General features: G+C 49.2%; 3 protein-coding genes, 1 non-coding gene and 1 pseudogene across 5 annotated transcripts; 1 reads left to right on the top strand and 4 right to left on the bottom strand.

Moving 5' to 3' along the window:
* The first annotated feature begins 19,573 nt into the window (after positions 1-19,573).
* Positions 19,574-38,127, top strand: LOC142422397 (uncharacterized). The gene is made up of 15 exons (XM_075527788.1): positions 19,574-19,616; positions 21,961-22,447; positions 24,388-25,189; positions 25,718-25,819; positions 27,488-27,643; positions 28,522-28,612; positions 28,943-29,000; positions 29,739-29,809; positions 31,968-32,114; positions 32,836-32,958; positions 33,213-33,280; positions 33,566-33,596; positions 35,799-35,859; positions 36,579-36,658; positions 37,870-38,127. Exons 2-15 carry the CDS (start codon positions 21,976-21,978, stop codon positions 37,888-37,890), a joined length of 2,283 nt encoding a protein of 760 aa, XP_075383903.1. The 5' UTR covers positions 19,574-19,616; positions 21,961-21,975; the 3' UTR covers positions 37,891-38,127.
* A 5,509-nt stretch (positions 38,128-43,636) lies between these two features.
* Positions 43,637-81,173, bottom strand: CDK5RAP1 (CDK5RAP1 mitochondrial tRNA methylthiotransferase). The gene is made up of 14 exons (XM_075563778.1): positions 78,691-81,173; positions 77,251-77,577; positions 73,047-73,150; positions 72,451-72,485; positions 71,302-71,402; positions 69,605-69,815; positions 67,267-67,387; positions 63,637-63,867; positions 58,498-58,595; positions 55,935-55,990; positions 54,540-54,670; positions 49,252-49,401; positions 47,050-47,190; positions 43,637-43,891 (listed from the first exon to the last, which is right to left on the bottom strand). Exons 1-14 carry the CDS (start codon positions 78,959-78,961, stop codon positions 43,781-43,783), a joined length of 2,088 nt encoding a protein of 695 aa, XP_075419893.1. The 5' UTR covers positions 78,962-81,173; the 3' UTR covers positions 43,637-43,780.
* A 1,322-nt stretch (positions 81,174-82,495) lies between these two features.
* Positions 82,496-116,242, bottom strand: SNTA1 (syntrophin alpha 1). Of its 2 annotated transcripts, none has more exons than XM_075563781.1 (8): positions 115,812-116,242; positions 112,105-112,290; positions 99,220-99,427; positions 91,986-92,193; positions 91,779-91,909; positions 89,651-89,847; positions 88,626-88,813; positions 82,496-83,913 (listed from the first exon to the last, which is right to left on the bottom strand). In XM_075563781.1, the coding sequence occupies exons 1-8, from the start codon at positions 116,119-116,121 to the stop codon at positions 83,878-83,880; spliced, it is 1,464 nt and encodes a 487-aa protein (XP_075419896.1). In that variant the 5' UTR covers positions 116,122-116,242; the 3' UTR covers positions 82,496-83,877. The 2 variants fall into 2 exon arrangements, with proteins under 2 accessions (XP_075419896.1, XP_075419894.1); XM_075563779.1 differs by lacking the exon at positions 82,496-83,913 and adding an exon at positions 87,910-88,526 and having other exon boundaries at positions 115,812-116,239.
* A 6,973-nt stretch (positions 116,243-123,215) lies between these two features.
* LOC142422600 (NADH dehydrogenase [ubiquinone] 1 beta subcomplex subunit 10 pseudogene) lies at positions 123,216-124,045 on the bottom strand (annotated as a pseudogene).
* A 6,899-nt stretch (positions 124,046-130,944) lies between these two features.
* Positions 130,945-131,051, bottom strand: LOC142423524 (U6 spliceosomal RNA). Its single transcript, XR_012779155.1, has one exon. It is a non-coding gene; the product is annotated as a U6 spliceosomal RNA (small nuclear RNA).
* Positions 131,052-140,775: the final 9,724 nt, after the last annotated feature.

The following is a 140,775-nucleotide window of genomic DNA, read 5'->3' as shown; positions in this document are numbered from 1 at the left end:
TATGAATCAGGCGGTCCCTGTGAAAGGGTTGTTTGACCCCCAAAGATGTCTCAGGCCAGAGGTTGACAACCACTGCACTAGAGGTTGGGAACTAGAGCCATGCAGCCTTTCAGGAGAGCTGAGGGCTGGTCAGAGACCAGAAGGTTGAGAAAACCAGCTGAGAAACCAGCAGCATCTGTCAGCTCTGAATCTGCCCCGGCATCACGCCACCTCTCCCTCTCCCATGCTCTTCCTTCCACTGCAGGTGGGCTGAGTCCGAGGAAGGCCAGTGGCTGAAGAAAAGGAGGCTGGTGGAGGTCTGAGATCCACCCTTCGTGTCTTTGCCTCCCACCTTCAGGGGACTCACACTCTTAAACAACAGGGCAGAGAGACCTCATGGGGCATGCAGGGAGAGAGCCAGACAGAACTGAGCTGAAAGCTGGTCTGCCAGCTCCTGGCTGTGTGACCACAGGCAAGCCGCTGCCCCTCTCTGAGACTCTTCTCCTGGTCGATAAAATAGGGATAAGTTGTTCCGTGGGGCAGTGGTCTAGATGTAAAGTCCCAGATGGGGGCTCTTTCTTCCTGCCCAAGCCTGGACATTCAGGAGACACAAGACACCTGCTTCAGACAACCAGCAGTGGCCGTTCCAAGAGCAGGCAGCAGCCGTGTGGCCCATCAAAGCCCCAGCTCCCAGCTGTGCCACTCCCTGAAGACCCCTCCCACACCTCCCCATTGAGGAGGGGAGCTCAGGGTGCTGGAAAACCACTGCGAGTCCTGGAAGGGAGCTTCGTGGGAAAATCCTGTGCTCGTTGCTTTCTATTCTCTGACAGCCTTTGTGCAGGCCCCTCCTCCAGGGGCTGGAGTGACTCTAAGTGGGCCCATCAGTTGGGGGTGCTGCCCCTATTGGTCAGGGGTCTCTCTAGTACAGCGGTTCTCAGCCTGGGGGTCGTGACCCCTTTGGGGGGGTCGAACGACCCTTTCACAGGGGTCTCCTGATTCATAACAGTAGCAAAATGACAGTGATGAAGTAGCAACGAAAATAATTCTATGGTTAGTGGGGGGCAGTCACCAACACATGAGGAACTGTGGTCGGGGCATCAAAGAGTCGTGGCATCAGGAAGGTGGGGCACCACTGCTCTAGTGCCAAAGAGGAGCAGACCCAGGGCACAACCAGGACCTCCAAACCAGTGGCTCTCTCGTCGCCGGGCCAGTAGAGAGGAGAGGAGAGAGGCAGGGCTTTCTCCCTCCCTCATGTGTCCACTGCTGGGCTGCCTCAGGCTCTGGTGCAGGTTCCATCTGGCACAACCATGGTGTACATGAACCATACCACCTGACGGTGAGCGGTGAGCGATGTACATATCCAGTCACCCCGTTTTGTCATTTATTACAGAGCACTGGCTGCCCTGTGCCTAGCTTGTGCTGAGTGGGGTGGGTGGAGGGGACAAAGAAGTGCAGCAGATCCACTCGCTGCGCCCCCAGGAGCTCTCGCTCTGATGGGAAGGGAGCAGGTACATGCTGGGCAGCAGGTTTTCACATTGTGGGTGGGGGCGCATGGAAGGTGCTCCTTAGGCAGGGATGCCTCCCCAAACAGCCCCAGCCAGACGAACCCTGTTTTCATAGAGGCCCCAGACACTCGTCTGCTTGTTCTCTCACAAACATTCCTGGGCTGCCCCCTTCATTTCCACATGGCCACCTTGTCCAGTTGGACTCTGACTCGGCCTTCTCAGCGCCACCAATGGCAAGCATGTCCTGAGGACACGCACGTGGTTTCTCCAGTGTGGCCGGAGCAGCCCCAGGGAGAACGGGTGGATGGGTGCACTGCTCTGCTTCCGCCCACAGGGTGGCGTGCTGCTGACTGGTCCCGAGCAGCTTACCAAGGACCTGGTGCTTACCAAGGACTGCCAGCCCACACCCCTCACCTGCATGTGTTCCAGGCCCTTGGGAGTCCAAGAACGACCGCAGGCAAGATGGACAGTCCAGGCAATAAAGATGATTCGTGCTTGAGAAGGAGCCTCGTTCTGAGTTTGCTAAGGATTCGAGGTATGGGGAGGCTGTCTGGGGACCCTTAAGTTACTCTCCCTGATTTTTTTTCCTGTTTTCCCCTGACCCCGCAGAATGGCGTGCTGGGTTTTGAGCTCAGTGCCTCTGGGAAGATGGGATCCTATAGGAAGTTGAGAAAAGACATGTGGGTGTCGGAAGTCCAGGACACGGGGGGCATTGGCACACACAAGAAAGGTTTAGTGGGGGCAAGGAGAGGGAAGGATGAAAGAGAAGACATTTCCTACTTTTCTGAAAGAGAGAGGGACCCACAGAGGCCTCAGAGATTCCGGAGCCCTGAGTCCAGGGGAAGGAGGCTGGGAGAAGCAACTGGCGCTTCAGGCTGGGGGATGAGTCGATGGGGTGGGGTGTGAGCAGTGGGGCATGGCGGGCAGCAGAGTGAGCTTCCTGTGCCCGAAGCTATTGCCCCTGTGGACAAGGTCCTGGTACAGCTTTCCCCCAGTCTCCGTCCTGAGCTTCCCAGTAAGCAGAGCAAGATGGAGCATGGGAGGATCTTGCCATCGGAAGTGTGAAGGGCTTCATGGTGGCCAGAGTGGAGGGCTGGAAAAGCAGGCAGGGATGCCCCTCATGTCCTTCAGCACCTAGTTTTTCTTCCAGAAAAAAAGGCAGAGGAGGAGGAACTTGGGAGTGAGGGTGAGAGAATATGTACCCCCAGCAAGACAGAGGGTCGTACGACTCTTTGTCTTGGAAGTAGGCAAACTTTTGGCTCCACTAGCAACCCCAGCTGACCTCTGAAAAGGAGAGGACTGCAAGGGAGGGAGGAGTCCAGAAGAGGTAGAGACGTGCATGGGGTCTCAGGGGGGCTGAGTCAGGGTCCATGCCTCTAAGGTCTTGGACTAAAGCATAGCACTGTGCTGTGCCTCGACCTTGCCAGCAGGAGAGAGTGTGTATGAGACACATCAAGCAGGGTGCAGGCTGGGGCTGGATTAACCCCATGCCCAGAAATGTCCCGCTCAGATGTGAATGGGATGGCCATGCTCTAGTTAGAAGTCACTTCTATAAAAACTAACAACAACATGAACCGAGTGTCCAGGATAAAAGTGACTGAATGGATATTCCCTCAGGAGCTGGAAGGAAACACACTAAGCTTCAGCCTCCTCCTAAGCACGGGTGGCCTATCCAGCCATGAGGGGCCCCTTCTCTCTGAGGATGTTAGCAGGTGCCCCCCACTTTACAGCTGATGCACTCACATCTGCTATTCGACAAGCTCTTCATGACATCACTGAGCCGCTCCCGGACACCCATAAGGAGCTCAATTATCCCCACCTACCCTGTAGGGAAGGTTACACCACTTCTGGTGCTGAAAGCCCGGACACGCATTAACTTGACCCTGAAGGCCATCCTCATCAGTTCATCCCCACAAGGTCTCTCCCTGCTCCCACCCCACCCCAAGACCTCTAGGCTCAACTGAGAAGCCAATTTCCACTTCCCCCTGCCCCCAAATGCCTCCTCCATTCTCTTGTTCTGATGGACTAAAGCTCCCCACCCCCATTGGTATCACTCCTGAAGAGTCTTCTTTAAGAAATATTTCAAAGAAATGACTCCCGGTTAATTAGGGGGTGAGGTAGTATCGATGAAGAACACAGCTTTCCCCCAGATCCTGGATGCTTCCTCCCCCCAACTACCATGATCCGAATTCTACCTTGCAGGGCTGGATAGGACAGAGGCTGTACACTGGTACATATGAGGGTTGGAGGTACAGGGAATCCAGGGTGGATGATACCTTCAGGACCAAGGGTGTGAGGGACGATGCTGGGAGAGTGGAGGGTGAGTGAGTTGGAAAGGGGGAACTGATTACAAGGATCCACATGTGACCTCTTCCCTGGGAGAGGGACAGCAGAGAAGGGGGGAAGGGAGACTCCGGATAGGGCAAGATATGACAAAATAACGATGTATAAATTACCAAGGGCATATGAGGGAGGGGGGAATGGGGAGGGAGGGGGGGAAAGAGGACCTGATGCAAGGGGCTTAAGCGGAGAGCAAATGCTTTGAGAATGATTGGGGCAGGGAATGTATGGATGTGCTTTATACAATTGATGTATGTATATGTATGAACTGTGAAAAGAATTGTATCAGCCCCAATAAATTGTTAAAATAAAAAAAAATAAAAAGAAATGACTCCCAAGTTATTCAAGACTAGTTAGTGGCCCAATTCCTCAACTGGAAGCCTTACAAAAAAGCCTGAGGCCTGACTCAGGTGGCAAGAGAGCTGCTCCAGTTAGACCGGTACTGAGAACTGGAGTTCTGCCCCTCCCATTCTCCTCGCTGTCCCCCAAACACGCTCCTTTGAGGAACCTCTGTGCTTCCTGGAGTGAGGCACTCGGTTCCCCTGGAAGGATGCTCCAAAGTGGGTGCTATCGAGAACCAATGAGCCTGGGGGATTGGGCAGCTAGCGATGAGCACATGGATGAAGAACGTCTTCCAAAACTGATGGTGGTGCTGAGTGCAAAACTCCTTTCAATATGTTTAAACCGTGGAATCACAGCACATGTCAATAAAACTGTTTTAAATGTTTAAGAATCAAGGAACAGAGGGCTAAGGGAAGGAAACACAGATAGATGTGTTTTGACCGCGGAGATAATAATCTAAGAAATGGGGGCCGGGAATTCCTTGGAAGAAAGAGATCTAGAACAGAAAAGATGGAAGATTTTGTCTTCCACCCACTAAGAGGGGACTCAACTAAACCATGCTGAGAACAACAACAACCCCGAGCATCCTACTTCCTGCCAACAGACAGACCCACACAGGACACAGTCATCATTCAAACCAACCAACAGAGCCACACTGGAACCGGTCACCATTCAAACCGACCAACAGACCCACACTGGACATGGTCACCATTCAAACCAACCAACAGACCCACACTGGACTCGGTCACCATTCAAACCGACCAACAGACCCACACTGGACACAGTCACCATTCAAACCTACCAACAGACCCACACTGGACACGGTCACCATTCAAACCAACCAACAGACCCACACTGGACTCGGTCACCATCCAAACCGACCAACAGACCCACACTGGACTCGGTCACCATTCAAACCTACCAACAGACCCACACAGGACATGGTCACCATTCAAACCTACCAACAGACAGACCCACACTGGACACGGTCACCATTCAATCCGACCAACAGACAGACCCACACTGGGCCCGGTCACCATTCAAACCGACCAACAGACAGAGCCACACTGGACCCGGTCACCATTATCTCTCACCTGGACGATAACAGCTGCTTCCTCCCCCGTCTCACTGCATCCACTCTGCCTCGGTGAGACATCAGGCAACAGCCAAAGAGAGGTTCTCAAGACATGAATCAGTCCCCCCAATGCCCTCCTGTCCATTCAGAGGGAAATTCACAGCTTTCGCCACAGTCTACAAGGTTCTTCACCATCTGGCCCGGTCATTCCCCACTAATCTTGTCTCCTTTCACCCGCCCACTCTGCTCGGCCACCCTACTTTCGGTGACGTGTTCAAAGCCATCGAGATCTTCCCAGCCCAAGGCTTCCAGAGCGATGTCCTGTCCCCTCTCTCCTAACTCTTGGAAAGGTAGGTCCTTCTCCTCCTTTCCGTCAGCTTAGAAGAGACAGGAGGCAGCCCTCCCAGAGGAGAGAGGATCTCACACCCCATCTCCGTCCCTCGTTTTACTCAGTGTTTAGTACAACTTACCAATATGGTACTGACCAGTCTAAGTATTTGCTCTCCCTGACCAGACGACAGGAGGGGAGACAGTGGGATGCGTTGCTATATTGTCCATGTCTGACACATCAGCTAGCTGCCAGCAAGTTGATTCTGACTCATGGCAACTGCATGTGTGTCAGCACAGAACGGGACTCCAGAGGATTTTCAATGGATGGCTTAGGGAGGAATTGAATGCCAGGATTTTCTTGTGAGACAGGTCTAGTTATACTTGAACCTCCAACCTTTCCATTAAAGCCAACCACATTAGCCATTTGCACCACTCAAAGAACATGACGCATCTTATTGTTGTTGTTAGCAGCCATTGAGTTGACTCTGGTGCATAGAGACTCGATTTACAACAACACGAAACTCTGCCTGGTCCTGCACCATTCCCCACAACCATTGCTATCTTTGAGCCTATCTTTGAAGCCATTAGGCCAATCCATCTCATTGAGGGCCTACTACTTTTTCACTTACCAACCATGGTACCCAGTTCCAGGGACTGGTTTCTCCTGATAACAGGTCCAAAGTACGTGACACAAAGTCTTGCCGTTCACATTTTTAAGGAGCATTCTGGCTGAACTCCCTCGAAGACAATTTAATCCTTTTATTTATTTGATATTGTTTTTCCTTTTCTTTTCCTTCCCCCACCCACCTTTTTATTTTTTTTCCTTTTTCCACCCTCAACGCCCCCTCCCTCCATTGTTTCCTGTCCCTTCCCTCTCCCCTTCCCTCACCCTTCCCTCTCCCCTTCCCTCACCCTGGTCTCAACATAGTCTTTAAAGTCTTAGCCTTCGGTGTGTACACACGTTTCTTTTTCTTTATTTTCCTTTATTATACTGGTGTCACAGAATATTTAATTTATGAGACTGACTAAGCATAGGGTTCTCTAACTTTGTTCATGTCTTCAGGTGTTGGTTGTTGTTTTGTGAAGATGCATACTCTTCCATTGTATGAATATTCCAGAGTTTGTTTATCCATGGCCCTCTAGTCAGAGTTTTGGTTAGTCTCCATCTTTTAGCTATTATAGAGCTTGCTGCAATCAACATAGAGGTGCACGTGCCTGTTTGTGCTTTGTTCCTTATTTCTTGAGGGCGAGGGTTATGTGGCCAGGGGCATCCCAAGTGACCCACTGGGGTAGATCATTTTGCATTTTGCTTTTAGGCTGAACTGAATTCTTCTTTCATCCACTTGCCTCATGCAGTGAGACGAAATGATTTAAGTCTCCTGCTGTGGTTTTCCATTCTATTCAACACCCCCCCGCACCCACCCCCCAGTGTCTCTTCAGGCACTTTTGTACATATTTTCTCTTGCATTGGCTCCCAGCATATTAGAGTCATTTTCTCCTCCTCCTCCTCCTCTGCTTCTGTTTCTGCTGCTTCTGCTTCCTAATAGCAGGTTTCGCTAGTCAGTTGTTAGATTCTTGCCTTTTGGAAAGTTTCTGACATTTTACAGTCAGTCATGATGCTTGGTGTGGCTGTGACTTCAAAGGGTGAGGTCTAGGGAGAGGTGGTTTCTGATTAGGAGTTGACATGGGGCTTGCTTCGGCTCATCTGCAATCCATTGGTTTGGTGAGGCCCTGTCCTCTAGCTCACCCACTTGCTTGCTCATCCCACGCTGCAGGACCCTCTCCACCCCCATGGCCCTTCTTATCCTCCAAATTGCAACTGAGCCCTGCTTGTACAGGGACCCATTGGGGACATTACTGAAGTGTCGGTGCATCAAACAAATGACAGTTGACCTTTTCCCAGGGAGAAGAGCCTTGTATTTCAAACATGATGAGAACAAGAAAACAAAACCCAACTGTCCAGCGTCTTATTTTTCTTGGACATTTGAGGGAAACTTCCTGGCGAAATTTGGTGGGATGGCCCCTCATTTCAGTGCCTCCTATAGATCTGTATCCAAAGTGTGGGCTGGACCCGCCTTCAGAAGTTGGGAAGGGACATGTCCAGGATGTGACTTTGTTGGCTCTGGAAGCTTCCTGGTTCTTTGTCTCTCTTTCCCGGGTCAGCTATTGAAATCTACTAATCCAGGATCTGTATAGACCATGTCGTACAGTGCAGATAAAAGAGGTAGACACAAGGGCCTGTTTGTTCCCAAGGCTGAAGTGATTTGACCTGCTGACTCTTGGAGGGAAGAGCCCATTTAAAGACAACTAGGATTAAAGCCACTGTTTTTAATGGCATCTTTATAAAGATGTGATGTCACAATAAGCCCGTGCGCCCTGTTTATTGTGTTATCGGAATTTTTGCTTTATTTGGATATTTCTAGGGACCCTTGTGGCATAGTGGTAATGCACTGGGCTGCAATTCACAAAGCCAGCCTCTCCCCAAGAGAAAGACAGGCCTCCTACTTCTACACAAAGTTAGCATCAGAAACTCACAGGAGCAGTTCTGCCCTGTCCTATCCCGGTCACTATGAGTCGGCATTCACTCAATGGCAGTGACTTTGGTTTGGGGGTTTGGATATTTCATGTAGCCGAGTAGATACTTTCCGTTGTGTCCATCCACCCAGTCTCCTGGTGTTCAGAGGCCGTGTCTGCAAACCGGGCCCACGTTTCTCTGTTGGAAGCACGTGTGCAGTCAGGCTCAGGTCTCTGACAGCAGGAGCAGTTTAGAAATTCCTTGCTGGGACCTCTTGGAGGGGGTTTTGTTCCTGACCAAATTCAACCAAACTTGGTGAGTCAATTCCAACCTACTGAGACCCTAGAGGGCAGGTAGAAGGCCCCCTCCCCCCAGATACATGAGACTTGGAGCCATTACAGGGGTAGGTAGCATCAACTTTCTCCTGGGGGGTCCCGACTGCTGACCCTGTCGTTATCACTCAGCACATAGTCCACTGCACTACACAGCTCGCTTTATGTTCCTGGACTCTGAAATTATGTGTAAAGCTTGGTGTTCATCTGTGCTTCTCAAGAAGCGTACATTTCATGAGATTTTCTGAGATCTATGAAAGGTAGACAACGGGTGTTATAGGAGGGGACAGAGTTTCTGCGCATAAGATTTGTGGTCTGAAAGGGTATTTATAGAGGTCCAAAGACTGAAATGTACATATGTAAACATATTTATATAAGTGTGGGAACATCTATGCACAAAAATTTAGAAGTTTAGTATTAAGGCAGCAGATGGACATTGGGCCTCCACTCAAGCACTTACTCAATGCAAGAACACTTTGTTCTAATAAATTGGCACTCCATGATGCACACCTTCCCAACACGATTGCTGAAGACAAATGTGTGCATAAGCAAATGTGGTGAAGAAAGCTGACAGTGCCCGGCTACCAAAAGATATAGTGTCTGGGGTCTTAAAGGCTTGAAGATAAACAAGAGGCCATCGAGCAGAGAAGCATCAAAACCAACATGGAAGAAGCACACCAGCCTGTCTGACCACGAGGTGTAGAAGAGACCAGTTGTCAGACATCAAAGAGCTAAAAACCATATCAGTGGGTGGTCACCTTCATGACACAACCACTGAAGACAAACGTGTGCATAAGCAAATGTGGTGAAGAAAGCTAATGGTGCCCAGCTATCAAAAGATATAGCGTCTGGGGTCTTAAAGGCTTGAAGATAAACAAGTGGCCATCTAGCTGAGAAGCATCAAAGCCCACATGGAAGAAGCAAACAAGCCTGTCTGACCACAGGGTGCAGAAGGGACCAGTTATCAGACATCAAAGAGCTAAAAACCATATCAGTGGGTGCCCACCTCCCTGATACGATCAATGAAGACAAACATGTGTATAAGCAAATGTGGTGAAGAAAGCTGATGGTGCCCAGCTATCAAAAGATATAGTGACGGGGATCTTAAAGGCTCAAAGATAAACAAGTGGCCATACAGCTCAGAAGCAACAAAGCCCACATGGAAGAAACACACCAGCCTGTGTGACCACGAGTTGTCGAAGGGATCAAGTATCAAGCATCAAGGAACATAAAATTATATCATTGAAAATGTGGGTGAGTGCAGAGTGGAGACTCAAAGCCCAATGGTAGCCAACCAGACACCCTTGCTGAAGGGTTGTGGGAAGAAGATGAACCAGGCAGGGTGCAGGGTAGCAACGATGAAACAGATAACTTTCCTCTAGTTCTTAAATACTTCCTCACCCATCCCACCCCCACTATCATGATCAAAGGTGGAATTGATTACAGGAATCTACGTATATCCTCCTCCCTGAGGGAGGGACAGCAGAGAAGAAGGCTGGGGGAGACGTCAGACAGCGTAATATATGACAAAATAATAATAATATATGAATGATGAAGGGTTCATGAGGTAGGGGAGAGTGGGGAGGGAGGGGGAAATGAGCAGCAGTTATTAAGGGCTCAAGTAGAAGGCAAATGTTTTGAGAATGATGATGGCAACAAATGTACATATGTTCTTGACACAATTGATGGATGTATGGATTGCGATAAGAATTGTATGATCCCCCAGTAAAATGATTTTTAAAAAAAGATTTGGGGTCTGGCAGATTGATTTAGCAAAATACTGACTGTGCGACCTTGGGCAGTTGCCTCATCTTTCTGTAATGTTGTACCTGTCATCGAGTTGCTATGGTGATAAATGAGATGAACTATGTCAAGGCAAGGATGGCATGACTTCGTCTTACATACTTTGGACATGTTGTCAGGAACGATCAGTCCCTGGGAAGAACAGCCTGTGTGGTAAACTGGAGGGGCGTTGAACACAAGGGTGGCCCTCCGTGAGATGGATGGACACGGCGGCTGCCATCACCGGGCTCAGGCACAGGAACCATGTGAGGACGGAGCAGCACCGGCAGGGTTCTGTTCTACTGCGCAATGGGTCAGAATGGAACAGACCATCAATTGCTCCAGGTTGAAGTACAGAAAATTAAAGCAAACCCACCCATGAGAGCCAACACATGAACTTGAGTGTATTCCACCTGAACTTTGAGAACAATTCAAGAACAAATGGACACACTGGACATTAGTGATAGGAGACCTGATAAACTGTGTTATGGCATCAAAAACATTATATAAAGAAAGCAAACGGTTATTTTTCCTTTCTTTCTTTTTTTAATCATTTTATTGGGGGCTGGTACAACTCTTATCACAATCCACCCATTGTGTCAAGCGCATTTGTTGCTGTCATCATTCTCAAAACATTTGCTTTCTACTTGAGCCCTTGGTATCAGCTCCTTATTTTCCCCTTCCCTCCCACATGAATCCTTGATAATTTATAATTTCCCCCATTGGACTGAAACTCTGTACAGGAGTAGAAAGCTCAATCTTTCTCCCAAGGAGTAGCCAGGGGGTTGAACGCAACTCACTCTGCCACCAGGGTTCCGTCTGGCTGAAAGGGAGTGGCTTAGGGCCCAGGCACTTGGCTGAGAATGACTGGGTGACAGGTTTGTTTTCACACGTAAAAGCCAGAATCTTTGCATTCTTAGTGTTATAATCAGTCAAGACTTTTACAGATTTTTACTAATTACAAATTTTCAATAACAGAAATACAGTGAAAAATTCTCAAGTGAACATTCCATGTGGAAGTCAGGATGTGAAACCAAGACTATATCTGTATGCCTGTCTTGGCTGTAATGTTCTTGGGAGGTTTTTAAATATCATTTAACTGCATTAGTTGTATTTTTGCAACTCCTGCTAACTAGGAATCTTCTCTTACTTTCTTAACCAGCATTGAACAATTCTTGGTCTAGGCTACATATTCTGACTCTTGCTACTTTTATTTGATGTGTAACTTTTTATTGTGACATGGGGGCAGGTTTAAAGAGCAGGTCTTCAGTTTTCTGGCCAACGACTCAGCAGACCTCCTTTGTCTTGACTATTTCCTTCTCTGGGGTTATTGTCTTTCACATCCCCCAAGCTAACACGTGTGCACCCACTAGAGCAGTGGGTCTCCACCTTCCTCATGCCGCAACCCTTGAATGCACTTCCTCATGTGGTGGTGACCCCAACCATAACATTATTTTCATTGCTACTTCATCACTGTCATTTTGCTACTGTGATGAATCATCATGTAAATATCTGATAGGCGGGATGTATACTCATGGTTACAAATTGAATATAATGAAAGCATAGTGATGAATCAAGAAAACAGTATGCCATTCTATATGGTGAAATATTTATTTTTAATGACAAATAAATGACATTTTGTCTTGAAGCATGGTGTAGCATGGGTAACAGTCTTCACGCCAGGTACTTATATGTGGGCCCATCTGCATGCGGGAGGACCCGCCTGGAGACGGATAGAGAAGCGGTGTCTGTGTTCCAAAGACCAAAGGGGTTGCGACCCTCAGGTTGAGAACCACTGCTCTAGCCTGTGACATCCCCTCCCTCCCCATGGCCACCCACCCCTGATAGCCATCAAAGTCTATTCCTTATAGTACCCAAACCTCTTCCTGATTTCTAAACACATGCATAATGGTGCTCTCATAAAATATTTGTCCTTTTCACAATGGAGGGATGTATAGCTTGTGATGAGAGTTGCAAGAGCCTCAATAAAAAAGTATATTGATATATTTGTCCTTTTGAGAATGACTAGCTTCACTTGCAATCAAGTGGTGGTGCTGGAGAAGCACAGTGAAGATAGCACGGGCCGCTAAAAGGACAAACCGATCTGTCTTAGAAGACGTACAGCCAGAGCGCTCTGTAGAGGCAAGAATGGCCAGGCTCATCTCATGTACTTTGGGCATGTTGTCAGGAGAGACCAGTCCCTGGAGAAGGACATTAGGATTGGTAAAGTGGAGGGGGCAGCAAAAAAAAAAAGGAAGGCCCTCAGGGCAATGGACGGACACAGAGGCTGCAAAGATGGGCTCAAGCCCGGGCACAATCTTGAGGCTGGCGCAGGACCTGCTAGTGCTTCCTCCTGTTGTGCATAAGGTCATGTGGTAGTTACATAATCCAGTGTCAATTTGAGAGGATTAAGAGTGAAGGGGTGGCGTCTAGTCTGTCAATCAGGTCATAGCCACTGAGGCCTCCGTGTGGACATGGCCTTCTCCTGAGAATTCTGGGAATTCCTGCATTTCCTCCTTTGAGGTGGAAGACAGACTCTCTCTCGCTCTCTCTCTCTCTCTCTCTCTCTCTCTCTCTCTCTCTCTCCTCACTATATGGAAAACATTCTACTGACAAGACATGTGGAACTATGCTTGTGCCCTTTGCTGGAGGAGCCACCTGGAGACCCACTGGATCAAAGACTTTCTACCCACTGGCCTGTGACTGTCCTACATTCGGGTCATTGCATGTGTTTCGTGAGTCAGAAAGAGGACTTTGTAGATTGGTAATGGACATATGGACTAATATGGGACTTATGGACTTGATCTGGACTGGGCTGGGATGTTTTCTTAATGTTCAATGGCTCTTGTAGATAAACTTCTTTCTTATGCACATGAGTCTCCCTGGATTTGTTTCTCTAGTCTACCCAGACTAACACAGTCACTATGGGTTGGAATCGACTCAATAACATCTAACAACAATAACAAGCTTCACTTACCACAGATAAACTTTAATACATACACACAATGTTAAAAAAATAACACTGAATCAGTGAAACACACCATTTACATGGATGGAACTGGCGGATATTATACTATCTTTACTTTGGACCAAAAATAAGCAAGCAAGTAAGTGAATACATAATAAAAAGTTGAGTGGTTTCTTTGCTGCTGTTGTTGTTCGGTACCATCGAGTCAGAGTCTTATTAACCTGTGATATGCAAATGATGCCACTTTGCTTGCTGAACATGAGGAGGACTTGAAGCACCTACTGATGAAGATCAAGGATTGCAGCCTTCAGTGTGGATGACTACTCAACGTAAAGAAGACCAAAATCCTCACAACGGGGCCAGTAAATCAATGATCAATGGAGAAAAGGTTGAGGTTGTCCAGGATTTGTCTTGCTCCAATCCACAGTCAATGCTCATGGAAGCAGCAGTCAAAAGGTCAGCATTGCAATCGCACTGGGTCAATCTGCTGCACGAGGCCTCTTCGGAGGATGAAGGTGTACTTGGCCCAAACCATGCTCTCCTCCATTGCCTCATGGGCATGTGAATGTTGGACAATTGAATAAAGAAGACAGAAGAACTGGTGCATTTGAATTGGGCTGAAGAATATTGAAAGTACCATGGACTGCTCAAAGGACAAGCTGATCTGTCTTGGAGGAAGTGCTGCCAAAGTGCTCCTTAGAGGCAAGGAAGGCGAGACTTTGTCTCACATACTTTTGATGACTCTACAATATTTCTTACTGATGATTTATCATAAAAAAATTAAAAGAGGAGCTGATACCAAGGGCTCAAATAGAATGTAAATGTTTAGAAAATAAAGATGGCAACATATGTACAAAGATGCTTGATACAATTGATGTATGGATTATTAAAGAGCTGTAAAAGCCCCCAATAAAATGATCTTAAATATAATAATAATAATTTATCAAGCATCCTTAATGTTAAACAGGTAAGCTGTTCACAATTTGTCTCCATAAAACCGGTGCTGCACCTCCATGATACTATCGCCGAGGACAAACAGGTGCATAAGCAAATGTGACGAAGAAAGCTGATGGTGCTATTTTTTTCTGTTTGTTTTAAGGTATCACCTGGAACTCTTCAGAGACTCTGCTCTCATAAACAAGTAGGAATTATTTCTCTTTGAAATGTATTTTTATGAAAACTGAGCACCTACGTCCATGATTCTCCCCTCTCCCATTTTTATGTGGTTTGTTTGCCACCAAGTCCCTTCTGACTCCCAGCGACCCTGTGGGGCAGGGTAAAACTGCCCCAGTGAGTTTCCATGATGTGACATTTTACAGGAGTAGAAAACAACCCTCCACCTCCTTTGCAGTATAGATCTTGCAAATAAAACTTTCTCCTTGCCAAAGGCTAGCCTCAAAAATGTTTGGCTTGACTTCCGCACCAGGCAGAGACCCGAAATTTCGGTTCACCATTATCCCAACCGTGTTCTATTTCCTGATTCTGTGGGCCCTTTAGGACCAGTGATGAACTGACTGCTCTTCTGCCAGTCATGATTATGTGAACCATTTATTTCTCCCCCACCGCCACCCCCCAACCACCACCACAGCCATACTTTATCACTGGCCACAAGCTGCGAATCGTTTGGACGCTGTTATGTGTGGCCTCACACCGATCTCCCTCGTCCCGGTGACTGTCTTGGTCTTGTCTTTGTCCTGTTCAAGACACACTAAAGGATCCCTTATAACAAATATTTACATTCAGGGTCTTTGCCCCCCTAGCACAGAGCAAAAGTTAGGTTCATGTTATCCCTCTTCTCTCTCTCAGTACCTGACCCTTACTGGCCAGCGGAGGAAACTGAGGGAAGTTAGAAGATTCAAACCAGACTGGGAAAGAGAAGCATCGAATCCAGCATGATGGAGGAAAATGAAAACAGCAACCAAAATGAAGCATCCTGATTGTGACAGCGTCACACCATGGCCAATAAGGGCTGTCCCCTGTCTTATCACCTGTGGTTTTAATCCCAGCCAGTCTTGGCCAGCCTAGAAAGGGGCCTCCTTTCAAAGAGTCAGCAGGTCCAATTACTTAGCCTTGAGAACAAATACGCCCTTGTGTCCAGCCCAGCGATCCACACTGCACGACACAGCCCCTAAGATCCAGGGATTAACAGCATTCAGTGCTGACCCACCTCCCAAGACTGAAGCAAAGAAAGACAAAGAACCAGGTGGCCCACAAGGCCATGTCCCTTCCCAGCTTCTAAAGGCGGGTCCAGCCCACACTTTGGATTCAGATCTATAGGAGGCACCGAAATCAGGAGCCGTGCCAGCAAGTTGTGCCAATAAGATGGCTCCATTTCCCTCAAATATCCAAGAAAAACGACATAGGATCGTTGGGTTTTGTCTTCTGGTTATCATCATGTTTAAAACTCAAGTCTCTTCCCTCTGGGAAAAGGTCAACTGTCGTTCTTGACGCACTTGACATTTCAGCAATGTCCCAAATGGGTCCCTTTACAATTAAAGATGGAGTTGCAAATGGGAGGATGAGGAAGTGCATCAGTTCAGGACCAGGGAGAAACCAGGTGAGCCCCCGAGAGGACAGGGCCCAGCCAAACCGGATGAGCTGACACAAGCCCCAAATCAACTCCTTAATCCGAAATCACCTCTCCCCTGGAGTCTTGCTTTTTGAAGTTACAAGCACATGATGTATCATGACCAAATGCACGGTGTCAAACCCTCCAAAGAGTAAGCACCTAACAACTACATGGGAAGGGGGGAGAGGGGGCTTGACTAACGAAAAGACTCTAAAATGTTGGGGATCAAAGTAGGATGCAGGCATTGGGACAACGCGGCTGCAGGGCCTGGAGAAGAGACCGGGCTTCTTGAATATAATTGAGAACCACACTGGGATACTTAAATCATTTAGGACGCTTCAGGAATAAAGAGGAAAGGGGGCATATTAAGAACTTTCGAGAATTCAGTTCACCCGAAAAAGCAAATGGAAAGCAATCTACCACGGTGGGCCACTAAGGCGGCAACTGGCCCATAAAACACAAGCCACGCCCATCGTGTTCTCACGGCAGGGGTGACAGCTTCAGTCTGGTACCACCTGTAGGGCATCATCAGCTTTTTCTAATTTCCGTCTGCCTCCAGGGTGGCTGGGCCCCGTCCTAACCCTAACCTTCCAGCCTTGCTTCCTCCCGCCTCTCCCTCACACCACGGACGCTCTTGCCCACTTTTGCCCACTTGTGTTCAGTCCCTCTGCAGGGGTGACTTGGCACCTAGAGCTTTTCTTTACTCGCTCCTCCGTGCCACTCACGCACGGGATCAAATAGCTCTCCTCAGGGGCGCCTTCCCTCGAGCCCTGTGCAAGTGACCCCAGCGTCTCTCCATTATTTGAATATTTTCCTTCACTCGTGTATCACTCTGAGAAATCGCCTTTCGGTCAGGGTCCACCCACTACAGCGTGAGCTCCCTGCGGACAGGACTTATTTGTCTTGTCTTCTCCCGGATCCCACAACCTACCACAGTCCCTGGCACAGAGAGGGAGCTGAAGAAATCTTTCCTGAACAAATGAATGTCAGCACACATGCCAAGAGCCCCGGATAACCTCACAGTTCGTCTTGTGATGAGGAAAGAATTCACTGCTGATCCATCCAATCCTCCAAGCGCCCTCTAGAACAGAGAGATGGCTTTAAAGAAGATCATTTTTTTGAAAAGTAAATAAAAATTTTAAAAGATCATTTTATTTCTTCTAAAAGGACAAACCCATCTGTCTTGGAAGACGTTGGGCCAGAGTGCTCCTAAGAAGAAGGATGGCCAGACTTTGGCTTACATGCTTTAGACATGTGGTCAGGAGAGAACAGTCCCTGGAGAAGGACGTCATACTTGACAAAGTGGAGGGACAGTGAGAGAGAGGCAGGTCCTCGATGAGCTGGACGGACGCAGTGGCTACAACAGTGAGCTCAGGCACGGGAGCAACCGCGAGGCTGGCACAGCACCGGGCGGGGTTCTGTTCTGTCGGGCAATGGGTCAGAATCGACTCTATGGCATCTAACCACAGGGCTTGACTTCAAATCCTAAACTAGTTGCCGACTTGTTTGTGTCCTGGGCAAATCACCTCCTCTCAAGAATTCCGTCACTGCAGCTGCAAAGTCAGGGTGTTGGAAGGACTGGACTCGCAACTCCCAAACCTGGGCTTTGTGCTGGACCACCTACAACGGTTATCTAAAACACACATTCCTGGAAACCGGCCTTCCTTACCGAAGCAGCACCTTAGAGATTGTGTGGGAGTAGCATGGCGAGGGAAGATCCTGGAACGGAAATGCTGAAAAGCCACACCCAGGGGAGTCAGATGCAGCCATTAAAGGCAGTGAGTGGCCTGGAGGGTCTTCTCAACTGAGAACTTCTGGGTGGGAATAGAGAGTTGGGGCAAGCCCGGGGCTGCCATGAAGATGCCTCTCTGGCTAACCGTCTTGAGGTCGTGCCACACAGAGCCAGAGCCTCTCCTTTCCCTCAGAGCCAATGGCAGGGCGCCTTTATTAGCTATGGCAGCGGTTCTCAACCTGTGGGTCGCGACCCCTATGAGAGTCGAACAACCCTTTCACAGGGGTCGCCCAATTCCTAACAGTAGTAAAATGACAGTGATGGCGTAGCAACGAAAATAATTTTATGGTTGGTGGGGGAGGGTCACCACCAAATGAGGCACTGAGTTAAAGGGTCGCGGCATGAGGAAGAGTGAGAACCACTGCTCTAAGGGATGGGTGCAGGGGGCTTGGAGATGCCGGGAGTTAAGCATTGGTTTGCTAACCCACAGGTTAAACCCACCAGCCATTTGGCAAGAGAACAGATGAGGTCTTCTGGTTCCATAAAGATCTACAGTCTCAGGTAAACCAGAGGTGGGATTCGAAGCGCCCGTCTCCCCCACTGGCCCGTCAGCTCCATAGGGCTAGGATACACGTTACTGTACCTCGGCCCACAAGACGGGCCCGGGACAACCCATCTTTGTAGAAAGAAAGGACTGAGCATCAACGGGTCCTGGGCTGGGAACTTCTCAGAGCCCTCGTTAAGCAAATGTGCAGAAAGAAGAGTCCCAGGAATCTGACTGCGATGCCTCTTGGCCCAGCTGGGTGGCCCCGGACCACTTCTCATCAGGCCTTTTCGGAGGAGTGTGTCATGGGGAACGAGGCTTTAGCTCAGGGCAGGCTCTATTGGAGGTCCTTGGTACTGAAAGAATGCACGAGAATTCCGCGGGTCCTGGACACCTAGACAGGGACCATCCTGTCCAGCGACAGGAGGTATCATTCAACCGCTTTCATCGTCGACGTTTCTTTGTGAAGCATTGCCTTTGTGCCAGAGTCTGTGAGTCTGTCCTGTGTGCTCTTCAGGAGCTTCATCTCGGACTCTTCCCACCAATCTAGGTGAAATGAGTCCCTCAGACTCCCCAGGGTCCACCCGTCCGTCACGGGACCTAGGAGAAGTTTCCACTCGACGTAGGAAGTTCTTCAGTGATGAGCCCACTAGCTTATCATCTACTCGTCCGTCAGCTCTTAGCTCACATACCCCCCTCCAAGGGGAGCCCTCACAGATGGCCCCTCCGCTTGCAAACTGGAATCCTCTCCATCCTAGCCCACCACCACCCTCTCCTCACGAAACCCTTAATACATCATGATCTGTGTAACTACCTTCTACTGACCCTGTCGAACTGGAAGCTCCTCGGACGACTGGCACTCAGAAGTGAGGACCAGCAGGAAAGCTGGGAGAAACTAAGTGACTCGCCCAGGTCATAAATCTGGGTCTGTGGTCCAGCCTGAGTGTGAGCCCAGAACCGCCTGAGTGCCAGCTCACACGCTTCCCTGCTCCGCTGCTCACAGGGGGATGTTGGGGTTGGGCACTCACGTAGTAAGTGCGGTCTGCAAGCACATAACACACTGCACCAGGAGGGCTCTTAGCCTGACAGAGACCCTCTGCTCCATCTACCCTGCACCTCAGGGCTCCAAGAGAGCAATCCCCTCAAAGGTGTAGAGCAGCGGTGCTCGGGGGTCGCCTGATTCATAGCAGTAGCAACATGACAGTGATGAAGTAGCAATGAACATAATTTTATGGTTGGGGGTCACCACACCATGAGAAACTGTATGATAGGGTCGAGGCATTAGGAAGGTTGAGAACCACTGGTTTAGAATGAGGAGGAGCTAGGTTCCCTGCCTGGCTGCCAACTAGCTCCACAAATTCTTAACATCTTTCAGGAAGACACTGAAAAATGTCACGCCGATTAGCAGATGCTGATGTTGGAAGGCAGCCCGCATCACACCACCCCTTATCAGCACCCTGGCCCCGGTCGCTTTGTCTGTGCTGGGTTTTTTTTTAGAGACACCGGGCTATAAAAGCGGGCTGCACCTTTCCCACTGCAGTTCGGAGGTGTGAGGAGAAAGAGAGGCAGCGCTGACATCCTTCCCCATCGAACGTTGGGCAAGGTAAGAACTCGCTGCTTCGAATGCTCAAAAGAGGTAACTGAGAACCTTGGGTCATAGTAAAATCCGGTAAAATCTGGTCTTGCTGTCTATGCTTGGTGGCTGCGTAATGGAGGTTTGAAACCGTCCAGCGGGTGCTCGGCTGGAGGGAGGGGAAGCTTTCTGCTCCTGTAAAAATGTGCCATCTCGGACCTGCACAGGGTAGTTCTCCTCTGTCGCAGAGGTCACTATGAGTCGCTATGTACTCCATGGAAGGGAGGAGAGAGGCAACAAACAGGAAAGCATGCTTGGGCTTTGGAAGCAGAACCAGCTGGGTTTGAAACCAGATCCTTATAAACTTTCACTTTGACTTTAGGCAAATTACTTGCCCTCTCTGGTCTTAATTCCCCATGAGCAAATTACAGTTGCCAGTGATATTTATCTTACACAGTTGTCCTGAGGACTCCAAAAGCTAAACTCGCTGTCACCGAGCTGATTCTCATACACTGTGACCCTAGATAGAGTCTCCAATGATTTGTAAGGCTTTACAGGAGCAGACAGCCTCATCTTTTTCCAGGGAAGCAGTTGGTGAGTTTGAACCACTGACCTTGTAGGTGGCAATTGCCAGGGCTCCTGTCATGAGGATGAGAGGTAATACTTGAAGGAAACCTGATTGGTGGCCAGCTCGCAAGAAGCATAGCCAATAATGATAATGTTAACGAGTTCTACAACAATGATATTTCTAGGAAGGAGCTATATATACTTTCTTCTTTTTAAGAAAACCAATACTTTTATTTTTATGAAAGTAATACATCTTTGTGTTGTAGAAAATTAAGAGCCTTCAGGTAAACAAAAAGAGGAAAATACAGATCGCCCACCAGAGGTGACAGGCAGAGGGGAGAGAAACCAAACCAAATTCACTGTCATTGAGTTGAAAGCAGCTCTACAGGACAGGGTAGAAGTGCCCTGCGGGTTTCCAAGATTGTAGCCCTTTCCAAGAGTAGAAAGCCTCATCTTTCTCCCACACACCAGCTGGCGGCTTTGAACTTCCAACCTACAATGTCAGGGCTCCAAGAAAGTTAAATTCCTGAGTTTGGAGCTAGAATAGGAGAATTGATTTTTTTTTAAACTGAAAATTACACCTTATATATTTATAACCTTTTTAGCAAATTTCCTTCTTTGCTTAAAAGAGTAAGTGCTTAATAATCACATGTGATATAATTGTTTTTAAGAGAGATCTGTTTATTAATAGGGCTCTCTAAGGGTCTCATACAGGGTGATATCTACTAATATTGTCACAAACTCAGTCACAAGGGCCAAGATTCCGACCCATAGTGACCATATAGGACAGAGGAGAAGTGTCTCAGTGTTTTTCCAGGACTCCATAAAGCCTCCGCTTTCTCCTATGGAGTGGCTGGTGGTTTCTAACTGCTGACCTGTGGTTAGTACACCAAGAAAGATGTAACTCAGTACGCCACCAGGGTGCCTGAACACAGGGCAACCAGTCAGAGGAAGGCTCCTTGCACACGCTGATTTGATCGGTCCCTCAACAAGCAGAGAAGCTGGCTTTGGGTCAGCTACAAATACAATAGCGTGTACCTGCAGGTGTGGGCCACTGGGCCCTGTCGTGTACAGTATGGGGGACATAGGTAAGGGCTTGAAAAGACAGAGATGGCCTGCCTGGAAAGACTGGCAAAGATGTCTGTCTGCCCTGAGATTGATTCTTCCAATGGTTTAGGCATGATCAGGCCAACTCCCAGCTGAGGACTGAAGCTTAGGGGCAGGAGGGATGTTACTACTCTCATCTCAAGCTTCACCATCTGGATAACGGGTCACAGAGTTGTACCCAGAATGCATAGTGCCTGACACCTGTGACCACACCTCACAGTACTTGGCACCTAGGAATTGTATACACAGAGACGCACGGCAGCCTATTGGCTGAGCAGCATCCACGAGAGCCCTCCACTCTGAGCGGAGTGACGACATTATAGCTGGATCGCTCCTGACTCTCAAATTGCCCAACTGGTGATTCAATCCAGACCAGTGAGGTTTGAGTCAGAAAGTCTAGCCAACGGTGGGTGACAAATGAGGTCTGGACAGTGGGGAGAGGTTGACCTGTCGTCCCACCCTGCTACTAGCCCAGAGGGCCATCATGCAAGATAGACATTGATGTAGAACCAGGGGCTCTCCCCCAAAACATTGTCTGCCATATGCAGAGACAAAGTCGCATGAATAGAGCGTGCATACCAGGATATTTACCATGAAAATGGCACCCTCCTGCATCCGGCAGAGCTCTTGTATGTGCAGACTGACACGGAGGCCCGTGGTCCACCGGGAACGTGCAGTCTAACAAAACCCTCCTTTGCAGATACCAGCCGCCAAGATGCTGACCCTGTGGGCCGTGGCTGTCATGCTGTCTGCCCACGCAGCGGCGTTCGTGGATGTGATACGGCTAGATAAAGTTCCGGAACTCCTTCCTGCCAACCCGCTACCTCTACCTAACCCAGAAGGCCTTCTTCCCAACCCACTACCTGTCCCTAACCTGGGAGCCCTTCCTCCCAACCCGCTACCTCTACCTAACCCAGAAGGCCTTCTTCCCAACCCACTACCTGTCCCTAACCTGGGAGCCCTTCCTCCCAACCCGCTACCTGTCCCTAACCTGGGAGCCCTTCCTTCCAACTTTCTACCTGTCCCTAACCTCGGTCCTGCCTACCCTCTAAAAATACCCATCTCAGGACAAACACAGCCAAAAATATACAAAAAGACCTCTCCAGCAAAGGGCTCTTCGGGAGACAAAGGCTCCGGATGCAGAGTTGCAGCCAGCGTCTACGTGTCTGGAAACACACTCATAGAGCGTAAGTCAAATGTGCTTCCTTCCCTCTGTCCACCTCGACCCACGCTTCCTCATTTCCCGACACTAACAGCAGGCACCTCTTTCTGCGTTTGAAGTTTGCAAACATGCAGAGGCAGGGGAATGATTCCAGGGCATGCTGCTTCAGCAGCACCCGAGGGGGCCTGAGAACCTGGATTTCTAATAAGCGTCAAGATGATGCTAATGTGTCTGGTTTAGAAACCACCTTTGGGATAGGACTGGTCTTAACAACCTTGGAGGAGGAAACTCTTGGATTCAGCAGCTGTTGTTGTTGTTTTGGGTGGCGTCGAGTCGGTGCCGACTCGTGGCGACCCTGTGCACACCAGAGGGAGGCGTCGCCTAGTCCTGTGCCATCCAACACTGCTTACGTAGGGGCCCGTTGTTTCAGTCACGGAGTCAGTCATCTCATCAAGGGTCTCCCTCTTTTTAGCTGCCCTTCCATTATTTTTCACGGAGCATGAGGTCCTGGTCCAGGGACTGGTCTCTCCTGATAACATGTGCAAAGCGCATGAGACCAAGCCCCATCATGTAAGGAGCATCCTTCTAAAGGAGCCTCCTCACTGCACTTTTTCCAAGACAGATCTGCTGCTTCTCTTGGCCTTCCACGGCACTTTCAGCAGCCTATATATTTTAGTAGCTCGGCAAGGTCAGCAGTTTGAAACCACAGGTTGCTCTGCAGGAGAAAGATGAGGCTTCCTCCTCCCAGAAAGACTTGCCATCTTGAAAACCCACAGGGGCATTTCTACCCTCTCCTAGAGGGTTGCCATGAGCTAGCATCGACTCAATAGCAGTAAATTTGGTTTGGTTTTAATCAGTATTTATGTCTTATCACCAACATCAGAATTGGGAACTGGGACCAGAAATCTCACAAATTCTAACAGATGGGACCCAGTGCCCATCCTAGACTCCCATGGGTAAGACAAGCATCAGACTATTTTATCAGGAGCCAGGAACTGGGAAACCTGGTCTCCGCCCACTAAAACCATGGACCAGACTCTTCCTCTCCAAGCTCCCTTCGGACTCCTTTCCTCAGCCTCAGTCTCCTTCGTTCAGGAGAGAAGGCATTTGGCCTCTCTGAGGCTTGGCAAAAAGGGTGGGGGGACTCCCATTTGGGAAACAGAGACAGGGCAGAACTGACTGGCAAACGAAGGGGAACAGGTAACCCCTCAAAGCTCTGTGGGAGCCATCATCTGTCACCGTGCCATTGGTCAGCCTGCCAGGTTTGAGGTCGTGGTGTCAAAACAGGTTGAGTGACCAAAGCTCCAACATCTGTTCACTGTCTCTGAGAAAAAAACAAGTTGCACCCACTTTTCAAGGCACCCTTCCTAATTCCAAACCCACACTCACCTGGCTATTGAGGCAGTGCCAGCTTGTGGCGACCCTTGAGGACAGGGCAGACCTGCCCCTGTGGGTTTCTGAGGCTGTAACTGTTTACAAGAGTCGAGAGCCTGGGATGGCTTCAAACTGCTCACCTTGTAGCTGCCCAAGCCCCTGCATAAGCGATTTCAAACATACAAAAAAGTTCAGCAGAGAGATGTTTTAAAAGCGGGGGAGAAAGAGAGAGCCATGTACGCTTGAATTCAGTGTGGCTGATTTTGCTATTTTTATTTAAAATAAAATTTTGGGGTTAAGAGATCAAAACACCCATGTATCCACTCCTAGAGTAACAAAGAAAAGACTGCCACTAGCCTGCAGGCCCCGGTGAGACCTTCCAGGGCCACATCAGTTCCATTCCTCCAGTGGCAGCCAGCCACCAAGCAGGTGTCAGTAATGTCAACCCACCCCGGGGTTCAGAGCAGTCAGTGGAAGCAGGCTGCTGTGAGGCTGGACAGACGGCAGCCATGGCTGCCCTCAGGATGTCCAGTACCCAGTTCCCTTCAGCCCCGCGATTGAAGGAAACATGCTTCTCTCGACTGTTTGCAGATCTGAATAACACCATGGAAGAGAAAATTAAGAAGTTGGCGATGTCCAAAGATGTTAACATAGGTGGGGCACTTAAGGTCGTGATAGACGCGGTCGGAGGCCTGAACGGCTTGACAGGAATCGTCGGAGGCTTGACCAAACCCCTGGGCGGCTTGACCGACGGCGTGGGCCTCTTGACCGGAGGAGGCATGAGCGGTCTGACGGAAAGAGTGGGTGACTTGACCAAAGGCGTGGGCGGCTTGACCGGAGGCGTGGGCGGCTTGACCGGAAGCGTGAGCGGCTTGACCAAAGGCGTGGGCGGCTTGACCGGAGGCGTGGGCGGCTTGACCGGAAGCGTGGGCGGCTTGACCAACAGCCTGAATGGCGTCGCAGGAAAACTTGGCAATTTGCCTCTTTTGGGATCCCAAGATCTGCTTAAAGGTCTTGGTGGTCTTGGTGGTCTTGGTGGTCTTGGTGGTCTTGGTGGTCTTGGTGGTCTTGGTGGTGCTGGTGGTCTACTCAAGGGAAGCAGCAACTCTCCAGAGGAGCCCCAGGCCTCAGAAGCCACTCCTGGCAACCAAGCACCTCGGAGCAGCCCACCAGCCAGCGGCGCCGACCTTCTGCCTCTCAACTCTGTCAGTCAGGGGCTTCGTGAACTCCCCTTGGCCAATCCTGTCAGCCAACCAGTGGGTCTACCTACGGCAGCCTTGCCGGAAAATGCCGCCAATCTCACAGACAAGGTCAGTGACCTGGTCAACAAAGACATAGCCTCTGGCCTCTTGGACGGATTGGACCTTTCTAACCTGGGTGACACGTTGCTGGGGTAAGTTGCCGCTTCTTGGTCCCTAAGGCTTGTGGCTGGGGAAGAGAGGCTGCCTCTCGCGCATTGCTGAGGGCAACACTGTGTTTGTAGTGGAAGCGGGAAAGTTCCCTCCCCAAACCCAAATACTCACTCTGGCTGCAAACCTGGGCCTTTCGGTGGGAAGTATGAGCCTAAGAAACTCTCTGCCACCCTGGTGACGCAGAGGTGAAACACTCGGCTTCAAGCCAAAATTCTGTCATTTGAACCCACCGGCCGCTGCGCGGAAGAAAGGCGTGGCGTCTGCTCCCATAAACATTTCCTTGCAAACCCCAGGGAGCGGCCGTCCCCTGTCCTACAGAGAGAGTAGCTGCATCTCAGAATCAGCTCCCTGGGAATGGGTGTGAGGAGCTGAGTGGGGACTGGGGCGGGGTGGGGAGGGGAGGGGGGGACATGTCGGTTGTTCATTGGCTGCTTGCTTGCTCGGGTCTCTCTGCTACCTGCCAGTCTAATTCCGTTAGCCAAGCCTGACTCTATGCCGTCACTTTGCAGTTTGAAGGTGAAGGACGTGACTGTGAACTCCATGGCTATGAAAATGAAAGATAACGGGGTGCACGTTCAAGCCACAGTTACCATGCTTATCGGTGGAAACGGGTAAGGGTGCTTCCGTATCATTCTGCCTGGCCAGGATGGACCGGAATGCTCACTCCCAGTGTCCAAGGGCCAGGGAAGTAAGGCTTTGAATATGGCGCTCTGGGTGAGGTTGGGGCAAATTGGGCACCTAGTGACAGGCACTGCCCTCCTGCAGCCCAGAGACCAATGTGGAGGGTAATCCTGTGGAGCCCTGTCTTCCAACTGTGTAAGGGAAGTCTGAAATGCAGGTTCAGATGTGAAATCTTCACAGGCTTCGAAAAAAGGCAGTAACAGACCACAGAGAGGCCCACACTGGCCTTCCAGAAAATGAACCTTCCAGCGCATTCGGGCTGGCAAAAAGAGTCAGCGTGTTGTGTGCAAACATCCAAACCAGGCAGCTTGTGGGAGATGAAGAGAGGCCTGCACTGTCCTCAGGCAACTCCGAATTCCAAACACATGCATGAAGCCTTGGTCTGCCTGTGGGTAGTTCAGACATAGCATCTTGGGTCAGATACTGTGCTGGGCATGAAGAGAGGACAAGCGAGTGTCCCTGTGCTTGGAGAGCCCCAAGGAGTTGGGGAAAGTCAGCTCCTTGGACAAGGGCACACAGTATGAAGTGCTCAAGCACCTGCTACATCAAGAGTCATTTAAGATGGCAGGGCAGGCCAGAAATGTGGCCGCCGCCACCACTGATGTCAGCTACAAGGCACCCCGGTCCTAGAACCCATGTTTCGACCCCGCTAGTAACAGTATCATAAGGAGCCCCGGTGGCATCGTGGGCTGTGCATGAGGCAGTTAACCATGAGGTCAGCAGTTTGAACCCCCGAGTTGCTCCACGGGAGAAAGATGAGGCTTTGTGTTCCCATGAAGATTGACAGCCTCGGCCTCTCGCAGAGACAGTTTCCATGGGTCACTCTGGGTCGGGATTGCCTCAATGATAAGGAGGGTTTGGGGCTTGGGCATGTCCAGAAGAGACATGTGTTTTGCCCGCAGTGTCCCATTCCTCATATTACTGGCCTCTGGGACTGAGCAGGTCCTCCTTTGGCCACCGTGCCCCACGAGAGAAAGCCGAGGAAGCAGCGGGCACAACCACGAACCTGTCATGGGCACCTCATTGCAAGTCTGCCCACGAAATGAGATCTCTGTGGGCTGATAGAAAACAGACTTCGGACTCTGTGTCCCTCTCGGTTACTGCAGACCACCATGGGCCAGGCTCTGGGGGGGAAGGCTAGGTGATGTCACAGAGAGCCACAGCCTGCTTGTGTCACTGCCCGGGTGGCATGTTCAGGGGGCACCTCCAGGGACCCTGGCATGGTGTTGCCTACTGATTCTTCCTGACCTTGAAGAGGCTGGGTCCCCAGGGGGGAAAGGGAGGAAAATGCACATGAGAAATGGAGTCTACCTTTGCACCTCAATTCTTGGTGAGGGAGGGGAGCCAATTTCTATCCAAAAAGATCACTAGTGCTCTGGAAAGAACTTTCCCACGGGAGCCTGGGACAGACCTCCCGAGTGTGATCCTGACCCCTGACCCTGTGTGTAAGGGGATGACAAGCAGCTCAGTTAGATTTGCTAGGAAGCACCAAACTAGGCAAGCCTGAACAAAGTCACCAGGCCAGCACCCAGAATGCCCACCCCTAAGAGACCCAGTGAAGACAGGCCTGGCATCACCTGTAACTGGCTTCTCCACAGCTTACTGGGTATGGCAGTGGACTTAATTGGATTTAGTGTGCAAGCAGTTATATCTCTGGAGATAACCGTGTCCGCCAACAAGACGGAGTGCCCCACTCTCCACATTCAGAAGAAGGTCTTTACAGCCACGAAGGTGACGGCGTTGCTCCTGAATACGTAAGTGGGGCTAGGGGCTATTCTGCATCCACTAGCATGTATGCCAATGGGTGCCCATGCCACCACCCACTGGTTTTCACCATCCAACCGTGGAAGGCCAGAGAGGGTGTCGACTGCGGGCAGACCCGCTCTTTGAGACCAGGCTTCCTTTGCTCCACAGACTTTCTGACTGCGGATGCTGATTGTTTACATTTCCTCCTATTGTCTGCATAAGCCGTGTACATTCACCAGCTCAAACTGCAAAACATGCCAAAGGGTGTCCAGCAATAGGTCTCCCTTCCCTCCCCGTACCCTCGCTCGGGAGCTCGTTATGTTTGTTATGTTCCCTGGGAGACCAATGACTCCGGCTTCCTTTCTGTCTGTCCTCTCGGAGGTAATCCACCCACACAAGTAAATAGGCACATAGTTCGCGGTTTAACAAACAACGACAAGACTTGGAGGCTGTGTTAGATCAATTCATGGAGGCCCTGGCTTTTCACGGCCGTCCCGTGCTCCCTGATAAGCACGCGCTACATACACTTGATTTAGTCCACCGCTCAGCAACAAATGGCGGCTTCTCTCCAACTAACTTCTGTATCCAAACCCAATGAAGGCAGACATAGGCAAATCTCCCCTCCCCCACCCCCGATCCCTCCCCTGTGGACCGGTGTCTGAAAGATGCCTTCCCATGTGGGAGAGACTTCTTGCGTATTGGTAACTGCCAGGTATCCTTGCCTCTTTCTGAAGGACTGAAGCTGAATGGGGAGGGGCTCCTTGCTTGCATTCCCTGAGCAGCAGGAGGTCCTGTCGCTGGTAGGGCAATAAGTGGGTGCTCACGGATGTTTGAGTGAAATGGAGCAATACAAAGTCTCCCAGTCCTCCACATTTCTCTCTGGCAGGGTGGAAGACACTCTCCCTATCTCTGGCATCATCCCTGTGGACCTGACTGATACAGTAGCTGTGCTGCTGACCGTGGAACTGAATTCTGAAGTAAGCGATGGGGGAGTGTGGGGGAGAGGGCACCATCAGGAGGAGGCCTAGTGTCTGTGGGGGGAAAGGACGGGAGATGGCTGCCCCTGGGAGAGACTCCGGAGTGAGACAGGGAGCTTTCCAGGGTCCTGAACAAAGGAGACCACAGCACCTCTGGCTCAAAAAACTCAACCTAGAAAGAAGCTTGGACAGTTCCTAAGGCTGGAGAGAAACAGGGTGTGTTTGGGGGATGAACGGGAGAGAAAGAAGAAGACCGGGTGAGGAGACTTGTGTGTAAGGGGGAAGCCAACCTGCGCGCTGTCAGCAAGCCTAACGCTGGTGTCTTCCCAGGACAAAAACGCAGCTGCGGCCGATGCTGTGTTCGGTTATATCGGTGAATGCAAGACCTGTGAGTACACACACCTGCCCGCCCTGGGGCTCCTAGACAACAGAGAGGGGTGGCAGTGACTCTGACGGCTTAGCACGGGGGACAGCCCAGAGAGAATGGGGCTATGAAACGAGACCCCGGGCACCTACGAGTGCCCACACAGGTTCCCCTTGGCACCCTTTAGGGCCAAAAGCAACACAGCTTGCTGGCTTCTTTGTGCCCTGGGGAGTCTTTGCCGGAGCCCCCCAGTCCCTATTGTTCCCTAAAGTGTCCACACGCATAGTGGTGCTGAGTGAGGAGCAGCCCCAGCCCTTCAGCCTGGGAGGCTGGAGACCAGAAAATCCCTCCAGCGAGCGTGTCCACCCCATTTATGAGGTGGGGGTGAAAGTGCATGGAGGGAGGGCAGCTGCCAAGGCCAGTTGAGGATGGGAGTCAGTAGTGTTTTCTAAGTGTCCCCGAGACGCGAAACATGTGTTCGGATCAAGCACCTTTTCCCTCGCTCCTGCGGCTTTCAGCCCATCATGGTCATGGTCATGTCCTCGGGTCGGACCCCACCCACCCACTGTGCCTCCAGATCCCCTCCAGAGGTATGGGCAGACACCAGTGAGGGCACCAGCTTGCCTGCCCTGCAGAGGGAAGAGAGCAGGATTCACACGGGTCCCACTGCCGTAGGGTAGAGCCTGTCAGTGAGGCTAGAGCCTAGCGGCCTCCTGTGGGTTGTAAGTGGTCGCCTCATGCCCCTTGTCCTCTGGCTTGCAGCACCTGGCCTGTACAAATACCACCTGAAAGATGCCAAGTTGTCCGTGGAAGGGCTGCTAATCACATACTGTGTAAGTACAGCTTTTCTGTGCCATCCCTGCTCTACGAAGGCTGAGAGTAGGGCTGAGGTCACAAAATGCATCCCAATGACGCCTACGTACCTTCTGGAAGCCCGGGCCTCGGTCAGGGGCTCAGCCTCCCAGGCTTCCCCACCAGCCCTGAGCAGCTCTCAGGGGTCAGCCTGACCCCTCCTTCCATTCGCAGCCTGAGGGAGCAGTGCCCTTAGGAAGAACACAACAGCGACAACCACTTCTCGGACCCTTAGGGGGCGCCTCGCACCAGTCTGGGCCCCCAGTCGGTGACACGAATGAAAACCAGGCTTCCTGGCCATTCTTGACTGTTCCTACCAGTCCTATCTCAACCACCTGGAGAAGATACTCCCTGAGTCAGGAGCAGAACTGAAGGAAAGCCAGGCTTTCGATTCCATGAAATCCACTCCGGGTCCCCATCTGTCTGAGTTCTCTAGTGGCCCTGGAATGGGGCAGTAGATGGGCTTAACAAACCGATCGGTATTTTTCAGAGTTGAGGGGCTAGACGTCCACATTCATTGTGTCAGCTCAAGTGGAAGGCTCTCTCCTGCACGGCTTTCTCCCTCAGCTCCAGGCCAGGTCCTCATCTCGATCTTCCCCTGGGCTGGGAAGTTGTCAGCACAGGGACCCCAGGTCCAAAGGACACCTAGCTCTTCTTTCTCGTAGAACTGAGGCCCCTCCTTCGCTGTTCCTCTCTCTCTCCTATCTCCTCTTGTAAGGTAAAAAGTGATGGAACCACACCCCAGGTGATGCCCCTTCCTCTAATCAGGGCTGTGACCTGAGTTGGGGACCCAAATGCTCTGACGCCAATTGGCTGGTCACATCAGATCACAACACGAGGGATGCTTGCATCATCATATGACACCCCAAATCGCATCATCCCATATAACTGTCCAACCACGGAGACGCGTGGCCTGGTCAAGTGGACACATGTTGTGGGGGGAGCACATTTCTAGCCATGACACCATCTGAAACAGGTATCCTCAGTATATCTATATCTTAAGCACAAACACAGGCAGGGAGTCGGGGACTGATGATGGGAAAGAAAAGTAACCCATTAAATTAAGCACAAGGCCATTAAAATGTTTACCAAATGCTCAGCAGTAGTTAGAAGTGCTTCTGAAGGTACTGAAACCTGTGTTGTTCTTATGGGCTGTCAAGTTGGTTCTGACTCAGAGTGACCACGGGCCCAACAGAGCGACCCTGTGCCATCCTCCCAGCTGCTCTATGTCCCAGCCCGTTGTCGCAGCCACGGTGTGAACCTTCTTAATAGAATAAAAATTAAGAGAAAAAAAACAAAATTAAGTGGCGTTTTAAAAAAAACAATTTAGATGAAGTAACCCAACACATGCAGAAATAGGAATGCCACAAACAAAGAAATCTTTTTTTTTTCCTTTCTCTGAATTTTTCCTATTTCCTGCCATATTGCGTCCACATTTTAAAAGCCGAGGGGCAAATGCCGCTAAAGCAGCGGTTCTCAACCTGTGGGTCGCGACCCCTTTGAGGGTTGAACAACCCTTTCACAGGGGTCACCTGATTCATCACAGTAGCAAAATGACAGTGATGAAGTAGCAACAAAAATAATTTTATGGCTGGGGGGTCACCACCACGTGAGGAACGGTATGAAAGGGTCGTGGCGTTAGGAAGGCTGAGAAGCACTCATCTAAAGGGTAAAGGAAGTGATGGGGGCGCCAAAGCATTGATGAAAAGGTCCCAGCGACAAGGTAGGACTTGACATCCGAATGCTATGGAGACAGAGAAGGAGAGAAGACATTCAGGGCTGGGAGACCACCCTCAGAAAAGGCGTGACCACGGGAACCCTACTGGAGACCACACGTGATGGGGGAATTCTCCTGGAAAGCAAGGATTGTGGCTTCTCTGCAGCAAAGGGTGGGCTGTGCTGAGCCGTACTGCAAGGGGGTCACCAGTAGCTGGAGCTCAACAGTGGCTCCCTCTTTAGAAGCGACTCTTGTTCTCCAATCCCCATAAACCCTACCCCTCCCGGCCCTTGCCCCGCCTGAATCTGGGGAGGTCCTCTGCTCTTTGTCCTCCTGCTGGTGGCCAGGTCACGGGAGCTGTTGAAAGTGGACCTCGTCAACCGGGACAACAGGGGCATTCCCTTGGCTCTCCCTCTCTCCAGGTTGTTTGCACCCACGAGGGGAAAGCGATGCCCGTACCTGGAAGTTGGCTGCCTCCACATCCCCAAAATGCCAGCATGACCGTCACTATCTCCCACAACATGATCAAGATGGTCGTCGCTCTCACTGCCAAGAAGAGCTCTGTCTCCGTAAGTGTCACCGCAGGGCTCCTGCCCACTAGGCTTCAGCCTAGCCTGTCAGCCTCTGAGACCAGGGAGGTGGGAAGGCGCGGGAGCATCGAGAAAGCTCTGCCAGAGGAATGCATGAGGAAATGCTGAGGAATACGTACCTCCCCTTACTGACCTTGGTCGCTCCCGTGGAAAGCAAGGAGCCGAGGAACAAGGAGAGTAATGTTTTCTGGGGGCCAGCTGTGCGCCAGGACCCCAGCTGGGGTTCCCACATTTGTCCTCAGCGCATTGCGCAGAGATAGGTGTTCGCACCGTCATCCCTCTGGCAGGTGAGCCGATGGAGAGAAGCAACGTGCCGATAGTTAGGGCCCTAGCCAGGGAGGTGAGTTCATCCACCTATGAGACAACCAGCTTCTGACGGCCCTCCAAGTGGTAGAAGGAATGGTAGCAGTTGCAGTGACCACTGTCCTAGGGGCCAAGCCTGTCCAAATTATCAAGGGCAGGGCAGTCACAGGCCACAAAGAGAGGCCAAAATAGGAAATGCCACCGAACAGTGCATTGTATGTGCTTCATACCTGCCGTCCCTTCAAGAAAGAGGAGACAAAAGACAGTGCTTGGTATCAGATAGATCCTGTCCTCCCTGGTCCCGCCGCCTTGCCAGCAGCCAGCCAGCAACTGAGGATCGATAAATATTAAAGAGAATGAACTGATTGTTGCATGGTGCTGACTTCCTTTACAACAGATCAACGGCATGAATGCAAGGATATTAAAAGTAAGCTACAGCTACCAAAAAGGCAACAGAGTTGACGCCAAGGTGCTCATAGAGGTGACGAGGGATGGTACAGACCCAGCACGTGTGACATCGGTGAGTGCTCCGAACAGAATCAGAGTGGGGCTAGGAATGGGGCGTGAAAGAAAGAAGAGAGAGTGTCCTTGGGGAGCCGCTGCCCAAACTCTGAGGTTCAGAGTGCCCGGGTGTTGCTGGGCGGAGGGAGAGCTCGGACCTGAGGAATGGGTGGAGGTGGAGGTGGCGGGTCGGCTCAGAATGTGTCACACGTACTGAATAGGCAAGTCAGTCGTGGTTCTATTTTAACCGATGGTCGCTTTGTGTTAATTCAGGTCTCCACGTTCTTCTGTAAGAGCACGGTTTCCAACGACAAAATGACATCAGAAATCAAACTTCTAAGGTACGATCTACAACTGCATAACCTTCCTCACACCCTGACATTTCAAGAGGCAAAGTCAGAACTCCTATACAGGGATGGTATAACAGGCCCGTGGGAAATACTCGTCAAATGACAGGGAAGTCGGGAGATTTAAACCCCTACGCTCTTTCTTACCCACCTCATTTTGATGTTTCAACTCAGTCTTTTTAAAACAGCTGCAGAGGTTGACATTTAAACTCTACTCTAGAATTGGTTGGCCTTTGGGGATGTGAAACTAATCTTTCCTGGTACTTTCTTTCCTGGCAGACATGAAGACAGTGCAGAACCCCCTGAGGCTGTAAGTTGATTCTGTGTGTCTACCTGACTGTGACTGTGTGGTATGAGAAAGGTCTTTTCGTGTCAGACTATCAATTGGACTGTCATATATCATGGAGACACGTGCAGTAGAACTGCAGGCTCCAAACGAGGCTAACTGCCCGGGCGTACGCGTCAGCAGCCCCGAGGGCATAGGAAATCCATCCAGAAGCAGACCCTAGGGGTCATCCAAAACCCAGGTTTCCCTACATCTCAATCTTCGTGGGCAGCTACAGCGGGCCAGCCTTTGTGACCTGGACAGAAAAGATAAAAGGCATGACCCCTGACCTCATATAAATTCCCAGCCAGGAGAAGAAACAGATCTTTACACAAATTTCTGTGACTCTCTCTGATGCGCACATGACACAGGTTGGAGAAGACAGGGATGTCCACATTCAGCCTTAAAGGAAGAGCAAGACGTCACCCTATAGACACCAAGGGTGTGCCAATCGACTTGCAGTGGTTCTCAACCTTCCGAGTATAGGTCCTCATGTGGTGGTGACCCCCCAACCATAACATCATTTTCATTGCTACGTCATCACTGTCATTTTGCTACTGTGATGAATCAGGCGAACGACCCCTGTGACAGGGTCATTCGCCCTCCCAAAGGGGTCACGACCCACAGGTTGAGAACCGCTGCAGCAGAGGCAGCAGCATGAGCAAAGGGTATGCGGTTGTTGTCAGGTGCCATCGGATCAGTCCCCACTCTGAGCAACCCTACGCCCAACAGGAGTCGCTGCCCAGGCCGGGGCCATCCTCACCATGGGTCTGATGGCTGAGCCCTGGCTGCCGCCCCTACTGTGCCAATCCACCTTGGGGAGGGCCCTCCTCTTTTGTGCCGCCCATCTACTTTACCAACAGGGTGTCCTTTTCTAAGGACTCATCTCTCCGGATAAAAGGTCCAAACCAAGGAAGGCCAAGTGCTGCCACCTCGCTTCTAAGGAGCATTCTGGCTGTACTTCTTCCAAGGCAGATCTACTTATTCTTTTGGCCACTTATGGCATTTTCAATATTCTTTGCCAGTACCATAATCCAAATCCACCGATCCTTCTTCGGTCTTCCTTATTCAACACTCTCACATGCATACGAGGCGACTGAAAATACCATGGCTTGGGTCAGGCACTCCTTAGTCCTCAGGGTAACCTCCTTGCTTTTCAACACTTTCAAGAGGGCTCGTGCAGCAGACTGGCGCAATGCGATGCAGGTAGGCCCAACGAACGTCCCGGGTCCGGGTGGCTTGGAATCCTAAAGCCTCTGAAGGAGGCGCACGCAAAGGGAAGGGTGGTAAGCACAGCACCGGCAGGGCAAGGCCATTCCCGGAAGGTCTCGCAGAGTACAAGGGGCGCAGTACTCAGCACCCATTGTGTGTGTGCTGGGGGCCGGGAGCCCGCCTCTTCTCACAGCTGTCCCCCTCGGCACAGAGCAGCGCCAGGCACCCAAAAAAGGGGTCCCAGCAACATTTGATAGAGGAACCCCTTAAGGCATTAAGAGAAACTGAGGGGCTTTTGAGAACTCCAAAGAATCATGGATCGAAGGTATAGATTGAAATCCACTCGTGCACAGTCGTGCTCCGGAACAGACATTTCCATTCCAGGAAAATTGTACCTATACAGAGGCAGTTAAGAGTCCCTCTCTAAAAAAAAAAAAAAAAAAAAACCAACCTCCCTCCCTTGCTTTAAAAGACTAGATGATTTGCAATAAAACATTCACTCAAAAAAAAAAAAAAATACAAGATCCCAAGCACCTGGTGGCATGGATGGACCCGAAGAACAGTAGGCTAAGTGAAATTAACCAGTTATAAAAAGAAACGTTATGAGACCACTGTTATCGGTGGTGGGCAGGGGGAGGGGACTGTACTTTGGGGGTTGTCGAGCAGGGGGAGACAAAGGCGGGAAGTTAAAGCAATGGGCTAGATGGGGATGGGTGTTAACCTGGGCAAAATGAAAATAGTTCACAAGAGGAAGAAGAGAAATCAGGAAATGGGCATGGGGTTAACTACTGGGGGAATGAGAGGGGGGGATTGATGGATGGTTTAAACTACTGAAAAGTAGACAGTCTGAACTGTAAACCCTGTCCCCCCCACCCCCCACACACCTAATTATCATTTTTTTAATAATGAGAACAAAAAGACGAGATAGGGAGCTACTAAATGGTCTTTATGACCATGTTTCACTGTCTCTTTCAGATGGACGAGGTAAGAGAAAGCGTGGATAAAGTTATGGAGAAGTTTACAAAAGGCCTTCAAGGTATGTGGAATGACCGGCCGCGAGTGGGAAGCCCTCACACACAGCAGGAGGTGCGGCAGCACCAAACAAAATAGCACCCCATCAACAGCTGAAGCACCAAGAATGGCTTGGCTGTTTGACAGGAGTTCAGACTCTTGTCGTGGTGAGAAAACCGAAAACCAAATCAAAATCTCCTGATCCTCCGGAAACCGAGTGGGGACGCCCCCTTGGGGCCCAACACTAGCATGCCAGTTGGAAAAACCATGGCATAGGTGTACTTACCCTGGAGTCACTGAGTCACACGGACACTGTGGGGTTGAGAAATCCGACAGGCTAGAACGGGATCCCCGAAGAGCTGTTGGTGCTAACTACCATCTGTACATATTTCTGGTGAATCAAATGGGGTACAGCATGGTTCAAAGAATACCAAAATATGAAGGGGTTGAAGCTGGTGAGGGCAGACATGCCAGCATTTCATTTGGCACCAGTTCATCGCACACAGGGCACTGTCCTGCTTCAACCTAGCACTCAGGTCCTCTCTTCCTCACCACCATCGTCCCTAAAGGACTTTGAGAGACTGTGCCTTGCTGAAACCTCTCTGTTAATGGTCAGAGGGGAGACGTCTCCTAGGGTTATACACTGCCTCCAACTTGACCATGGCTAAAATAGCTCCGTCTTGGTTATTTGACTGATTTTGTATTGCTCAACTCCTATCATAATACGTTCCTTCTTTATTTCAGTGGTGTTTAGAGAAGTGCCTGTGCCCCTGGGACCATTCCCATCTCAAATGACTGATGTCCCAGTTAATTACGTGAAATTGGTAAGAGAGACAATAACGTTTTCCCCTTGCATGAAAGCCTACACTGGGGGGTTGGTTCTTCTGAGTAATGAATGGAACAATGGCCTCTGAAATCAACCTTTTCCAGCTGCCCTGCCAGCTGTCTTCTGACCGGCCCACTCTTCTTGTCCGAATCAGCGTTCAACATCCCTGTAGGCCCCGCAGAAGTCCTGACACTGAGACAGCCTTAGTCATAACAAATTAAATCATCTGCCCCACCGTCCCACACTCTCCCACTGACATGAATGTAGCTCAATTATTTCTTTGGAAATATGCCCATCACATACGTCTGACCTCGTCCTCACTGTCACTGTGGGCCCTGCCACAGTCCCGCATTCTCTACCTCCCTGGTTCACAAGTTCCTACATTTCTGTCTAACTCAAACCCATGTTTACCCAACCTTTGTCTCTAGGAAAAGATTTCCCAGCAAGGGTGGGTGGCACTGAGGAAGTTATATGAGGAGTCTTCTTGGTGCTGTGAGTTGGGTGTTGGGCTACTAACCTCCAGGTTGGTGGTTCAATCCCATCAGTCACTCAGAGGGAGAAAGATAAGGTTATGTGTTGTCCTAAAAACGTACCATCTCGGAAACCCTGTAGAGGGTTGCTGTGAGATGGGATCAACTGAAGGGTTGGGCTTGGGGGATTGTTTGTGGTCAAATCAATCCCTAAAAGGTGGTACAAACAGCATCTCCCTCAGGGTCGGTTTCTACCTCTAGCTCTCACACTATCTAGCTCTGTATGAGTGGCCTTGGACTTAACACCCAACCTCCCCAAGCAGGACTGGGGTTAAGGATTTGGAATCAAATGATTGCTAAATGAGTTCAGCTGCAGCTGATAAAAGCCAGCCAATCATGACAATAAAAGCATCGAGCATGATGGCAACTTTTAGCAAAGGCTGATTCATGACCCAAACAATGACTCTAGAATTCACCTCTTCGCTGTACTTTTTCTGGATGGGCTCTGTCCTGAGTCTGCATGGAGGAGGCCTGCTTACCAGAGGTTCCATCCTTGAGACCCCTTCATATCCCTCCCTGCTGGCTCAATAACAATGCAGCAGAAATCACAAGGGGGGCCCTTTGGCCTTTCTTTGGCCGTATCCTTGAAACAAGTGCTATGTATTGGTTGTCTCACCCATGCCTGCAACCAGCTTAAAATTGTAGTGCATAATCAGATGTCCTTTATCTCCCACAAAAGAATATTATAGCATCAATCTAAAGGCACCAGACGCCACGAAAACTCCAGAAGAGGGCAGCAAAACTCTACAAACTTCTTCTCTCTGATATTTTGAGCCAAGGACATGCTCACAACTATGGAGCAAAGGAGAATTCGCTGTCTCGTCACGCCAACTATCTCTGAGAATAAAGCCAACGCAGTGCTGCGTTAACAAATGTAAGAATGCAAGACGTCTGGAGATTTTCGGCATTTCTGTAATCATCTCTTTATTAAACAAACTCTTTTCATGCAAAAGTGACTCCCTTCTCCTCATTTCCTGCAAACAGACATTCTTTCTGTGTTTCCAGCTGGGGTTAGCATGACTGACCAGAGACGTTATAACGTGAGCGATATGATGGGGCATTAAACTCAGCATTCGTTTCATCCAGTGCACAGGGGCTGATGGTGACAATAATTAAGGCTTGGCTTCTCACCCCCTCCCATCCCCCACTGCAAATGCGTCATGCTTCACCATGGTCAAACACCAAAATCATACAGGCGTTGACAGCCAACTTCTCAGTCATCCGATGTTACGCACTGAAAGGCACATACATTTACAGGCTGAAAACTGAAGGGATCCAAGCAGGGTATGACCCTCATTAACACCATGAGCAGGGCAACACACGAGACCAGATTCCAAATCAGTGACTACAGGACCAGATCCAAATGTCTGAGAGCGGAAATCCAAACTGAGAGGTCAGGACACGGGGCAAGACGGAGAACACCCCAAAGACATAGACTCGGTGTGTCGATTGTGGCTAGGGCACTGGAGGCTCTCCTAGTGTACCACATGTCAAAGCAGTACTTAACATTGAACATTCACTTTAGAACATGCACCGCACAGAAATGCCCGGCTGACGAGCACGACTTCAAAGTCCGATACCACATAGACGCTCAGTCTCTATAGAACACGCCTTCCCTGGTGGCCTCTGAAATCCAAAGAACTCAAATGGAAGTCAAACCGTCTACATAGGGAAAGCTGTGTCCGATGTCTTGTTTCCTCACAGGGACATAGCCCCACATATCAAAAGGCTTATCACCTCATTCTCACCAGCCCCATTTCCTGAAACTCACGCCTCGATCTTGTCCAAAGGCAGCTTTGGGTTTGTTTTGCAACCTGTCCCAGGTGGTAAATGACACCAGAATCCAGTCGTCTTTTGGCACCCAGAGATCAGGTCGTTCTTGATCCTTCCCCTAGCTCACCAACAGCGAGGGTACTCTTGATTCTGCCTCAATAACGCCACTTCCATCTGTACTCTTCTCCATTGCTACCTCGCCCAAGTCCCTATCGCCCTTCAACATGACAACTGGTCTCTTCTAATCTGGGCTCATCCTGAAGCCAGAATGCCCTTTATAAAGTCATATACCTCTCTGCTTTGAACTCTTGGATAGGGAGCATCAGGACATTGGGTTTTAATGCTGTTCTGGAAGGAAGCAGGGTCCCTTGGAGAAATGGCTTATTCTAGACCTGCTGCAGGGAACACAAATGATTCGGCGCCTAGAGCCTCTTGACATACTTTTAAGTAAGGAGGTGCTTTAAGCGAGCGCACATACACAGTTGAGGGTGTAGAAACCAATAAAAGAGCTCCCAATTACCAAGATTAGAACCATGTGAGCAATAAAGTACCATCGTCCCAAGACCCTTAGTATAATATAGATATGCATCCATCTACACTGATACAAGTCAATTATCAAATTCATAAATGGCAGAAAGCAGAAAAATCTCCCATGTAGAATGACTCTGAGTAATTATGTGGATATTGTGGATGTGGGAAAAGCTCTGAACTCCTTAAAAGTGCACTGCACTTGCTGACTTTCTTCAAATAGTCAAATATTAAATGTGAATATTATCTTCGGTGTTACTAGTAAATAGTTCATTTAAATTTAAAATGTTTCATAAATTAACACATTAGTTGTAAATAAATAATATCAATAATCATGGCCCAATAATGATCATCTTCAAATATTAAAAATGAGGTGTGGGGAGAGGGAGTAACAGTACACTGGAGAAAAACATGACCTCGAGTCAGGTGACCAAGGTTAACACCCATCCTCATCATTCATACCGATGCAATGCCCTGGATATACTGTCATGAGAATGGCCCTTTATCAACATGGTCTTCCTCCCCACACACATGAACTCTTGTTGAATAATGAGCGTCTCATCAGACAAATTCCAGCTGAGAGACATTCTGCTACAACCAAAAACAGGTCATCAAAGCAGTGGAAGACATGAAAAAATTTAATAAGTTATCAAGGGACCATGAGGGAGGGAGGGAGGGGAGGAGAGGAGGATAAATGAGCTGATACCAAGTAGAAAGAAAATATTTTGAAAACGATGGCAGCATATGTACAAATGTGCCTGACACCATGGATGCATGTATGGATTGAGATAAGAGCTGTAAGAGCCTCCAATAAAATGATTTTTTTTTTTAAAAAAAAAGGTTGTCAAAAACCAGGATCACCAGTGTCACAGCCAGGACAGCCCACGTGTTTCCATCATTACTCTAATCCGCCAGAGCAGAAAAGACAAAAGGAAACCAGGCTCAAAGAAGAAGGGAATCTACAAACACTGTATTCTTATAAATATGCACCTTCTACTCTATTTGTTAACCACTCCTAGTCCCAGGAGGTACTTGCATAAGCATGCTCTTCTCATAGTTTTATGCTTCAGGAAATACATAGATCTATATGAGTATCGTACCTTTTTTTTAAAAAAGACCTTCCATGAGGAGGGGGCCATTGGCAAACAAAAGTAGGAAGCACCTAGTATTTGCATAAAAATAAAGTAATCCACATGAACCTTGTCTCATCTATTCTGAGACCAGAAGTAGATGGTGCCCGACTACCACTACCAACCAATCAGAAACATGATAAAACAGGAGATGGGAAGCAGAGCCTCACATTCCTGGGAGGAGGCAGGATGTATGGGGGAAAAAACAAACCTACTGAACTGGTTCAGACTGGAGAACTTCCCAAGACGATTATCTTCAAAACCTCAACAACCACCCGACTAACCCCTGAGGTCACCTTGGCTGGAAACAAGCAAGCAAACAAAAACCTGCTTCACAAAGCACAGTTAACAATTACTTTAAAACAAGGTTGAGGAAGTAAGGAGGCAGGAAAATCAGATGACTAGCAATGGACTCTCCCCGCATTGTAAAGCTTGTAAGCCGTTAGCACTGGATGAGTTGTGTAGGAACTGAACAGGAGCTGCCATAAAAACCATGACCAAAAATATCATAAAACGATACTTTCAGGAGTGTAAGGAGACAGGAGGGGCCCTGGTGACGTTGTAGGTATGCATGGGCTGCTAACTGCAAGGTCAGTAGTTTGAAACCACCATCCGTTCCTCGGGAGACAGACAAGGCTTTCTAGTCCCGTGAAGAGTTAGTCTGGGGGCTGGGCTCTTGCTTACCTTTTTCTGCCACATTGGAGCCTGAGGAGGCCTGTTGGGAACGGGACTTCCAAATGGCCCATGTCTGAAGGCCGCGCTCCAAGGCCATCTTTGCTGGCTGTCAGCAGGCTCACCGGAGCCAGAAAATGGAAGGTGTTTACATTATATTTGGGAAAGAGATGTGAACAAAGCAATGAACACCTTAGCAACTCCTGGCGGCAAGCCTAGCAGACTCAGTCAGCTGGGGAAAGGCAACGCTCGCCCATGGACACTGGTGTGGTTCCAGCCAAACTCCGGAGCTGCCTGCCTGCCAAGGGTCCTGGACACAGAATCTGTGTGATGCTGTGCCCTGCAAAGACTTAAACTTACTGAAAAGTAAATAAATAAAATTGTCTATTGGTTTTAAAAAACCACACACACGGGGGTAGTTCTACCCTGTCCTATAGGGTCCCTCTGAGTCGACATCGACTGGATGGCAGTGAGGGGACAACAGACTGCTGCATGAGATTCTGGAGAAGACCAGAGAGGAAATCATGGAAAACCTGGCGCGATCTGAACAGCATTCCTGAGCCATGCTGTCTCAATGTTAGATTATGACAAATGTGCAATCCTCAGTTGAGATGTTAACAGAGAAAACCAAATGAACGTTGTGGAAATTCTCTATTATGCAATAATTCTGTCAATCTAATACTGTTCAAAAATAAAAGTTAATTACAGGGTACACATATGGGTTAAGCCCTTATGAATCCCCTCTGACTAGTCAGGGATGTGAACAGTCTTGCTACCAGACAGAGGGCAAAGTCAATGGCAGATGGCGTACGCTACAATGTAGTATCGGATCATTTGCGCTCCCTTCTGACCCGTTTTAGTTGCTTACAGTGGTAAAGGGGAGATGCAAATAGAAAGGTGAAGGTAAAACTAAAACTGCTCAAAAATAAAGTTTGTTCCAGGGGCCACACATGGTGAACCCTCTCGTACCATGGAGCGGAGATGTCAACAGCCTTGCTATCATGCCGAGGGCACTGGAAAGTGGATTATTGCAGATGCCATTCGGTTAAAATTGAATACCTTTATTATTTGATCTCCCTTTTGATCCAGTTTAAATTTGGACTAAATTTTAGTACATTCTTTCTGATTGAGCTTTCTGTTTTAACTGTTAGTTTTTCCATAGGTTTGTTGTTGTTTTTAAAGTTGTCTGTGTATGATATCCGGGATCGGTGGATCTAGAGACAGTAACTGGATGAATGGCTCCCGGGGGCATGGTAGGGCAGGCTGGGAGAAATGGGCAATCAGGAATGTGGGTAAGGATGAAGGGACTGTTCTGAAACGGACTATGCGGGTGACTGTATGCCTCTCCTGGATGTGACTGAACTACATAAGTGAAGTAGATGACAATAAAACTGTTTTAAAGGTAACAAAAAACAAAAACAACAACAGTAGACCTATTTGCTTCTAGGCTTGGAAAGAATGGTTTAGAAGAAAAAAAAAGTGGGGGGGGGGCTGCTCTTGGGGAGAAGAGAGATCCCAGGTTCAAGTATACTGTCCAGATAGTTGTCAAGTCTTAATCAGGATAAAGACAAAGCAGAGACAAACCATCTGGAGGAGGGAGGGAAATCTGTCCAAGGTGCCGTTCAAATAGGACACGGAGACAGAGGAAACTGAGGAAATGAGGAGTGGCGTGGCTCAAGTCATCGCAGTCACAGGCAGGACTGCAGAAGCAGGAAAGGGCTGTGCACAGGAGGGACACATCATCACTATTGTGGGTTCGAAGACTTGGGGGTTTGGCTCAGGGCCCTCTAAGGAAGGCAACTGCAGTACCCTAATTCCCATCCAGGGTACACCTAAGTAAGTGGCTCCAGTTGAGGCGGTGCCTCTCGGGGGAGCACAGCCATCCACTCTCACACACACTCCGCCTGAGGGCAAGGCTTTTCACAGCTGAGTCAATAGTCAGAAGGAAATCGCTGGATGCTGAATCTAGATGTAAATGAAAACTGGGTTGAGGGTTCCCATGGTAACCCAGAGCCTTCTGCAGACCTGGACTCAGAATGTAAGCTCCAATACAGGAGCATGAATGAGGAACAGCCTCAGGTAAAATATGCAAAGTGAGGAAGGCGGCAGATGAGTCTACGGTGTTAAACCAAATGTCAGACAGATCTAGAGTCGCTTCCCCCCCCTCCCCATCATGCCTCCCTCTTATCTCTAGCTCCTTGGGGCCCAGGAGGAAAACTGAGATTAGCAGTCTATAGACTGTGAAACACACACAATTCCAAGACTTTAAGGACCAACTCCAGCCTAACATCAACCAAGGCAAGACTTGAGTCAACAAAGTGAAACCAAGGGGGCTGCTTCAGGTTAAGTAAATCTCATGATTTAATGGTGGTTCAGAGCAGCAAGGAGATGCGTTTTCCACGGACATGTTGGTGCTTCACCATTTGCAACTTCGCTCCAAAGCTTCACCACCTGCCATCCTCTTCCTGCTGGGAAGAACTGCCCAGGTCAACTCTGAAGGCCTGCCGCTCGGGCCGGCAGCACGCAGGCAGAGGAGTCCTTCAGCGTGGTCCGGCAGAGAGCACGCCCTTTGAGGGTCTGAGAGCTGGCAGAGGAGATCTGAAAGAAATCAGCTACAGGTGAGGGAAAGCAGGCCGCCCGCAGGCCACCCACAGGGCTCTGATGGCGAGGGCAGATGACGACCGCACGGTCCCTGCGTGCCCTCAATCCTGGGAGAGAGAAGTAACGTCGATGCAAACCACGGAAGTTGTCAAAAACGGGGCAGTCCCCTAACAGCCTCTCTTCTCTCGAGAAATAGCTACTCCCTCAACTCCCACTGTGGGACAGCCTCAGCCAAGCCATTTTCATTTAAAAGTCATACAAGCAGTGGGGTGGGGAAGTTCCTGTAAACGACTCAGATGCTTGGAAAAATCAAACTTAGTAACATTTGTTTGAGCACAAAGGCGCTAGAGGACATAATGACCAGAAACTTACAGATAAGGTGCCCGGAATGTTCAGGACATTGTGATCAGAAACTTACAGATAAAGTTCCCGAAATGTTCAGCTAAAGGCTAACCGCAAGGTCTACTTCTGTTCCTGCTTGCTTGGACGTGCAGCTGCAAAGCCCCATTGTTTACCCCTCCCTATAAAACCCACGTCTATGAGCGAGCGATCGGGCCACCCTCTCTCCTCAGAGGGCTGCTCCCTGCGCAGGTCCTTTTTCTCCTTTCTGTCCCCCTTGAATAAGCTGTATTGCTTTTTACCAGAATCTGAGTTGTTCTTGTCCAATGCATGTACAACACCACCATCAGCTGCAAGTATAAATGGCCCTCCTAAGAGGGGAGCTGTAACAGAGGCTGAGTCAAGCAGTCATCCCTTAGAACATGGGTCCTCAAACTTTTTAAACAGGGGGCCAGTTCACTGTCCTTCAGACCCGTTGGAGGGCCGGACTAGAGTTAAAAAAAACACACAACTATGAACAAATTCCTGTGCACACTGCACATATCTTATTTTGAAGTAAAAAAAAAAAGAGTCAAAAACACCCAGTGAACAGGATAAATGTCCTTGGTGGGCCGCATGTGGCCCGTGGGCCATAGTCTGAGGACCCCTGTCCTTAGGATATTTATGGTCAACATGTCGTGAGAAGGGTCTCTCTCCTCTCTGAGAGCTGAAAAGACTTGACTGTAAAGTTTCAGTCGTCGGAGCTCTTACCATGACAGCAAGCTAGTCCATTAAAAACGACGGTGGGCTTCAAAAACTTCATGGGGAAATTCCTTTCAATATCTTTTAATGCTACTTACCCACGAATTCTTTGAAAGTACACAGTACTAGGTACTGACAGCGGGTCACCCACTGCCCTAGGCGCTGGACAGAGAGGAGCACAACCTATTTTCCCTGCCCTCAGAAGAGAAGACGACCCATCAATGCATAACAAACCAACCCAAAAGACGGTTTCAAGGACTGACCATAAAATGGGCTGGCGTGGCAAGCCAAGTTGGCAAGGGGTGGATTGAGTTAAAGTTTATTGTGCAACCTGGCCGATAAACACATGCGGGGTTAACTGAAGGGCAGAGGGATAAATGGCTCTGTAAGCCTCGCCTTTGTTGTTCTCGGGTCTCTTGCCTTGTGATGGTCGAAGCCGGGTACAGCTGCCTTAGCCAGTTCCCTGCTTCTGCTGGCAAGGCTCACTTCCTGCAAGACATCCCTGAGAAGCCACATGGACCTACCCCGATGCAGCCCTGGGTGCTGGAGCAGCTGTGTGGAGACCCCTGACAGTGTGGAGATGCTCACGCTGAGATGCTTACACATTCGCTGACTTGGCTTTCCTCCAGCAGTCAGCATCATTATGTGTGTTTCGTAAGATGGAAGAAGAGTTTATGGATTGGTGTTGAACATATGGGCTTGGGCAGCAATGGGTTGGGATGTTTTCTTGATGTGCACTTACCCTACATATAAAACTCTCTTATACATATGAGTTTCTGTGGAGTTGTTTCTCTAAAGTACCCAGACTAACACAGTGATTATGGGAATTAATCTGGTAACATAATTAAGGTAACATAATCTGTTGTCCATCTGAGACTTGAGTGAAGGGATGGAGTTTAGCCTATCAATCAGGTTACACAGTTTGAAGACCTCATTTGGAGGCACTAAGATCAATAGCTCACTGGAGGTAGAGCACAGGTTCACTTCCTTCAAGACATTTCTGTTGACAAGCCACATGGAGACAGGCTGACGGGAGCCAGAGCCTTAGAGCTGGAGGAGCCACAGGGAGACCCACGCCTGTGCTGAGACGCTTCTCCCACCATTGGATCCATAAGACTTTCCACCCACTGGCCTAGGATCTTCCTGTATTCGGCATCATTGCATGGCTGTATGAGTCTAATGAGGAATCCATGGACTAGTATCAACATGTGGGGTAATCACAGACTTATGGACTTGATCTGGATGGGACTAGGCTAGGATGTTTTCTCAATATACAATTGCTCTTATATAAAACTCTCTTATACACATATGAATGTCTATGAATTTGTTTCTTTAGTCTACCCAGACTAACACAGTGACAGATACCATAATGTGCTTCCAGGTGATTATCAATTCATTTGAAAATCACTTGAACATAGGGGCTCGGTTTCCTGGGATTACACCCAGAGCTCCATATGGGCCCACATGACGTGGCCATAGGTACAATTAGATGGCCAAGCTCGTCTCTCTTTGGCAAGTCCATGGGCCTGCCTACCTCATCAGCACCCGCTCTGCAGCTTCGTCTGAGGCCAAGTCGGGAGAGGAAGATGGCTACACTCAATCTGTAAAGCGTGTGAGAAGTAGCAGAGGGATGGGGGAGCAATCAGGAGCGAGAGGAGGCAGAATGCCCTCGGTGAGGGGGAGGAGGAGCAGGGAAGGCCACCGTCCATCAGCTAGCCCTGCACCCCCAGAGCGGGGCCCAGGGAGCTGGCCTGTGCAAGCTGGACTCGGACTTCACCGAGAGAGAGCGTGGCGGATTTCTGACCGAGGCCACTGTCAACTACTTCAAAATCGCCTACTTGTCCAGGCACTCCAGCCTCATCAATTCCCACAAAGACCACTTCCAGGGCAGGAAAGAGAAAGAAACACGAGTTCTAAGCAGTCTAAAGTCCAAGCCAAGGTATCCTGTTATACTCATTGAGAAAAGGGATTTTTGCTTACTATCATCTCTGAGAGAAATGTCACATGTCTTCCAAAGGATCCAGCCCAACTCTCATTTTCATGGTGTAAGCCTAAAGCCCCACAGGACGCCTTACCTTCACCAGGACGTAGTCCCCAGGCTGAGCTCTGATCCTAGCAGCAGGGTCAGCAGCGTCCTCCAGCTCTGTGTCGGGGAAGATCACCTTAAGGTTGCCATCATTGCGGCCACACAGGTCAGTGGCAGAGCGCTTACTGAACTGCAGAAAGAACCAAGAAGGGTCCTTGACACAGATTCTTAAGGGGAAACGGCACTACGTCTTTGGTCTACTAGGCACCAGACACTGCCGGGAACTTGGCATCTTCTACCTCTGAACGCGAGTACCGAACTTTCTCAAGGGACTCCTCTTTGGCTCCTTGCTTTCCTCTGTTCCGCTCTGCGGTCCACAGCCTTAGTGATCCTTCCAACAGCTAAGCCGAATAGGTCAAAGCTCCCTCCCTACTCAGATTAAAAATGAATAACCTTAAAATGGCCTGTGAGGCTCTCAGGGATCTGGGGCCCCCTACCTCTCTGAATGTGTCTTCTGCTGTCTCCGCCTCACTCTGTTCCTGCCACACTTGCCTCTCTTGTTCTTCCAACATTCCAAGTTTGCTCTTGCCTTTAATCTTTGAACTTGCTATTTCCTCTGTTTGAGCACCTCTTTCCCTACACACGTCCTGGTTCCTCCTCTTCCTTCCTTCAGGGTGCTCCTCAAACATTCCCCCTCGGTAGTCGGCCCCAGCACAGATGTCAGCTGCTAAGAAACCACCAAGGCGCCCCTATGAAAACCAGCCTCCAAGATGAGCCCGATGACCCTGCTGCAGGGACCGCACACCCTTGCACAGTACCAGCCCATATGGAATGAAAGATCACCTCTGTGACCCTCAGAGCAATGCAAAGGTGATGAGACAGCACTGCAGAGATGAAGTCAAGAGCAACGCTGCTTCAGCTTCCTCGGGAGCGGCCACGTGCACTCAGCGCAGCGGAGGGCCCTGAGGTGGCCCTCCGGGGAAACCCACACCACCGCTTCTCCACCACTCTGCTGGCCGCTCTGCTCAAGCTCCTCTCAGTATGGTGGACTTTACAGGATGGGTGCCAGGGGCAAGGCTTCCTGGGGGTCAGCTTAGAGACTGACTGTCACAGGGAGAGAAGAACACAGGGCTGCCCGGAGGTCATTTCACTTTTGACCAGTGATCGAGACCTGTGACAGTGATAGTGTTGACGCCTGACAACAGCCATGTGCGGGAGCTTGAAAGCCCATCTTTCCACTCCCTGTGCTCTTTTTTCCTCTTTAGCACTTCACACTTTCTAATATGAGGTTCTCTCATACACATATATTCTCAAGATGGAGTGGCAAGAACCAGATTTACAGTCCAGTCTTAAGTAACTAGGAAACAGTACAACATAAAGAAATAAGTGTCTTCAGGTATTGGAAAACCGACTGCGCGAGACCGTGCTTCCTTGGGAGAGAGGGAAGAAATGAGGCAAGCCCTCCAAATGCCCGTGTGTGTGCGCTGCCCGAAGCACAGCCCAGCAGGAGCACGCTGAGCGAGCTCCCGAACTGAAGGGGAAGTCTGGGCAGTGCCGTAGAGAGGAAAGAGCAAGGCCCTGCGACTGCACTACCTTAGAGAAACATAATCAGGTAAGATTTTAAGAGACCCTCTACTCTACAGCTCTTCGGTAAGCCTCATTTCCTCCTATCCCGAGGTCACGGCTGGTCTGACAGCACAGCGGGGCACAGCCCACAGAGAGCAACATCCCATGGCCAGGGCTGAGCTGGCTCAAAGATGAGGACCCAGAGTTATGACCTATGACCCTCTGGGCAGTCCAGGAGAAGTCCCAGGACAGGGCATTCCTTTCCCAGCAGAACTGTTACCGCACTGGACGGGTCTCTCCCTCACAAGAACAGGAAATGAGGAGAATCAGGTGCAGCTTCTTCCACCCATTACCACTCCCCACACAGAAAAGCAAAAGGAAGCTCTTTTTTAAAATAATAACTCTACTACGTGATCTCACTGGAGGCTCTGGATATAGGAGAAATCAATATTACTTCTAGATAATCGCAGTACGCAGAGACACTGAATTTAAAAGGACATCACCATTTTCAATCTTTCCAAAATAATTATATAGTTTGGGATAAACCTAGCAAAAATAGATGCAAGACTTCCATGTTGAAAACTATCAAGGGCTGATAAAAGAAATCAAAGCTCCACATAAATGGAAAGACATACTGTGTCCCACAAATATATCTTTACACAGGTGTGAACGCGTATGGTCTCACCCCCTCCACCAGCACCAGCTGGGCAGAGCCCACGGCAGTCTCATTGGCTTTCGTTGCTTCCTCTCGGCAAACGGTGATGAGCTCCTCCAAGCGCCGTAACTTGACCTTCTCTGGGACATCATCCTGCAGTCTGTGATATGCCCGGGTCTTCTGTTAGAATGTAAAAAGGGAAACGGAGGTCACCCAGGACTTGCAGAACCCATCCTTGACACACAGGGAGGACAGGCTCACTATGGACTGAGCTCTGAGGCACACCCCGCGGGTTCCCTGACTCTGGGAGAGTTCACAGAAAAAAAGAGAAAGACGGTAGACTGAAGTCACATTTTCACAAGGCTTCGATTCCAAACCCAGCGCATGGAATGAAACTCAGACTTAACATGACTCTTGGTATTGATGAGATGGTGGCGTCTATGTATATGTTCAATGGCTCATGTAGTCCAGCACTGTTTATAAAGATGGAAAATACAAAACCAGTATCCACAGGTCATGATTTCAGTTCTACAAGGGAACACTATGACACTGTCCACTCTCCCCACTGACATGACTGCTCTCCAAGTGGAACTGAAATGAACAAGGTGCACATCAAAACGTTCAATGCACATACAAATCTGTTCACAGACACATGAAATATCTGTTAAAGGTTATACAAAAGTTGCTTCTTAAGAACATGTGGCATTAAGGAAAGGACCTAAGAAAACAGGAAATATGAAAAGGAAGACTTATGTCTCACATAGGCCACTCTGACCTTTGGGGTCTTAAGTCATGAGCGTGCATCACCACGCCCAAAAGGCAATGGACTCTTCTAACACCTTACACACCCAATCCCGCAGTGTGTGTGCTATCTAGACACCGTTGTGTACATGAGCTCTTTGTCACTGCGGCTGGGGAACCGCTGGCCAAGACCAGACGTGCATTAAAGAAAAGTCTAAACGCACGCATGGACATTCAAGCCAATGGGCCTCTGAGAGAACTTCCGAATCCACAGAGGAAAGTGGAGAACGGTCAGGAATTCCACCATGCTTGCAGGGTTTATTCCATCCCACTCCTTAATATCAACGCTAAGAACACCACCTCGGGGAGGAAGAGAGTGCAGCACATCCTGGCCCACCGGGCCTGGAAGACGATATCCCCGCTCTGAACAGCCAATGCAGAGTGGACCATATGGCTGATCCCACTATGAGACATGACGTTCCTCACTGGCCCAGGGCCCTATGGGGTTCAACACTGGAAACTCAGTGTCGGGATTGGCCCAGACTGAACCCGCGACACCGAGGCAAAACACTAAAGGCGTGCAGCAGAGCAATGGGAGGGAGCAGAGCTGGGAGCTCCCGAGGGAGTACAAAGGACAGACTCTGGGGCCAGAGCATGGCACCCCATCGGACTTGAGTGGAGGACACACCTAGAGTTCAAAAATCAGACACTGATCTATTTACAGGTTTTTCTTTCTTTTTAAATTTTTTTCTTTTAATTAATTTATTCTTTTATGGGTCATTGGTTTTCTTTTTTGTCATTGCTGTGTTCTCACTCGTCACCTGTCTTGCTATGCTGTGTTTTTTGGTGCACATTAATATCTCTACAGATCTATCTATATAAGATAGGCTGGATGAACAGTCTGGAGGAGAAAACCATGGGACCAATGGTTCCGGGGGGACATGGAGAGGGGGAGGCGGGGGTAAGGAGGTGGTGTTAACCAACCCAGGGACAGGGTAGCAACAAGTGAACCCAAATTAGTGGCAAGGAACATGTGAGAGGCCTGGTAGGGATTCAGCAAGGGCAAGGTAACCGAGAGAAATTACTGAAACCCAAATGAAGGCTGAGCATGATAGTGGGACAAGAGGAAAGTAAAAAGAAATAGAGGAAAGAACTAGGTGGCAAAGGGCATTTATAGAGGTCTAAATACAGACATGTGCATATGTAAATATATTTATATAGGACGGTGGAGAAATAGATCCATGTGCATATATTTAAAGGTTAAGTATTCAGGCAGCAGATGGACATTGGACCTCCACTCAAGTACTTACTCAATGCAAGAACATGTTCTATTAAACTGGCATTCCATGAGACATACCTTCCTGACATAATCACTGAAGACAAATGTGTGCATAAACAAATGTGGTGAAGAAAGCGGATGGTGCCCGGCTTTCAAAAGCTGTAGTGTCTGGGGTCTTAAAGGCTCGAAGGTAAACAAGCAGCCATCTAGCTCAGAAGCAACAAAGCCCACATGGAAGAAGCACACCAGCCTGTGCGATCACGAGGTGCTGAAGGGATCAGCAGAACAAAAAATATCTTACCATAGTGAACAACAGGGGGAGTGTGGAGTGGAGACCCAAAGCCCATCTGTAGGCCACTGGACATCCCCTTAAAGAAGGGTCTCAGGGAGGAGATGAGCCAGTCAGGGTGCAGGGTAGCAACGATGAAACATACAACTTTCCTCTATTTCTTAAATGCTTCCTCTCCCCCACTATCATGATCCCAATTCTACCTTACAAATCTAGCTAGACAAGAGGATGTACATTGGTACAGATAGCAACTGGAAACAGAGAATCCAGGACAGATAACTCCTTCAGGACCAGTGGTGAGAGTGGTGATGCCTGGAGGGTAGAGGGAATGTGGGGTGGAAAGGGGAAATCGATTACAAGAATATACGAATAACCTCCTCCCTAAGGGATGGACAACAGAGAAGTGGGCGACGGGAGACGTCGGACAGTGTAAGATATGACAAAATAATAATTTATGAATGATGAAGGGTTCATAAGGGAGGGGGTAATGGGGAGGGAGGGAGAAAAATGAGGAGCTGATATTAAGGGTTCAAGTAGAGGCCAATGTTTTGAGAATGATGATGGCAACAAATGTACAAATGTGCTTGACACAATGGATGGATGGATGGGTTGTGATAAGAGTTGCACGGGCTGCAATGAAAGGATTAAAAAGAAGAGCAGCAGCACCTCGGTCGTGCGCTTCCTGTGTGCAAGGCACTCTTGTGCGTGCTGGATGCAGTGTCTTATGTAACCCTCCAAACAGCCCCACAGGGTTGGCCTGTCTATTATTCCAAATCGAGTGGAAAATCAAGAACTTTGTGGAAAGCTTTTTTTTGTATTTTTAAGTTTTCTTGGCCCTTAATTCATACATCAAACAATGTAATGTCCAATCACACTAGGGAGAGCTATGAATCATCTCCAGCTGTCCTTCTTTCTCGCCCTCACTGTTAGCTCCCTACAGCTCCCCCTGCCAGGCCCCGGGGTCATTTTCCCCCTAGCAGTTTTATTGACACATAATTTACACACCACTCAGTTCAATCGTTCAATCATGTCAAGGAGAATCGTACAATCACTCACTGCAGCAATCTTCGAGCACTGCCCGCCCTCCCCAGGGTGAGTTGTGCGATCACAATCCATTCTAGTGTCCCTGCTCCTCTGCCTTCATCACTGACTCCTGGAATCCTCAGTAAGGCTTTCCTACGCCCACGTCCTCTTGTGATAGATTACCAATCCTAGCCCCACCTTGGAGGGGCTCTCTCTTAGGCTAAGGCAGCATTTGAAGGCTGGGTGTTTTGAGTGCACACCTGACTGTAGGGTGTGCATCCAGTCACCATCCTTGCTCCCTTGGGTGTGGTCTGCTCCAGCAAAGGCACGCCTCTGTGCACAACAAAAACCAAGCCAAGAACCCTCATTGCCATCCAGTCAATACCAATTCACAGCCACCCCATAGGACAGACCTAAAACTGCCCCGAGTCTCCAAGACTGTAGCCGTCTTTCTCCCACAGGGCGGCTGGTGGTTTCACAGACCAACAAGTAACTACTGCGTCACCAGACTCCATCTCAGAAGCAGAGAGAAGGGATTTCCAGGCCCATCAAGGAAGAACCACCAGCAGTGGACTACATTCAAGATCTCTGCCTCAAGGGGCAGAGGCCAAGCCCAGAGGTGGCAGAGGCTGTGGCACAGACACCAGGGAACAGAGCAAGGGAGTCATGCTAAGGCCAGCGGCTGAGGCAAGGGGCCCTGACACAGAACAGAGCAGCAGCACAGAGACTATGAGGCTTTGAGTGCAGCCGTGGATGAGCTCCTGGGCCATGGAGGAAGCAACAGGGACCAAGGGGCTGAGGACCAGAGAGCTGCTGGCTGAGAAGAGGTACTGCTGAGAACCAACCTTACTGCTGCCTGGTTCTGACTTGTGGTGACCTGTTAACTTCCCGAGTAAATCCTCCTAAGTGTGGGCTTTGTCTGCGTTCTGTGTGGCCCCTGCAATGAATTACTGAGCCCAGCAGCAAAAAAAAGTAGTGTGTTGGGGGATAAGTAACTGTGTCAGACTAAAGAACAAAGGATAGAAGCATGTCTGCCTCCACCTGGTGGCAACCGGCCTTGAGCAGATGTAGAGGTGGCTTCTCCTTCTCCCTGCTGAAGCTGGGGGAGGTCGGCTGTGGCCCCTACTCCTTTTCACACTTCACAATGACAGTCCACCTCCTGACTCCAGCACTAGTACATACATGGGATGTCATTGGGAAACAGTCAAACTGAACCCAACACCTCTGAATCTTCATGCCTAAAAATATATCTAAGAAAGGGGGTCACAAATGTAACCTTGACCTACATGCATACATACAAAGTGCACTTTAAAATAAATGAATTCCCTGGACAGACAGCAGGACCATGACACTGAGGTTAAGGTCACGGGTTCATTCATCTATCAGTCAGCTTTCTGATGCTCCGGGCCAGAGGGGCTCATCAAGCTGCAGCCCAGGCAGGGACACAGGCAACCTCATCCTGACCAGCACAAAACGGCAGCAGCCCGGCACCAGCCCCTATCGGCAGGGAATACATGTTACTCTCCCTCTGCCCTAACCACATGCTGCTTCCTTTCCCTGGCCATCTGTGCCATAAGGCAAACTCCACAATGAGGCCTTGGCCCGAGGACAGCCAGGTGAGCGATAGCTGAGGCTGGCCGGCTGGGAGGGTGGCAGGGGGCCTCGGTCAAGCACCTCGCTGCAAGAAAGTTCCGCATGGTGAGTGGGCTTCATGCCGTGTCATAAAGAGGAGTCCTCTCTCTCTCTCTCTCTCTCTCTCTCTCTCAACAGAAGCTCACTCTCAAATATCCTAAGGCAGAGGAATGTACACACAGGTCATCTCTTTTCATTTCAACTTGTCAGAGAGCAGCGCACAGGGTTAGGGAAAAAGGCGTGAACATCAGGATCCCCTGGCTCCTCAAGGAGTGCTCAGCCAACCACCCATGCCAGTGAGGGGTGATGCCCGTCCCAAGGGAGATGTCGCTCCTCTCCCATCCCGGAGCTCACCTGTCTCATGCTGTAGGCAAAGAGGAAGCCCGTGTTATACTGAACTTCCCGAAGTAAAGACACTGTCTGACGGTGATCTTCCTCCGTCTCGCCACAAAAGCCAGCAATGAAATCGCTGCTGAGGCTCACACCTGCCACGCAACAGAGAGGGAGTGAGTGGCTGCTCCTTGCCGCAGTGCTGTGGGTGCAGAGCGGGCAGCAGGTGTGTTGCTTCCCTCAAGCTGAGCTCACAGACCCGAGTAAAAGCGAATAGTCCCTACTGGGGGTGCGGGTGGGGTAGGAGCGTGGAGGGGGCGGCATGCTTAGCCACATTCCCACTTGGAAGTCTGCATGCTACTTAGTACACACAACGCTATTTTCATTTCAAATGCTGGATTTCAGGGCACACACAGTCATTCTCAAAGTGGTTCTCATTTTTATTAGGGAAACCCTTGCAGCGCCTCATACAAAGAAATGTACAGCCTTTGAATTCTGTTCCACTCAGTTTTCATGTAAGACAGTAAGTAGCAATAATTATCTGTTACTGAATCCTTATTAGAAGCCCCAAGGGCACAGTAGGTTAAGTGCTGGGCTAATCCCAAGGGCAGCAGTTCAAAGCCACCGGTCACTCTGCAGGGAAGGGAGGCTGCCTGCTCCCTGAGCCTCAGAAACGCCGTAGAGCACCTCTGCTGTCCTCTAAGGGCTCTAGGAAGTGGAACCAGTTGCCAGCCGTTGGTCTGGTTCGGGTGTGAGTACTTACTGTGGCTAGGTGCTGCTGAGCTAATTTTGACGATGGACTCTGCACTGCCCAGTCCTGCACCAGCCTCAATTGGCTGCTAAGTTGGAGCCCACTGTGACAGCTTCAGGTCCTCCCATTTTCACTGGACCTAGCCCCGACTCGACCAAATCCACCAGCTGCCCGTATAGCACCACTCTGAATCTGAATTCATGAGATAGTGGGGGACTTGGATATTGGGGGGACTGGGGGAGTTCCACATCAATACACCCACTCTTCACTTATCGGTGTGACTGGGTTTCACATACCAGTAGTTATGCAAACATCAGCATTATTGACAATGGAGGACTATTCAATCACACAACAGAGGATGACTACATCATTACATAAATGCCAACCACGGGGAACCGTGGCCCAGCCAAAGGGGCACAACTCGATCGCCGCAGACAGGGGGACTGTCGCTTCACACCTCAGCTTCACACTTCATTACTACCAAATGTACACAGTAAATGCACAAAACAGTGAAGACATAGATTTTTTTACTACTGCATGAATACAAAATGTTAGCTAACAAGATCGTCGATAAGTGAGGAGTAGATCCAGTATGGGTTCCATGAGAATTTTTAAATCTGTTCTAGGTTTTCCCAACTTTGATCAGAGAACAGGTTTCATAAATGTACCTGGAATAGACTCTCTGATGTGGTGAATCAACTCCATATAAGCTTCTCTTGAATATCTGCAACAAAGAACAAAAAGGAAAAGGCCTAAGTCAACTAAATGTCTTTTACCTGAATGATGTAAGAGAAGGTCAGAGTCCCTAAAAGAGTTGTTTTGTTTATTTTAATTGGGGGCTCTTATAGCTCTTATAACAATCCACACATTAATTTTATCAAGCACACTTGCACATATGTTGCCATCAACATTTTCAAATCATTTTCTTTCTATTTTAGCCCCTGGTATTAACTCCTCTTTTTTCCCTCTCTACCCCACCCTCTCACCCTCGTGAAGCCTTGATGAGTTATAAATTATTATTTTCATATTGTCTCCACTCACATTTAGTTGTTCGTCATCGCCCCCCAGGGGGGATTATATGTCTATCATTGCAATTCTTCCCCCCTTCCTCCCCCTGTAGCCCTCTACTTCTCCTTACACTCATGGTATCGTCACTCCCAATATTGTTCCTGAGGGGTTTCTCTGTCCTGGATTCCATGTGTTGAGAGCTCTTACCTGTACCAGTGTACATGCTCCGGTCTAGCCAGATTTCTAAGGTAGAACTGGGATCATGATAGTGGGGGGAGGGAGCATTAAAGAACTTGAGATATGCGATGTGTTTTGTCAGTGCTATACTGCACCCTGCCTGGCTCGTCCCTTCCTTGTGACCCTTCTGTGAGGGGATGTCCAATTACCTACAGATGGGCTTTGGGTCTCCACTCGGAGCCTCCTCATTTGCATCGCTATGATTATTTTGGGTCTTCTGATGCCTGATACCTGATCCCGTCGACACCTCACGATCACACAGGCTGGTGTGCTTCTTCCATGTGCTTCCCTGCAAGATGGCCACTTGTTTATCTTCAAGCCTTTTAAAACCCCAGACAGTATATCTTGTAATAGCCGGGCACCATCAGCCTTCTTCACCACATTTGCTTATGCACCCTTTTTGACTTCAGTGATAGCATAGGGAAGGTGAGCATCACAGAATGCCGAGCTATTAGAACAAAGTGTTCTTGCGTTGGGAGAGTACCTGAGTAGAGAGAGGCCCAATGTCCATCTGCTACCTTGATACTTACAGACAAATATGTTCATAGTCCTATATTAATACATCTACCAATATATTATATAAATATATTTACATCTATTATTACATTAATAAATGCTAACATATTTACACATATACATGCCTATATTTATACCTCTCAAAATGTCTTTTCCCTCCTAGTTCTTTCCTCTATTTCCTTTTACTTTCCTTCTGTACCACTATCATGTTCAGCCTTCATTTGGCTCGCTGTAATTTCTCTCAGTTCCATTGCACTTGATCAAACCCCACCAGACATTCTACACTCACCATCAATTTTTAGATCTCTTATTGTTCCCTGTCTCTGGATTTGTTGGCTCCCGCTTCCATTCCCTCACCTCCCCCTCTCCCTTGTTTCCCCGAAAGCATCGGTCCCCTTGTTTTCTCCTCGGGATTGTTTACTTTGCCTATCTTATATAGATAGACATGAAAAATAAGAAAAAAGGGGCCTATAAATAGTTCCAGGCCTGTCTGCTGACCTTTGTATACATTTTGGATCAAATCTTTTGATCCAAACTCTAAACTGTCATTTCATCTAGAGCCTATGAATTTTTAGTCCAAGTACACAAATTGTTTTCAACTGCCTTTTTCATTTAGTTGATGAATCAAAACAGACTGAAAGGGAAGAGCACCTCTAAGCCTTTGTTTGCGAAGTACTCGTTGCACCCAGCTTCCCACAGGTCATGCTCTGCCGTCAGTCTCTGTCGTGGCGATTCTTATTATGCCCAATGTCAGCAAGCACATGCAACTGTATTTAAATCGCAAGACGTAGAAACCTGAACGCTCAAGGTGAGAGGAGTAAACAGTGTGCCGCACACTAGGTGCTTAGGCTTAGGGGAGGAAATATACAAATATACGGGAAACAAAGGAAATGAGAAATCCAGTCTTTGGTCTGTGCTTATGAAGTGAACAGGAGCAAGATTCACCGTCCGGGAGTTTACTCAGAGAACGAAGACTAGAATGAACACTTTCTGAGAAGCTATTATGTGTTACACACTGTGCTAGGTTCTTAGTAGTACAGACAATGTTTGGTCATTAAGGAAACATGAAAAGGTACGGCATGCTCCTCTCCTCTTAAAAGTCTCACCACCTGGACAACAGAAAGTGGGTGAAGGGAGACATCGGACAGTGTACGATATGACAAAATAATTTATAAATTATCAAGGGTTCCAGCAAACGATCCCTGAACTAACTACAAGCTTTTCTCTTGTGAAAAAAAAATTATCAAGGGTTCATGAGGGAAGGGGGAGCAGGGCGGGAGGGTGGGAAATGAGGAGCTGATGCCAGAGGCTTCAGTGGAGAGCAAATGTTTTTAGAATGATGAGGCTAACAAGTGTACAAATGTGCTGTACACAATGGATGTATGTATGGATTGTGATCAGAGTTGTATGAGCCCCAATAAAATGATTTTTTTTAAAAAGATCGTCCAAAAGAGAAAAAAGAAATCTCACCCCCTCCGCATGGCCTCCAATATACGGCTGCTTCCACTCTGGGCTGGCAGATGGATCTGTTTACAGATGTTGTCTCTCTCATGGATCAGCTGCAGAACCTGAGCAAATAGAGCACTTTATGGATCATCAGAAACCTCACCAAAGAATCTCAGAGAAACAAAGGGCACTACTGCCATTTCTGATCCACATTTCCAAATAAGAGGCTGAGTAAAGCAAACGCACGAACTACTCAGATCCCTTCCTCTGTTCAAACCCCTCCTGTCTGTCACAGACCTTTCACCTAAGAACATCTCTGCTCTCCAAGAATGCAGGGAAGAAAGTAAACTGAACTTAAGACATGAGCTGCTTACAGACAGGACCAACGCATGGGTCAGAAAGCTGGTGGGCAAAATGGAATTTCTTTCACCTGACGTACAACCTTTACCAAGTGCTTTATCATTCATTGAGGAGCCCTGGTGGCACAACAATCATAGGTTGAGCTATTGACCTCAAGGTGAGAAGTTTGAAACCACCAGTCGCTCCGTGGGAGAAAGGTGGTACTTTCTACTCCTGTAAAGAGATCCAGTCTCGCAAACCCCCAGGCATGGTTCTACACTTGCTATAGGGTCACTGTGAGTTGGCATCAACTCAATGGCAGGGAGTTTAATTTTTGGTTTGATCATTCATTTACTTAACCACTACAAAGTGTCAAGACTACTCTGAAGGAACATTACATTGTGGAGATGCTTGTAGTTCTGTTGGTGAGTACGGTAGGTGAGGTAAGCTCACATCGGAAGGGATGCTAAACAATGACTGTAGAGAACCTAGCGGGACAATGGATCAGATTTTATGTACCTAAGTAGTCTCTACGAATACTTTTTAAAAGTCACTTTACTGGGGGCTCTTACAGTTCTTACATAAATACATTTTTACCGAACCTTCAGTTAACCATGCCATGGCTAAACAGCAATGATGACCTTGAACACTAACAGTGAAGTCTGGTTGAATGAACTGAGCCCTGCCCCAAAGGGGCCTGCACCCTAAGACAGAGGACTGAGGTATTCGGAAGAGAGAGAAGCAGGGAGTGGCTGCCCTGGGACTGCAGTGGTCACTGGGTGTTAGGGGAATGCTGGGCTCCGGGGGTGTCCAACAGAAAGGGACCCAGAGGCATCATATATTTAGTATTTCAATACCCACCTCGCAGTGACGTGACAGGCTTTGATCTGTTAGGTAGGGAACTGCCCATGGAAGAACTGATCCAGGGAGTTTCCACTGGCACCAAACCCCATCCGTAGGGTAACAGGGCTCCAGAGAATGGGAGCGCTAACTGTGCAGGGCAACAGCACCTGAGCTGTGGCTCAGGGTGGATCTGTGTTCACATCGACTCCTCATCCTGACAGTGTCCAGAGTGCCATGCAGATACTCCAGGGGGATGATGGGCAATGTTGTCTTTTTGTTTATACGGGTTTCTGTTTCCCTGCCTTTAGCTTGGTTTTTTTGTTTTGTTTTTCTGTTTGTGTAGTTGGTCCTATGGGGGTTTTATCATAAGATGGTCACCAAGGTAAATCTCAGTCATGCATATTCCATGGACAAGCAGATGGATTCTGCACTCCTATTTAACTCTAGCCCCAATCCAAGAAGAGTAAGTTCTGATAATAGTCACCTTCATGAAATGACCACTAAAAATAAGGGTGCTAGAGCAAAGTGTGAGGAAGAGAGCAGATGTGTCCGAATACCAACCGGAATAGAGTCTGAGGTCTTAAAGGTTTGTGTTTCAAGCCATCTAAACGAGGAATCAAGCAAAGTCCACAAAGATAAAGAACAGCAGCTTGTGTGATCCAAAGATAAAAACAACAAACTTCAAATACAGCAAAGGGAAAAGTATCAGAGCTAAAATTGTGAACACCCAATTTGTGGAAGGCTGTGGAGGCCAGTGGGAGCCCAACCCGCCTGCAGAGCATCTAGTCAGACTGAGCTGCTGACAGATCCCCGCAAGCGAGCCACAGGCAAAGGTCTGGAACAGCCTTCCTATCAAACACAGATCACTGTAATCCTGACTATGCTGGATCAAACTGGATACTCAGTCAGTTGACCTCCCTCTAGACCAGCGGCTCTCAACTTGTGGGTCTCGGCCCCTTTGGGGGTTGAACGATTCATAACAGTAGCAAAATTACAGTTAGGAAGTAGCAACAAAAATAATTTTATGGTTGGTTCCACAACATGAGGAACTGTACTGCTCTAGACCCAACCTGAATTTGTTCTAGATGCAAGGACCTCTTGCTTGTTCCAAGGCAAAATTTCCTTCCTTGGATTTTTAAATATTGATGGAGGTCTTTTCTTTCTTGCTCATTGTTAGTATTTATACCTTTATATTACTGTTGTTTTATCATTACCACCTCATTTGGTTTTTGTTCTTTATTATTTCTGTTGGGTTAACCAGTTTGTGAAGCACAGGCGTGACCGCATGGAGATAACACACACACAGATCTGTAGGGGATGTAGGGGTGGGTAGATGAGGGGACTTCAGGGGTAAAGAATGAAGGCGGGAGGGGGAGGGAGCACTAGAACTGAATGTGATTACACAACTTATTTTAAAGGTGATTTAATCAAGGGGAAAATGTTCTGAAGTTGATTGTGATAAGGACTGGACAGCTCTCCTTGACACCACCGAATGATTGAATTGTATGATGCGAATTATGTGCCAATAAAACTGGGTAAAGAAAGAGACTCCTCTGAGACCCTGGGAATTACAAAGATGAATGATAATGCCTTCCCCTGAAGCTCATCCAACCAGGAACCTGGCTACATTTCCTTCAAGAAATAACCCCAAAGGAAATAGCAGATCCCAAAGAGGACAGGAGGCCAAGAAGTCAGAAACCAAACCTAGAATGTCTTCCTTCTGAATGCCACTAAGGAGGCAGGAACATCAGCCATCTACAAGGCCTGAGGCCTAATCTGGTCAAGTTTAAAATCTGTCCCTCCAGATTCCTTAGCCCTCACACCTAAACAGCGGTCTGAGCGGCTGAAAGAAAAAAGGAGGAAAGTGAAACTGAAATGGACTTGGAGTCTCGTGACAAACAAGTTCACTCCAAACAAGAACAAAAAAAAGTTTAAAATTTGTATTTAAATTCTTACTTCGTTTTCCATTAAAAATATATTACGTGCACATATTTATATCAAAAATGTAAAGCAAATTTTATTTACAAGGTATTTGGAAACTGGTATGTAAAGTCACACAGTAATGCTTGAGTATGGAGAAAGTTCAGGCTCTCCGCTCCCCAATTTAAAAATACCCCACTGACAACAGCATTAAAAATATAAAACACTCGTGAATAATCTACACCAAAGCTATACAAGGCCTCCAGGTTGAAAACTATACAATGTTACTGTTGCGTCAACTTGGGTGGGTCAAGATTTGAAATGGTTTCACAGTTGAGGCCTGGTAAATGCCCCACAATGTGACCCAACACAACGTAATCTACTCCAGGAGGGGATCTGCCGTGAGCAGCCAAGCAGCTATGAAAAGCTTACAGTGGGATGAACACCCTTAGCTCAGGTCACAGCACTGGTGCAGCGGAAAGGAAGTTTCTTCAGGGCTAAGGCCTACTTCCCAAGTGGAGGCTGGAAAGGCGGGGCGTGCTCTATGTTCGGTCTGAACACTGCAACTGGCACTGCAAGAGCCCGCCACGTTGCCTGCGGATCCTGGGAGTTGTCAGCAGCCTGCCCTCTAGTTTGCCAACTTGGAGCCATTCACCTCACCAGTCAGAAGTCTGACTGCTGGCCTGAGATTCACGCTCCTCTGCAGCCCGTGCTGATCTTGAGTCCATCAGCCACAAAGCTACCCCAGCAAGGAGAAGCCTCTCCAGCTGAACACTGGACCTCAGATGTGGAATCTGCTTGGAGTCAGAGAGCTTCTACAACCGTGTGAGCCATTTTCTTGATATAAGCGCACGCGCGCGCGCGCACACACACACACACACACACACACATCTGATAAGGGATCTGTCTACAGAATCTTTTACTACTCAAGAAGACACACAGTCCAGAGGGGAAAGCTAAGAGTAGTGAGAAAAAAACTTAAGGCATTTCACCCAAACCAAAAAAACTGCCAAAAAAGAGGGGAGAAGGGGGAGGCTTCCCTGGTAGAGTATCTTGAATACACTGTTTCTAGTTCACAATCCTAAACAGATCATTATTAACCCCGTTTTACAGAGGAAGATGACAAAGGAAGTCACACTGGCTGAGATAGGTAGGTTTATTGTGCCAACCTGGCCAATAAACACATGTGGGAGTAATAAGGTTGAAGTTTAGTTGAAGGGCAGGGAGATAAATGGCTCAGCAAGCCTTGCCTTTTTATCTCTTGCTCTCTGATGATCAGACCAGTTTGCGACTACCTTTAGCTAGTTCTCTGCCTCAACTTGTGAGCTACATTACCTGTGGGACACCCAACCCGTGGACCTTGTCGCTATAGTTTGAGGTTCCTTCAAGACCTGCTTCCCCACAATGCTCATGTATACATCACTTGAGCTGGGGACTGTCAGACCCTGCCATCTGGCTGACTGTTGGTGACCTGTCCTGCTACTTGCTGCCTGTGGCTGGACTGCTTGTATTGCTCTACAGAAGACTCAGCTGTCTGCTTCCTTGACTTCCACCCAGCAGTTGAAGGACTGCTAGTGTATCAACTGTCTCACAGAAGTGAGCTTCACTGAGCCATCTGTACTCTCTGTGGACTAAATAGCTGTTTGTTCCTTATGTTGTGTGTGTGTGTGTGTGTGTGTGTGTATGTATATATATATATATATTAAATGGTAAATGTCCTGGTGTTTCTCTTAGAGAACCCTGTCCAACACTCTGGCAAAGTAGTGGACGAGCTGAGCTCCATAGTGCCTCCCTCCCCAGCCTCCCTCCACCACTCGCTCACAGCTGCTACCTGGTGATCAAAATTCTCTGCACAGCCCCCTGGGCCCCCAGGGGGCCTTAAACCCCACCCCCACCCCCTATCCCATCCACACAGACAGACCTGCAATCTTTCCAGAGGTCGACAGAACAGTTCACCACAGGACCCCCGGAGCAGAAGTCAAGGTCTGTGTTGCCTCCCTACTCTGGCTTGCTTAAAGAGACTGATGTTGGATTCTCCCACTCAACTGGCATGCCATTTACCTCATCAGGAAAGTCCTTGGGGTGGGGAGAGGTGAAACGGATCCTCATTTCTGGATCTACTCTGGAGACATGATCCAAAAGGTGAGCAAAACGTAGGCCTCCTTGCTTGGTTTTATAGTTGGTGGTGAAGCCACGGCTGAGGTTGGTAGATGTGGTATTGTTGAACTGGACCTCGGAATTGTCCCGAAAACTATTAACGTTCTGACCCAGGAGTGTCACTTCCTTCAGCCCCTGAAAAAGGAGCAAAGAAAAACACTGGAGATGGCTGTGAAGGATTGCTGGTAACGGCTCTGGAACACACTGGACCATGAGAGTGCAGTGGGGGCGGAAGCGAATGCACAAGCCAAGTACACAAGGAGAGAGAAGTGACAGGGGTCCAAGTCCACACCAGCTTGTCGGCCCACAGAAACCAGCTGCAGGAGGGTGAGACACCAGAGGCCAGGGACACTGGTACAAGTTAACGGTGGGCGCTGCCTAGACCTTCTGTCTCAATGTAGCCAGAAATCCCATCGCTCTTCAATAACCCCCTCACCTTACTCACATCAAATCGGTCCATTCTAAACCTATATACAACCTTCTGAATTCGTTCTGGTCTCACGGCCGAGTACAATAAAGGTTCAATAAATCTCTTCTTCTGTCAGAGCTAAAGATTTTTTTTAAATAAATAAAAAGCACCTTCACTCCAAATCACTAATTTAGAAATTAATTGAGTCTACCAAGAGACATCCATATCTATGTTTTGTCTTTAAACCAAGAATTTCACACCCAAGCATCTTGCCTAAGGAACTGAATTTCAGACAAGAGCCTCTTGTAACAAACCAGCATCAAAACATTCTCTAAATAGCAAAGCACTGCACGCAATGTTCAGTACTAACAGTTCAATCATGACATTCTGTCAGTTGAAGCGATATAATCGTGACTGCAGAAGAATTCTTGCCAAATACCTCCCCTAAATCCAATCAAGCTTCCAGTTTACAGGAATGCAGAAGCCTGAGATGACAGCACAGGCAATCAGAGCAGCACAAGATGTGCAACATCCCAGGGAGCCCTCCCCTTATCTCAGAAGGTCCACGTGTCTGTTTAACAGGCAGTGAACTCCCCATCGGAGCAAAGGAGGAGGAAGAAATCAAAGACCCATGGAAACAATGCGTCTGATGGACAGATGGCCATGACCCTGACACCTGATGAATTAGACAGTGCTCACTGCCCACACCATGACCAACTCCTCAGAAAGGGGTCGCCTGTTCTCAGGCAGACGGTCTCAGGCAGACGGTAGTAGACCGGTCTCTACGGGGCGCAGTAGCACTAGGGAGGTGTTATGCATGTGTTCTGTGAACTCATCAACCTTATGAGATCAAAAGGGAAGCACTGAGCCAAGAACACAGTTCAGAAGGGTTTGTCTGGGCACATTAGGTCCTGGATAGAGTGGAAGAAAAACGTGGAGCAAGTAACCCAAAATCCTAAAAGGGAATCAAGCTTCCTGGCCAGAAAGAGACTGGTGGGACCCCCAAGACTGTGGCCCTTCGTCATCCTTCAGGCCTAGAACTTAACTCACCCCTGAGCTAAAATCATCAACCTTTTAAGATCAAAAGAGCAGCAAAGTTTACCCAAGGATGGAGTGCCGGGTTAGGAAAGGCGGAGGAACAGAAAGAGAAAACACAGAGAAGAAGTGGGATAAATGATGGGGCATTAAGTAAAAATTATATAATTCTTCTTGATATGAACTATTGAATTGGATATGTACATCATGTGCCAACAAAACTGTTTGTTAAACATTATGATACGTTAAGGGGATTGCAACGGATTGACCTGAAACAACCTAAAGAAGTGAGGTTTGGCGCTCTTACAGTGGGGAGGGAGAGTGCTCTTCAAAGGGGAGGGGGCAGAAAAAGCGGCTGTGAGCACCCAGAGACCAAATTGGGAAACAATGTGGGGATGGGAGAGGAGAAAGCACCGCCAGGAGACCACAACAGAAGGAAAGCGCCACGTCCCACTAGTGTCCCCTTGTGCAGAGCTGGAAGGTTTCCGACAGTCCTCTAGGATCCATGACAGTGAGGAGGAAAAGGAGTCCCTGCCCCGCCCTGGCCCAAGTCCAACTCACTATGTGGGAAACAAGCTGTGTCCCCCCAAATATATGCCAAACTGCCAAACTTAGCTGCTTGCGAATGACTATACACTTGGAGATCATCAGGAGTAGATCAGGGGTCATTCTCCCTAAGAGCTATCAGCCATCTAGAGCAAGCTGACACCACTGTTTATCCCACAACAAATAGGGCCCACTCCCTTCTGATAAGGATGGTAGTTGTCTGTTTCCTTGTAGGAGACCCGAGAGGTCAAACCCGCCCAAGGATGACCAAGGTTAGGCTGCCATCCTAAATCTAGGCTCCACCCATCTTGTCACATGCATACCCCCAATCCCTCCTCTTCCTATTGCATGTATTTCCCTAGATCACCCCCCTCCCATTACTGTAGTACCTACAGCACAACACTGTCCTGTGGCCTATCTCTTCACCTGTAATTAGGGGGCTTGCATGTCCCCAGAGAAGATAAAAGCCTTGGTTAGCATTAAATATCTCTCTCCACGCGGACCACCAAGCGGAGCTGAGGTGAGCATTGCTACCCTGAAATGTGCCAGACTCCATTATTTGAATCTCTCTTCCATCTCTCATGCTCTCTATGACTTTACTATAATCTTTACTTATTATCGCTGTGGACAACTGCGCCTACCGGACCCGTGATGATGTGTTAGGGGCTGGATTACCCTGACACACAAGGTGTGGCTAACTGCCTCCAAGAAAGACTGCCTTCTTGGCTGGGAGGCCAGAGAAGAACTGGCAAGGCTGGCTATTCTTACTGAACATTTCTTTAAAGTCTACTGAAAACTCCTGATCACAAGTGACAAAATACAAGTGCAAACGTCACCATCTCAGGGGCTCCAGGCCTCCTGAATCCCTAAAACTACTGCCCTGAGATCATCTTTACGTTTTCCCCCGAAGTCATCTTAAAGACCAACACAGTTCAGCTTCACTTAAATCTATGTAGGATCAGATTTACTCCCAGCCATTCGAAAGACTAGCGAGGCACCTGCGGGCGCAGCGAGGAGATGTTAACGGGGAGGAACAACTGAAAAGGAGGATGAGGAAGAACGTCAGTGTCACTGGAGTTCCCTGTTTGAACTGCTGACCTGGTACTGGTTTTGCAGGGGACGTTGTCAACCACAAAATCAAAGTGAAGTAGAGACACAGTCTAGCAAGTCACTCCGAGCAATACACTGTGTGCCCGGGCCCTTTAACAACCAGTCCTGAGCCGTGTGGTGAGCCTGAAGGAAGGTCTTGTTGATCCTCTTGCCAAGATGGGATGTGGACTTTGGAGCGGAGGGTTAAGGGACTTTTGCCAGGGCACCAAGACAGAGACAGATGGAGCCAGAGCTCGAGGCCTGTGCTTTTTCCATTCCACCCTGCTGCCCCTAAGCCATTGTCCACAGCGGGCATGCCTGTCATCTGTGGGCAGCAAATGCAAGCTATGAGCCAGGAGTGGCCCCCAACTTTTGCAACTTAGAGTAGTAGCACAGGCTGCTTGCTCTCAACCTCCCACGAGCACGTCCTGGGCTGAGCCTGGAGAACTGCTCACCTGCTCCGAGAGCTTCCTCACTTCCTCTAGAATGGAGGCCACAGGCCGGCTCCTCTCGCGGCCACGTGTGAAAGGAACGATGCAGTAGCTGCACATGTTGTCGCAGCCTCGCATTATCGACCTGGGGAAGAAAGCACCGGAAATGAGTGAGGGGCCAGGTCGCAGCCCCCCTGGCATCGCCCTTTGGCACCGAGTCCTCAGGCGCCACACTGACCCTGGACTGATCTGAGATCTCAAAAGCACAGCCGTAGCCTTCTTTTTTCATCTTGAACACTACTTGCCACCTAACCCAAACTGCAAGGGGTGGGGCGTGGTTCCCTGGGCTGAGGGATGACGGTGGTGAGAGGCTGGGCCAGGGCCTTAGCACACATGGGCTTTCGACTGCTGGTCTAGTGATAGGATCTACACATTCCAGAGCCCAAAAGAAGTATGGATGTGTGGGTTTAGAACAAGGTCTCTGTCTTGCTCACTTGTTTCTGACCCAACTCTGAGATGTCTAAGTCAAATTTCTCTTTTATTTGCATTCCAAATATAAAATCCTCTATTGCCATAAGGAAATAATTATGGATTAAACATACTAAGGGGGCTTACTGCAGAATGATTTCATAAATGAAACATTTTATCTCTTTTACAGTTTAATTGATATAAAATGTATGTACCTACAATTCAATGGTTTGAAAATATTAAAACAAGTTAGGTAACGATTGTTTTTACTAAGCACCCCCACAATTTATACTATAAACTCCTCTTTTTCGCCCTCCTTCCCTTCCCCTCCCACTCTTGTGCATCCTTGATCAATTACATATTGTTATTGTTATTTCATATCTGATACTGTCTGTTGTCTCCCTTTACCCACATTTCTGTTATTCGTCCCTTTGTGGGGGCAGCTATATACCCAATCTTGTGATGGAGTCCCCCTTTCTCGCGCTTCCCACTCCCAGCCCATGCCCCTACCCTCGTGATAAGGCACTGAGTTTATAAAGACTGTTCTTTTGGGAGATCAACAAGGCTTTCTTCTCAGGCACCTCTGGGTGGCCTCAAACCTCCAACCTTTCAGTCAGCAGCCAACACATTAACCATTTGCACCATTCCATGAACAACCAAAGAGTAAAATCATTAGTTAATCAGTCTCTGTCACAACAACTCAACTCTGCTGGTACAGTAGCAAACGCTCCAAGAATAAACACCCAATTCCCGACTCCCAGCGACCCCACAGGCCAGGGCAGTCATGCCCTGTATCTCTCCCAGGGAGTGGACAGCCTCGTCTTTCTCCTCCAGAGCAGCTGGTGGGTTCCAACTGCTGACCTTGCCACCAGGGCGCCACATACCAAAGGCAGCCAAAGATCGTTCATAAAACAATGGGCACATCTATATTCCAATACAACTTTCTTTCCAGAAACAGTCAGTAAACCATTCCTCAACCTCTGTTACAGGAAGGTTATAGATTCACCATCTCGATCAAGAGGAAGTTATCAAGCTAAGTACTAGAAGAGCAATTTTTATAAACACATGCAAAGAAGCACCCTTACAGAAGCACATTGGAAAAGAAGAATGATGTGCACAAAAAGCAGGGAGAGCGTTACTCGCTAGACTGTTTGGTAAATGGTAACCAGGTGAGAGGAGCAGCATAAACAAGGCCTTCAACAAGACAAGTGGCAGCGTGGCTGCAGCAATGGGCTCCAACACCGCCACTGCGGGACAGCACAGGACAGGCAGAGTGCCCTTCTGTTGTCCATCGGGTCGCTGTGAGTCAGAAGCGACCGGCAGCTCCGAAAAACAACCAGCGTGACTTTTATCATGAGGCGGCAGCAGTCTCCCAGTGGTTCTTACGGCCTTCTTTATACTCTTTTACCTTTTCCTGCAGTCAATAGGAACTCTTTCAGAGCCTGATTTTTACTTTCCTTACGTAAAAGATCAGGAGCGCCTGATAGGTTTCTATCACTGGCGTAAAAGGGGGAGGTGGAGGAAGAGCTCCTCTCAGTGTACGAGTGCAAAGCAGATTGCAGAAGAGATTCTACAGGAAACAAGGCTGCAGGGGGAGTGAGAGGGAGGGGGGAAATGAGGAGCGAACACCAGGGGCTCAAGTAGAAAGAACGATGATGGCAACAAATGTACAAAAGTGCTTAACACAATGGATGTATGTGTGGATTGTGATAAGAGTTGTACAAGCCCCCAGTAAAATGATTTGAAAACAAAAAAAGTGTTTCCCTGCTGTACGCCACTGGTTGTGTGCTACACCCTGGGCACGTGTTACTTTTCTGAGTCATAAAACAGCATGTGAAAAGCAAGACCAGCAGCAAAGGGAAGGTCACTCCCACTCCCTTGGGCAGGAACTCACACGAAGGCAGAGGTGGCAGTGGCGCTCGTCTGGACTGGCATGACATCGGCGTAGGTCTCATCCAGAGAGAGCAGCACGTTGGCAGCCTGCTGGCCCGACGCCGCCACAGCCAGCAGCCGGGGGAGGTCTCGGTAGGCATCAGGACCAGCCAGCAGATCCACCGTCTTCTCCCTGTGGAGGATCTCCTCCTTCAGCCTCTCAGCCATGCAGCCTGGGGACGAGAGGAACACAGGTCTCTGCATCCCAATGTATCCCTCTCCTGGCTGCTTCCCAGCACCTGGACACTCGAGCGTGCATTAGCGACTCCTGAGAGTCCCCTCCAAGAGACCCCGTCACCATCATCCCTCACTACACAGCACAGGAAAGGGCACCAGAGCACTGGATGCCCGTGAAAATCTAAACCGCGCCTAAAACCTTGGTAGACACGCATCATTGCTTTTCCAGGTGAAAAGGACTTGTTGCCACAAGCGAAGACCAGTTCACTGCCAGACACATGTTTCAAAACCAACCTTACTTAAAACTACGCCTAGACCGTCTCTCCTCTTCTGGCCCATACCGCTTATAACACCTTTCGAAAAAGGAGCTGACCACCTGTGCCGGGATCTTTCCGGAAGTACTATAGGTTACAGCCAGTCTACCGAACTCTAGAAGTCCGCTTGATGACACACACTCTTGGAAACGACCTGCGGAAACATGGTTCCTGAGATGGCTGAAATCACTGACAGCTACCCACGCCCAGGGGCTTCTATTGCGACGGCCCTGCAACGGCCTCGCACCTTGAAAACACGGGGCTGAGTCAAAGCCACCAGACGCAAAGGACAACAAACATCACAGGGCTGCGTTTCTGTGGTAGACTCTGCAGGGAACGGCAGAACAGAAAGCCGGTTAGGGATGGAACTGGAGGGAGGAGCGGAGTCACTGCTTAATGGGCAGTGTGTTTGGGCGCTGACCCGCTCCTGGAAACAAGCAGAGGGAACGGCTACTCGGTACCGCATGTGAGCAACGCCACCAGAACGTGGTTGCAAAGGCAACCTTCAAGTTGGGTATTTCATCACGAGGGAGAAGAACACAAACGTCTTGTAAAACATTTCCGCTAACTCGGCATCTCTTACCCATTACCCTATAACGAGACTGATGTGCTCGCAGCTTTGAGGTTCTTCGCTCTTCTTTGCCAAGAGAGACCAGAGGGCACAGTAACCGCTACTCAGTCACACCTTAATCAAATGCTACCCGGCGGGCCAGTGTCACTGTGGACTCGGTATGCTTCCGAAGGCAAGGCAGAAAGGGACCACACTGTAAATTCACGCTGCTCCTCTGATTTCAAATGCCTTCCTAGTCAGAATGTTGGCCACCTAATCATTCGACGGTAAAAAAAAATGCACACCACTCTGAACACCTGTTATTGCAAGGCATGATGAAAGGTTCTTGATAAGCTTCAGCTCATCTGCCTCTGACAGCAGCACAGCAATTGTACAGAGCACAAGATTTCTTCACCCACTGGGAATTCAGTCTTCTTTTATTTTTTGATGGAACTAAACATACTTTATTTTCCTTTGAGGAGCACAGCAAGGAGGGCCCAGCAGACAGGGCTGTGGAGTCGCGCACTGAATCCAGTCTTTAAGGGAAACAAGCACATAGAGCCGCCTAACATAAAGCCCAAGGCTTAAAACTAACAAAATCTGTAAATTCCCGGGTACCTAGAATCCCGATCCTCAGCGGCACTCGAGAGCGGGGCCGTTTTGTCTTCAGGGCTTTAAGCTGCTGTAAACGATTCCAGATGGTCTGCTCAGCCTTCTCCCTACAAAGAGCAAAGGAGCAAGGGGGACGGGAGCATGAAAATAAACCACCGAGCCATTGAGGGAGTGGGACAGTGGGAAGAAAACAAAAACAAGCCTCAATCCTTTAGGCACTGGCCACCTCTAACACTATTCCTTGAATGATGTCCCTGGTACAGAACTCTACGTCCTGGCAAAGGCTTAGACCAAAAGCAACCTCGTTCCCAAAGGCTCCTCCATCTCTCTCCTGTTGGAAGCCCTTTCTACTGCCTTCCAACTGTCCTTCCACTGGATACACTTTTCCCGAATCATAGCAATTTCTTGTTTTACATTGCTGTTTCCCTCCCACCCTGGCGGAGGCTTTCTCAGGAGAAAGACAGGGCTTTCTGCTCTGTCTTTGAACCCCACAGGGGCAATTCTATCCTATCCTACAGGGTCGCTGTGAGTCAGCACTGACGCCATGGCAGTGAGCTCGGGTTTGTGGTTTAAGGGGTTGGTTTTCCGCCATGTGTTAGCGTTTGTGGGGGATCTGCCGTAGGTCCTTTCAGATTGAGCTCCATACATCGGGGCTCAATAGACACCTCATTTGTAAATCTCCCAGAGCACCTAAGTCAATGGCTTGAGCGAAGGCCCTGAAACAAAACGGCATTCACTGAGTCACTGACGGTACAGCTACGGAAACATTCACACTAACTTATTTGCACTGGACCTAAACCAGGTAGGAAACTTGATGGATGACACCCAGTCTGTCAGTCCCCTGACCACTGACCACGTGCCAGCCCAGCACACTCCATTAGAAAGCCACGGCATTTGTTCCGGAAACCCTGGAGTCATCGGGTGAGTCTGTTTCTGCGTCATCTACGCATCTCCCCGTAGGAGCGTTGTGAGAACTCACAGCCTCTGCCTCTCTAGTGCCCAGCCCAGGGCCAGGTCAGCCAGCCGTGAACCCGTGAGTCATCCGGAAAACATGTCTGTCAGCTCACTGCCCCAGGTAGGCCAAGCCTGGCACTGCTTGCTAATGCCCTCCTGGCTACAAGACCATCACTCTCTAGTTAAAGAACAAACTCTCACCTGATAGAACATGTGACAAGAAGGATCACATCCGCCTGAGTGGGAAGCAAGAGGGGATAAAAACAAAAATTATGACCTTTGAAATTAGCCTGGAAGGACCCCTGCCCTGCCATCCATTTTTAACTTGGCACCCACTCCCCACAAAAAGTTTCAAAACTGGGACAGAAGTACATGTCAGGATAAACCGCAACACCACTGTGCCAAGTGAAATAAGCCACCCACTACGGGCCACATCCTCTGTGATTCCATTTACAGGGATTCCACCCGTCAGGCCAATGCACAGAGGCTGCAGGGGAGGGAGCGTGGAGTGGCTCCTTCAGGAACACGGACTTTCCCATGGGGATGACGAAATGTCGCAGACCTAACCAGGGGTGGTGATTACAAAAGCAAACACCACTGTACTACAAATTATGAAAGGCCTTCATTTTCTGTTAATTTCATGTAACAATATTTTTCCTTTTTACAACCATACACCTCAGCTCCATGACAAGCACTGAATTCAAGGGAGCCCACGGCCCGCTCCTCGGGTCCTGCAGCTCATCCTCAAACTAGCGCAACTCACCCAGGACACGCAGGGCAGAGGGGAAGGCGGGTACCTCTTGGAGGTGACTGGTTCGCTGGTAGCCGCTCTTCTGAAGGATGGACCAAGCTATCTCAGTGTCGTTCACGTTCATCTGACAGCCATACGTCTCGAGGTAGACTGCAAGCAGTGTAATCCCATGAATAGGCAGACAGACAAGGAGACGCAGGTCTCAAAAGGGCTCCGCAAATGAACAGGGGCTCATGGTGCCTCAATTTGGACACGCTACTGATCACCAGATATCCCCCAGATAAATGACAGCGCTTCAGAACAAGAGAAATACTACATTAAATGTAAACACCCATCATAAGCTGTATTTAAAGTCACCTGAGAAGCAAGGAGATATAGTTATAAAAACAATTGGAACACAATTTCAAGGCCATACTCAATCTGACCGAATTACACAAGGAGATGTTGTTGGAGTGGTGTGTTTTGCTATACATATTTTCCAAGAAAATATGCCAAATAGATAAAATTATATGTTTCTTTGGAATAAAGAACCAGCAAAGTATTTCTGAAAAAAGAAAAACTAGACAAGGGAGGGCTAACTGATAAATAATATTGGATTATTAGGGAGAAAATGATGTGATTAGATATATACACTATGACTGTACTAGACACCAATTATTATAAGTTACTAGTCAAGCGTCAATGGAGACATTTAGCATATATTATTTACACACATACATTTTTAACATAGCGATGTCCAGCCATAGGCAAACGGCTGGAAAACGTCCTGGCACAACCCAATGACACACTGAAGAGAAGGGCCACAGCGTTTGGGGACGCATTAAATGGAAACAGCAAAATACAAATCATCTGTGCCATGTGATCACCACTGTACTGTAATCTGCATATTACTAACGAAATGCCTGTTCATATATAAAGAGTGGATTTCCATAGCACCAAGTGTGAAGGCGACTTTATGACTTAAAGAGATAATCTTGAAATTTAAAATGATTTTAAGATTTGTAATGGTAGCCCAAGAACCACAGAGAGGACTCCCAGGACCTCTGCCCGTCGTGTCTGCCATCACTGTAAGTTCCTTTACAATAACTTACTGGGTAGAACTGAGAATTCCATAACTTACCAACATTCCTACACAGCTAACCCTCCAAAGCTAACTCTATAATTGGGAGAAAAATGAAAAGTGAAATACACAGACAGTACAAGACATCCTAAATGCCTGGGACCTCCTAATGATTGGACACGGATGGGCATCTCGGGGTTTTTAGCAGAAGAGGAAAGGAGACCCCACAGAGCGAGCAGACATGAGACAAGGGACTAACAGCTAAAATTTATAGGAAACTTCAATGAGGAGAGAGAAATAATCCAATTACAACTGGGTAGAAGACATGAAGAGACACTGGAACAAAGAAGACATTGGGGCATCGATAAATAAATGAAGAAGTACTTGCAATCGCTAAGTCATTGGAGAGATGCAAATCTGAGCAAGGACATACCACCTCCCCCCAGCGTTAAAAACAAAGTTCAAAAAACAGAAAACAGCAAGCGCCGGGAGGATGCAAACACTAGAGCCAGCAAACACTGGTGGTGGAGTGGTAACATGATCCAGTCATGCAGAAAACAAAAAGATTGAAACAGAAATACCGCATAGTATATATCCTAGTGAAATCAGAGGTACGACATGAAGACATAAGCACATGTATGTTCACCGCAACACTTGTTCGCAATAGCAAAAAGACGGAAACAACCTGAATCCCATCAATAAAAAAGGGGGAAACAAACTTTGGTTAGCTACCCACGTGGAAGGCAACATGACATTAAATAATGGTGAATCCGCAAACCACTTCTTACCATGGATGAAATTATTCCATCACAAATCATGTCCGAGACCACTATTATAAGAGGTATGTATGTATGTATGTATGTATGTATGTATGTGAATGAATGAGCAAATACATAAATAAAGGGTTTTGACACAGAAAGAAACATTCTTTGATGTTTACCAGGGGTAGAGGGAAAGGAAGTTAAGTTACTGGTTAGAGAGTAGAGACATGTTAACTTGGGGGGAAACGCACTCACCAAGGCTAACTGCTCCCATGGGTTTCCAAGGCTGTAAGTCTCATAGGAGAGAAAGCCGCCTTTTTCTCCTGTGGGTGACTGGTGCTGGGCTGCTGACCACGCAGCCCATCGCAGAACCCACTGTGCCACGAAGGCTCCGACACGTGGGGAGGAAAGGCCACGCTGTCTTCTTCTGGACATAAGGTCACGATGACTCGGAGGCACCAGAGATGCATGGACACAAGCACACAGGCTGCACAGGGGTGGGACAGAGCGCATGCCCACAAACAAATGCACGCAGATGGAGATGATAGGGAGATATGTGTGCATGGGTATTTGTCTATGCTGTAAATGCATTCATAAATGGGGTAGATCTTCTAGGGGGGAAAGTTATGGAAACCTCTTAGATGTAACCAAACACCTTGAGGGAATGAGTTGTGAGCCTGGGGTCTACCTGGGTTACCTGTCACAACAGAGTCCACAAAAGAGCCCACAGAGTTCAGTCGGCAGAACATCAGATTCCACAAAAACCATGTTCTCCGTCTTCCTTTAGGTCTCTTTCCATCCAGGGGAAACAAAAATGATGAAATTAGAAAGACATTGTGTAAGCGATTAGTTCAATGGACTAATGAACCATACAAGTATCAGCCTCCTTAACTAACCCTGAGACCAGAAAAACTAGGTGGTCCCCAACTAGCACTGCCAAGTGTTCTAAAGAGATCACATTTTCAGGTGAAACTACTGCTCTGTGCCCTCTCAAGAAAAGAAGAGCACAGGAAACTGAAGGCCCAGGGAAACAAGGAGGCCAATGGAATAATGGCCATGCAAGCCTCCCTCTCTCGACAGTGAGGTCAGAAGAGCTAGACTGTACCACCTGCTCTGAAAGGGATCACATCAGAAGATCACAGAGAGAGTGGCCCAAAACTGCAAACCATGAAAGGCCCCAGGCTCACTGGTCTGATACAGGCTAGTGGAACCCAGAGGCCCTGGTCCTTGTCACCCTTCGGGTCTGGAACTGAACTCACCCATGGCTCCATTTTCAGCCAGGCAATAGACAGGTCTAGAGGGCAACACTAATACTAGAAAGGTACACGTACTTTTGAGTAATTCATCATTCAAGACCAAAAAGGCAAGGAAAGAAGAGGGGTTAGAGAAGGACGAACCAGAAAACACAAGGACGAAGTCAGGTAAGTGATGTCACACTCAATGACATGACAGCAAGTGAGTAAGAACGGTTGAACTGAAAAATGATCTGCTCTCTAAACCTCCACACAATTAAAAAAGTATTTTTTAATTATTAATGAAACAAAAAGGATCACATTAGAAGGTATAAATAGAGTAGGTGAAAAATGCTGAACCAAACTCAAAATCATTTTTAAAAAGCCCAGGCTAGTTGGTCAGCTGGAGACTGATGGAACCCCTAAGATTACGGCCCTTAGTCACCCTCCAAGTCTGGAAATGAACTCACCCTCATGATTCAAATTTCACCCAAACAATACTGCCATCGAGTCAATTCCAACTCACATCAACCCCACAGGGCACGACAGAAATGCCCCTGTGGGTTTCCAAGACCATTGCTCTTTACAAGAGTAGAAAGCGTCATTTTTCTCCCACGGAGCAGCTGGTGGTTTAAAACTGCTGATCTTGTGGTTCACAATCTGCACAGCCAGGACTCCTCCCGCCAAACAACAAGACAGGTCTCTTAGGGGGTTAGTAACACTACAAGGTATGCACACCTTAATATTCAACCATTTAAAATCAAAAGAGCTGAAAACAAGTTAGCTCTTTCATTAACACGTTTTGTGTGCGACACAATTCGATGGTTTCCATCTAATAAAGAGCTGTGCAATCCCCAGCACAAACAGAGAAAAGAAAAGTGTGGCATTTGTCAGAAGACAAAGTTCAGCAGTCAGGAGAGGGGGGGGCGGGGCGGTGGATGGAACCGGGCACCACAGGAGGGAATGGGATAAGGTGATGCTGCGCTGTGGAGACTGCCCTGACTGAACATGTCTAAATTGTTGCATGCAAAACTGACGATCTGCTCTGTAAACATTCACCCCAAAAAGTGTTGAGTCTGTGTGAAAGACGTAATTAATGTCACTAATCCACAAATGTAAACAATATTTAAGACTCGAGTTCTGGATGCTGGTAAGGAGTAAAGCAGGAACCCGAGGGGAACGAGGAACAAAGCCCACCTTTTCTCTGCCTTCCCAGAAGTTCATCCTCTGTGAGATAGGGGGGTGGGTCCTCGGCTTCCGGGAAAGGTTGCTTCTCTTGAGGAGCAGATGCACTGCTTAAAAAATGCTGAAAAGTCGGTCCTGTCAGGAGCCTGGTGCTGAAATCCTTCGGAACGCCATCCTTCTGAGGCCTCTCTGGGCTGGGACAGGCAGTGCTGGGCCGACTGCTGTGCCCTCTGCAGCTCTTGAGTGGCAGCCATGACACACAGGCCACCGACCCTAGCCGCAGAGGCCCCTGTGCCCGCAGGACATGCTGTAAAGGCTGCATAACAGCAGCCTCAAAGTCTGCAGGACAAGGATACACATCACCATGTATGGAATGCTATGTGTGGGGCACCGCTCTAAGTCATTTAATCCTCCCCCCCACCCCACCCCAAAGAAAAACATTAAAAAGCTCCTAACGAGATATTCCTATTTTATAGACAGGGAAATTGAAGCAAATTCCCAAAGACCACACAAGGAAGCAGCAGATGGGGGCCAAATACAAGTACAGTCACCTGTCTGCAACACGAAGTGGGGGAGATGAGATGCAGAGCCAGCTCTAAGGGCGTGAAGCGTATTAATTAATGCATTAAGTCCTCAGCCACCTAGACGACAGCCATTACTCTTATCCCCAGGCAGAGATGAGGATACGGACCCAGAGACTAAGGAGCTCACCCACGGTCCCACCACCAGCCAGCGGCACAGGCAGGATGCCATTGAAGGCTTGCCTGCGGGACTGCAAACCCCGACCCCTAGCCACTTGGCTACATTGTTTCCTTTAGAGCACGTTCCCCAGACCATACTTCTTCTGTTTGGGTTAATCTTATCTTTGGTAACGGGGCCCTGGTAGCGAAGTCCATACGCGTTGGTTAGCAGTCCAACGCTTCACCCACTGTGCCACCAGGGCCCACCCCCGCCCTCTCAGTAAAGTGGGGATAATGCACCTATCTCCAGCGATCATCTGTGAGGATCAAATGAATGCATGCAAGTAAAATGCTTGTGTAGCACAGGGCCGAGGAGTTCGTGCCGGGCGCAGGGTTGGGGGGCAGAAATTAATTGGTAGTGGGCAGTGACTACAACACGGCCAACATGATTAGATGGTCACTCTGGGCCAGGCCTGGCGCTAAATGAATTCCATGGATATTCTTTTATCCGGGTAGCAGAGCTGTGGGGCAGAATTTATTATCCTTCCCACTTCACTGGTGACAAACGAGGGCTCGAGACGCGAGGGCCCGGACTTGCCCAAGGTCACACGAGGGGAGATAGCGGGGCTGCGGCACACACACCGGCCGCCCGATGCCGGAGCCCGCCTCGTCGTCACCACGCGCATCCCGCACTCGAACACCGCGGCTCCGGTGCCCCGGGCGCCCGGGCACTGGGTGCGAGCGGGGACCCGCGCCCACATGCGCCGCTCACCTCCAACAGCGGGAACTTCCGCGCGCCGCCTGCCGCGCGCTCTCCGTCGTCCGCCGGCGCGCGCGCGCAAGCGCAACACTTCCGTTCCGCCGCGACTTCCGCCCGGGCGCTGCCACCGGAAGTGTCGCCTCTGCACGGTCCGGGTAGAGCCAGCAGGCGGGTTTGCCATAAAAGCTACCCTCGCGTGGATAACAGTCGCAAGTCGCGTGCGGCTCTTGCGCGTTTGCCATGTGGCGAATGAGAAGTAAGTGTGTTCTAAATCCCCTGGCATTTCAGCGTAGAATTTCGTGACAGAAGGTTCTCCAGGCCTTTCTTTTGAGGCGCCCGGGGGTGGGGTGGGGGCGGGGAGGTCTTCCAGTCGGCCACCTTTCCGTTATTAATGTGCACTTAACCGTTTGCGCCACCACCCAGGGACTTGTTCAATAGAAATATGCACACTAGACGTCAAAGAAACTATGTAAAATGTTTCTTTGAAAATAACTATTGATTACAAATATTTATTACATTCTTATGCAATAATACTACGGATTCACTGGGATATGGAAACACAGTCTTTCATTTCAACAGCTTTTTACCATTTACGTGGCTACCAGGAAGTTTTAAATTATGGCTCGCATGATATTTCTGTTGGACAGCGCTGTCCTATAGGTTCGTGGTTCTCAGAAGCCCTTCCCAGCCTGGGCTCTCCCTGACGCTACAGATGCACAACTTCGCTGTCTGTGAGACACCACCCCCTTGGATGGCTAGTGATCCTCTCCAGCCGAACTCTCTTACACACATACCCTGACGCAAAATGACTCCTGCCCATCCTGACCCATTTCAGTGCATAGCCATCCTCCCAATGACACTAGGAAAAACTGGGAGTCGTATTATTTCCTGCCCTCAATTCTTGTCAGCTGGAATTCCAAAAAGTCTCAAAATTCTTTCCTGACCCTCCCCCCCACCCCCGGCCAGTTTTAGCCCAGGACACGGCCAGCCACTATCATCTTTATTTGTTTTACAGCATAGTCATGGTTGTGCTTTGGACTGATAACCACAAGGTCAGCAGCTTGAAACCACTAACCACTCCTTAAGAGAAAGATGAAACTTCCCTTAAAAAGTTACCGTCTCGGAAACCCACAGGGGCAGTTCTGCCCTATCCTGGAGGGTTGCTGTGAGTAGGCACAGTGTGTCTGGAGTTTGAAGGGAAACATGGAGTCGTTCTGCTCTGTCACATAGGGTCCTCACGAGTCAGAATGGGCTCAAACAGGCCACTATCATCTTACCACAAACTAGCACAAACCATTTCCTTGTCTCCTCCTCCCACTCTAAGCCTAGGACAGTTTATTGTGCTAAATTAAATCAGATAAAAATAAAATAAATCCCCTCTCTCCACTATAGAAAACCCCGAGTGGCTTCCTTCCATTGCCCTTCAGTAAAATACAGATTTCCCACAAGGGTTTGCACGATCTGACTTCTACTTCCTTCTCCAACCTACATGGGAGGAAGCGGGCGAGATCGCAAGTTCGAGGGCATCTCGAAGGTGATGGCTTCTGTAGATGAGACAGTGAAGTCCTCAGCTGGTGTGGTCTATGGGGTGGTGAAGGTGATAAAAAAAATGTTAAGCCCCTAGATCCCAGGAGTTTGAGACATATAGCAAAAAAGTTCACACCATCTATCTCTAGGTGACTGGTGCCAATTTAGTCAAAACCACAAAGGCAAAACACAGCCCAGAATTGTAAAAACAGTAGCTTTGGGTTTTACTGTGGTTCTCCCAATAACCTGGAGTGAGATCTGATCGTTTGAGAAAATTATCAGCACCATGGCAGTCCAAATAGCAGAATTCCTGGGAAAAGTCTTGGGTCACAGAGGCAGGTTCTTGAACATGCCATACTGTAAGGACTCCAGTTGGAGAATTATTCAGGTTTATTGTCAAGGTTTTTGAGGGCCAGGGGGGAGGGATATCCTGTCCTAACTTAGATATGGGCAAGAGGGCACCATGCCACAAGGAATCCCGACACAGTGGCAGCACCTACATCGTATCATGAGTTTGGAGATGAGATGGGGGTGCCCCCCATTCACCCCACTGAGGGCAGATTAAGGCCAGATCCCATGCTTATGGCCACACCAGGTTCCTGTGTCCGTCCTATCTTTATTGTCACCATTTGTCTTCGCTCATTATTATCAGAATTCACAGGATAGAGGGATTCTAGGGCTGGAAGGAAGCCTTTGTGAGGCCTTCTAATGTGGAAATCTTGAAGAAAGCAGAATTTTACTCCAAGTCCCTTGGCATCTTAGAGCTGTACTCTTTTCATATCTTCCAGAAGCCTCAAAGCAGACCTCACCTTCCCGCTTTGTGGTGGGGACAGGAGGTAGCAGGCCAGATGGCAGAACGACCCCTTGCTTGTTGACTGCTCATGGTGCAAAGCTGGCAGCATGACAGGTGATTTCTAGTGCCTTGTCTGCTGCCTCCTTTATACGTACTCAACAGCCATTCCCAACACCCCCGACTACCGCTGCACACCCCCATGAGGTCCAGTGACCATCTCCCACCACCCTCCTTGGCCCCACACTCCAACACGAAGATTCTCTTTCTAAGTGGTTTCCTCAAGCCTGTTGTTCCATTCCACCTCAGGGCCTTTCCCTGAACTGCTGTGCTGGGAGGCTGCCCCCCTCCCCTCCCTTCACCATTCTGATGATGAATGAACAACTGTGCAGTGCCCCCCCCTATGTTTTGACTCCCCAACACTGTCAGGCTCAGCCATATGACTTGTTTGACGCCACAGGCTAAGCGTGGAGCTGGTGCTAGCGGAGGATGTAAATGTGCTCGTGCACTTGGCCTTTCTTTGCACTCCAGTGATGTGCCAGGAGGAAAATAGTGGGAGGCTGCTGTCCCTTCACCTCGAGCTGTAGAAGGAACAAACACAGAGTGTAGCTGAGCCCAGCCCACATGCTGAAGCAAAGACACTCAGGAGAGCCCAGCTTATCATCATCAAGCCAGTCCCAGGAGAATGAAAACAAATGATTTTTTGCTGTAGCCACTGAGATTGGTGCTGGTTGTTAACACCACATCTTTGGAGACCCTGGTGGCACAGATGGTTAAGCACCTGCTAGCCAAACACGGGCAGGTTGAACCCACCTAGGGATGCCTCAGCTGTGGTGCTGTGCTTCTGAAAACCCGCAGCCTTAAAAACCCCGAGGGCCAATCCAACTCTGCATAGATGAGGTCGACATCAGTTGCAATCAACTGGAAAGCAATTTATGACAGCTGATGGAAGCATGCTTCTTCAGATGGAGGTCAACTTCAAATCTGAGAGAAACCTCTCCTAACCCTCCACAACAGGTCAGGTCCCTGCTGACCTCCCTGCTATGTGTGTCAGCCCAATCAGAAGCCACACATTTGATCACGGGATCTTTTAAGGAATGTCTTTCCCCTGATGACACTGTCTTGCTCTCAGATGTGTCAGTTCATAGCCCTAAGGTCTAGCACACAGCAGATGTGCACTAGCTGTCTCTTGGATGAACAATGGATTGATGGGTGGATGGATAAACAGACAGACGGGTGGACTGGTAAGTGGATGGACAGATGGATGAATAGATTGGTTAGTGGATGGATGGATGGGTGGATGGATTTGGTGGGTGGATAGATGGATAGAATAATGAGTGGATGGATGGATGGACGGACGGGCAGATGAATGGGATGGACAAGGTCAAGAATCATTATCTCCAACTCTATATCCCCCCTTCCCCCATCCAGGTTTCTAGAAACAGCTTTACATCGTTCTGTTTTCTTTTTCTTTTTTTAAAATACTTTTATTGGGGGCTATTACATCTCCATACATTCCTACAATGTGTCAAGCACATTTGCACATATGCTGCCATCATCGTCATTTTCAAAGCATTCTCTTCCTACTTGAGCCCCTGATATCAGCTCCCCATTTCTTTCCCCTCCCTACCCCGCACGCCTGTTCTTTGTTTCCAAGTCCTTTCTGGACCTCAGTTTCCTTCCAATTGAAACTGCTTTGCCCAATGTAATAGCCACTCGCCACACTTGGCTATCGAGCATTGGATGTGCTGTGGTGTGAAAGTAGAACTGAGCTTTTCAAATTTAATTTTAAATATGAAAACTTACACTCAATGTAGCCATTGGGAAACTTTAGTTATGTTTGGAATATCTTGGGTAGATGAATCTACTTTTATCAGCTGTAAACTATGTGAAACTGAAATATAGATCTAGCATTTCCAGTTAAAATTGGCATCTGATTAGATGTGCTTTAAATATAAAATATACTTTGGATCTTGAGGACTTAGCACACACACAAAGAATGTTAATTATCTCGTTATAAGACATTTTTGTAGATTACATGTTAAAACAATAATTGTAATAGGTTGGACTAAGTCAAATACACAAAAGGACTTTAAAAAGTCCATGGGAAACAGAATGAATAGAATGGGGTTTTACATGAACTTGAGGGCCACTCATGCCATTTAAAATAAGTAACTGTGCAGAGGCGTGGCTAGCAGCAGTGGGAGGGGAGAAGAGGAAGTCATTGCTTAGGGACCTCTGGGACTCTGGACGGCGGCTGAGTAACGGAGAAAAGGATACAGTGGTGATCACTGCACAACACGGTGAGTGTAATCAGGGCCACTGACTTACACACGTCACAGCATTGGATCAGAAGAGGTTGTACACTTGGATCTATTTTATATACATTTGTATATATTCCCTCACAACAAAAATATTTTGTTATTGCTCACTGTGATCGTTTCAAACTTTTTAAAATGTGACTATTGAAAAATGTAAGACTACACATGTAGCTCACATGGTGAAGCTGGTGACTAATAACCCGAAGGTTAGCAGTTCAAACCCAGAGTTCCCTCAAAAGACAGGGCCTGGCAATGTGCTTCCAAAAGGTCACAGCCTTCACTGAGCGGTACGGGTAGCCACGGTTGGATTGGTGCATGATCTCTAGTGTATAGTCTCCACAAGAAAAGCCAGTGAAGCAAAGAAAAGTAAAAGGTCACAACCCCAAAAACCCCAGGGAGCACACGTCTACCCTGCAACCCGTGGGACCACCAGGAGTCAGAATCAGCTCCCTGGCGACTGATGTGATCTCACTCACAGCATCTGTCTCTGTTGGCCAGGGCAGGGCCAGACGGCTATAAAGTGAACAAGGGTTTTGAAGTCCAAGAGTCCTGGCTGGAGTTCTAGTCAGTTTTCTCTTTGAGCCCCAGCTCCCTTACCTGTGAAACAGAACATAGCACATAGGTGTGGGTTGATGATCCGGTGAGATAAGCATAGCACACAATGTTTACGAAAGTCTCCTTGAAACACGACCTATGATGGCTGTTAGCATGACTTTCTGGGCAATGTAGGCAAGTGGAAAGTCATCATCTTATGTGGTAGGAACACTGAGGGACTGGATGAGAAGGGACGTAATACAGCTAAATCGGCCTTGCTCATAATTACAGGTCTGGAAAGCTGACTCTGGTGGGGGGAGACCCTCAGGGTTCTGAGATATAAATAGATCTTAATATACATTCTTATGACTGTACACAGTCCCTCCAATAACAACACCCCCATAAAGGAACTGTCATGAAGGACCTACCATCTAAGATGAACCATTCGTGTGTCTGGCTATTCCCTGTGCCTGGAGGTTGTCTGTAGGTAAGAGCAACCAGGTTCCATTGCCAACCCACCATCTAATGTAGCCACCCCCTTAGGGAAGGCTTAGGGGGGTTAAAGGTCAACTAGCACTAGGTCAAGACAATGACTCACCTCATTACTGGCTTATTATATTACCCACTTATGATATTACCTATTGATTATGTTGGCTGTATGACCTGTTTGCCTTATGAAAGATCTGTAAGCTCCATTCTATATCCCCATTGGAAAATACATTCACTCTCTCAGCCCTGATATGGCCCTGTGTCCCGCTGCCTGTCTGTCTGTAATGTTTCCCACAATCACAAAGTTGATCCCAGGGACACATTTGAGTGTTGGGGCCCCCTCACTCCAATAATCTTACACCTGCCTAAACACATAACAGCCAGCCTCTTGTCTACAGGAAAGAGATTGATATGGCTTTAAAACATGTTCACACAAGTATTTCCTCGACTCAAGAATATTTGTTCTAATAACCTGGCATTCTGGGATGCTTAAGACAAAATGGGTGCATAAGCAAATAAGCTGATGGTGCCCAGCTATCGAAAGGTATAGCGTCTGGGGTCTTAAAGGCTTGAAGATAAACAAGGAGCCATCTAGCTGAGAAGCAACTAAGTCCACATAAAAGAAGCACACCAGCCTGTGTGATCATGAGATGTCAATGGGATTAGGTTATTGGGCATCAAAGACCCAGAACAAAAAAATCCTATCAATGAGAATAGGAGGGTGGGGGCGGCGCAGAGTGGAGACCCAAAACCCATCTGTAGACAATTGGATATCCCCTCACAGAAGGGTCACAAAGAAAAGATGAGCCAGTCAGGGTGTAGTATAGCACCCATGAAACACAACTTTCCTCTAGTTCTTTAATGCTTCTCCCCACCCCCACTATCATGACCCTATTTCTACCTTACAAATCTGGGTAGACCAGAGCATGTACACTGGTACAGATAAGAGCTCAAAACACAGGGAATCCAGGACAGAGAAACCCCTGAGGACCAATATTGAGTGGGAAGAGAAAGGGTGAAGCAACCGACCACAACGATATACCTGTAACTCCCTCCCTAGGGGAAGGACAACAGGAAAGTGGGTGAAGGGAGACAATGGTCAGTGTAAGATATGACAAAATAATAATAATGTATCCAGGGTTCTTGGGAGAGGGGGGAATCGGAGGGAGAAAAATGAGGAGCTGATACCAAGAACTCAAGTAGAAAGGAAATGTTTTGAGAATGACGACAACAAATGTACAAATGTGCTTGACACGATGGATGTATGGAATGTGATAAGAGCTGTTCGAGCCCCCAATAAAATGATTTTTTTAAATTCTTTGACATGTCTCTCTACAAGAGGTGGCACCTACTTCTACTCCCTTTAAATATGGACTGGATGGAGTGACATCTGTTAAATGGAATATAATAGGAGTGACAGCATGTGACTTACAAGACCTTCAGTGACTTCCAGAGAAGCACTGTGACTTCCTCCTTGCTCACGCCCCTGGCTCACTCGCTCTGAGGAAGCTGTGTCATGGAGACACTCAAGCAGCTCCATGGTTAGGCCCATGTAACAGGGAATTGGGGTCTCCTGCTAACAGCCATGGGAATAAGGCTTCTTGGAAGGGGTCCTCTAGCCCCAATCAAACCTTCGGATGACTGCAGCACCAGCAGGCAGCTTGTTTGCAACTAAATGAAAGAATCTGGGACAAAAATGACCCAGTTTAGCCCCTCTGGGATTCCTGACCCACGGGACTGGAAGGCTGCTAAGTGTCTGTCACATAATGGAGTCTGTGCATGGTGCAGATGATTGATACACTTGGCTACTACCTGAAAGGCCAGTGGTTGGAACCCATCCAAAGGCACCATACTTCTTTAAAAAGCAGCCAGGGACATTCAAGTAGACAAAGAAGAAGTAAAACCCTGCTTGTAGGTGATATGATGCTACACGTAGAGAATCCCAAAAATCTTGGCACGAAAATTGTTGAGACTAATTGAAAAGATTCAGCAAAGTGTCCAGGTACAAGAGCAACATACAAACACCGTTGGCGTCCTTTACCTGGAAGGGAAATCACGGGCCCCATCTACAGTAGCCACCCAAAGAATGGTGAGCGGAGACAGAACCCCAGGAGGAAGGGAGAGACTGCAACCAGAGTCGCAAAATGAAAATGCGTTGGTCGGAAAACTGATTTACTCTAAACTCTCACCTAAATCACAATACCATATTTTTAATGGAGGGAAAAAAACGATTATTTAGGAATAAATATAACCAGAGAAACAACCACCAAGGGTAGGGGAACCCCACAAAGAACATAACACTACACAAGAAACCAATTGAAATCTACATACATGGAAGAATTTACCATGCTTGTGGGAGACTTAGCATGGTGAAGACGCCAATACTACCCAGAGCAATCTGATACAATGCAACCCTGATCCAGATTAAAGCATCATGCTTTAAAGAGATAGAACGCCAGAAAGGTGAGAGAACCAGAAGAAGCAAAGCACTAGTAAAGAAGAAGGATGGAGGAGGCTTCTCACTTCCCGACCTCCAACCTGCTACACAACTCCAACAGTCAAAACAAAGATGACACATTGACCAAAGAAACAGAATCGAGTAGCCAGAGGTCAGTCTACCCACTTACAGACAGCTGGCCTTTGACAGAGGGCAGAAACACATTCAATGAGGGAAAGAGGATTTCTTCACAAATAGTACTGGGTAAAGCAGGTTATCCATTTGCAGAAGAATGAAACGGCCTGTATCTCACACTATATTAAACCTCAAGATGGATCAAAGACCTACATGTAAAACATAGAAATATAAAGATCATCCATGAAAAATACAGGCACAAATGTCAAAGCCCTAATACAGGGCATAAAGGCACTGCCAAACATAATGAAAAAACGCACAAATAGCAGGAAGCAAAATAGATTACTGGGATCTCCTATAAACTGGACGCTAATCTCCACCAAAGGATTTCACCAAAAGAACCCACAGACTAGGAAAAACACACAGACTTGGTAATCGCATATCAGAGCAGGGGCTCATCTCTGAAATCTCACAGAAGATCCTGCATAGCATGGGAGAAACGTGAACTAGTAATCAAAATCATCAAAGACACCAGGCTTACTGGTCGGATAGAGACTGGTAGGGCCCTCAAGACTATAGCCTCAGTCACCCTTCAGGTCTAGAACTGAACCCACCCCAGTTATAATCACCAGACATCTAAGATCAAAGGAGCAGCGTCAAGGACAAAGCTCAGAAGGTTAGGAGGGAAGGAGGGATGGAAACCGGAAACACAGGAAGGAAGTGGGCAAAATACGCCTGAATTGTTGACAGTAAGACTGCTCTGTAAACCTTCACCTTAATCACAATAAAAAGTAAAATGAAGGCACACAGATGAGTCGGAATCCACCTGACGGCATCGGCCGGGTTGACTGTGTCACTGTCATGTGACAGTAGACAACCTGCAGATGCCCCCTTTCTGCCCTGGTGCGTGGAGGCCCGCTCTTCTACAGGGAAAGGGACCCCCGAGTCTCAGATCCCGCGGCCACTGCTGAGACACAAACCACAGACACGGGGCCTGCTGCCTGTGGGTTCACAGACCATTTATTTCTCCAAGAAGGAGGGAGAAAGAGAAGAGGAGAGAAAAAACAGATACCCCGAGGTGGTGGTGTGGAAAGAAAATTTGAACAGAAAGACTCCTCTTTCTCTTGCCACTGACTCCAGGGACCCCAGCTTCAGAGGGGGTTTTGGGGGGTGGCTTAGGGGCCTCTGAGTGGCCGGGCAGCTGTTGGCTGGGGTCAGGATCCCCACAGGGGCAGGTCCCAGACTCGGAATGGCTTCTGTGTACACAAAATATCTCTCTGCAAAAGGCACTGTTGGGGAGGGGGCAGCAGAGAGGCTGCCCCATCACAGGTCAAAGGGCAGGGGCCACTGGGTCCTGGGTCTGGATCCTGGTCTTGGAGACTGTCCCTCAGGGGCCGAATCTTTGCAGCTCTCACTCCACTCCTCTCCTTTCCCTCAGCCTAGCGGTGAACAGGCAGTCAGCAGAGGACCAGGCGGGGGAGGGGGATGCGTCCCTCTTCAAGGCTGGTGCACCTGGTGACCTCTAGGCCAACAACCCCAGGCGGGTGACTTTGGCCGAGAGGAAGGAGTGGATGATGAAGACCATGGTTTTGGGGCAGGAGTGCAGGTCCAGCTGCTGCAGAGTGGACACAGAGAAAGTTAGAGACCCGCTCCAGCCTGGCCTCCCGGAAAGCACAGTATCCCTCCCCAGGGCATGAGGTCGCTCTCCACTCACAATCTCTCCCTCAGCACCCCCGAAGTCCAGGAAAAGGAGGCTGGCACCATCGTCCGAAGACATCTGCAGCTTCTCGAAGGGCTGCCGGAGTAGCACTGCTCGTGGGGCACCTGGCTCGGCCGCCCACAGCGTGAAGCCCTTGTCCATGTGCACAGAGAGGCTACAGGGACGGCCATTCCAAGTGCAGGCTGTGGGGAAGGTGGAGGGCATGGGCATCTCAGAGTCCCAAATCCCACTTCCAACCCCACATTAGCAGCTCTGGCCGAGTGGGCACTTGAATACCCCCAAGGATGGAAGGCTCATCGGTCATCATGTCTGGCAGAGTCACCCCCACTCAGAAAACCTACACCTCACTTCAGTCCCATTTGCAGCAGCACCCCAAATAGAGAAAAAGGGAGCTTAAAAATCTGCCATGGACAATGGGTCCCCTCCCTATGATGGCCTCAGCAGACCCACCAAGCACGGCCAGACGTAGCCCCTAAAAGCTACAGATGCCTAGGAAATGCGGACTTCCAATAAACGCTATCAATGCTTTACTCATAAGTATTTCTAACTTACCCACTGTTTTTCTGAAATTTGGGTTTAACCGCAGGTTCAATATTTTATCTGGAGTGCCGGTGGCATAGTGGGTAATGTGTTGAGATGTTAACCACAAGGTCACCAGTTCAAAACCACCAGCCCCTCCACGGGAGAAAGTTAAGGCTTTCTCCTCTCCTAAAGAGTTAGTCTTAAAAAAAAAAAAAGTTACAGTTTGGGAAATCCACAGGGACAGTTCTACCCTGTCCTACAGAGCCACTTTGAGTCAGAATCAACTCAATGGCAGTGAGTTTGTGATCAATATTTTATCTGGCCACACTATCCCCAAGGACTTTGTCCAGCATCCTGGACTAGGAATCCCAAATCCAGGACCAGAGCAACCCCAGGAGAAGGGGCCTTCAGTGACCCCGGCCCCACCCTGAAGTGCTAACAGAGGACACCTAATGCTTCGCATCACTGCAGAGACACCCTAGACCCGCTCAGCCTACCTGTAGACACCTCCTGTACACCCTCAGCGGCCCGGTGACAACCATCCACCAGCTGGCGGGTCCAGGCAGCCAGCTCCTGCGGTGACTCCACGCTAAAGAGGTGCGTGTCCACGCCGTGCCGTGTGCCCGTGCGCAGGACGAAAGAGAGTTCTGCATCGTAGGGCACCGAGCCCTTTGCGGGGCCCGAGTGCACCAGCCTGGAGAGCGGGGAGACACACACACACACACAGAGAGGGTCACAGACACACAGAGAGGGTCACATACACACACACAGGTGGGGTTAGCTGCAAGGTCTCAGGCAGCAGTGAGACAGCTCTGGGGCTCTGGGCAAAAGGGGAAGTACCCCATGAACCCTTCACCCCCTAATGGTGGGAGGCTGTGACTTAGCAGGAGGCTTTGCCACGAGCCACTCTGATCCCTCCCCTTCACTCCCTCTGTGGGGCCGCAGAGTCCAGCCTCCGAGCCTTTGTGCATGCTCATTCCATTACTGTCCTGAGACCTTTGCTCAGGGGCTCCTCCTCTGAGAAGCCTTCCCTGACCGCCTTGTCTAATACAACACCCTTGCCACCCCTGAAACTTCCATTTCCTCGGGGCCCCAAAACTCACTAAAATGTCAGCAACGACAGAAATTGTCTCTCACTCTGCTCTCCCAGTAGCTAAAACTGCGCCAGGCCCAGCAGAGGTGCTCAATGACCTGCTCACTGCGACTAGCCAGCAAGCTTGGAGGACGGGAGGGAGTTGAGGTGCCAAGGCCCAGCCTAGGGTGGGGACCCACGATGACAAAGGTCTCAGACCCTGCAACTTGCCACTCATTTGCTATGTGGCCTTGGGTAGCAGGCTTCAGAGTTCTGGTCCTTAGTTAACCCTCTCTGCACATTATGCCACACACGCTCCCCCTTGAAGTTTCGGGTGCTGCTTGGAGCTACTGAGGACACCCTGTCTCCCACCTTCCAGGTCTGAGCTGCAGAACCTGGGGTCCTCAAGTTTCCTTCCCAAGCCCCACACCCAGCCCCAACTAACATACTTTGGACTCAGCTTAGCATCTGACCCAACCTGGTCCCTGGGCGCCACCTTCCTGCAGCAGCCCCCACTCTCCGCCCCAAGCCTCCCGTTCATCTCCTCCTCCTGATGCCTCCCTCACCCTCTTCATCTGGCAAGCAAGAAATCCTGTTAATTTTACCAGCCATGTGTCTCCCACAGCAAATGCAGCTTTTCTTCCCCATCTGTTGCCTGCAGCCACCCCCACAAGCCTGCAGGGCTGCAGTGCCCCCACCCCCACCCCGCCCTCTCCTCTTGCCTCCTCCATCCTGCACATGGTCCACAGCCAGCCACACACACACACACACACACACACACACACACACACACACAGCTGCAGTGCCCCCACCCCCACCCCGCCCTCTCCTCTTGCCTCCTCCATCCTGCACATGGTCCACAGCCAGACACACACACACACATACACACACACACACACACCCCACCCCCGGTTAGGTGTAAGGTCTCAGGCAGCAGTGAGACCACTCTCTACTTCATCACCCAGCTCTGCAGGGGCCAATAGCATTCCTTGGCCAGATGGTCAAAGTCCTGTCTCACTACCCTCTATTTTCCTGCATGGATTCCACACAGTGGTTCCACCGCACTCAGAGTTCCAAGCACATGCTATAGCCCTGTAGGCCTCAGGGCCTTTGCACAAGTTGCTCTCTCAGCCTCCTGTGCTTTTCCACCCTTTCTTAACTTCTATTCCTCCTTCCAAGTCTGGCTCAGATGCGCCCTCCTCCCCAAAGCCTCCCCTAGCCAGGTATGGACATGGCTGAGTCTGGGTCTGTCTCCCCCACAGACTGTTGGGGTCTACTCTCTGTCCTCTCAAACCTTGTAGTACAACATTGGTTACACAGAGGAGGTTCTGATGACTGACTGAGACCATGTGTCCTTTTGTTCCAAGGCCACATTCTCCAGACGAGGGCACCAACACCCAGATAGGGCAGGGACTTGGTCCAGGTCTCCAGATGGAGAACTCTGGAGAAGAAGGGGCTGCAGTTCCAGCTTCTGAGGCCCGTCTCTCACATCCTCCCATGCCCCCAAGCTCGGGGTGAAACCCGCATGCCCCTGCCCTGCTGGTTGTGGATACCTGGTGGCGATGAGTGGGGCGGTACGTGCCGGCCGGCTGAGGGCCTCTCGGGTCTGGGGGAGGCAGGAGTAGAGAAGCAGCTCCTTGTCAGTCAGCAGGGCCAGGGTGGGCACTGTGCTCCCACTGGACAGCTGCAGGAGGGTGAGAAGTGATCAGAGAGCCAGGGAAGGGACCCAAGGGAGAGGGAGGTCCCAGGCCCACAGGCACCTGCTCAGTCAGCCAGCCGATCTGCTTGAGGTCCTGGCTCCCAGCTGTGCTGGTGGCGGCCAGCAGTGCCTGCAGCTCGTCTTTGACCCAGGGCATCAGGGTGTGAACCTGTGCTTGGATGGCCGTTGCCCATGACCTCGCGCTTGCCTCGTCCTTGGCCCTCAGAAAGAGGGTGTCTTGGCCATCGGCTGAACAGATCTCCAGATACCTGCAGGCACAAACGGGGTGACGAGGAGGGCCTGACCTCTGTATTGCAGCTGCCCCACCCCAAGATGTGACCCAAGAAATCCTACCCCACCCCACCCCAAGCTAGGAGAAACCACAGGGATGTCGTGAGAGAACCAGGAGCTCCACTCATCCCTGGGACACCAGCCACAGTAGATGGGGCCTCATCAAATCTAAGGACAAAGGGTCATAAAACACACACACACACACACACTCACACACATACCCTTGAGATGTGTGATGGAGTCAAAATTATTCTTTTGTAAGGACTCATGCCCTTTTCTCCTCATTCCTAAGGGGAAGGATTCTCTTCCTGGACCAGTGCCCGGGTTCTCACATGCGGCACAGATTCACACCACTGCACTACGTGCAGAAAGAACACAAAGACTCTCATAGGGTGAGAGGCCAGGCGGAACTACACGACACAGAGGTAGGGAGTGAGGCAAGGAGAAAGGGGGAGGCCAAAAGCCAGGCAGACGAGAACGGGGAGAAAGTTTAAAGCAACTACCAAGAGAAGTGGTGAGAGAGGGGTGATTTTTTAAAAAATAATTTTATTGTGGGCACGTACAACTCTTATCACAATCCATAGAACCATTCATTGTGTCAAGCACATTTGTACATTTGTTGCCCTCACCATTCTCAAAACATTTTATTTCTACTTGAGCCCTTGTTTTTTCCCCCTCCCTCATGAACCCTTGATAATTTATAATTATTATTTTGTTATGTTTACACTGTCTGACGTCTCCCTTCAACCACTTTTCTGTTGTCTGTCCCCCAGGGAGGAGGTTACATATAGATCCTTGTAATCGATTCCCCCTTTCCAACCCACCATCCCTCTACCCTCTCAGTATCGCCACTCTCACCACTGGTCCTGAGGGGTTCATCCGTCCTGGATTCCCTGTGTTTTCAGTTCCTATCTGTACCAGTGTACATCCTCTGGTCTAGCCGGATTTGTAAGGTAGAATTAAGATCATAATAGTGGGGGAGAGGAACTAGAGGAAAGTTGTATGTTTCATCAGTGCTATACTGTACCCTGACTGGCTCGTCTCCTCCCCTCGACCCTTCTCTAAGGGGATGTCCAGTTGCCTACAGATGGGCTTTGGGTCCCCACTCCACACTCCCCCTCATTCACAATGATATGATTTTTTGTACTTGATGCCTGATACCCGATCCCATCGACACGTCATGATCACGCAGGCTGGTGTGCTTCTTCCATGTGGGCTTTGTTGCTTCTCAGCTAGATGGCTGCTTGTTTATCTTCAAACCTTTAAGACCTTAGATTCTATATATCTTTTGATAGCCAGGCACCATCAGCTTTCTTCACCACATTTTCTTATGCAGCTGCTTTGTCTTCAGCGATCGTGTCAGGAAGGTGATCATCATAGAATGTCAGTTTAATAGAAAAAAATTATTTTTGCATTGAGAGAGTCCTTGAGTGGAGGCCCAATGTCCATGTGCTTCCTTAATACTAAACCTATACATATATGCACGTATATTTCCCATGATCATATATAAATATATTTACATATGCACATGCCTGTATTTAGACCTCTATAAATGCTCTTCTAGCTCTTTCCTCTATTTCCTTTTACTTTTCTCTTGTCTCACTATCATGCTCAGCCTTCATTTGGGTTTCAGTAATTCCTGAGAGAGATGATTTTCATGCTCACTTCCTGAGCATGAAGGATTTACTCTCCTTTGGCTTTTCTGTGGACGTCTAGCCCTGAGCTGCAGGTTAACCGTGGGGCTGTGAGATGTGAGTTAGGTGCTCAATGCCCTTTCCTCATGCTGCCAGCCCAAAGGTGGTTTGAATCCACCAGCAGCTCCATAGGAGAAAGGTAAAGAAAGCAGTCTTCAGGCTCGGAATGCTGTCTGGAGAGCCGTTCCATTCTCTCCGGTGGGGTCGCTATGAGTCAGCCTTGACTCAATGGCAGTGGGGTTGGGCTTTAGGGACATTTCTGTAAGAGATGGAACGTGACACAGAATGATCACAACACCCATTCCAACCCCTTCACCTTCACTGTTGACCAGACTGTGAAAAACTTTCATTCCCAGCCTCCCTCACAGCTAGAGCTGGCCATGTGGCCCAGTTCTGACCAATGAGATAGAGGGAAATCTCGTCTCTGTAAAGAAGGTATTCCTTTCTGAGTGAAAGATGGATACTTCCTAGTACGGTGAATAGTTTCCAAAGATGATTTTGTTGTTGTTGTTGTTGTTGTTGTTGCTGTTGTTGTTGTTAGGTGCCAGTGAGTAGGCCCCAACCCATATTGACCCTCTGCACAAAATAATGAAACACTGCCCAGCCCTGCACCATCCTCTCAATTGCTCCTACGCCTGAGCCCATCGATGCAGCCACTGTGTCCATCCGTTTCCTTGAAGGCCTTCCTCATTTTTTGCTGCCCCTCCACTTTACCAAACATGATGTCCTTCTCCAGGGACTGTTCTCTCCTGACAGTTGTATGCCCAACGTATGTAAGAGGAAGTCTTGCCATCCTTGCCTCTAAAGAATAATCTGGCCTTACTTCTTCCAATACAGAGCTCCAAAGACAGCCCCCTACTAAATCTAACCTCTACAGAATGAGTCCCTGGGCCTGAGAGATCAGGACCACAGTTCCAGAGGACACCAAGGTCAAGATCAATTGACATCACTTAGTTTGTAAAGACCAGGAGAAAGAAGAGTGATAAAAATCAAAAGACATGACATCCCCTTACAGAAGGGTCTCGCGGAAGAGACGAGCCAGTCAGGGTGCAGTGTAGCAACGATGAAACATACAACTTTCCTCTAGTTCCTAAATGCTTCCTCCTCCCCCACTATCATGATCTCAATTCTACCTTACAAATCTGGCTACACCAGAGGATGTACACTGGTACAGATAAGGACTGGAAACAGGTAATCTAGGGCGGATGATCCTTTCAGGACCAGTGGTGTGAGAGGCGATACTGGGAGGGTGGAGGAAGTGTGCGTTGGAAAGGTGGAACCAATTACGAGGATCTACATGTGACCTCCACCTTGGCGGACAGACAACAGAAAAGTGGGTGAAGAGAGACGTCAGACAGGGCAAGATATGACAAAATAATAATTATAAATTATCAAGGGCTCATGAGGGAAGGGAGGGAGGGGAAATGAGGAACTGTTTTCAGGGGCTTAAGTGGAGAGAAAATGTTTTGAGAATGATGAGGGCAATGAATGTACACATGTGCTTTACACAATTGATGTATGTATGGAGTGTGCTAAGAGTTGTATGAGCCCCTAATGAAACAATTTAAGAAAAATCAAAAGACATATGGAGGGAGCCCTGGTAGCATAGTGGTTCCACATTGGGGCTGTGAACAGCAAGGCCAGCAGTTTGAAACCACCAGCTCCTCAGGAGAAAGACAGGGATTTCTACTCCTGTAAAGAATTACAGTCTCAAAAAACACATGGAAACAATTAATCCCACAGACTAATGGACCACACAAACACCAGCCTCCTGAGCCCAGAAGAACTAGATAATGCCTCACTACCAACTGCACTAAACAGAACGACATGGGTAAAATGAGAGCAAACTATGGATCGGAACTCAAAAACATGGAAGAGTTCAGGCTTATGGTCAGAGACTAGTGGGGCAGCCCTCCCTCCCTCAACATATGTGGCTCTTCTTCACTGTCCAGGTCCGGAACTAAACCCCCCTGATGATAGGTCAATAATCAGGTCAGGTGTCAGGTCGAAAATCAAAAGGGCAGCAATGAGCCAAGGACAGAGTTCAAAGGGCTAGAGCAGGAAGAGGAATGGAAAAGGGAAAGAGGGAGAGCGCGGGCTAAGTGATGGTACCTTGAGAGGGTTACAGTAGATGAGTTGGAACAAAATGTGTATGAATTACTGAATGCAAGATTCATTATCAGCTCTGTCAACCTTCACCTAATTCATAATAAAGGGGCAAAAATATCCCTCTCTGGAGGTACAGCCACTGCCCTCCTCGGGAAGTGGAACAAATTTCTCCTCCCCTTGAATCTGGGTTGGCCTCGTGCGTTGCTCTGACAAATAGAATGGGGATGAAGTGACCTTCTGGGGTTCCCAAGTCATTACCTAAGAAGCCCACGGAGCCTCAGCAGCACTGTGGGTTAGGTACTGGACTTCTAATCACAAGGTCGGTAATTCAAACCTACCTGCCAGTTCTTCAGAGGAAGATGAGGCTGATTCTCCCAGAAAGATTCACAGCCTTGGGAACCCTGCTCAGAGAGGCTATGTGTCAGAATTGACTTAGTGGAAGTGAATTTGGTTTGGGGGCTTCTATAAGAAACCCAGAAATACCAATCCCTAAAATAGAATATCATGTTTGGGAACGCAGAGGGTCAGAGAACAAGGGAAACCATCAGTGGACAGAGTGACACAACCGCCTCAACCATGGAGCTAAACATCAACAACCAAGCAGGTGACACAGAACCCGGCAACCCTTCATTCTGACATACCTGTCTGGGGTCTGGAATATGGATACAAAGTGTAGAGGTACAACCACTAGCCTGGCTCCATGACAAAGAAAAGCCACAAAGTAGTGGGGAAGGAGGAACCTGGATGCCTGCTTCATCCCTGAGCAGCCTGGACCTATGACCCCTAGACTTCTTCCTAAATATGTAGAAAAATTAATCCCTCATTTTGTTAAGACCATTGCTTGCTGAGGTTTCTGAGACTTGCAGCCCAAAGCACTCCTCACAATGAGCAAAAATTGAAATACTTGTCACTGTATTTTGGCTGCTAGACTGTTGCTATGACTGAGCTAGTGGGCTGACGGCAGACCACACAGAATCTCAGTTATGTTCAGGTATAAGCGGTGTGCGACAGTCCAGCACGGTGCACGTATGCATACAAACAAACACACGTGTGCACCACATCTATACCCACACACATACTCTGCTCACACATGCAAACCTTGTATTTGCATGCCACCTAAAAGTGCACATACATGGAGGTGCATGTAGATGTATGCTCCAGTAATGTCTGGAACCAGGCTAGGAAGCAAAATCAGCCAAGGCCCCTGCAGAAAAGCACATGTAGAGGACCTGGGAATCACGAGCTCATACCTCATGGGGACAGAGTGGGGTGGGCCATCAAGTAGGACCAAAACCCAACTCCCTGCCATTGAGTCAATGCCAACCCACAGTGACCGTATAGGCCAGGTCAGAACTTCCCCCTTTGAGTTTTCAAGACGATAACTTTTGGCGGGAATAGAAAGGCCCATCTTTCTCCCTGGCCGATGGTTTCAAACTGCTGACAATGCAGTTAGTAGTCTGAGTTAGTTTATTGTGCCAACCTGGCTGATAAACACATGTGGGATTAATTGAAGGGCGGAGGGATAAATGGCTCGCTGAGCCTCACCTTTTGAGTTCTTGGGTCTCTTGCTTTGTGGTCAGACCAGGGTACAGCTGCCTTACAGCTTGCAAGGCTGACTTCCTGCAAGACGTCCCCCAGGAGAAGCCACATGAACCTACCCCGATGCAGCCCTGGGTGCTGGAGCAGCCATGTAGAGACCCCTGCCATTGCTGAGATGCTTACACGTTCACTGACTCGGCTTTCCTCCGGCAGTCGTGTCATTGCGTGTGCTTTGTGAGATGGAGGAGGACTTTGTGGATTGATGTTGGACATATGGGTTAATGGGTTAATGTTGGACTTGTGGGCTTGGGCAGGACTGGGTTGGGATGTTTTCTTGATGCGCACTTAACCTTTATATAAAACTCTTATACATGAGTTTCTGTGGATTTGTTTCTCTAAAGTACCCAGACTAACATATAGTCTAACTCATAACCACTATACCACCAGCGCTCCTATCAAGGGGGACCAGGAAGCTTCAGTGCTGGGCATGGGCCAATCCTCTAGCCCATGTCGGGCATTTGCTTGGCAATGAACCTAGGCTGGAACTGGGGCCCACCAGACCACAGGAACCCCAGCCTCCACACCTGACCAAGGCATATTCCATTCAACCATGCCCATCCCGCAAGCACCTAGAGTGGCTGCTAAAGCAGAGTGGGTCGCCACAGGGCTGGGGCAGTTTCACCCCAGCCGAGCCGTGTGACTGGGTGTATTTGTTTCTCTCAGAGCCACTGTCCTCATCTGTTCAGTGGGGGGGGGGGGAATATTGGGAGGTTCTCGCCGGGTTGCTGTGGGAGTTTAAATGAAATTGTGCATGGAAAGCACTTACTTAACACCCAGTTAAAGCCCTTAGATGCCATCCAGCTGTTCCCGAGCCACGGTGACCCCCCATGTGCAGAGACGAACTGCTCCATAGGGTTTTCAAGTCGGCGGCCTTTTGGAAGCACATGGCCAGGCCCGTCTCCAAAGAGCTTGCCCACCAGTTGGCAGTCAAGGCTTCATCTCTGACCCAACCCAGGGCCTCCTCAATGAAAGGCAGTGGGACCAGCCATTTCATGAATGAACTTCAAAGGCTGCTCTGATGTAAGGCATGGTCACTTCTCTGGCCCGGATACAAACATGACCAGACCCTCAGTCTGAGTCGGAAGGCTTTTTGAAACCAATGGACTCCGAAAGCCTTATTTACCAATAACTTAGCTCATTGTCACTGAGTTAATTCCAGCTCACAACGACCCTCCAGGAGAGATTAGAACTGCCCCTGTAGTTTTCTGAGGCTGTGAATCTTTACGGGAAAGCCTCATCTTGCACCTTGTGGGGGGGACCGGTGGTTTCAAACTGCCAACCTTGGGCTTAGCAACTCACCACATAATCCATCATGTCACCAGGGCTTCTTATTTCCTGGTAGGGACTAATCCAAGGAGAATCGGGGCTGAGCCTGAGGTGTCTCATCAGGCAAGGTCCCCCTCCCAAGATGTAGAAATAAGCAGACCCGGACTTCATTTCCATAACCACCATCACACAACAAGCATTGCCCAAGCTCCCACTACGTCCTGCATTGTGCTGGTTATCTGCAATGCAGAAGTCTCTTTAGTTTGGCCTCACCACCCAATCCAGACCATCTGTCTGTCTGAGACGTCCTCACCCCTCGCCTGACCCCAGCCTTACCTGGGCTCTGGGTCAGAGGGAGTGCACCTCCGTGAGACATAGGCCATTTTCAAGGACACGTGTTTGGCATCACTGAGGTCCTGGAGTGGGGGGCCAGGGGAGGAAGGCTGCCGCTGAAGGGGTGAGGCAGGAGGCGAGTCCCAGCCCACCGAAGTCCCGCCGCCGGCAGAGTTCTTGAAATACGGTGAGACCTCCTTCATGTACTTGACTGCTCGGGGAAGAGGTCAGTAGTTACCACAATGACACAGGCTCCGCTGCAGCACATGTCACCACTGTCACCAATTCATTACGCGTCTTTGTCTGCTGCTGCCACCTTCCTCCAAGTTCACACCAAACTCACTGCCTAGATTTAACGACCCTGTAGGACAGGGTGGACCTGCCCCCTGTGGGTTTCCGAGACTACAGCTCTTTACATGACCGGAGAGCCTCGCCTGTCTCCCAAGAAGCGGCTGATGGTTTCTGCCGGCTGGCCTTGCAGCTAACAGCCCCGAGCGCCACCCCTGTGCCAGTACATGAGACAGCGGTTCTCTGCCTTCCCAATGCCACGGCCCTTCCATACAGTCTGTTCCTCGTGTGGGGACCACCCCCAACCGTAACATTATTGTCGTTGCTCCTTCATCACTGTCATTTTGCTACTGTTAGGAATCGGGCGACCTCTGGGAAAAGGTCGTTCACCGCAGCCACCCCCCCAAGGGGTCACGACCCACAGGTTGAGAACCGCTGCACAAGATGCTTGCCAATCTCGGTGTTCTCATTTTCCCCATGACTTCTAGACGTGTGTCCACCTGGAGGAAAGCTTGCGTTTCCCAGCTCCCACTGCAGCCCTCTGTGGCCATGGGACTAAGTTCAAACCCAGCAGCTGGGCCTGCTGTGTCAGCCTTCTTCCTTGTTCCCCTCTCCGCCAGCCTTGAGAGTTTGCAAGGAGAGGGCCTGTTCCTAACGCAGAAACAGTCTTTGACCACAGTGGTTGGGGTCCACACACTGATGGCGGGGAAACAGAAAGATGGGTAGACTGGGGTTCCTGATGAGACCATGAGTCTCTGAATTAGCCTAGCCCCAAGCCACCCTCCTCAAGGCATTTTGTTCTAGAAGACAACACGTTTTCTTCATGTTGAAGCCTTTTTTAACTTTGTTTTTGTTTCTTGCAGCCTTGCACAGTACAAGTGATGCCCCCTATGAAGATGCTATAGGCATGTCACCCCTTTGACCCAACAATATCCCCTCCAAGCAGCCATGCTTCAGAGAAAGAAAGGCACCTGCCCTTGGCCCATGCTGTAACGGACACACTGTCACACTAAAAGAGCCCATTTCCCACCCTTGTTCTGATTCCCTGCATCTTTCACTCCACTCAAAGACCCTCCAGGGCTTGGACCCGTCCACCTCCCTGCCTTCAGTGCCCACACACCCTGGGTCGATCGTACTGACCCACCCACAGCATTCACAAGCTGCCCGAGCTTCCACCTCTGCACGCCTTGGAAAACGCCATTCCTTCTGGAAGGGACACAATTTGGATTTGAGCTCCAGCCCCAGCTCTTTCTAGCTCTCAACAAGATAATTCACCTCTCTGGGGCCTCAGTCTGCTGACTGATGAAAGAATAGTCGTGGGATCTAACTCAGAGAGCTGCTGTGGTCAAATGGAATGATGTGGTACACAGTACGGCCTTCGGGAATGCGAGTCTCTTGCCTGTCGGCCTCCCCTGCCCACACTTCTTCGAGCTGTGCTGTGATTGTGTGTGTCCAAGGCTGGCTCCCCAACAAAACTGGGAGCTCCTAGTGGGCAAACCCTGGCCTGGATGCTCAGTGGATAGAGAACTCAATGCCAGGCAGGGCAGGCTCACTCAGCAGGAAGAGAGTGCTGCACCCTAAGAGGCCCAAGCTCAACTCAGACCTTGCCCCTTCTAGGGAGCCTTCCCTGGTACCCAGCCTGGATCTGTCGCCTCCTAGTCCCCTCCCTCCTACTTCTCTGTCATGTCTGACTCTGGGTCTGGGTCCCCCACCAAGCAAAGAGTGCGGTGAGGGCAGGCCCTCGTCTGAATTATTTCTGTGGCCCCAGGATCCAGCAGGTGCCTCAGAGGCTACATGCTCAGCTAATGAACATTCGTCAACTTTGAAGTGGGAGAACTGGCCCCAGCCCCTGCTCCCTGGGCTGCCCCGGAGCTGAGGCCTCCCTCTTTCCCACAGCAACATGCTATAAATGGACAGGACACCAGCTGGTGCCTGAAGCAAGGCTTGGATTTCACAAACCAAGCAGCCTGCTCCAGGGTGGGGGGAGAGCCTGGGGGTCCCAGAGTCTGGCCATAAATAGCCCAGCTCTGAGGCTTCCTGAGTCACCTGACCAGGCAGGGTGGGGCTGTCTGGCAGGCCTGCAGCTGTGGCCTAAGAGCCGAGGACATGACTGTAGTCCTGCCGCCAACATTTCTGAGATGCCAAAGACAAGTCGAGTTTTCGGCCACATCCCTCTCCCGGCTGAGGCCCTGACCCAGAAGCCAGGGGAAACAGGGACAGGAGGACCCAAACATGGGACACCCTACCTGTCTGCCAGGGGACCCAACTCCCAGGGACCACCAGCTCTCCCAAGGAGGGAAACACAAGCCTGGCTCTGACCACAAGAGCACAAGAGGCCAGCAATAGACAACACTAGAAACACAGGTACTGCGATGCAGCAGTCCGTTCACCTGGTTCGGGGCGGGGAGGTACATCTGCGTGAGAGAAGGGGACCCATCTGACTTGGCTCGGCCTCATCTCCCGCACTTAGCCCAATGCTCCCTAAGTGTTTGTGACGGAATGTCCTGGCAGCGATTCTTGGCTGAAGGCAAGCCTGTCCTCTAGGATCAAGCTGTTCCCAGTCTGCTCAGGGTGTGGGCACATACCTCTGCCTGAAGTCTCGGGATCCAAACACATTCGCTCACCAGTCAATGGCCTTGAGCAGGAACCTGTTGTTCCTGACGGCACCCCCACCGTCTAGATTCCAAAACCAAACCAAGCCCACTGCCATCAAGTGAATTCCAACTCACAGCAACCCTACAGGACAGAGTAGAACTGTCCCCATGGGTTTCCAAGATTGTAACTCTTTACGGGAGCAGACAGCCTCATCTTTCTCCCCAGGAGCAGCCAGTGGGTTCAAACTGCTGACCTTGCAGTTAGGAGCTCAATGCTAACCCTCTATACTGCCGGTGGCACCAGCACCACCAGTACCACCATCACCGGGGTCCCATACAGAATGAGTGCCTGAGATCAGCAAATTAAAAGCAGTTTAAGCAAATTAATCTTAAAGGCTTGAGGCTCCTCCACCTGGAAAGAGAATATGGCCTGTGGGGTCTAGAGGGATGCCTCTGCTGTGCGACTGGACCTCTGCGAAGCCTCTCTGTCCTCATCTCGAAAATGGGATTCCAGGGACACCTGCCTCGCAGGCTTTTACAAGAGCCAATACTACAGCTGAGGTGCCTTCCTGCGCGGCACCTGCTTGCTCGCAGAGGAACAAGGGGATGGCCACAGGGTGCAGTGGTTGAGAGGCACAAGGATCTAAGTCCAGGTCCCACGTCCCTTGCTATTTGGCCTGGGCAAGTCCTAAGGTCTCTCTGAGCTTCCATTTCCACCCTAGGCACCGATCCGGCACCTCCAAGCAAAGCACCACGGGGATTCAAGCCCCGGCTGGCTGCCTGCCCACTCAGACGGTGTGGTGAAAACGTGCAATTCCAGTGAGTTCTGGAAGGGATGACCTTTCAGGTCTGGCGAATCAAGGTTGGGCTATAAACAGCACCTGGCCCCTGGCAGGGAGGGCCAGCAGAGCCTAGGCTGCAACACTGGTGGGGGGATTAACCCTCCCCTTACCACACCCTTGCAAGGGACAGAGAGCATCCCCTGCTAAGATCCTAAAGGCACATGACCAAGCTGCAGAGGAAATACGTAGAGGGGCCGGGCTCTGTTGTCAAGGAATGCTGTCTTTGATAGGGGGCACCAGCCGGGCCCCACCTCAGGGCTCCCTCCTGCAGGATGGAAAGAAGCACTGCCCTGTCCCGCCCCACACCCTTGATCAAAAAACTCAAAGGAAAAAACCATCAAACTCGCTGCCATAATTTCCAACTCATAGCGACCTTCAGGGCAGAGGAGAGCTGCCCCTGTGGGTTTCCAGGGCAGTAACTTGTCGATCAAATCATTATGCTCCACAGAGCTCTCACTGGGTGATCTTCAGATGGCAATCACCAGGCTTTTCTTCCTAGTCTGTCTTCATCGGGAAGCACCGCTGAAACCTGTTCAGGATCAGAGCAACCACGAAGTCTCCAGGGACAGACAGGTGGCGGCAGTGCATAACATGTGCTGGTCAGGGACTGAACCTGGGACTCCCACCAAGGCCTAACTGCCCCGAGTAACCATTGTTCTGGCGTCGATTCTTTCCCATAGTGACCCCATAACATAGAACATCACTGCCCCAAGCAGCTTCCAAGGCTGTGATCTTTACAGAGGGAGACGGCCTCATTTTTCTCCCACGGGGCAGCTGGTGGGTTCAAACTGCTGACCTTTCCATTAGCAGCCAAGCACTTAGCCTTCAGAGGCCCTCATTTGTGAGTAAGCTAAATAGTCCACTGCCATCAAGAGAATTCCAACTCAGAGCAACCCTGTGAAAGGTTTCTGGGGACTGTGACTCTTTATGGGAGCAGGGAGTCTCATCTTTCTCCCCAGGAGTGGCTGATTGATTTGAACTGCTGACCTTAAGGTTATCAGCTCAACACCTACCCAAACAGCACCACCAGGCACCTTCCCCTCTGGAGCAGGGGCTGGGAAGTGTAAGACGCTGGCAGAAACCATTCCGTGTGGGTCATGGCTGTATTCTTGGTGTTTAGGTCCACTCCTGGCATGCAGCACATGCTCAATACCTCTTTGTTTCATAAATCTGTGAGTCCCCAAAAATGAGATATTAAGAAGGGGACAGACAATAGAAGGCCCTGGACCGAGCGGGGGTGGGGGGTGGGGAGAATGTAGAGCAAAATTCAAACTCGTGAAAAAGACCAGACTCACTGGTCTGCTGAAGTCTGGTGGAATCCCCAAGACCACGGTCCTTTGACACCTTTCAACTCGGGCACTACACCTACTTCTGAGATCACCTTTCCGCCAAACAAGAGATGAGCCTACAGGGTGAACCAGCCATAGGAGACCAAAGGGCAGTATCCGCCTTCAGAAGGCAGGGAGAGGCAGGCGAAATGGGTGAATGGAAATGAGGGACACTGGGGTTACGGAGGAGGAGTGCTGTTACCTTGAGGGGTTGCCACGGATGTCACAAAACACGAGGGACCTCAGTCGTTGCATGGGAAACTTTTGCCCTCCCAAAACCAAACTCACTGCCGCCGTCGAGTGGATGCCAACTCATAGGGACCCTCTAGGACAGGCTAGAACTGCCCCTGTGAGTTTCTAAGCCCGTCACTCTTTACAGGAGCAGAAAGCCTGGTCTCTCCCCGGCGGAACAGCTTGCCCTTCTCAACAGCAGACCTTGCGGCTAGCAACCCCGTCGTAACCACGACACCACCAGGGCTCCTAAACTTTCACCCTAGCCACGAGAAAATATTGGGGGAGACGATACCCATGAAACACGGCCCGACTCTGACACACACGGGGTTGCCAGGAGGCAAGTCAACAAGAGAGCAACTATTCTTTTTAACAAAAATTCCGTGCCCCATGAGGACAGCCTGCCCTCGCCCCTCCTTTGTCATGCCCCTGGTAGGGTGACTTACTCTTCTTACCCATATAGAAAGAAAGAAAGAAAGAGAGAGAGAAAGAAAGAAAGAGGGAGGGAGAGAGAAAGAGAGAGAAAGAAAGAGGGAGGGAGGGAGAGAGAGAAAGAAAGAAAGAAGAAAGGAAAGAAAGAAGCAAGCAGGGGGAGCTACTGGAACTGAGTTTGAAAGAAGTCTTCGAGCTCATTATGATAAGCAAACAGGGACATTTTCTGGAAGAAAACTCTGGGACAATATCAGCCATTGTTGTATGCTCTTTGAGAGAGAAGATCGTCGTTTCCAACTCTGGCTTACTGTTTGCTTGTCTGTTTCAAAGGTCTGTATTACCTTTTTCTTTTTAATCTAGTTTATTTTTCAAACACATACATCGCCCACTTTCCAAAACTACATAGGCCAGCTTCAGCAGTGAGGCTTCGGTCAACTCGGGGGTGCTGGGGCTTAGTAATGAGAGAGGGGCATTTACTGAGCAAGACCCGTGGTGAGCAGTGGCTTGTGTCAGGCTGTGATCCAGCTCAGAATGACTGCTGTGGGGGCGAAACACAGGGCTTTCTGCCCCCATAAATGGTTAGTCTTGAAGACTCCCAACGACGGTCCTACCCTGTCCGACAGGGTCACGAGTCAGCATCAACTTGATGCCAGTGAGTTTGGTTTTTCCCTAAACATCAAAGGAGCCCTGGTTGTACAGGAGTTCAAGCAACTGACTGCTAACCAAGCAGGTGGCAGTTCAAACCCACCAGCTGCTTGATTATGCCAATGTATCCAGCTCAACGCTCACAAACACTACCTCCCCTAATCTCACCCAGTCAGTGGTCTGCACCTATTTAACAGGTGAATAAACTGCGTCTCAGAGTGGGGGGCCATAGCTCACCGTGTAATATAAATGTTTAAGGCCATCAAGGTTGGCTTCTCACAGATCTGAACTCAAGTCCCAACTCTAGTGACCCTGGGCCAAGGACTCCAGCTCTCAGCATGGCAGTTCCCACCTCTACACGGTGGGATGAACCAGGGTGCTGCTGAAGTGGTTTGTGGTAAACCAGGGCGGGCAGGAGCACAGTGCCTGGCACAGTCAGAACACCAGCGCAGCAGACACGGCCCTGGCTAGGATGGCCAGCATCAATAGCATTTTTTATGTCTCAGGCCACCAGCAACAGCCAGAGTCACACCAAACATCAAGGTCAAGGCCACACAGGCTTTTTAATCACAGTCCCAGGAACAGGCCAGACCAGAGAGAGCCAAGGGTGGCTGTGGGGAATCACATGGTACAGCATGGCACACACGCAGCCAAATAAACATTTCCTTGAGAACAAAGGTGCCAACAAGTCTTTGTGTCCAGGGGTGGACCAGTCTGGGGATCCACTCAGGCCTCTGTTCCTAGGACGAGAGTCATACAGGCACCTCTGGGGCACTGCTTCACGTGGCTCAACAGGGCCTCCCCAAAGTAGCGACATCCACTAATGACAGCCCACTCTTGACAGCAACCAAGCATTGAGGCAAATTGCACCCGGGACCCCTGGCAATGTTCATCTCCCAGGGCAGGATCTGGCACGGGGCCAGGCCCGGGCTTCAGTGTCCTGAGGACTCATTACTCACTGCCGTGAAGTCTATGCCGACTCACAGTGCCCTGTAGGATGGGGTAGAACTGGCCCCTGTGAGTTGCCAAGATTGTGACTCTTGATGGGAGTAGAAAGCCCCATCTTTCTCTTGTGGAGCTGCTGGTGGTTTTGAATTGCTGACTCTGCAGTTAGCAATGGACTAAAAACCTCAGGTGTCTTCCAAGCACAGCTTGAGCCCTGGTCCCTACTCAACCCTCAGAAAATGCGATTGCATTTCAATGAGGAGAAAGATAAGGTCATGAGGGCCATTATTCCTCAAACACCCCACAAAATCAAGGGTAGCTGGCCTCAGTGAAGCCCTGGCGACTCAAAAACAAATGCACGCAGCCCCTACCTTCCTTGTACTTCCAGTGTCTGGAGAAAGCAATCGCGACAAAGGCAACGATTGCGAGGTTGACATGGAGTGCCAGCCACGGGGGAGCTGTTATGCTACGCACCACACGGGCACTGTCTCAGCCTTAAAAAGCATATAGCTAAAGGCTATCATTAATGAAGCACCTTCGATGGCATTGGCCTGGGCCCTGGACATATTCTTTAATCTCGCTGACACCATGGGAGCAGCTTGATCGCCGGCTGAGCCGGCAGAGCCAGCTTGGTCTCTGCATCCAGACGTAGACCTTGGTTCTGTTTCGGACTCCCCCAGTGTATTAGTTGTATGGCTTGAGGGAAATTACTTACCCGTCATTTGTCCATAAATAGGGAATATCATCCTTCATATTCTGCCCTTTTTGGAGGAGCCCTGGTAGTGCTCCGGGTTGGGCATGGGCGGCTCACTGCCAGGTCCTCGGGAGATGCCAGCCTCTGGAGCCCTTTCCAGGGTCGCTGCAGGTGGGGATTGACTTGAAAGCAGGGGGCCTGGCCTTCTTTTAAACCCCTGCCTTTCCCCATGCAGTCCTGGGCTTGGGCTTCCCTGTGCCTGCATCTTTCAGAAGCCTGTCCGTTACGTGGTACGCCGACCCCCACTTTGCGCAATGCCTACAAAGGCCTTCATGCATTTGTACTGTCCATTAGGGCTATTTGGTAAAGCTGTGTAGGCAAGCTGTGGCCACAGGCTTGTCAGCCACACTTGGGACGGAGGACTAAAAGCAAAACCAGAACAACTTAAGGCCATCGAGTCGGTGTCAACTCAGAGCGACTCTCTAGGACAGGGCAGAACTGCCCCTGTGAGTTTCCGAGACTGTCACTCTTCATGAAAGCATAAAGCCTCATCTTCCTCCAGGGGAGCGGCTGGTGGATTCAAACTGCTGACTTTGCAGATAGCAGCCCGACGCGTAGCCACTATGCCAGCAGGGCTCCTGGACGGAAGTTAGGGAGTCATTTTCTTCCTGGCTGCGCGCTTCCGTCCTCTCCCAGGCCTGGTCTCCAAGGGCCCTGGTTGGCCCTGGCTCTAAGTCTGCCCACACAATGGGCTTCTCTGAGCAGCAGACAGAGGCAGGCTGGCTGCCAGATGGGGTCCAGACTCCCTTCACAGATACAGACACTGTGGCTGGGAACAGACTGGGACATTTGTGTAAGCTCCTGACCAGCAGAAGAAAGCTAAAGGAGGCAGCCCGGGGTTTTGGAGGCCAGCAAAGTGGGGCACGGGCTGGCACCCAGAGTGTGTTGGTAACACCTGTTCTTCCGGACGTTAACAGGGAACTCTGTACCCCCCCAAGCCCAGGACCTGGAAAATATATACCCAGCTGCCCTGCCAAACTCCCATCCAAGGACAGGCCACCCTTCTTTGGCCCCTGGGAGGTGTCCTCAGCAGTAGGGCTGGGGGAGGGAAAGTTCTGAACAATGTGGCCAGTGATTCAGCACCCCCTGCCCTGGGAAGTGGAACCGAGGCCCACAGAGAGTCCCAAGAGGCCAGGATCCAGGGTGGGGCAGCTGCCAGGCCCTGACCTTTTCCACAAAGTATTCAAGGACTCAAGAGTAGCCACAAGGCAACATCCCCATTCCCTCTGCCCCCGCCCATTCTCCAGGCTCCTCAGCTCCGCCCTGAAATTCAGCATTCCTTGGCTGCCAGCAACCCCCCCAACACACACACCTCCTGTACCACCCTGGGGGGAAACACCTCCCTTCACCTGCGGGATCACAGGGCAGCTCAAGAGAGAGACTTCAGCTAAGAAAATGCAGAGAGGAGAACAAGAAGGCCACAACCTCTGCCCTTTCCTGGCCCCAGACTCCTCTGGCCAGTGCTCCAATCACTGTGCTTCTCCCGCCCCAGACCAGGCTGGGGCTATTAATACACCCCTACCACCACCCTGTCACCCCGGCTTAAAATCCTTTCATGGCCACCCTTTTTCTTCCAGAGAATGTCCAACTCATTTAGCCCGGCATTCCAGACCCTCCGGCTCTGCGGCCTGGAAAGCCTCCCTTTTCCCCCAGTTTCCTTCCTCATGGCTGAGACTGGCATCCGGCAGAATTCCTTCCTAAACAGTGCCCCTGGCTAGTCAGTTCCTCTCACCCTCTGCTTAGAATGTCCTTGCTCCAGCCCATACCCACATCTGCTTGGTGTTCGGGGAATACGTGCCAGCACCACCCCCTCTAGAAAGGCTTTCCTGACCAGACTGAAGCGACCACTGCCTCCTCTGACCCAGGGGCAGGCGCCGTGGTGGTCTGCTAGGTTTGCTCGGCTGTCTCCCCCACTAGGCTGGGACCACTGGGGGAGCCGAATAGAAGGAATGGGAGATGGAATTACAAGGACTCTCACTCGAGTGATTGGTAACCAGGAAAGATCTAGAACAACTATCAGCCAATAGAGTTGACCATGTAAATGAAACGGACAGAGTCCGTGGAAGACACAAACTCTCACAGCTCAGTCAAGAAGTAGAGGAGCCGAATAACCCTATTAAAGACATTACTATTGTGATTTAGAACCTTCCTATAAAGGGTGCATCCCTGGAGGCTGCTACCAAACATGTGAGGATGAGACAGAATCAATTCTAAATCAACGGAGAGGGAAAGCACGAAGGCCACTGACCTCTCCTCTGGGCAGGGTTCACCAACGAGAGCCCTTCCCTGGAGAAGAGCCTCAGAGAACATCAGAGCTGGAGGCCCTCAGTCCTGAAACTATACAGGTTGCCTCCCTTCCCTACTGGGTCCATGGTAGACATTATTAATCAGTCGTCTCCTTTCTGTTGATCCCAGATCAACCTCTCCCAATCCTTCTACATCTGGAACTCTCCGTAGCAACCAGTGGCGCGAACGTCCAGAAGGAACGCTACCAGTCATCTCCGATCTAGCCTAACACTAATGGAAAGGGAAACTGAGGCTCGAAGAAGGCAGATGCATAATACAGAGATGTATTATAGAACAGACGGGCTCTTAGGAACTGATTGTTATGTCTTTTAAAGTTTGTGCAGAAGACAGCGTTTATATGGCAGCTCCCCCACAAGACAATGAGCGCCTTCAGAAGATCCCTGTCCGCTGTAGCTTGCGACCCCATTGATTGCTCTGTATGCCAGCTATGGAGCCAGTGTCCATAAAAGGATCTCGGCTCAGTGAGGGATGAAGGGCGTGTGTGCGAGGAGGGCAGGCTTGGATATTAGATAAAAAGCCAAGAGATGTTTCAAGGGCCTCCTATTCAGAGATGTTCTTTTCATAAACTGATAGACCCTTTGAGAAGCCATCTAGAACACTGGCAATCTAAAGATGGGAAGAGGGGCTCATGGGGGGACTCACTGTGAGCTGGAAATGTATCTGCAGTAGAACTGTTACCATCTCTAAACTACACTTTCAAGTGCAAAGTTAGAAAGAGCTTTGCAAATCAACTAAAGTCTGAACTTGCACTGAGTATCAACTGTTTCAAACTGCATTGCTGGTTACCAATAACTGGTTATAAATGCCCAAGTAATGAGGCGTTCTTGGGCAGGAAAATAAGCTTCCTATACTGCCTATCGGAGCCCTGGCAGCACAATGGTTAAGAATGTGGCTGTTAACCGAAAGCTCGGTGGTTCGAGCCTAGCTGCTCTGTAGGCCAAAGACATGGCATTTGCATCCACAAAGTATCCACAAAGATTAAAGCCTTGGAAATCCTGTGGGGGCTGTTCACTCGGTGCTACAGAGTCTCTGAGTCAGAACTGACTGGATAACAATGGGTTTAGTTTTTCTTTAACATGCATACCATTTAGATGTGATTTTGTCATGAACACTGCTTTTAAAATATGTTTGATATACTTAAGCTTCTAGGGACTACCCCTTAGAGTCAACCTTTTATTTATTTATTTTGTAAGTATAAATAGAAAATGCATTTCTGCCCTTTAATAATAGAGAAACAAACTAACTCAAAACCGGGAGGAAAGGGAGCTCTGGGCAAGAGTGCAGATCCAACTACTACAAGGCACATGGAGAGGAGGGTTGGGGCGCCCGTCAGCCTGGCCTTGGGGCCACCCAGGGATCTGCAGCCTGTTTGCCTCTGTGGCGTCCTGGAGAGCCTTTTTAGGGAAACCAAGGCGACCTCGCAGAATCTGTGCCTCGAACTCAGCTCAGCAGCTTGGCTGGCCACAGCCTTCCCTATCCGCCCCCGCCACCTTCCTGGGCCTGTTCTGGGACAGGAGCCCAAGACACATTCCTCAGGCCCCCACGAGCCTCTGAAACTGCCGGGGTGGAGTAAGGAAAAGGCTGAGCAAAGCAGAAAGCTCCTAAGGGAGATAGGGGACACTCCCAGCAGGAGGCCTATAACAACCCACGGGGAAACTGAGCAAAGCAGAAAGCTCCTAAGGGAGATAGGGGACACTCCCAGCAGGAGGCCTATAACAACCCACGGGGAAACTGAGCAAAGCAGAAAGCTCCTAAGGGAGATAGGGGACACTCCCAGCAGGAGGCCTATAACAACCCACGGGGAAACTGAGGCCCAGAGAAAACAAGGGTCTCACCCCAAGGCAACGGCCACCCTGAGGGGACAATAAAGAATGGTGGTGATGACTGTACAACTCTTCTCCATGTGACTGAATCACTGAATTGCACGATACGTAAACTATTTGCCAATAAAATGGATTTAAAACAAACGAACAAAAAAGAAACATCACAAAAGAAGAAAGAAACAGATCTACGAATGTTCCCCTCAAAACCCACTCTCTGATGCTCATTCGAAGGATCTGATGCCCTGCTACCTAAGACCACGTCCTCTCCCAAGGGAAGACAGGTCTCCAGCTGTCAGGTCCCTGGTGGTGGAAGAACTTGGGGTTGAGGCCCTTCAGCCCCTTCTGAAAAGAATGATGGCTGTTCCTCCCTGTCCTTCCATGAGTCACATGGTGGCAGTCCCCACCATGCATCTCTTGTCCTACCCAGAACCCAGCAAGGCAGGAGTGATGTCCCCAACTTACAGAGGAAACGTAGACTGGAGGAAATGAAAGGGCTTGTCCGAGGCCATACAACTAGTGTGTGGGAGAGAGGAGATGCAAACCCAGGATTCTATGACTCCTCGCCGGCTTTCCCATGGCCGTCCTATACTGTCTAACTCCAGGCAGGTCTTCCAGGCAGGTCTGCCCACCTCTCAGCCCCGCTGATGTGCAACACTCCCACCCACCACCCTGCCGAGCCTTGGGGACCCCAGTGCTTACCTTCCAGCACCACCTCCTTGCCTGTCTTCTTGAGGGCCTGAACGGCCTCATCGTGGGTGGCAGAGGACAGGTCCTCTCCATTCACAGACAGGATGGCGTCCCCGACAAAGAGGGCCTCTGTCTGGTCAGCTGCCAGTCCCTTGAAGATCTTGGAAATGAGAATGGGCATCTTATTCTCCCGGCCCCCTGCACAGACACATCAAGAGGAAGAAACTGAGGCAGACTCTCTAAAGCTTAGGAGTCACAACAAGACACAAAGTCTTTACTGAAGGCTCTTCTTGGTACCCAGACCAAAGCTGGCAACGCGGGGGCAGGAGAGAGTCAAGAGAATCTCAGGCAAGAGTCTTAGACACTAGGGACACTAATAATACAAAGTAATAAGTCATGTTCTCAATTAATAATGCCCAAAGCTGGGCCACTGATCATTTGCTTAAATGCTTTGGGGATTCGCCAATGCTAAAATAATTGATAAGGTGCTTCAATCGCTTTTTCTTAAATATTTTGTATTCTAAGCCATTTTCCTATAATAGTATAACCCGTTGATAACACAACCCCCAAACCTGGAATTCAGACAGAAGTCAGCACTTCTTATTGCCCCCAAAGGGCCTCTTTAGCAATCAGAAAGCATTTTGATCCCAGGCCCAGGTTGAAAACCAATGCCGTATAATGTAGACACTTCAAAAGCCTATCTGAATTGCATCTCTGGTGCAAAAGAAGCCAATCCATTTTACTGAATTGCTTTATTGCCAAACTCTTAAATGCTCTTTTAAAATAAGAAATAGGAATAACCGCTCACAGGAGCTCAGAGTACCAGGTGCCAGGCACTGTGCTGAATGCTTTGAATGTCAATCTCATCGTCTCCTCGAAGCAGTCCTACCACACCAGACCCAAATCCTCCATCATCATCATCATCATCATCATCATCATCATCATCATCATCATCCTTCTCCTCATCATCCTCATCATCATCCAGTTGGTGCCAACGCATAGCAACGCTATAGGACAGAGCAGAACTGCCCCGGTGGGTTTCCCAGATTATAAATCTTTACAGAAGCAGAAAACCTCATTTTTTTCCTCCCAAGGAATGGCCAGTGGGTTTGAACTGCTGACTTTGTAATTGGTAGCCCAAGCAGTAACTTCCTGTGCTACTGGGGCTCCTCTCTGATCACACAGCCCCCTCAGTTTCCTGGTGGGAGAGTTGAAGTGTAGGAAGGGATCCTTTGCCTGAGGGCAGCCAGTTAGCAAGTACCAGAGGCAAGATTTTAATTCAGATCTCTCAGCTCTAAAATCAACACTTTTTACATTTCTTTTAGGATTTCAACTTACTGGGGGTTTTTTGTTTGTTTTGGTGGTTTTTTTAAAATCTTTTATTAGGGGCTCAAAATCTTCACCCTATGGTAGACTGATGCTGGGTCCTCACACATCACGGTACTCCTGGTCCATCCCCAGAATTTTAAAGATAAGGAACAAGTGGCCCAAAGGAAAAAAAAAACCCCAAAGCCACTGTCATTGAGTCCATTCCAATCCATAGGGACCCTCTAGCCCAGTGATTCTCAACCTATGGGTTGCAACCCCTTTGGAGGTGGAAAGACCCTTTCACAGGGGTCACCTGATTCATAACAGTAGGAAAATGACAGTGATGGCGTAGCAACAAATATAATTTTATGGTTGGGGTCACCACCACATGAGGAACTGTATGAAAGGGTCACAGCATTAGGAAGGCTGAGAACCACTGCTCTAGGAGAACTATTGGTTAAGGTGTCTGAGGCTGTAAACTAACAGAAGCAAACAGTCACTGCTCCCTCCTAAGGAACAGCTGGTGGGTTTGAACGGTCCACCTGGCAGTTAGCAGCCCAGCACCTAATAACCCACTGTGCTACCAGAGTCTTACTCCATGATCACATCGCAGGGTGGTGGCAGAACTAGAATCCTTCTCCAAGAGTTTATTCATCCAAGTGCACAGAAATTGAGGCCAGGAGAGGAAGGGGTGTCAGTCTGTCTCTGCCCTCTCCCATGTGAAACTACAGATTTTAGTTCAGTCGAAGTCAAGATCATGCCTGGATGCCTGTAGCTGGGCTGATCCTAGAAGGATGGTCACCATGACAACAGGAGCCCCATCTCCATCCACAGGACTCTGATGAAGGTTGTAAAAACCCTAAGGCTCCTAAAAGTACCCTCACACCCATGTGGAAGCAAGCAGGGGCTGGAGAATAACAATGTGTGCCCTTGGAATGTCCCTGTCCCTCTCGTCATACAGATGGAACTCTGTATGAACTCCTGAGTTCCTTCCTGCCCAAAGACTCCGACTGGCCCAGGTGCCTTATCGCCCAGGTTGCTGTGGTTTGGAGACAAGAGCGGCGCCTGTCTCTGGCTTTCCCACAGCCCTCTTTTAGACACCCTGGGTTTGGCTACCTTCCACTGGGATGAGCCAACACCCTGGGGGGGGGGGGGGTATTCTCTAAGGGAGGCAGTAGACTGAGCACTGAGGGTCAAATTAGAGATAGCACTCACAGGCTGTGTGACCTTGGGCTAATCACTTCACCTTCCTGAGTCTCAGGTTTCCTCCCCTGCAAAATGGGGGCTACACCTCCTCCCTTCCACCACTCCAGTGTGGTGATAAAATGAATCCTAAGCCTATAGCATGGGGTATGGGACACAGCTCCATTCTCAGACCCACACCCAGGATGGAGGGTCCAGTTGGCACCAGTGAGCATGGGGGGCTGAGACCCTACAAAGTAGGCAAGCAGGAACAGTTTGTACAGCAGCTGGAGGTGTGCAGGGGCTTCAACCACTTCGCTTTGGGAGTCTCTCCGGGCCTCCATTTTTCCTCTCATCTACCCAAGCTAGTGCTACCATGTGCTGGCAGGGTGAACGCCTCAGACGCCTGGTCTCCCAGAAACATCACACCTCTATTACTATCCTCGCCACTCACACAGCTAAGGAAATGGAGGTCCAAAGACAGAGAGGGACCTGTTCAAGTCCACATAGCTGGTTCTGGACTCACATCGAATCTGGCTGAGCCCTAGAAAAGGCTGTTTTGTCCTGGAGGCTGGGAGCTCAGAGAGCAGTGAGAACTCCACTCCCAGTCTGCTCCTCTTAGTCCTGGGCTAGGTGGCAAGGGTCAGGTCAGGAGACTCAGGCCAGCTGTCAGGGCTCCCTGCCCAGGTACACAGCCTCCCCCGGGCTTCAGATTTCTAGGTCCATCCATTCTGGCTCCCTGTCGTTGACTCAAGCCTGTGCCTCCACCCATGACCATGCTCCACCCTGTCCTTCCCAGACCCCATGCCCTGGCCTTCTCAGGGACCTGTCCCTCCCTGTGCCTGTAGTGTCCCTGGCCTTCTCCGCCCTCTCCTTTCCAGGGGTCCCTCTTGTCCTTGGTACCCATGCTATTTGCCCACCCACTCCCCCGAGGGTCCTTGGCTATGCCTCCACATAGAACCCACACCCACCAGTCCCTGGGTGCCCCAGTCCTCTCTGACACCCGGAAACCTTCCGTCCTGGACGTCCCCTGCACTGTCAGGGACTCTAAGTCACGACCTTGGTGCTCCCCATACCCCCCCGACCCCTCTGTCCCCTCAGAGTCCCCATTCTCCCAGACACAAGGCCTCCACTGCCCGTCCTCAGGACGCCACCGCCGCCAGCTCTCGCGCCTCCGGCGGCGCCCAGGACGACCCCAAAGCCCTGCGCCCTCGTCCCGCCGCGCCCACCTTTGATGCTGATCCCCAGCCCACCGGCGTCGGCCTTGCGCACGGTCACGCGGCGCCGCTGGAGCAGCAGCGCCTCGGGCGGCTGCGGGGACGCCAAGCCCGGCTCGGCAGCGCCGTTCAGCTGCGCGGGCTCGGGCTCCCGGGCGCCGCCGGGCTCGGGGCCGGGCTCGCCGTCGGCGGGACTCACGGTCAGCGCGTCCTCCGCCAGGCTGAGCAGCACCCGCTGCCACCGCTCGCCGCCAGCTCCCGAGCCCGCCCCGGCGCGCAGCTCCAGCAGCCCGGTGCGCGGGGCGCGCCTGCCCGCCGCCATCTTCGCCTCCCCGGCCCCCGGCCGCCGCGCTCGCCCGTCCCCGCCGTGCCGGCCCGCTGCGACCGAGCGCCCAGGCACAGGGCAGCGGGGGCCCGCCCGGGCCAGCCGCCACCCTCCGCCCGGCCGCCAGGGGAGGAGCCTCGTGGGGCGGGGCCGCGGGGCGTGGTTAGCGGTGGGCGGGTCCTCCGGTAGGGGCGGGGCCAGGACCCGATGGGTACCGTGTGGGGCCGGTCCCGCAAGTGAAGCGGGGAGCATAGGTGCGCATGCTTCGGTGGGTTTCTCCAGGCGGGATCCAGCTCCTGTCAGAGTAGAGGAGCGGGGAGGGGGCCCTAGGTTCCAGGGGACCTGAGCGTCGTGGAGGGTCGCTCACTGGGGTGGGGGTGGGGGGATGCACAAGAACGGGGAGCAGAGAATCCTGGTTCCGAGGGTGAGGTTTTGGACGTACGTGCGTCGAGGTGAGGCTACGTAGGGGCCAGTACAGGCCTTGATTTTAAGAAGTAGACACCTAGTCGTGAGGGCCTGCACCCAGGGACTTTGTGGGTCAGGGATGCCACGGGGCGTTTTTCACGTTTTTCACAGAGTGAGTGCCTCTGGCCTCCAGGGTGCTATTTATCTCCCTGACGCCTCCAAATGAGGTAGGTCCTCAAGCTGCGACCAGATTGACAGCTGGACTCCACCCCTGCACAAGTTGACATGATTATGTAACTGCCACAGATAACAAGAAAGCAGCAGCCCAGCCCAGCCCAACTCAAGTCCGTAAGTCCCTCTTCAGACTCAAGCAGCCACATGCAATGCTGCAGAATACCGGAAGATCACAGAAGGTGTGTTCAAAGTCAGTGAGCACTGTTAGTGAAAACAGACCTCTATTGTAAGTTAGATCCGGCTTCCAAGCCTGTATCCATTCCATTCTAGCCCTCCTTTCTGCATCCCACATAGCAGCAAGGAAGGTAACATTCATTCATTCGACAAATAGTTAGCGAACATCCACCATGCGTGTGTCAGGCATTGTACCAAGTTGCAAACAAGGCAGATGAGTCCCACCTCATAGAAGATATCCTGGGAGGCAGGGTGGTAGGATTAAAACCATGGCCTTTGGATTCGATTTCCTGACCACAAATGCTCACTGTGCTAATTCCTATCTGTGTAGCTTTGGGCAAGCTACTGAACCCTTAAATGTTCATAATCATGATATATGTATAATAGGGATTGTGAAGAGGAATAAATAGAAGAATGTTGGCTAACCAATTAGCACAATCTCTGTACATACTAAGTATTCCAAAAATATTAATTGCAATATTCTCGGGAAGCAGACATCAATGAAATCGCTTTAGTTCCAGGCAATATGTGCACGAGGAAGTAGGGATGGAAGTTGAAATAAAAAATGAATATATAAAAGAAAGGAAGAAAAAGGAGGCAGGCAGAAAGGAGATGGGGAGAGGGGAAAAGAGTATACAGTACAGTATTGTACATCTTCATTGATATTTATTCATCTGTGCTGAAGATGGGGGTCAGCTAGAGAAATCTGGAGTAAACCAATTGTGATAAAGGGGCATATCCTGCTTGACCTTTGAAAACTTTGCTTCATTCGATGTGTAAAGAAGAGAGAAGGGGGCTCAGGCAGGAGGCAAGAGGCCAGGGGCCCGGGTGGGTGAGGCTCCTTTCCCAGTACCAACGCCTGTAGCCAAGCCCTTAAAAGTCCCCCCACGTACTGCCCTGCTTAAAAAAGAATTAATGAGCCCCAGACAAACTGGGTGGGAAAGAGGCTTGGTGCAGAGTTCCCTCCCTGGGGCAGGGGGGAGGGGGCTCTTCTCTGTGGTTATATTGGGAGGGGAGGAAGAAGAGGTGTGGGCAGAATAAAAGAAGGCCAGCACTGAAGGAAGAGGGGAGAGGAGCCAGAGATGTGGTACACATATGTGTCTCTACATGAACACATGTTTGTGCATATGTACCTATGCATGTATGGGGTGTGTGTGTGTGTATTAGTATGTGTGTGAATTCTAGAGCAGCAGCAGGAATGAACTGTGCAATCGGCCACACCCAGGATCCCTGTAGCTGCAGGAATGTTGCACTCCTGCACTGTGGTCAGCTGATGCTTCCCTGCTGTGGCTCAGAAACTGGTCTCTCTTCTCTCTCTCTCTCTCTCTCTCTCTCTCTCTCTCTCTCTCTCTCTCTCTCTCTCTCACACACACACACACACACACACACACACACACACACACAGTCTTGGATCTCCACACAACCCCAGAGGCAGGGCTTCCAGGGAGACCAGTTCGCCCCCAAGGGGACTGGAAAGGGAAAGAACACAGGTAGGGGAGCTACCCAGACACCCTTGACAAATTCTCACAAAAGGCTGGAAGACCAAGAGTCACAAGGGAGGCTCTAGGCCCGGGTCCAAGGGCAGAGCACAGAGGTTCCTTTAGCTGTGCCTGTCAGGCCCAGTAGTAGCAGTAATACTGAAAGCTAGCCTAGTGGTGTGCTTGCAATTCTAAGTGCTTTCCACAGAGCACTGGTTTTAAACCTCAAGACAAACCTCAGAAATAGGTCTCAGAAATAGGTCCCTTTAGGCAGCTGAGGCTCAGAGACCTGAACTATGAATTCCAGGCAGCCTAGGCCTGGAGCTCACTGGGAGGCCCCACTCCTCCAGGGAGAGGTTTGGGTCTTAGTGGAGGGTGGGAGGGGACGATACACATGACTATGCACTGTGACTTCTCCAGATGGGATGCACAGAAATCCAGCTGACTACATCTGTGGGAAGAGGCCGTGGAGAAGCTCAATATCAGCAGCTAAAGGAGCTAAGTGTAGAACAGACCAAAAGATCAAAGTGGATGTCAGAGGAGGCTCTGAAATTAACCTCCAAGTCACACTGAAGGCTTTAAAAGCAAGACTCCAGGAATTGACAGAACCCCAATTGTCATGTTTCAACTTGCTGATGAAGCATTGAAAATACTCACGTATCTACGCCAAGAAATCTGGAAAACAGATATATCTCGCCAACTGGCTGGAAGAGATCCATATTTGTACCATTCCAAAGAAAGGTGACCCAACAGAAGGCACAGATTATGGAGCAATATCATTCATATAACATGCAAATAAAATTTTGCTGAAGATCGTTTAACAGTGGTTGCAGGGAGCTGCCAGGAATTTGGGCCAGATTCAGAGAAGGACAGGGAACAAGGGCTATCACTGCTGATGTCAAATGGGCCTTGGCTAAAAGCAGAGAAGCCTAGAAAGATGTTTACTTATGTCTCATTGAATATGCAAAATATTTGAGTGTCTGACTCAATAGCAAACTATGAGTGACCTTGAGAAGAATGGGGATTACAAGGCATTTAGTTGTGTTCATGCAAAACCTGTATAAGCATCCAAAGACAGTGTGTGAACAGAACAGGGAATACCGCTTGGTTTAAAATCAGGAAAGGCATGCATCAGGGTGGTACCCTCTCACCATATTTATTCAATCTGTGTGCTGAGCAAATCCTCGGAGACGCTGGACTCTATGAAGGAGGCATCAGGATGAGAGGAAGACTTAATAGCCTGCAACATGTAGGTAAAAGCGAGGAAGACTTGAAGCACTTGTTGATCAAGATCAAGAATCGTAGCTTTTATATCGATGTGAATGGGACCCAAAGCCCATCTGTAGACAATTGGACATCCCCTTACAGGAGGGTCACAAGGAAGAGACCAGCCAGTCAGGGTGCAGTACAGACTGATGAAACACAACTTTCCTCGAGTTCTTTAATGCTCACACACACACACACACACACACACACACACACACAGTCATGACCCCAATTCTACCTTACAAATCTGGCTAGATCAGAGCATGTACATGGGTACAGACAAGAACTCACAACACAGGGAATCCAGGACAGGCAGACCCCTCAGGACCAATAATGAGAGTAGCAATACTAGGAGGGTAAGGGGACAGTGGAGGGGAGAAAAGGGTAACTTATCACAATGGTCTACATATAACCCTCTCCCAGGAGGATGAACAACAGAAAAGTGGGTGAAGGGAGACCGTGGTCAGTGTAAGACATGAAAAAAATAATAATTTATAAATTATCAAGGGATAATGAGGGAAAGAGGGTGGGGGTGGGGGGAAATGATACCAAGGGCTCAAGTAGAAATAAAATGTTTTGAAAATGATGATGGCAACATACGAACAAATATTCTTGACACCATGGATGTACATACGGATTGTGATAAGAGCTGTTCGAGCCCCCAATAAAATGATTTTTTAAAAGGGAGCATAGCCCTCAATATGGATTATAACTTAATATAAAGAAAAGCAAAATCCTCACAACTAGACCAATAAATAACATCATGATAAACGGAGAAAAGATTGAAGTTGTTTAGGTTTTTGTCTTGCTTAGATCTACAACCAATGTTCATGGAATCAGCAGTCAAGATCCAAGGATACATTGCACTGAGTAAAGCAACTGCACAAGACCTCTTGAAAATGTTGCAACCAAGGGTGTTACTTGAGGCCTAAGATGCACCTGACCCAAGCCACGGCATTTTCATCACATCACCCACATATGAAAATTGGACATGGACTAAGGAAGACCAGAGAAGAATGGTGCCTTTGAACTATGGTGCTGGTGCGGAATTTGAAAGTGCCTGGACTGCCAAAAGGACAAATAGATGTCTTAAAAGAAGTACAACTGGAATGCTCCTCAGAAGCAAGGATGACGAGACTTCATCTTGCATACTTTGTACATGTTATCAGGAGACAGCAGGCCCTGGGAAAGGACATCCTGCTTGGTAGAGTAGAGGGGCAGCAGAAATGAGGAAGGACCAGACCAGATGGATTGACACAGTGGCTGCAACAATGGCCTTGGACATAACGATTGTGAGGATGGTGCAGGACTAGGCAGAGTTCTCTTCTGTTGTCCACAGTCACCATGGGTCGAGAACTGGCTCGAAGGCCCCTAACAACTACAGCACCACGAGATTCTCATCTGTGCCCCCACCCTTTGAGGACAGGAACTTGCCTACCTTGTTCATTGATGTAGCCAAGCATCTAGCACAGTGGCTGGCATAGGATAGATGCTCAATAAATATCTATGGAATGAGTGAAGGGTAATAGGACCTTATCCCCTGAAAGATAGGTAGAGGGGTTGGTCTTCCAAACTGAACATCCATCCTAGGCAAAGGCATGGAGGGGACTAGGCTCAACATTTCACAACACTGGGGGGCCTCAGTGAGCTTGCTCTGTTCATGTAAGCTGTGTATTGCCTCCCATTAGGGCCCAGCACAGGTCTTAATAAATAAATATAGAAGTCCAGTAGTGTTTGTTGAACAAACGATGAACACCAGAACAGAGTTGAGGTTTCTTTTTGGAAATCTTTCAGTATCATTGGTTCTTGAGAATATGCTACCTCTAAAAATGGTTGAATGTAGACTAGTTCAATAGTTTGCCATAGGATCTTTCAATATTGCCACTCAAGCCTTGACTTTTTCCTTCGGCTTGATATGTACTGAATGTGTTTCTAATCCAAGTCTTTGCACATTCCATTATAATACTTTGCTTTGTCTACTCAAGCTGTCCTTTGAAATGTTCTGTTCGGGTTTTTTAATTTTTTTAATCATTTTATTGGGGACTCGTACAACTCTTATCATGATTCATACATCCATCCGTTGTGTCGAGCACATTTGTACATTTGAGCCCTTGGTATCAGCTCATTTTTCCCCTCCCTCCCCGCTCCCCTTCCCTCATAAACCCTTGATAATTTATAAAGTATTATTATTTTGTCATATATATATATATATTTTTTAGTCCAAGGATTGTTTGTTGGCTTTTAGGAGTGTTTTCCAGTCCAGTCTGTTGGGGCACCACGCCCTGGCCCCAAAGTCCACTTTCAGCATTCCCTGGGGACCTCGCTGCTCCATTCCCTTGCTGTTCCGCTGCACTCGGTGTGGTGGGATCGGAAGCAATTCCCACACTGTGTCTCCGGTGCTGTCCCCTGCAGGGCCATGGGTCAGTGAGGGACGTCATATCTCATAGTGGGGCTGGCCATGTGGTCCTCTCCATGGACTGGCTGCTCTAATTGGGGTCATCGTCCTCAAGGCCTGGTGGGCCAGGATGTGCTCCACTCTCTCCTACTCCCCCTTCATCTGCTCCCATGTGCTCTGATCAGGTATGTCCCTCTCCCAGAGCTGCAGATTCAAAGCCGTCCTTTGAAATGAATTCTTCTGGGGGGAGGGGCAGGCATCCACTTAATATTTGGTACTGGGGCCAGCCTCCCAGACCTCTCCACTGGTTCCCTATTCCACGCTGGAATGTTGCATTCACACCTTGAGGCACTGGGTTGAAGTCTGGTCCCACTTTCCCTGTGGAGATATAAACAATACCCTCCCCTTGGGTGGGTTAGTGCCCCATGCCCTCGCTCCCTTTTTCTTCCTTAAATTCATCCTTTTTTGTGTGTGTCATATCTTACACTGTCCGACGTCTCCCCTCACCCACCCCTCTGCTGTCCACCCCCCAGGTAGGAGGTTAGATGTAGATCCTTGTAATCGGTTCCCCCTTTCCACCCCACCCTCCCAGTATCCCCACTCCCACCACTGGTCCTTAAGGGATCATCTGTCCTTGATTCCCTGTGTTTCCAATTCCCATCTGTACCAGTGTACTTCCTCTGGTCTAGCCAGATTTGTAAGGTAGAATTGGGATCATGATAGTGGGGGGAGGAAGCATTTAGGAACTAGAGGAAAGTTGTATGTTTCATCGTTACTACACTGCACCCTGACTGGCTTGTCTCCTCCCCGTGACCCTTCTGTAAGGGGATGTCCAGTTGCCTACAGATGGGTCTTGGGTCCCCAATCTGCACACTCCCCCTCATTCACAATGACTTGATTTTTTATTCTTTGATGCCTGATCCCTGATCCCTTTGATATCTCGTGATTGTTCGGCTATACTTCATCATTTCTTCCATGTGTTTAACTACTGAATAACCTTTACTTTCTTTTCAGTCTTCTTAATGACCTTTTGCTTTCTTCATGTATGATGTCCTTTTGTGTGTGGGGGGAGGGGGAGGAAGCCAGAACTTTTATTTCAGGACAGTAGTCAAACGAAGTAGTTTACAAAGGAGGTTTTCTCAGGCTGCAGCTGCCTCCTTGGCTGCCGTCTGCTCAGGCAGCATCCTCTGCTTCTGCTGGGCCTGGCACTTGTGGGCTGAGTGGTGAGCTCCCTCCCAGGCCTTGGGAGCTTTGGACACTTGTGTGATCTGCTCCAACTCCCGGGCGGGCGGCACAGTTCTGCATATAGCTCTCGCCCTCCCGCTGCTGGCTGGCCCTCAGCCTCTCTTGCACAATGTTGGCAATCTCCTGGTCAACTTTGTAGTCCCTCCGCCACTGCATCGCGGCTTCTCACATGCTCAGGACATCCTTTTCCTGGCACTCAGTGGTGTCGGGCACGCGGCCGAACTGCCGGTGGTAGTAGCAGGTCTTGTTCTTGGCGTGCTGCTGCTCCATGAAGTCTTACACTCCCGAGGGTCACGGGCCGGTCCACGAGGCGTTCGAAGGCCTTGGTCACGTAGGTGATGGATGGGGTTGGGCAGCGAGGTCTGCGGAGAGGGTGCTGGTGTGCGGCATGGGGGTTCCGGTATATGCCCATGGCCCAACCCGGCATGTGTGATGCTCTTGATACCCTCCCACAGTCCACCAGGTCTCCTGCTGCTTGTGTTCAATGAGTGCAAGCTCTTTTAGGAATGTCTAAAAAATCAGGTGGGATCTACGGAAGGTCAGATTTTCGTTCTCGTCGTCGACTTAGTTTAATTTTCTTCAACTTCAACCTGAACTGACATAGGAGCAATTGATGGTCAGTTCTACAGTCAGCCCTGACCTCGCTTTGGCTGACGATACATCCCTTCACACAGTCGTCGGCGCCGTACGTTCTATCTGGTGAAGTCCATGGTGTAGTTACCATGTATGTGGTTGAAAAAGAGGTATTTGCAATCAATGAACAAGTCCATCGCCTTGCAAAATTCTATCATGTGATCTCCGGCTTCCTTTCCGTTACCAAGGCCATATTTTCCCACCATTGTTCCCTCCACTTTGTTTCCAATGTTTGCATTCCAATCACAAGTAATTATCAGTGGATCTTGATTGCATGTTTAATCAATTTCACACTGAAGATGTTAGTAGAAGTCTTCAATTTCTTCATCACTACTAGGTAGTAGGTGCTTAAATTTTAATAATCCTTATATTCGCTGAATTTCTTTGTGTTCTGCAGTAACATGATTTCGTGTCAACTGGATAAATACAATCTCAGAGGGGAGTCTAGCCTATCAGTCAGGTCACAAAGTCACACACTCCAGGAGGATCCTGGGAACTCCCTCCCTGGAGGTGGGACACACTCTCTCTCTGCTTCACCTTCCTGTTGACAAGCCACATGGAGCCACGCTGATGGCAACCAGAGCCCCGGAGATGCGTCCACCGCCATTGGATGCACAGGACTTTGCACCACCGGCCTGTGATCCCCCTGCATTTGACATTATTGCATGTGTCTGACCAGGAATTCATGGGCTAATATCGGACTTATGGGCTAATGTTGAGCTTAGGGACTTGATCTGAACTGGATTGGGATGTTTTATTGATGCATAATTACTTCTTGATATAAAGTTCTCTCATATATATTGACTATCTCTGGATTTGTTTCTCTAGTCAACCCAGACTAACACATTAGCATAGAGATATTATCCTATCACAGACAGCATTGCACTTCAAGATCGAGCTGGAAATGTTTTTTACGATGAATGTGCTGCCATTCCTCTTGAATTGGTCATTCCTGGAATGGTAAAAACCATATGATTGTCTGATTCAAAATGGTCAATACCAGGCCATTTTAGCTCAGTAAAGCTTAGGATGCCAATTTTATGCATTCCATTTCATTTTTTGATGACTTCTAATTTTCCTAGATTCATATTTTGCACATTCCAAGTTCTGACGATTAATAGATGTTTGTATCTGTTTCTTTTCATTTTGAGTTTAGGAGGCTAGAAACTTAACATCAGGGCCCCGACTGCAGGGGAAGGCTTTCTCTCTCTGTCAACTGGGGGGAAGGTCCTTGTCATTAATCTGAACCCACATTTAGGAGCTGCTCAAAACAGGGACCCATAGCCAAAGGATACGTCCTGCTCCTGGCTCTTCCTCCTTCGTGGTCATAGTCCCTTATTCTCCCCATTCCTTCTCTTTTTCCCTTTATCTTTTGTAAGATAAGAAAGGTGATAGGTGCTCCACCCCAGGAGAAACTCCCCTGGCATGCCCTGAATCATGATACTGCCTCCACGCTAATCCCCTTACAATTGATGGGTTGAGCCTCTCAGCTCACATTCAGGGATCATTACACAACTGCTAAGTTATCTTATTACATGATTGCCAAATCACTGAGATTAATCGCCCAGCCATGTTGACACACATTTTGTGGAGACACAATTCAATCCACGACAATGCACAAGATTGGGCACAAGGATCAAGCAAGAGAATTCCAAATAATTTCTCGTGATAGTATTTCCCTCAAGGAGGCAAGGCATAACTCCTCATGTGTGGGCTTTGCCTAGTGCTTTCCTTCCAAAGAATACGAAATGAAGAGAGCTGGGGGGAATCATTCTAGCCTAAAGAACGCGGCAAACGCTCCCTCAGGCCCGCAAGGCTGGCATCAATCACATGAATAATGTGACTCTTGATATAATATTATGAAAGTAGCCTTTTACCTCTGTAGGCTTCTTTCCAAAAATCTATAACTCCATCCTGATCAGGAGAAAAACATCAGTTTCATCTCAATAATGGGAAATTCTACAAAATACCTGACAGTTAGCCTCAAAATGGTCAAGGCCCTGACAAATAAAGGAAGCCTGAGAAACTGTCACCGCCAAGAGAAGCCTAAGGAAACATGAAAATGAAACGTAAGGGGGTATGGTGAGCACCATCCTGGAAGAGAAAAGGGGCATTAGGGGTTACAGGTTGAATTGTGTCCCCCAGAAATAGAGATCATAAATCCTGACCCCCTGTACCTGTGGGTACAATCCCTTTTGAGAATCGTTTTCTTTAGTTTTTCTTCCTGGGACCATAATCAGTAGAGAGTGTGAGATGTGAGAGAGCAGATGAGAGGGGGAAAAAACAAGAGCAGATTAAACACAGAAGAAAGTAAACACAGATGGGGCAAGACGGATGCTAAGCCACGTGAAAATCACTGAAAACCCAAGGAAGGAAGCCGGTGAGGGACAAGGACCTTCTGAATATAGAAAGAAAACCTTCCCCTGGAATCGGGGACCTCAATTCAGACTTCGAGTCTCCTAAACGGTGAGGCGGGGGGATTCTTAAGACAAAGTTTTTTGCGAGTCCTAGGGGGTCATGTAACTAAATGTGGGGGTCTCAACAAATTTGGCAATGGTAAGTGATTTCTGAACACACAACGATCACGATTTAATTCAAAATCATATGTAATGAGGCTCACATGCTTCTGGTGGCGTTTGCCCGTGTTGAAATTTCTGGGGCAAAAAGGGGTTGTGAGTACAAGTTTAAGAAGCCTTGGTTTCAGCTTCCCACGTGTGCTATTTCTGTTAGCCCTCGCTAACTAAGACCCAAGGTCAGATTTAAGGACACCGAGGACTAACAATCAAGGATAAAGTGTCACCAGTGGTTCATTAGTTGGAACAAAAGCACAATCATAAATAAGATGTTAGTAAAGGAAGAAACTCAATGTGAAGTATATTCCGACTATGTACTAACCTCACAGTATGTTGGTGAATCTAAAAGTGTTCCAGAAAGGAAAGTTTATATTTTAAAAGCCATTCGAGTTTTATAATTTGGCAGTTCCTCAAATATTAAACAGTTACCATATGGCCCAACTCTCCCACTCACAGGTGTGCACCCAAGAGAAACATACACGTTTTAAAAATAGAAACCTGTGATAGTTAGGTTTTGTGACAAGTGACGGGGCCAACATTCTGAATGGTTTGGCATTTGAGGCCTACTAACCCCCCACAAGGTGATCTAACATAATGTAATCAACTCCATGATAAGATCTGCTATGGGCAGCCAGGCAGCTGTAAGAAGATTAGGCTGGGCTGCAATCCCCTTATACAGGTCACAGCCCTGATGCAATTGAAAGTAGGTAGCAGGGTGTGGTCTGCTTCTTAGATCTAAGTAGATGCTGTGGATGCTCTTTTCCTGACTCTGGACCCTGCCTCTGGCTCGTTGACCTCCAGTTCTTTGGACCTGAGCCAACGGCCTGACATATTGCCTGCCCATGCCAGAAGCTATCAGCGACCTGCCCTCTGACCTGCTGGCCTTGAATCCATCTGCCCCTGGCAGGCAGCCTGTGGTGTTCCTGCCAACCCAGGGTTCACCAGCCCCTGAGGCTACGCGAGTAGAGACAAGCCTCCAGTTTAAGATCTGACCTGTGGACGTGACACTGGGCTGGATTTATCTGCTCTTACAACTGTGTATACTTTTCATGACAGAAATTTCCTTCAATAAATATATGTCGCTGGTTTGGCTTCTCTAGAGAAGCCAGCCTAATACAATGCTCATGATAAAGTGAAATATACCCACACAAAACTTGTGCATGAACGTTTACAGCAGCGCCTTAGTCATAATAGCCAAAAGATGGAAAGAACCCAAATATTCCTCCGCTGATGGATGGATAAACAAAATGTGACTCACCCATGCAATGGATTTCTACCCAGCAGCAAAAAAATGAGTACTGATTCACACTACCACATGAAAGCACATCAAAAACAATAAGCTATGTCCAAGAAGCTGATTACCAAAAGCTAATGCAAAATGATATTATTTTATGATACCATTCACAGATCATACATGGTCTAATATTGTATCGTAACATTGATGTTAAAGGTATAAAATGGAAAAATCAATAGAAACAGAAAATAGGTCAGTACTCACCTAGGGCTGGAGATGGAAGGAAGATGGGGAAGGGAAGTGACTCCTATGGTACGCAGGGTTTCTTTCGGGGTTGATGAAAATGTTCTAAAATTAGATTATGATGATAGATGCAAAACATGGTAAATAAACTAAAATTTGCTGAACTAGTGACTTTCCAGTATGTAAATGATGAAGTTGCATATATAAAAATAATTCTAAATTATTTATAGCTTATTATTATACCCTGGTGACAGTGGTTATGACTGGGTGGCAATCCACAAGGTGAGCAGTTGGAAACCAACAGCAGCTCCACAGGGGCTTTCTACTCCTGTAAAGAGTTAGTCTTGGCGATGGGGAACTAGATCTGTGTGCATATATGTATAGGTTTAGTATTAAGGTAGCAGATGGACATTGGGCCTCCACTCAAGTACTCCCTCAATGCAAGAACACTTTGTTCTAATAAACTGGCATTCTGTGATGCTCACCTTCCTGACACAATCACTGAAGACAAAGTGGGTGCATAAGAAAATGTGGTGAAAAAAAAAGAAAATGTGGTGAAGAAAGCTGATGGTGCCTGGCTATCAAAAGATATAGCATCTGGGGTCTTAAAGGCTTGAAGGTAAACAAGTGGCCATCTATCTCAGAAACAACAAAGTCCACATGGAAGAAGCACACCAGCATGTGTGATCACGAGCTGTCAATGGGATCAGGTATCAGACATCAAAGAACAAAAAATCATATCATTGTAAATGAGGGGGGAGTGCAGAGTGGGGACCCAAAGCCCATCTGTAGGCAAGTGGACATCCCCTTACAGAAGGGTAACAGGGAGGAGACGAGCCAGTTAGGGTGCAGTACAGCAACGATGAAACATACAATTTTCCACTATCATAATTTTGATTCTACCTTCCAAATCCTGGTAGACCAGAGGATGTACACTGGTACAGATAGGAACTGGAAACACAGGGAATCCAGGACAGATAAACCACACAGGACCAATAATGAGAGTAGCAATACCAGGAAAGTAAGGGGAAGGCAAGGTAGAAAGGGGGAACTGATCACAAGAATCTACATATAACTCCCTCCCTGGGGGACGGACAACAGAAAAGTAGGTGAAGGGAGATGTTGGACAGTGTAAGACAAAATAATAATAATTTATAAATTATCAAAGGCTCGGGAGAGAGGAGGGACAGGGAGGGAGAGGAAAAATGAGGAGCTGATACCAAGGGCTCAAGTAGAAAGAAAATGTTTTGAGAATGATGATGGCAACAAGTATACAAATGTGCTTGACACAATAGATGTACGTATGGATTGTGATAAGAGTTGTATGAGACCCCAATAAAATGAGTTAAAAAAAGAAAGAAAATGATGGTGGTAGCGATTGTACAATGATGCTTGATCTAATTGAATTATGGATTGTTACAATATCTGTAAGAGCTCCCAATAAAATGATTTTTTAAAGGGTTAGTCTTGGAACTGTATCTGCTTTTAAATTCTGTGAAGTTCATTTATCAAAAATAATTTACACAAATATAAAGTGAAATGTTTCAAATTCAAGGTAATGTAATGTAGTGTTTGTAAGATACTCTTGTCTAATATTATGCAGTAGTATCTTGATTTGTACAATATTAAAATGACTTCATTCTAACACCCACTGATCTAGATTAATTGTGTAAGTTCAGATTTAAGATTATGGGAAAGAGTGCTTGTAATACTTGTGCACGTATTGGAAGTTCAGTCTGGTTTGAAAAGAGTAATTTAACTGTTGGGTGCCAGGAAATAGGTTTTCTCATAGTCCACTGCCAGCCCTGGGCAGGCCGTCATACCTGGCACAGAACATTAACTGTTCACCTTATTAACAGAGAGGTGAATAGCTTTGAGATAAAGTTTTAGAGAAAATTTTTTAAAAAGAGTTTGTCTTGGAAACTCACGAAGGCAGTTCTCCCCTGTTCTATAGGATCACTATGAGTTGGCATGGCCTCGAAGGCAGTTGATAAGATAGCAAGTAGGAAAGATTTATACTTTTTAAACCTTAAAAGAATCTACTGCCCTACTTATGTGCCCAAATATGATAGAGGAGCTGTAGAATGGATTGTCCAAGTACTCTTGTCCTGTCTGGTTTGAGATTTACACGTAAACAAGTACCTAAAAATTGATCATCTCTTTTATTTATTATTTTAAATGGAATGATTCAAAAGTAACAGAAAACCATGGGCATCAAAGCAGATTTTGCTACAGCCTTGTCTTATTTTATTATTATTCATTAGCTGGGAGAGTTACATTTCAGACTATCTACCCTGAGCCGAATTCAACAGTTCCACCCATTCATCAATCCCCACACCTGTGTTCTATCCCACGTTGCCTCCTCCGGGATCTTTTTGCCCTCTGTGCGCTTCTGTCCTCCTTCATTCCCAAGTCTACACCTGTCAACTCTCTAATCCAGGGACTCGCCACCGCTACCACCCTTCCCTCCCAGCTGCCTTGGGAACAACCTCCTACGTCTGTCTTGTTGGAATGCCAGTTCGGGGTCGATGTTTATCCGTAGAGTAGAGCAGCTATCTCTTCCTTTCTCAGCAGCTCAGTAACATGTTTGTTGAGTTTATCCAGGCTTCTTTTAGTTTTTTGTTTGAACTATTTTGAGCAGGAGGGTGGGTCGGAGCATGTAATCCTCTAAACTCTTGACCGATTTCTATTTTTAGAAGATCTTCTGGGGCTTGGGAAAACATGGGGGAATCGACAAGGGTGATAGCTGAACAACATGACAGCCACCAGTTAATGACACAGAACAGTATGCGTGAGAATGCTGGGGTGCAAAGGTTTTGTTATGTGTGTACAAGAGGCTCAAAAAAATTCATGGGAAATGAGAATGAAACAATAATGGAATGATCAGGGCGTTTTTCTTCTAGCTTTTTGACATCTCTTCACATTTACCACAATTTTTTTTTTAATATGGAACGCTTCACGAATTTGCGTGTCATCCTTGTGCAGGGGCCATGCTAATCTTCTCTGTATCGTTCCAATTTTAGTATATGTGCTGCCGAAGCGAGCACGTTACCACAATTTTTTTTAATGTTTTTAATCCCTCTGGCTACCAAATAGAGAATGGACAACATGATGGGGAGCGGGCAGGGGACTAAGGAGGAACTTTAGCAGAGTACCCAGGTTTACCCATTGCTATGTGACAGCTCCAAAACACAGCAGCTTAAAACAACAGTCAGTTTGGTTATTCATAGATCTATAAATTTGGGAGGCTCAGTGGGGCCAGTTTGGCTCTACTACGCATAGTACCAGATGGAGTGATTTGGGTGCTGGGAGATCCACTTTCCGGATGGACACTCACATGGCTATCAACCTGATGTGGGCTCTTCAGGTGGGCACGCACACTGTGGACGTCCTTTCCTCTCCACAGGCTGCCTGGGTTGCCTCCCAACATGGCAGCTGGGTTGTAAGAGAACAAGGTACAAGGTGGAAGGACCTTGTTCTCATGGTCTAGCCTTAGAAGTCACATGACATCTTTTCTGTTGAATTCTATTAGTCAAGGTAATCACGCGGTTCTCCCTAGATTCTAGAGGAGGAAAATCTGACTCACCTCCGGATGGGAAAATGACCCAATTCTAGAAGGACATGGTGTATGTATAGACAGTGTTAGACCGTCATGGGAAATACAATATGCACAGAGGCTGTTGGCATTGTCTAGGAGACAAACAGAGGTGTGTTGGGTTGGGGAGGGCGGGTACCACAGCAAGGATGCGCAGCAGTGAACATAGTTAAGAGGCCCTGAGGAGGTAGGATTGCTAAGACTTGCTGATGGTTTAGGTGAGCATATGAAAGGTAACAGTCCGAAGACACCTGAGGAGAAAGCGTCAAGCAGGAAGGAGGGGTCGGAGGTGAGCCCTGGCAAGAAATCAAGAAGAAGAGAGAGAGTGTGTAGATGACCAGCTCAGAATGGTTTGCTGTGAACGTGGCAGAAAAATGAGACATTTTGAGGAGCTGATACCAAGGGCTCAAGTAGAAAGCAAATGTTTTGAGAATGATGATGGCAACAAATGTACAATGGATGGATGTATGGATCATTATAAGCGTTGTATGAGCCCCCAATAAAATGATTTAAAGAAAAAAAAGAGAGAGATTTGCTTGTGCAGTGAGTGGGGTGGGGTGATCATGATGGGTTTGCTCTTGCACCAGGCCCTAATCCTGGGCTTCTTGCCTCTGGCCCCGGGGCAAGAAAACATGCTCAGGGGTTGATGGTGATGCTGCTGGGCCTTGACGGTGCACACATGGCTGGTATGGGAGCAGAGGGGACAGGAGCCAGGGCAAAGGGTGGTTGGTTGGTTTCCTGGCAATAAGGAGGGGACCAGGAAGATATTCACACTGGTAGAGATATATACAGAGTCACGGGCTGAGAGATCTTTCAGGAACTAGAGGTCCAAGTGGGGCAACAGTGGGGGCCTGCCAACTGGCTGCCCACCCAGCCCAGTGCTGGCCCCTCGCAGAAGACCCAGACCACAGGCCGGGACAGAACCATGCTAGGTGTCCACATCCAAACTGTTCACCTAAAGTGCCAGGAGAGGGCAGCAGAGAGTCGAGGCAGGCTGGTCATCCCAACTGGTAGCAAGACTTGGGCACTGCAAAGAGGAACAGACCTTGTGAGATTGTCACTTCTAAAGCACTGTCCCCCTTCCTGGTCCCTGTGAGAATGACACACCCACTTTACAGATGGTGACGATAATAATGATTGTTGCCAGTATGATCCCCAACACTGTCTACTGAGCCCATCCCAGCGCCCCTCCTTTTTGTTTTCGAATTTTTGTCACGCCACTCACCTTGAGCAGGTGCCCTGAGCTCTCTGAGCCTCAATGGCATCATCTGTAAAGTGGGGGCAGTGATAGTACCTAGAGGCTCGGTTTTCATTTAAATAAGGCAATGGATCCACAAGAGCACATTACGTGCACAGTAGATTTAAAACTAAAAAAACGAGTTAGGCTCTTGAAGTTGCATTGCTCCTGTGCAGCCCTTACTCGGGTCTGCCACTCGGGTCAGCAAACACCTTCACCTTCACCAAGGAAGCCTAGGATCCGAGAGGAAAGAAAACCCAGCTTCTAAAGGGGAGGAAAACTGCACCCCGACTCCCAGACACGGGCCAGCGTGCGGCTTGGAACAGTCAGCCTCTCGGTTCAGTTTCTTCTGAAAAACTGAGATCGTGAGGCTGCCCACCGCCTGGGTTGTTGAAGGAGCCCTTGGTAGTGCAGTGGGTTACAGTGGGCTGCTGACCACAAGGTCAGCGGTTCTAACCCAACAGCTGCCCCCAGAGAGAAAGATAAGGCTTTCTAATCACAAAGAGATACATAGCCTCGGAAACTCACAGGGCCAGTGCTACGCCGTCCTGAGTCAGAGTCAACTGGGCCAAGTGGGGAGCAAAAACCAAAATGAAGGTTGTTTTGTTCATTAGGATGAAGTAAGGTAAGATCTTTGTCGTGGGTTGGGTTCTCTATAGAAGCAAGACAATGGAGCTTATGTATAGATGAGGGGGGTACCCCAATAAAAGACAGATTTTTTTCTCCCAAAGCTATGTATATATTGGCTCTTTTTTTAATTAACAATTTTATTGGGGGGCTGTGTTAGCTTGGGTAAACTAGGGAAACAAATCCACAGAAACTCATATGGATGAGAGAGTTTTACATAAAGGATAAGTGTACATTAAGAAAGCATTCCAACCCAGTGCTGCTCAATCCCCTAAGTCTAACATTAGCCCATATATCTGACACCTATCTACACAGTCCTCCTCCATCTCACAAAACACACGCAATGACGCCGACTGCAGGAGGAAGCTGAATCATTGAGCAGGTAAGCATCTCAGCGCTGGCCGGGGTCTCCACACAGCTTCTCCAGCACCCAGGCCTGCATCTGGGTAAGTCCATGTGACTTCTCCTCAGGGATGTCTTTCAGGAAGTGAGCCTTGCCAGTTGAAGCAGGGAACTGGCTAAGACAGCTGCACCCTGGTCCGACCATCAGAAAGCAAGAGACCCAAGAACCAGAAAGGTGAGGCTTACTGAACCATTTAGCTCTCTTACTGAACCAATTAATCTCACATGTGTTTTTCAGCCAGGTTGGCACAATAAACCTTAACTATCTCAGGGACTCTTACAAATCTTTTAACAATCCATCGTTCAACTGTATTAAACACGCTTGTACATATGTTGCCATCATCATTTTCAAAGCATTTTCTTTCTACTTGAGCCCTTGATATCAGCTCCTCGTTTTTCTCCCTCCCTCCCACCCTGGTGAATCTTTGATCAATATATATTATTATTTAATGTCTTACACTGTCTGTTGTCTCCCTTTACCCCTACCCTCATGAAATCGATACTCCTACTACTATTTCTGAGGGGTTTATCTGTCCTGAATTCCATATGTCCAGAGTTTTATTATTATTATTAAATACTTTTATTGAGGGCTCTGATATCTCTTATCAGAATCTATACACTCATCCATTGTGTCAAACACATTTGTACACTTGTTGCCATCATCATTTTCAAAGCATTTCCTTTCTACTTGAGCCCTTGGTATCAGCTCCTCATTTTTCCCCCCTTCCTCCCGCAGTGTCGAGAGTTCTTATCTATACCAATGTGTGTACTCCAGTCTAGCTGGATTTGTAAGGTAGACCTGGGTCATGGGAGTGGGGGATGATGCATTCAGGAAGTAGAGGAGTGATGTGTGTTTCCTCAGTGCTAGACTGCACCCTGGTTGAATCATCCCTTCCTTGTGACCCTTCTGTGGGGGGATGTCCAATTGGCTACAGATGGGCTATGGGTTTCCACTCCAACCCTACTCTTTCACATTGATATAATTGTTTTGGACCTTTTGATACCTGATACCTGCTCCCGTCGACACCTCATGATCACACAGACTGGTGTGCTTCTTCCATGTGGGCTTACTTGCTTCCCTGCTAGATGGCTGCTTGTTTAACTTCAGGCCTTTAAGACCCCAGACCAAAGCTATGTATTTTTTTTAAATGTAAACAACCTTATCACCTTCAACGTACTTTCCATTACACTTAATACATTTGTCAAATCTGCTATTCCATTCTGGAAACATTTTTCAGACTTATCTGTTTGGATGGCTGACAGTACCGCCCTCGTTTTTTTCTTCACCTCAGTGTTGTCAAATCGCTGCCCTTTCATGTCTCTCTTCATTTGAAGAAACAAAAAGAAATTGAATGGAGTGAGGTCGGGTGAGTAAGGTGCATGAGGCAAGAGAGGCATGCTGTTTTTTTGCCAAAAACTGGAGCACTGAGATAGATGGCTGAGTGAGCAGGTGCATTGTTGTGGTGGCAAAACCAGTCCCCCGTCTGACACAAATCAGGCCTTTTTGGTCACACACTGTTATGCTCTCTTTTCAGAGCCTCTGTATAGAAAGCTTGATTACCAGTCTGACTTAGTGGAGTGAACTCCAACTGTACTACAAGTCGACATTTTCATCAGTTCAGGAAGTTGATGGGCATCCAGAACGAGGTTTGCCATCGATCAACATTTCACCTTTTTTTTTTTGACATTTCACCTTTTTAGAAACAAGAAAACCACTCATACACTTGAGTTTTCCCCTTCCATAGCACTGTCCTTGTAAGCTGTGTTCAACATCACACCAGTTCCCTGTGCCTTTTTCCCTCAGCAGAAAACAAAATTTCACAGCCACTCGCTGTTCTCTTAAATAGTCACAAAAAAACAGGGTCCAAGTGAGACTGCTTTTAAGAAAAATTTCGCTGTGACCAGAGAGAACTTCTCAGGTGACGCCACTGGGTGCACGAACTCAGAGTGGATTTGTTTCCCTAGTTTACCCAAGCAGGGAAAATGGATACTCTGTGCATAGAAAGACCGATTTATCCCAGGAAAGTGCTCCAGCACGGCAGAGGCTGGCAAGCTCCAAATCCAAGCTGGAGGCTTCTCCTGACTCACAGCAACAGGGCTCACAAACCCAGGATCAGATGCCCAGCTGCTCACTGCGGAGACAAAAAAAGAAGGCGCGGTTGGCAAGTAAGATGGCAGGCTGCTGACTCACAAGTTGTGGAGGATAATGGTCCAGCAAAAGGCAAGAGAGCTAACATCCCTATGACCACACCTCCAGGAAGCTCCTTCAACAAATTGGCTGCTCATAGCAGATCTCATCGTGGAAGTGATTACATGCATCAGAGTTCCTCCTGGGCATGAGCACGTCGTAACTGTCATGATTCTCACCGAAAATCGTGGTCCAGCCAAATTCTTGACCATCACAACCTCAAAAGAGCTTAGCAGCGCCTAAGTCTAAATGCTATTGTTATTACTCTTCGCATCGATGCCTAAAGATTTAACCTCTTAGAACCCCTCACAGCAAACTCATCCTCCATTTCTCAGGCTCAGCCCTGCTTAGATGCGCATGGCTGTAGACCTCTATCAAGAGCGTGTTAAGATACAGAATGCCAGGCCCCAGCCACAGATTTCTGAGTCCGTGGATCCAGGGCAGCTGGAGAATTCGCATTTTTAGCAAGTTCCCAGATGGTGGTGGTGGTCCAGGAGCCATATACTGATAACCTCTGCTTCTCAGCTCTCCCAAGTCAGCCACTCTGACCCGAGGTCCTCTACCCAACCTCTGGCCCGCAGGGGTGGGGGAACACTAGGGATGGGGATCACTCAATAAACACCAGAGATTGTAGGCTGGGGTGAGAAAAGGGAATTGGTCTCTGGTTCCAAATCTTTCCTTCACACTGCTATCTGCTGCCTGTTACCAACCAAAGTCAAAGTCCACCTCCCAAACTCAAAACCAAAGTCATTGCTAGGGAGTTAATTCTGACTCACAGCCACCCCATAGGACAGAGGAGAACTGCCTGCCCCTGTGGGTTTCCAAGGCTGTACATCTTTAAGGAGCAGAAAGCCCCGTATTTCTTCTGTAGAGCAGCTGGTGGACTCAAACTGCTGACCTTGTGGTTAGTAGCCCAACTTATAACCCACAACACCCCAGGTCTCCTGAAGGTACACCTTGAAAATCCTACCTTCAGCTCACCTGACTTCCCTCACTCCTGATGCTCATGACCACTGTCAAGTCTCAGGCCCAGGGGGTGTTGCTGGGGAGGCTGTCCTGTCCCAGACCCTGCCCGCCCCCCATGCTCTCAGCCCCTACAGCGGTTCCCCTCACCCTCCCCTCTGCTCTTTCCAAATCACAGTCATTACCTCATGACTTTGATATTCATACCTCCTTTGGCACCGGGGAGCCACTGAAATAGAACAGGCCCTGTGTCCAAATGTGAGAGGGATTCCTAGAGGCAGCTCTGCATGAGGGGCGCCCCAGTCCCGCTCCCCAACCTGCCTTCTGCCGTCCACAAGCTCTGGCCCAGGTCAGAGAGGACCCTGTCCTGCAGGCTCCCAGGCAATGGTGGGGATCAAACCACCCACTCTCCCATCTAGACTGGCACCGGGAAGTCGAGGCAGCACACAGAAGGCAGCCCAGGACTCCTGGCCATCTGAAGCACCTGTCCTCCTTCTTCTCGGCTCTGTGCCATAGCAGGTCCACCCTGGGAATCCCCCAATGGCTGGAGCAGCAGAGTCGGGGGTAACAGGAGTTAGGGGCCCCCACGGCCTCTCCAGTCACTTCCTTAAGCGGGAACCCTTTCCAGCCTCTTCCCCTTGCCTCCCCGTAACTGATCGAGTATTATTCAGAAGAATTTGTCAGGTTTCTCCGGTGGGAATGCCTCGGTCCTTGGCTTTGCATGAGAAAAAATTCACGCCGAAGCCTCGTCTGTGATCCAAGTGAGTTTTTTATAAAGGATAGAAGCAGTTTCAGGCATTACAGTAAACTGAACAAAAGCCGGATAGACCGCAGCCAGGCCGCACAGGAACGCAGAGAAACAGCTGGAAAAAGAGAGGGTGGGCTCCAAGTTCCAGCCTTTTTAGGGCCTTCCGCTGGAAGGCGTGGTCAACAGGGCTGATTGACCCCATTGGCGGAATTAAGCCCACCTGACCTAGATTGGTACCTACCCAGGTGTACCGCTTCCCTGGCTAGGAGCCTGAGTTTGGAGCATGTTCAGTCGATACCCCTGGTTCCTGCTCTGGCTACCTAACAAATTCTCACTTTAGTGCAGGAGGCTCGGGGTCTATTTCCAGCCAATGTGTCTCGTGACCAGCCACCACCCCTCTGGCCCTGGAGTCTTGAATGTTGCTATAGTCTCCAACACATCTCAGTGCACTTTCCAAACTCATAAGGACTAGGAAGAAAGGCCTAGTGATCTACTTCCCAAAATCAGCCAAGGTAAATCCAATGGACCCCAATAATCTGATTGGCAACCATCATGGGAGTGGCATAAGATAGGCGTCATGTTACTCTGCTGTGCTTGGGGGTGGGACACGGGACTACGAGCTGGTTGATAGCCGCCAACAGCAACATGGCCCATACGTTTTCTGTATGGTAAAACACTCCCAGCACCTCTCAGAGTTAGCCGCTGCCATCCAACCCATTTTAAAGATAAGGAGACTGAGCCTTTGTTAAAAAAAAAAAAGGCAACACAGTCGTCATTAGGGAAGTCCTTGGAATGAACTCCAGACCCAAGATCGTCAATGACCTTGCATAGATGCTCTGGGATCTTTGTCTTGTCCCCATTGAGGTTTTCTTATCTCCACCTGCCACTTCTTTGTAGATCCCAGGGGAGCGATGCAGTTGGATCCCAGGTTTTGAGTGCTTGAAACAACCAAACCAAATGCATTGCCATTGCATCGATGCCCGCTCCGAGTGACCCGACAGGACAGGGTGGGCCTGCCCCTGGAGGTTTGTTTCTGAGATGGGCGCTCTTTACAGCAGTGGTTCTCCACCTTCTTAGTGCCACACCCCTTCACACAGGTCCTCCTGTGGTGCTGACCCCCCACCATAACATTATTTCCGTGGCTACTTCATCACTGCGATATTGATACTCTTATGAATTGGGCGACCCCTGTGAAAAGGTCGTTCGAACCCCAAAGGGGTCGCGACCCACAGGTTGAGAACTGGTGCTTTACAGGAATAAAACACTCAGTCTTTTCTTCCAAGGAGCGACTGGTGGTTCTGAATTGCTGACTTCACAGTGGGCAGCTCTGTAAGTAATCACTCCACCGCGAGGGCTGGAGAGCGCGTCCGTGCTTTCCTGACACTAGCTCCGCCTCAGGACCAGTCTCGGAAGCATTTCGGGAGACTAGGAGTTGGAATGGACTCACTGGCCGTGATTGGAGGGGTTTTTGAATTGCGGACGAGGAACCTAAGAGCTTAGACAATTTCCTGAAGGACAGACTCACCTCCGCTAGGAGCCGACCTGGAAATCTAACTCCGGTTTAACTGACTCCCAAACCTGTTCTCCTCACCTTGAGATGGTGCCCGTGTCTGTATGCCCCTCGGAGCCTCGCTTTCCCCTTCCGCCGTCATCACGAGGGCTCATTCCGTGCCAGTTTCCCCGGGCCCCACCTGGCCCTGTGCATTAGCTCTATTGCTGCATTTGCATGTGGGACCTGGTCTACGCACAGGGCCACCACTCTATACCTTGCTCAGCCTTGCCCAGGGGTAAGTGGGTTTCCCAGTCTATGACACCCGGGGACATTGCCCAGGAAATTTCCTCCTCAAATGAGGGAAGGGACAATGTTGGCAGAAACATTGCTTAGGCTAGGCCAGGCCTGAGAGGGACAGGCAGCCAGGGACTAGACAAGCCAAGCTGGTGAGGCAGGGTGGGGGACAGGGGCAAAATAGAGCTTCCTTTGTCGAACCAGAAGCTGCAAGACTGCCCCATCCGTACCATCTGGCTCCAGCTCAGCCCACTAATACATAAAGGGAAAAGTTGGGAGGGGGTGCCAGAGAGAGCTGCCCACCTGCTCTGCCTCCTGGGAGAAGCCAACCCAAGACCTCCCAGGTCCATCTGGCCCACATATCCCCAGGCCCTGACCACCCCCAGGGACTCCTTTAGACAGGCTGGAATTGGCCGGGAGTGTGGCCAGCTTGTCAGGGTCACAGGTCGCTGTTAATCTGCCAGAACAAGGGCGGGCGGGCAGGTGGGCAGGCAGCCGGTGTGGGCAAGGTCCTGCCAGTTTCTGCCATCTGCTCCGGTGGCTGTAGAGGGAGCTTTGCCTCTTCTGGGGAGGCAGGAGGTGGGTGGAAAGAATACAGGCCTCTAGGAAAAACAGGCAGATGATTGGATCTCAGGAAGCAGCGATTTTACTTCTGGGTGGGAGCCCCCAGAGAAACTCAACGAGGGGCTCAAGGAGTCATTGCAGCATTGTGTGACAGGGAAATATTCCAAAGATCCAAGTACCCCTCAGTAGGGGACCGGATAAATATGAGACCGGAAATTGCTTCCTCAGTTTTACACAACCACTGAGGCTAAGATGCAGTCTCCCTTCCTCAATGTGACTTGAGAGCTTGGGGAAATGTTTGCCCCAAAGCTAAGACCCACTACATCCCTGGGTTAAGAACGTTCAGTTCCAGGCAGCTCCTACTTGCCCTTCAATATTATGTAAATTTGCCTTCACTCTGAGCCAACTGAACCACCCCCTTCAGCACCATCACCTCCTCTTGCTGCCGGTGCAGCTTTAAAATCACTGAAAAAGGCTCCGGGCCTTCTCTTGCACTAAAATCCATTGACATGGATTCCGCCTGGCAGCACCCTGGTCTCACTGGCATCCAGGCAATTCTGACTCACGGTGACCCAGCAGGCTGGGGTAGAACTGCCCCTGTGGGTTTCTGAGGTTGTAACTTTTTTATTATTGTCATATAACTTGCCCTTATATCAAACTT

This window comes from Tenrec ecaudatus, chromosome 12 (assembly GCF_050624435.1).
Source record: "Tenrec ecaudatus isolate mTenEca1 chromosome 12, mTenEca1.hap1, whole genome shotgun sequence".
NCBI lineage: Eukaryota > Metazoa > Chordata > Mammalia > Afrosoricida > Tenrecidae > Tenrec > Tenrec ecaudatus.
The sequence above is the reverse complement of the archived record's forward strand: the minus strand, read 5'-3'. Positions and strand labels throughout refer to the sequence as shown.

Bases quoted from the DNA above. Each gene is read 5' to 3' on its own strand.
- LOC142422397 (XM_075527788.1), top strand. From the start codon at position 21,976: ATGCTGACCCTGTGGGCCGTGGCTGTCATGCTGTCTGCCCACGCAGCG. The intron at 29,001-29,738 runs GTGAGTACACAC...TCTGGCTTGCAG, and splicing joins TATCGGTGAATGCAAGACCT to CACCTGGCCTGTACAAATAC. The intron at 33,281-33,565 runs GTACGATCTACA...CTTTCCTGGCAG, and splicing joins TCAGAAATCAAACTTCTAAG to ACATGAAGACAGTGCAGAAC.
- SNTA1 (XM_075563779.1), bottom strand. From the start codon at position 116,121: ATGGCGGCGGGCAGGCGCGCCCCGCGCACCGGGCTGCTGGAGCTGCGC. The intron at 92,194-99,219 runs GTAAGGCTGGGG...TTGTGCCTGCAG, and splicing joins CCCTCTGACCCAGAGCCCAG to GTATCTGGAGATCTGTTCAG. The intron at 88,527-88,625 runs GTGAGTGGAGAG...TCCACTCTGCAG, and splicing joins GGGGTGCTGAGGGAGAGATT to CAGCTGGACCTGCACTCCTG.
- CDK5RAP1 (XM_075563778.1), bottom strand. From the start codon at position 78,961: ATGCCAGGGGATTTAGAACACACTTACTTCTCATTCGCCACATGGCAA. The intron at 58,596-63,636 runs GTAAATGGCATG...CTATTTGCTCAG, and splicing joins CCAAGGACTTTCCTGATGAG to GTTCTGCAGCTGATCCATGA. The intron at 47,191-49,251 runs GTGAGACCATAC...TTCTTTCTGCAG, and splicing joins AGCTGGTGCTGGTGGAGGGG to TTCAGTAAGCGCTCTGCCAC.